At 44.3% G+C, this 144,179-nt stretch overlaps 1 protein-coding gene across 1 annotated transcript; it reads right to left on the bottom strand.

Annotated features, from left to right (window-relative positions):
* Nucleotides 1-28,735: 28,735 nt before the first annotated feature.
* Nucleotides 28,736-134,088, bottom strand: tmtc2b (transmembrane O-mannosyltransferase targeting cadherins 2b). Its single transcript, XM_080001764.1, has 12 exons — nt 133,917-134,088; nt 88,115-88,691; nt 59,118-59,961; nt 57,009-57,123; nt 56,282-56,367; nt 54,483-54,667; nt 53,868-53,946; nt 50,468-50,589; nt 45,825-45,906; nt 44,226-44,340; nt 39,889-39,952; nt 28,736-31,206 (listed from the first exon to the last, which is right to left on the bottom strand). Exons 1-12 carry the CDS (start codon nt 133,997-133,999, stop codon nt 31,027-31,029), a joined length of 2,532 nt encoding a protein of 843 aa, XP_079857890.1. The 5' UTR covers nt 134,000-134,088; the 3' UTR covers nt 28,736-31,026.
* Between the last annotated feature and the right edge of the window lie 10,091 nt (nt 134,089-144,179).

Genomic DNA, 144,179 nt, shown 5'->3' with positions numbered 1-144,179 from the left:
TGGAGAACACGTACAAAAACCCTCGGGGATGAGCGACGCTCTGAGAGAGGATCATGCACCATTTATGAGGCACGTGACAACATCAAGCCCCTTCCCGGCATCTCCAAGTCATTCTCGCCAGGGTGCCTCAGCGTCCAACCCCTCGCTGTCTCTCTCCTTTCTCTAGCGCGCACTCTCTCCCCTTCTTAAGCCATTCATTCGCCATTTTCCACCCCTCAACAGCACCACTTCCTCTTTGTCTGCCTCTGCCTTTGATCCTCGCGTTTTTCCTTTCATCATTTCATTAAGGCGTCCACGCACGTGTTAGCTGTCACGGCTGACCTATGGGAACCGACAGGACAAGCCATCTCTGAAAGACCCATCCCTGGGACCCATCACCTCAGAGCCCAAAGATGCATTTGGAAGTGATGGAGCGGAATTCATACCTTCTACCGAGAAGTCTGTACAACCCAATCCTCACGTCGCAAATGGACTCCCAGTGATCTTTACCGTGATTTAGGTAGATAAGGGAGCTTACAGTGGAGCCACATCAGAAAAAGGAGCTTTTCTTCCTTGTCCGACACCTCGATTCAGAACGTCCCCCCTCGTTGAAGATCAACGCTCTGATCCCTGATGCCCCTGCGCTGGCAGCCATGAAAGACCAGTGCCCTCCGATTTGCTTATTGCCACAGCTGGAGCCGATTTCCTCCGGGCTACATGTGTGCCAGTTTTACGGCGTCCTCAACCCCTACTGCATTCTGGGTCCCAGGGTCTGCTATTGGCATCCAGCCATTAAACACCAGCTGTATATATATTCTTTCGAAATCCACGCTTTGAGTGAGCACTGGAAATCCCCTCTATTTTAATATATGCAACAGCCCAATTCATCTTTCCAGTTGAGCCCAGATGCCTTGAGGTTGGAATAGTGGGAACAATTAATGAATTAAAGAGAAATTCATAGATATTGTAAAAAGCCCCAAAACTGCCAGCCTGGGGCTTATATAAAACTACTCCAGTTAAACACTTAGGGGTAACGTCAGCTTTATTTGAGAATCTAACGTTCCCCCCACCAGGCACAGGTTCTGTGATAGCACTGGGAGGGTGTCGGGCAATTTGAAAAGCTCATTAATCACTGAGCTGGAGTCATTGTGTGGCATGTGATGGATTGCTCTGAGACAACAGCATACAAGTGACGAGGGGCAAAGGGAGTCGTTGCCAGTTGGGCAAACGCATGGGTTTGTGCGTTCGCCCCCATGCAAATATCTGTCTGTCTGCTTTGTAAGCGTATGCTGTGTGTTTGTTTCTGTGTGAAAAGGGAGAGAGTCACATATTTTAACCCGTTCCTTCCCCGCGCGGGTGACATGGCAACGGTGCGCGGCGTGGCCAAACAGTAGGAAGTACGTCGTGCTGGCCGTGTTCAGGCAGATGGTTCTGACTCTGTTAACATCTGTGTCAATCTGCCCCCGCTGTTAGAGATATTCCCCTTGAAGGACTGAGGCATGGCACTGTCTTCGGGATCATTATCACGCCTTGTAATCATGCTGTTTCTTGGCAGAGTCGTTAGTCTCCTCGAGGGAGACTTAGAGGACTGAGAATGGATGAGGGAGCTTCGTTCCGCAGGTGCACCTCGAGTTACAGTAGCTTCGTCCAGCGAGACTGGAAGTTCTCCTTGCTGGAGAGAGTGCAACCTACATATTTGAGCGTAGACCCCCCCCCAACCCCCTACTTTTAATGGATCCACATGGATCGGGTCTACAGGGCTCCCAGGGTGTTTCCCATGTGAAAAACCTGCTGCAAAACCCTTGATCTGGAGCCACATTTATAGTAGCTGCTATAGCACTCACACAGCATATGACTTAAATGTTAACTAATGGGCCTTGAGAGAGCGACTTGGAAAGAGCGTGTATTCCACACGGGTATGTCTTTAATTTGTCAAATTAAATCCAGTATTTTTATTTATAGGAAAATACCTACATGGACTGACCTGGCAACCCCCCCCCCCCCCCCCCCACCCCGCCCCATCCACCTTCATTTCATTGCCTTCCTTCTCTCTGCCCTCGAGATCCGTCCACCTCTCAGCACTTCTTCGCAATACCACCGAGCAACTGAGGGCCTTTTGTTTCCCGGAGCCTGCTGCATGTCACTCTCAGCTTTGGCTATTAAAGTTTTTCTTCAAACAAGCCAAAACCCTTCCTGAAGAACCTTCTCATTCATACGTACGCCGGGGCCGGGGCTTCACCGCCGCTTCGCTCTGAATTTATGACATGGAGGTGCGGCGGGGAGTCGGCTCTGGGCGCGGACAGGTGGTGGGAGGGGGTCGGTAGAAAAGGGCATTTTTTGCGAGCCGTCATCTGACACGCCACCCACAAAGGCCTAAGCGGGGCGTTATCGCCTTCCATAAATCACCCAGGTCATTAAATCACACACCAGACACTCTTCTGCCCTTTCTCATCACAGCGTGCTCTCTTCATCTTCATTCAATTAGAGAGATTAATGGCGCGGGATACAATGCCCAGGTTGACAATCCGTCGGAGAGACATGACTGAAATGTCATGGCTGTTTTCGTGAGGAGGATAGCGTGTAAAAGATTGGGAAAGGGGGGATGCTCGTGAAAAGATTGCTTTGTATAGTGGTCCTGTGGTCTCGTGTATTGGATGTCGCGCGGCAGCTTTGTGTTCTGTTTGTTATTCGCTTTTGCTGCCGTTGTTTATGCTTAATACACATGCAACCCTTAGCAGTGGACCAAGGACAACGTTCAATCTCTGCTTTTACTTACAATCAAATACTTCAAAAATCATAGACTTGGCATATTTACTGAAATATGCCAAGTTTAAGAAAAGTGGCCTTTGGTCATGTTTGATTGATTTTCCACTTTCAGCTCTAGTTTGCCTTGAGGCCAGTCAGATTTGGTTGCAAGGGTCATTTGGGTTGTCTACTCCGTTCTGCTGAGAGGCTGAAAGTTTTGTCCTTCGCAGGAACCTCGGGTAGAACAAGACAGCATTCACGCTACCATTGTGGTCTGTTGTTGCGGACGTTGCTGCGACGCAGAGCCAAAACAGACCTGGAGACAAGGAGCTCACTCAGCATATTGTTGCCAGAATTTCCCTACAATAGAAAGGGTGGAAATGAATTCGGGATTGACCGATGTTTCAACAGTCAAAGAGGGAGCCACATCTGAAAAGTACCCCGGGGTAAAGTCTTTAAAGGCCCCTTGTTAGACTTTCCACAAGAGCTGCCACTGAAATGCAAATGAGGTGGTCAGAACCCGAGTAGGATTCCGAATATGAATGGGGAAGATATGACGACGTGTGAAGTGTGCGTCTGTGTGTGCGTATGTGTGTTTTGAAAGTGGGGATGGGGGTGGATGAGAATTTCGCAGGCATTTTATTCAATTCTTTACATTCTGCATGCATTCTATTGACAAAAGCAGACCGGTTTCTCTACGTAATTGCACCCAGACAGTTTTTTTTTCAGAGAGGGAGTAAAGAGTACATTTCAAATCCATCTCATACACAGCAGGAAGCAGCTATTGATGCTTAAGGGGCGGAGGCTGATGGACAAGACCACTATCTTCCCTCCACAATCACAATGGCATTTCCATCGCATCATGCACCACGAGGCCAGATTCCTCGCTGTACATTATCAAATTACCTTTGAATTCAGGCATGAAATGGGTGGAGAGGAGGTGTCTTTGAAAAATACTCCCAGTGGCAGAGGGGAAACACCTCTCACAGGGAATGTGTCTGTAAACTGGTTGATAACTTGAAGCTCATGAAGCTGAGTCTGAGAGCTAGGTTAGGTCAGGTCAGGTCCGAACCATTTTGGCCAAAGCTGCTACAGGTCAAAATTGGCCAAATGTATATCAACTTTTCAACTGCCACTATAAAGCTTTAATAACCAGAGACATCCAAAAGATCATGGTTGAACCTTTGAGTCAAGTGTTCTTCGCTGTGTATTCTTAGCTGTTCTTTGTTATTTATCAAGATGTTGGGGGGACAGTTTTAAATTTGCAATAGGATACAGTGTGATGGCAGTCAGTGGATATGCCATGTCACGATAACAACTCGTGTAACCACATCATCAGGTAACAAAAAAATGTTTTCCTACTCTGGGCTAATATCACCATGTGAAAGTGGGTAGAGCTCCCAAGGCTACATAAGAAATAGCAAAGAGATTTCATGACATTCTGAAACTTCTAGTAAGATACATACACCAGATATTTTCAAATAATGCATTTGGTTACTATTTCTTCAAATGGTCCTTCTCTGAGTTTGTTGGTTGGTTAGTTATGAGACTAAGTTCAGGCAGTGGTGTGCCTTACCCTGTTTGAATGTGTGTCACTGGTGCACATTGCCACAGTAAATCATCATCCTAAAGGAAATGACCTCACGTGTTGGGTCACGTTCTGGGTGTTAATGGATCTACACCCTCTCCCTTGTGTCTAATATAGAATGGGGAAAAAAGCCTAATTTATTCAATCACAACACAAGTTATGTCATTTTTATTAAATGACTACAATGCCCTTGTGAGTTTGGAAAATCAAACGGCACATTCTGCATCCACTGATAAAATTAAATGGCTTTTCAAGTGCAGTGTGATTTCACACTTTCAATAAATAAATAAAAAACACTTGGTACTGTTATTTATTTTAGGAAAAGTGAGGTCTGAATGCCAAGAACACTTTCTGGCATGTGGGCCATCGTGATGCAAGACTCGCAAACAACTCGGTCCTCGCAAACAAATCTTTTAAATGAATCTGATTCCGGAGTCACTCCGCCAAAAGAGTTGTTCGTTCACGACTCGGTAAGTGCAGCCAGAAAATAATTTCAATTAATATGAAAAAAAAATAAAAATAAAAAAAAAGGTGAAGGCATTTTCCAGGATTCATATTGAATGGGATTGATTAACTCTTTGCATGCCACCAAAATAATACTTTTGACAGAATCAAATGATTCCTGTGAAGATTCCATTCACGACTCAGAGCCGAATTTAACAAATCTTTCCACTGAGTCAGTCTTAAAAAACAAATCTCCAAAAAGCGACAAACTTTTCATCACTAGTGTGCCACACTACATACTATTCTGTTTATCACTCGGATATAGTTATTTCCTGTGTTTTCAACACAGAGACTCAAGTGTCAACTGATTCTCTATCTTCCACTCAAGGGAGGGGAAGGTCAGATCAAAAACACAGATCATTTGTTTTAATTAATTTCGGATGCCATTTTCAAGTCATCCAATAGCCTACTGACGAATGATGGCCGCCGCCTTCACGATATGGGCTACAAACCCTTTTTTCCAGCAGAAAGTGATTTGCATGCAATTTGCGCACACATCGTATTTACACATCTGAATGAACGCTTTGCCTTTGCTTTCCTTGGACGTTGCTTTTTTTCTGTTGCAGAACACAGAGGATCCGGGAGTGAAAGGAAGAAGGGGGCTCCTGGTTTGACTTTGTGGCCCAGAGTTGACTTCAAGCCGCTTCTGGCTCGTCCCGCTCCGTCATCAGCTGGCAGGTGACTGACAAGGGCAGACATTCAGCCGGGGCTTTGGGTTTTGTATTTGAGAAGGAAATCTCCTGGGAAGCCCATAACAGACCCAACCCCAACCCCTTCCCACGTACAGACATGATTGTCTGGTGTTACTTAGTATTCATTTCTTCCACTGACCCATTGTGAGGCTCTGGGTTGCCATTGTTGAGCTTCTATGGCGCCGTCCCTCTTTGGTTTTTAAATGCTGTACTTGTTTGACTTTGATTGTCAATGTGACTGGCTGAAAAAGGCGTTGAAGAGAGAATGAATGAAGATTAAAACGCAATAAATATCTAACCAATGCCAAATGTCAGATCGCCTATCAAAATGTAATCAATCGATTAGCTGTCGCCGGGTGTTTAAGAAGATGACAAGACGCTAGATGAATATATGTCTTTGGCTTAAAAGCGCGTTATTTTAATTAGAAGCTGTTTGTTGAGTCGACACAAAAGGGACCGTTTCTGCTGCGCTTATGTAATTACCATTTTATTACCACAGAGCCAAAGCAACATGATCACGCAAACGTTCTTCCTGCCTTCAACCGCATTTTGTCCCGGATGAAATATGGAGAAAAGAAAGGCCCCGGGACGCGCAGGTGTAACGTCACTAATTATCGTTCCTCTGAATCGAATCAACACGCAGACACCCTGGAGTGTATCAACACTTCCATGTTCATGAATAAAATTTGAGATGCAGCTCTCATGAGGTTACCACCACAAATATTGAGGCACCTTAGCCAGCGTTGTGCTGGTTTCAATATCGGCATCGCTCTGTTACTAGATTCAAGTCATGCTAAATAGTGTGGCACTGTGCAATTTAATTGGAGTAGTTTTAAGATGAATAATGGAATATCTTCATTCACTACACTGTGTATATGCATGTGCGTCCGGGCTCCACTGATCATCACTCCCGGAGAGGCGAACAGTAAACACAAGCATGAAAGCTAGAAATATTGGAGTGATGAGCTCGAATCCCCCCACTGGAGAGAAAACCCAACAGGTGGATGCAGGGGAGGTGGAGGGAGTGCAGCAACAGAGCAAAGCAGGCAGCAAAGCAGGCAGCAAAGCAGGTTGGGCAGGAGGGAATGGTTGCTTAAATAAGCCGGCCCATAAGGATGTGGAAGCATGTGGCGCGGTCAAGTTGTCTGACAGAACTAGCTCTGTCAGCTACGGATCGCTTTGTTGGTGAACGTTTTTTTTATAACTCAATGTTGTACGATTACTATTGTGCTGACAATTTTAGACTATATCCATATACTGCATACGGATGGCTGAATACACAGTATATAAACATTTGGACCACGGCAACTTGTCAACAGGTCAAGATAAGGACAATTTGTTCGTATTTTCGTCACTCACAGCCTGCAAGCCAATGTTACTGTATGCTAGCAAGCCTCAGCGCTACTGTTTTATATGTTGCTTTTGGTTGTAAAACAAATAGTGAGGCAAAGTATGTTTGACAGAAACACTAGCTTGCTAAAGAACGATTGGAAAGATATAACAACTCGAAAGCTTTGCGTTGCTTTCAGAAAGTTACAATGCCTAAATTTGCCGCTTGGATATTGACATAGATTTTTCCCAGTGGGACAGCAGTAATTACAATCATTTCCATGCAACAAAAATGTGGCATCATATAAATCTAGGTCAGTGTATTCATTTAGAATGGCACTTTGCCAGTCGCTTACAGCCAATCAGAATGGAGCATTCACCCAGGCCATAGGACTATTTTGTTCTCGTAAAAAGCCCCCCCAATAACAGGCAAAAGAGAAAGCAAGTGGCCAATATGCCAACAGTGGGCACAATTACAGCCATTTTCTCATTGAAGGGTCATTTGTCACAAGCACAATGTGCACTATCAACGCTTCCTGGTGGTTGTTAAGGTGTGCCCATGCATTTAGCCGAAAAACAAACAGGCCTTTCACTAAAGGATCTAATCACATGGCTAATAGTACTTCAAGGGTGGATGGAAGGGGCTAAATTGAGCTTGACAATAGGAAATTGCGCTTTCCTGCCAGAATGGGTCCCGGACATCGTTGGCTCTAGAGCTATGACAGGCCTCATATTGGGACACACAAAAGCATCACTATTCAGACAAAATTGAATTCACCCCTGCGGATACTTTTGTGACAGCTTTTGCTTCAAACTAATAGCTTCAAATATTTGCACTTTTGGGGCTGATCAACCTCCAGCTACCATGGAATTCTCCGGCAGTACGTTCAGCATTCCGGACAGTCCTCAAATATAGTGGGCCAGAGGCAGTGATGCATTCCCCCTTGCCATTCTTCACCAGGATTGATATCTAGTAGGAGGAGGGAAGCAAACTGTGGTGCTGCATCTCTATTAGCATAATTGCATCATTAGTTTTAGAATCCCTTTCATTTTGAAAAAGAGAAAGAAGAGGGTAAAAAAAATTGCCGCTTGCATTTAGACACAGCCTTCCAGTCCAGGAGAAAGGCTGGTTTGCAAAGAGCGGAGAGATGCCCGCTGCCTCATTAGCGCGAGCTCCTCGCAAGTCTGCCTCAATGAATAGAGGAGTGGGAGAGGGGTGGATGGTGAGTGGGTGGCGTGGTGGGTGGGGTGCAGCCTGACGCCTGTGAGTGACAAACCCATGGTGCTCGCTGGAGTGGATGCATTCAAGTGAAAAGTGATTGCACTTTTCTTCCCACACTCATAGCTCTGCTTTAGTGCCCACCCTCATCGCCTCCTCCTCACCCCCACAGGGGACACTCCAGGGCCAATTGTATCTTTCCAGGCAGAGCAGCTCCACGGCTTCTCTTTGAAGAGCTGTGTTCCTCTCCTCACCCCCCCCCCCCCCCTTGAAAATTGCCTTACGTCATTTTTCTGTTTCTACCGGTGTTCCGACAGAATGGGCAGAGAACAGTTGGAAAGATGAATGAGAACGTAATTAGGAGTGTGAGGCCCGTCCGAGAATTAGAGGTGGAACGATGAGAAAACTCTCTGGAATCTCGAGTCTTTGCTATACGTTGCCTTTGTCCACGAATGGGCGTAACCAAAGATGGATGAAAAAATGGAGATTTAATAAACGTACCGACAACGATGGAATCGGCACTGTTGACTTACAATTGTTTTTATGTCCACAAATGAGGGAGACAAATGAGTCATAGCTAAGAAACATACGAGTCATAGCCGACAAACAAATGAGTCATACTCAAGAATCAAATGAGTCATACTGTTTCTAACCAACAAACGAGCAATAGCTAACAAACAAATGAGTCATTACAAATATACAAATGAGCCATAGCCAACGATCAAATGAGTCATCACTAACAAACAATATACGGTATGTTGGGATCAGTGAGGATTGGCGATTTGGCAGTTGGGGAAATGCCAGAGCGGCTGCGTTACTATGGGCCGCCAAATCCCCGCCCGCCCAGCTGGGCACGAGAAATGTAACGTAAAAACGTATGATTGTTTTGTCGGTATCGGTGTGGGGGCCTGAGTCCTTCTGATTGAGGCTCACCCCACGAATGGTGTGTGGCCACATCGTTGGGCTGGAGCGTGGTCTTGCCAGAGTTGGGTTGCTTGGGAATGCAGCCCAAAGCGGTGTAAACTCCCTCTAAGGCTAATTACCAGCACGAGACCAATAGACGACAAGTACCGTGAGGGAAAGTTGAAAAAAACATTGAAGAAAGAGTTTGACCGGGGCATGAAACCATTAACAAGCTAACAGCTGGGGTCCAAGCTGTCCGCCCGGGGGACTCAACCTGGCGGGTTCGGCGCCGCGGCTCGGTGTCGCGAGGATCCCATCCCCGTCAACCTCGTGGATGGGAGGGGGCCCCCTCGCTCCCGGCCGACCCTCGACTGTGACGGACTGTCCTCACTGCACTCCAAGCTCAGGACGGGTCAGGGGCGATGTCGCTAAGCCACCCGATCAATATTGAAACATGGACCAAGGAGTCCAACACACGCGCGAGTCAGAGGGTCTCCCAAAACCCCATGGGGCAAAAAGTGAAGTGAAGTGAAAGTGAAGACCGGCACAGGCCAGCAGAGGTGAGATCCCTGCCCCCTCGGGCACACCACCAGCCTGCCTCCGTCCAGTCCATTGCGGAGGTTGGAGCTAGAGTGCGTGCGATAGTACCCGAAAGATGGTGCACTATGCCTGGGCAGGGCGAAGCCAGAGGAAACAAGTCGGTCTGACCTGGGCATTGGGGTGAAAGACTAATCAAACCATTTGATTAGTCACCAGTCAGCATTTGAGTGGGGTTGGGGTTGGTTGCAAATGCCTGGGCTGTTTTCTGATCCAAGTCCATCACTGGTCGGGATCCCAGAATAGTGGTGAAAAACACTGATAGATCTGAAACTGTGGAGGCTTCAGTGATGCCTACAGTGAGGTCCTCACTATGTCAAAGTGAGGACCCTTGCAACTCAAGGGTCATGGGACGATTTCTGGCTGAACAACACATACTGTTTCATGCAGATGCATCTCTTGAAGATTAATTCTCTAGCTCTCTCTCCATCAGTCTTGTTGAAATAGCGACCAGAGGTTCAGTGGAACAATAAAGTTAAAGGAGCAGCTTCAAGCGGCTCAACAAACCACCTGACGACTCCCGTCTGAAAATCTTCCTCCAACGTTGAATTCTACTCACGCAAGTACATGGGTTGTAATATTTGTCCTTTGGACAAACTTCACAACTGTTTCGGGATTTTAATTATTAGGGAGCCATTGGCTTGTTATGAGGCGATAATCCTCTGGCTGCTGTAGCGACTCTGACATTGAAATGAACCATTGGGACAAATTTTCTGTTATCTAAATGAAACATTCAGCCTGTACTGAATAATGCATTCATCCTGGGTCAGGCTGGGTCAAATGTACTACAGCTTCGTTTTTTTTTTCTTTAACAGTCGACAGCTTGGGAAATTAATAGAATATGCCCTTAAATATGGCTTTACCTCTTCGAGCCGAAGATGAATCTTATTCATGGCCGTCTCACAGAACCTTGGTGGGTTAAAAAGGCTTCTGCTCAGCATCACGCACACACAGCAGATGAGAAAGTTTTATTCCTGAGTATACGCTAAAACTATCCATAATGAACAAAGCCCACAGGGGAGAGGCTTTCCTGAAGGTTTCAGGGGAAACTAAACACACTAAAAGGTTTTGGCCATGCTTGTGTTGGATGGTGTGGTCTATGATGAATTGCACCAGAGTTTTTTGCCAGTTTGTAACCACCCAGGTGGGGATGAGGAAATGAAAGTCATATTGATATATTTTTTTATTTTTCCTGTTGAATAATTTATTTCTAATTGATTTTATGATGTTGTTTAGCTATATATATATATATATATCATTTTTAGAATTATATTTGCATTTGGTTGCAGTTGGCAAGCATGTATCCCTATCCCTACCCCATGTATACTTTTAGTCGACTTCCTAACTACACTCTTCCCGTTATTGTTGTGCGGCTTGTTGTTTTGATGTTTTGCATTAGGAATGCTTGTCAAGGCCCATTTTCTAATACTGAAAGTGATGATATGCTAGGGGTGATCTGGGAGGAACTTTACTGTGCGGTGCGTCAATTACCTCACCGCAACGATCCCATGGAGGAAGGCTGACAGCCAGATCTATAAACTTTTATATTGGAGGAAATAGTTTCCAATAGTTGCTGCGATAATACAGAAGATTCACGTTATTTCTTCTTTACAGCGGTTTATACGTTATTTAAAGCACATGGATATACCCTGTGTAGACTGGCTCTTAACCCAAATTCAACGTTTTGCCAACAACAACTTTGAAAGTGATTGAAATCCTTGAATCTGGAGAGCTACCGGTAGCCAACTTTGGCCCTGAAATGAGACCCAAGTCACTTTGGATTGTAACTGAGGCATAAACACAACACTTTTTTAAATGCACTCAACACAAAACCAATGCTTTTCAGTCATGGGAAGACATGTAAAGATCTATATCACATAATCCTTTATGACCACTGTCTCGCCTGTAATACCATGGCATGATGGACGGCTAGGCCTCAGCAATGAGAATCTTCTCCGCCTTATTGTGTTTATGAAGAAGGGACTGTCCAACCCGCAAGGGCCCATTTAGCTGATAAGACACTGCATCTATTCCTTAAATACTAGGGTTTTTGTTGCTTGGCACAATGTAGTGAGTATCATGCCGAAACCCAATCGCTAAAGCAGACCTGCTGTTTTTTGTTCTAGCTTTCCACTCCTGCTGACCTTAGGGATGTTCTTTTATTGAAACACATACAGTATTGTGAGTGGTGAAAGGAGCTATCCAGGGACGGGATGTTTTTGATGATACAACACAGATGCCAAAGTGGTCTTTTTGATGGTATCAGCCAGCGAGGTGGGAATAAGGCGAAAGCGTGTTGGCTAAACCTGAGCGGAGGTTGGGAATTAATAGCTCAGATTAATGCGATGGGCCGCATGTATGTCGACCAGATTCCAAATAGGAGAAGTAAATTATGCTCGATATTGTTTCTATCTGGGGGGCTGAGCTAGATTTATTAGAAGCTCGATCTGGCCATTAAGTCATCCTTTTACCCGTCAGGATTGTGTGTGAGAAAATTCCCCAGGTAAGATCAACAGCTGGAAGAACAACTGAGATAATAGAAAACACTTGTGTGTGGAGATGTATTCCATCGGGAACACGGTCCGAATATTGAAAAGAAATCATATATTCTTTATGTTTGTCTCACCCTTGAGCATGCAGAAAAGAGAGTTCTCGTGTTCATTGGAACAAACATTCTCCCAGCGCATTTATCCCCAAACACACCAAAGAGGATCATCTTACTTTGTCTACCTTAATGCCCTTTTAAAATTCTTTGGAAACTCGGTGACCGCCGGTCGCTCAGACCGCAACGACCCAACCAGCGATATTTACCGTACCTCCCTGCCCGGCGGCTCAGATGCCTGCTACATCTGGGCAAATGTTTAGGACGCCTCTGCAAGGCATAAACACAACCCAGGCTCAGATTTCTACCACATAAACAAGCAAAAACGCAAGCCTTTCAGACGTGATTTGAATATAACCACAATGCATAAAGCGAAAGAAAGACGCGTCCTGTGATTGAAATGATTACATGGTGAAAATCTGTAATCATCTGCGATTTTCAGGATTTAGGGGTCCGTTCAAAACCCAGAGCAGAAACGTTTAACAAACCCACGCTTAACAAAACCCAGCACCCACAGGAGGATGTGATTGGGTTATTCGCCATTTGCCGACCTTTGGTACTGGAGGAGCAGCAAGGGGAGCTTGGCGATGGTGGTGCGGTAGAAGAACCCGGGACAAAGGATGGAGAATTGATAAAATGACCCTCTTACAGGCTTGCAATAAAAGAAGATGCAATGCAATTCACTTCTTTCACAGCGGATCCCTCTCTTCCTTCTTAATTTTGATGCACAGTAATCATGCATGACATTTGGGCAAAGGCGTAAGCGTGCATGTACCATTCCAGGTAGGGCTGGATGTTGAGAATCAGCACCAATTTGTAATAGCTGGAGCAGTTCCAAAATGCCTTATTCACCAAAATTGATAAGCCAAGACAGTGACGATTCCTCGCAGTGATGTATCACCAGCTGAACGCTTCTTGAACAGCTTCATGACAGCTTTTCTATTACCCTTCCAGTTTGCTGTCCATTTGAGTGGGTGTTGGGGGACTCAACTGTGAGGTGTGCTATTAGGAAGAAAGAAAGTAAGGAAGAAAGTAAGTGATCCAAACTCTTGGTCAATTGGAAAAGATTCAGCCTGAAATTGGAAAAATGTACCCCTTCGCAAATGCTACTACAAAACTACACGGCAATTCCATGTGAGTTAACAACGCATGGAAGTCGAGGTTTAAGTTTCCCCATATATACTTTAATTGTCCTTTAAGGAGAAAAAAATGGTGAACAAAAATGGATCGATTAGAAGAGTCAAAAATGTCCTCAGAATCCTTCATCCTTCAGCATTTTCCCATAACCGCCCCACCCCCACCACCACCACCACAGCTTTATCTACCATTTCCTCTGGCCCCCCGTCCTATGCCTCCCTCTCCGCTCCCCATTTCCTCTATTTCTCCTCATCTGCTTGGTGTCTGTTCCCCTCCCGAACCCCCTGCCCCGGTCCTCAAAGCAAGGAGGTGGCGTCGCTGTTTGTGTTTGTACCGCTGAGCTGATGTATAATCTGCACTGTATAATTTAAAGTGTTTCACTTGGATCGGGATCAGAGCTCGGGTTCACGCGAGCTCTGCTCATGTTTAAGCCTCAGAGGCAAAATACGTAGCATGGCTCATGAGTATGTACATGGATGAGTATAATGTCCAATATGTGACAGGCTTGTGATTAAAAGCTAATGGTAAAAATCCCAGGACAGGCAAAACAAGATAAGATATGATCCAAGTTCTATTGAGCAGGGCACCTATTCATAACTAACAGAGTTATTTTACTGGGTACCAGTATTTGATGCTACCGACAAAATGTACTTATTGTAAGTCAGCTTGGACAAAACTGTCTAATGAATGACATAATGTACTGTAATGTAAGGTAATGTAATGAACCCTTGACTTCATACCCTCTCTATGCATAATATTTTCAGCCCATAATGAATCACATGAGTGTGGCTAGTAGGAAAGTGTTCCCGATGGGGTACAGATGTTAATTTGAAGGGTCATTTGCAGTTGCTGTTGAATTAAGTGTTTGAACTAATTGCTATTTAAAATCTCTGTGGACTCACTATTGTTTTTGTTGTACATAATTGCAGGGGAACGTGTTTGCGATTGTGAGAAGTTCATGACAATGTTCTGAGGCAATAAAAGGTCAGGTCGAGCGCACGTCTCACACAACGCATCGATGATCATTATAACCACTACAACTGTTATCTGATCACATTTCATCGAATGCATCGGACACAGCGCATTTAAAGTAGTCAACTTTGTGTGTGTTTGGATGTGTGTGTGAAAGCAGAAGAAGAATGGAAGTCTTTTTGAAGCCCCCCTCCCCTCGCCCACCGTGCTGCTGCAGCACCTCTGTTTCCTCTTCGTGTCCATTTCACAAAGAGTGGCGCTTTGAGTCGAACCGTACCTGCATTCGGAACCAGTGTCCGCATAAAGGAACTCTTTGATATGTTCGGTGCAATACTTGGCAAAATGCTTATATATTGTTTTAAGAAGGAAAAAAAAAAAGACTACTTATACATCTGCTTCTTGTAAATAATTAGGTAAAATTATTCAGTGAAGCTGCCTGTAAAGAAATGATAAAGAATGATATAAAAAGAAACAATAATAAGCATAAATAATAATAATAATTATTAATTGTTATAATTATAATAATTATTATTATTATAGTTGATAATAATAATAATATTAATAATAATAATAATAATAATAATAATAATAATGAGAGTACAATTTATGCTGTATGTTAAAATATGATCCTTTATTTTCCCCTATCAATTAAGGCTTTGTATCAACAATAAATATGAGTTATTTTTGAGTACTTAACCATTGTAATCGTAATACCGTGGCATATAAAGGAATTGTTTCCATAAAATTGTTTGAATGTTCTATTAAAAAACTTCTTAAAACCATGTGCTCAGTATCCATTCAGTATAAAAGTGGTTAATGGATGCAATTTGGAACATTTATCTTTTCTATTTCTTTAGTGAGCATCGCTCCAAAGCCTGCTTTCTCACAATGTATTTTCCGCCACAGAATAATTGAAAGAGTAAAGCATTACATATTTCGCTGCCCTTGACAGCCTAATCCTAAACCTAATTCAAAAGATTAACAGTAGAAGAGTTCCACTAGCTTTGAGCGCTGAGCAAATTGTACATTTGGCAACTGAAATGCATAAGCCTTGCATTTAAGATATAAAAAATTAGAATTTTTGGAGCACATTAACAAAAATAAACACCCAGGAGCGAATTCACAAAAGGATTGCGTGGCTTTTGCAACAGAAAAAGTGAGCGCCTAATTCACACCGCAAACTGTGAATGCACCGCAAACTGTGTGCTGGCCCTATTTGCACGTATTTAGATTATGTATTATTTATACATTCGTCGCAAAATTAGCCCCTTTCTATGCAAATGAGCCTCGTTGCAAATAGCGTCCAATTCACAACACCGGTGCTAATAGACGCTGTAACCGTCTGCAGAGACCTGGTGGCAACTGCGCGGAGACCAAAAAAAAAATCCGCTGTGTGAATGTCGTCAGAGAGCTGGTGCAACTGAAGTGCATTTATAAGGGGTGTCACGCCCAGACTTTCCAGTGATCTGTAAATAATATTTTGACATTATTATTATAATTCTTGTTGCTGTCACGGCATCCAAAGTTAGCGGAACGTCTGTGATGGTTTTCAAAACACACTCCAAAAGCAACTTGTTGAAACTCGGAATAATTTATTGTGCGAAAAAAATAGATTAGATTAGACTCAACATTTTTGTCATTGCACAAAGTCCAAGTACTGACACAACAAAATGCAGTTTAGCATCTAACCAGAAGTGGAAAAGAAGCAGTATGTGCAGCGTATGTATAATTTAGTACAGAATCATAACAATAATATATAAATAGAGTTAACAGTAGTGGGTGTGGGTATACTTAATATGTACAGTATGACATGATTAACTGTATTGACAGAATGAATATGAATGCACTAAAATGGTGCAGGGTTAGGGTGCTAACCCAGGATGAGAGCTGAGGGGGAGAAGCTGTTCCTGAACCTGCCAGTCCTGGAACGGCGGTACCTGTAGCGCCTCCCAGAGGGCAAACAGCCTGTGACTGGGGTGAGAGGTGTCTCTGGCGATGCTGTACGCCCTCCGCAGGCACCGCTTGTGCTGGAGAGCCTCAATTGCAAGGAGTGGATTGCCGGTGATGCGTTGTGCAGTTTTCACCACCCTCTGCAGTGCTTTCCGGTCTGCAGCAGTACAGCTGCTGTACAAGACTGAGAGGCCGTTGGTGAGGATGCTCTCGATGGTGCAGCGGTAGAAGATCACCAGAATCTGTGGAGACAGGTGGGCTTTCTTCAGTCGCCTCAGGAAGAAGAGATGCTGATGAGAATTCTTGACGAGGGTCGAGGTGTTGAAGCCCAAGAGAAGTCCTCGGCGATGTGGACACCCAGAAACCTGAAACTGGTGACACAGTCGACCTCCATCCCGTTGATATAGATGTGTGTGCCACCTTTTATCTTCCTGAAGTCCCCTATGAGCACCTTGATCTTTTTGATGTTACGGGAACAGGTTGTTGTCGACGTACCACGCCTCCAGGTACTGGACCTCTTCCCCGTCTCATCGTTGTTGTCTGCACACTTGATAATGGTGTTGGAGCCATGTACAGGAGTGCAGTCGTGAGTGAAGAGGGAGTAGAGCAGAGAACTCAGCACACAGCCCTGTGGAACGCCGGTGTTCAGGTTAAGGGTTGAGGAGGTGAGGTTGCCTAATCTAACTTGCTGGGGAAGGGGAGGCAGTGTCCTGCGACACAACAAGACCTGGCCTATAGGTGTCCAGCCTCCCCTGGGCCGGAGGGAGGGGAACCGCGTGGGAAAGAAAGGGGGCATCCCGCGACACACGTGAGCGTGGCGGAGCCCTGGGCGTTCCCCTCCAGGTCATCGGGAGGGGTTGGGGTCCCACCGAATCCCACGCGGATCCTGGTGGCGGATGCAGCGGACGCCTGGACATCCTCCTCTGGGGCACTGGGATGGGGACCTGGTGAAGCAGCCCCGGATGTGGGGCTGCTCCCAAGGGTCTGGGAGGTCGGGGCGGACACACCGCACCTCCCGGAGGTCCACACTGGCGAGGATGTGCTCCAGCTGGCAGCGGATTGGCTCCTGGGCGCCTTTCATCTGGCATCCTGCAACCCCCCCCCCCCCCCGCCCGAGTCCTTGGTCAAGCGCAACTTGTGGGATTCCCTACCCACATGGGTAGACAGAGGAGGAGTCTTTCTGACAGTGGGGCGCCAGCATGGCGTGAGTCTTCTTAATAAACAAAAACAAAAAGGCTTGCTGGCAAAAACAGGAACATCAAATAAATGGAATAATCAGTGTCTGGGCTTCTCCTTAGTCCCGGTCTGGTCCGCAGGCGTTTCAGCGTCGTACTGTATTTTACCAGGTCAAAAAGTCTCATTGAGATTAAAATCTCTTTTTCAAGAGTCACATCTCTTTTCCACACTGCAAGACAAAACAACACATAATAAAACTCTCCCAGCCGGGTCCGACCAATCAGCGCTAATGAGGCGGATTGGGCGAATCCGATACAGCTGCGCTGCGACTGGAAGAAGCCAGCGCCGTCAACTGCAGACCATGGCTTAACCACGCCCCCTAGTCTACCACAGTGCCGTCTCTTTTGACTATTTGAACCCCTCGGAACTTCCTGGTAATGTTTACATGCTTCCAACGATTTGTACAAACTCAGTAATATATATATATACTGTATATATATATTAAAAAAACCTGAACTGACTACAAGAAATATACAAACAACTATTCTATAAAAAAATGTACTGCTCTTTTCTAGTTATTTAGATCTTTCCCTCAGGACTTCTTTGTAATGTTTACAGCAGTTCTTGCAGTTACCCTGGTGCTTTGTGCACAGCGCCCCCTATCTTTCAGGAGAATATCGTCACGGCAACTACACGACAAAGCGCAACTATGTCTGCTCGTGCTCTCTGGTAGTGTGTCCCATCGCTGTATATACACCCCACGACCGCAGGAAAGCTCTGCTCTGCACTCTGCTCTGCAGCCACAGAAGACCCCCCACCCTACAGAGAAGCCAGGAGACCGCAGAGCAACACTCACGCCCAGCCCCGAGGAGCATAACCCAGTAACCCAGGAGACCCTGCACCCCTGAGGCGCACACATGCAACCCACCCTCACGTGGAGGCATAAAGCGGAGCCGCAGGCACAGAAGCCGGGCTGCGGACGGCAGGCACAGACCACAGGCCTGGAGCCTCTCCCACGCCAACAGACACCCCGCCCGAAGCGCCCGTCCCACAGGCGAGCCGGCATGGCCCCCACGCCCACCAACGCCCGGTGCAAAGCCGAGACCCGCCCTACTGCAACCGGCCAAACGGCCCATCCAGCCACCAGCCCTATGTGCCCATTCACGTAGCCGAGTGCGCTCAGCACAGGACACCCAGATGTCAGCCCCCCCCCCTACCCCAGCGGCGGGGCACCCACCGCAGAGAAACCATGCAGTGGGAGAAAAGGCCAACAGCCATTCCCCGCACCCCAACCCACACCCACGAAGGCAAGCAGCCTCCAAGGGGGCCGGAAGGCGCAGCCCTCCAGAAACCACACAGCAACAGCCGCTTTCCATTCTTTGTGAATTCGACCCACAGACTTAAAAAAACACAGACGCTTGGAGAATGTGGAACAATAACAGGTAGGGAAATAGATAGATACACAATTGTGCAAATTTGCATACATATACAAAGTTCATTTCACCACAAGAATTGCTCAATGAATTATCTCCCTGTCCAGATAATCCCACCCCAATGTCTATTCCAATCCCAATTTCTTAATTAATTAGCAGATTATGTTCTCAAACCCAAAAGACAGCAAATGCTTACAGTTGACAGTACTTGAGACAAAACCGTTGACAAGTTCCGCACAACAACAGAGGCAGGCATTGGAATTGGACACAGTTATTAAAACTTGGCCTCTGATGTCAGTTAAAATCCCTCAAAGACCATTTAAACGCTGTGGCTTAAGCTAATAAAAAATACAGCTGGGTTTTAAACCTTCGGCTCGATCCTCGGGTTGGAGTGAAGCAGCAGGCCGAGGCCGCTGCCGCACTTCATTCTCATACACACAAGAAACTGAAATATAATTGACATTATTGGCAAATACGTAAACATGTAGTGATTGCTTCCAGATCTTCTCGCCGCTGTTCTCGCGACAAATGGAATGTTGTACCAAATCTATTTGTGTGACAACTGATATAATGGATAAAAATCACCGAGCGCTCCCTGGCTCTGGGCGCACGACCAAATCGAGGTGACTACATTGTGTTTTCACTGCAAAGAATGTAAGAGGGCGTCTGAAATGTCTGTAATAAACAAGTCTCTTCTTCCCCTTCAGTCTTTGACTCTTTCACGGCCAGTACAAAAAAGTTCCACGGCCCTATGACAACGCATTCTGTATAACGCTGTTATAACTTGCCAAAAATGTCATATATTTGGCCTCTGTAACAACCGCAATTTGTAATGTACTGTTCATTACAGTTACCGCATTTGTAACTGTAATGAACATCTTGAACATGCCACGTAATACATTTACTGCATTTTGTAATAACTTACCAGATAATGTGTTTTTGTTTCGAGTATGCGGCAAAACATATAACCAATTGGGTTCAAGATGTTTATTAAAAAATGCAGCAAGTCATTACAAATTGTGAGTGTTATTACGTAAAAAAGGTCAAATTCACTAAATTTTGGCAAGATATTGCAGAATGCAGGTGTTATTACATAAAAAACATCAAATGTATTAAATTTGAGCAAGTTATTACAAAATATGGTGTAATGAATTACATTACATCACAGGAGTACTCCTCACTTAACGACCTGCCTGTTTAACGACGGTTCAGACTTACGACCAGCTCTCTGACCAGTCTGTATTGTACGCTGTGTACAATACCACGGCGTCTCAGCGTCAAGCATCTCATCGCTCATCACCCTTTATATACTCTATACACTGTATACACTATACATACTATATATACTATATATACTATATGCACTATATACACTATATACACGATATATAATATATACACTATTTACACTATAGACATGGTATTCACTATATACACTATATACATTACATACACTATATTCACCATATACACGGTATTTACTATATACACAAGAATAAACTGTATAAACTATAAACACTATATACACTACATATACTAAATACACTATATACACTATATACAATATATACATGGAATTTACTATGTACACTGTATACATTATATACACTGTATATACTATATATACTATATACACGATATACACAGTATTTACTATATACACTATATACACGGTATTTACTATTTACACTATATATACTATATACACTGTATACATCTCATTTTATCACAGTTCTCAGTCTCAGTGTCGTTCCCGCAGTCCCTTAGTATTCACTACACTAGCGTTGGTAATGGCCACGCCCCCTTACCGTGAAATAACACGGGTCCTCGCTTATCGACCAATTTGCTTCACGACCTGGTCCTAGGAACGGAACTCAGTGGTTACGTCAGGAGTACCGGTACTGTGTTCCCACAGGCCCTGGGGCATTTTGGTAGTGAGAGCGTTTTGCTCTCTGGTACGAGCACCCACCGTGCCTCCCTCCCAAGGAGTTTGATAAAGAACAGCAGCCATGAGCCATGATGTGATGAAGTGAAGGATGTGACGAAGCTTCTGGTCTGGACGGGCACAGCGCAGAGTGAACCCCACAGAGCTGTGATCGCTGCCACATCGGGGATTATAGGAACTGTTTATCACAGAAATGGGTTCCCTGAAAACCTTCCCTCCCTTCCCGTCCTGAATATACCTTGATTTGAGAGGAAGACACGCTGTGGCGAGCGAGGAGCGCAAACTTCACTAATTTGCTGCATGTGTTTTGAGAGTCGGATGGTTTAACTGACAAAGAGCAGCCCCCGCCGGAGAGAACAAAAGCTCTGTGGTCCCTGCCACTTGTTTAAACAGTACACAATGAATTTTGCCCAAATAAACACCTCATCAGATTTTCAAACCGGAGCCGAGCGGGGGTTCTGCACTCCTTCAGCTTTGACTTCTGGGTTTCAAATGGTTCGCACATGCTCAGATGTCTTCAAACAACCACCCGGTGGCTTTATCGAGAGTTTATTTGCCAAGTGAAGAAACACTGACATCGGCGAAAGCCAACACATCGGACAGCAACGCCTGCGTCCTCTGTCCCGAGAACGGGCGACTTTCTCCGTTTTGGTCTCACAAACCGAGTCTTTGGACCAAACGGGTCCAAAACGTCCCACGCGACTACATCGTTAAAAAAAAAAAAATTGGGGTTTCTAGGGCTCGGCGAAAGCGAGGAAATGATCAACGAAACTCCGTCCACAAGGAAGGAGCTTCTAGATGACGAGTCTCAGCAGCGCAACATGACTTTGACCAACACAACTGTCTCCTATCACCAAAACAACTGATTGTACCAATCGGATAGTTTCTTACTGCCGGCGAAAGAAGGAAGAAAATGTGGGCGGCCGTATATGGGCTTGTGTTGCGATGAGGAACACATGCGCTCAAATGTTCTACAAAACGTCCATATTCATTTGAATATCATCAAAGGGATCGATTGTGAAGAGCTTTCATCGGCCCACGTGGATTCTCTGATAAAATAAACATGGGGGTGGGGGGGGGGGGCGGGGGCGCGGCATACTGTTTGCATCAGCCGGAGCTGCTCCCGGGTTCTTCTTGGATCTAGCTTGGACCAACTGGCCGGTGTCCAGACCGCAGCTTTGGGGGAGTCTTTTCCACCCAAATTCATATCAGACCTGTCAGATCAGGGCCTCGACAAAAACTCTGGAACCCTGGTGCTTAGCGCTCTGAAGCCTATTTCCAAATTACCCCCTTTACCGGAGACCGGGGTAGAATAACACAAAGCCGCCCCGGCCACCTGGGTCAGCTACCGCGGCGGGTCAGGGCCGGGGTGGGGGCGGGGTGGGGGTGTCAACCTGGCTCGCACGCCGGTGTTACATTTCTCTTATTAAAGTTATTTTGTTTTTTTCCCCCCTAAAAGTGTCCGGAGTCGTTAGCGCGGTTCTTTAAACGCTGCGCTGACACCGGGGTATGAAAAAGCGGGCTCCGATAGGCCCCTGCACACGGTGCCCATGCTCCACATCTGCCTGATGGATGGTGGCGCTGGTTGAGCGGGACAGGTTGTCCGCCCTAATGGGTCTCTGAGGAACATAATCAGCCGTTCCCACTGCGCTTAGGATAAATAACAAGCTGAAGGGCTCTGCTCTACGTGCAGGCAGGGGGGTGGGCTGCAACAGTGGCACACCCGCAGAAAAAGCCCTCTCAGAAATATAACAAATACATTCTATATACGTGTAGTGAGGGTCGGAGGAGCCATAGCCCACTGCTTTTAAAATTCCTTGATTCATCAATATGTCCAAAATCAGACCTCACCTGTCAATTGGTGTGGATTCACATGGTGTCAAAATGGGCAATAGAAGGTGTTCCGGCTCACGGTCAAACCACATATCTGGGCTCCAGTCACTCCATCCATCACCGTAGGCCTTGAAGAGCCCCACCGCTACGTGCGCTGATGCACGGCGGAGACTGACAGCGAGTTAGCCATCGCACCAACAATGATAAAACATCACTTCAACACGCAGAAGTGCGCCATCTCGGAGCAGTCGCACGTGTCGCCTGCTTACCCCAGACATCTTGAAATATTGCTCGGGTAATTTGAATTGACATGATTTGAAATGTGGATATTTCTTTCTTTGGCTGTTTTGAATGAAACGGCTGTGGCTTTTAAGCACATCCCGACGGAACGGCGAAGTGATTCTGTAACAGATGGTTGGAAACCAGAGGAGGCCAGGGAGCCAACACTGGTGCCAGCTCCCACTGTCCAGCACTGCTGGGAGCCAGACTGTTTAATTTACAACAAGAATATATTTCTTTTTCCAGTGTGAGAGCAGTATATACTGTATATGTATATGTATATACTGTATATATACTGTATATATGTATGTATATATCGCGTTATACATATAAATAGTGTTGCGTCCCAATGTGACATGTAAACCCAATGGGTCCATTGGGTTTACATGTCACATTGCGACATTTAAATCAGAAAAAAATGTTCAAATGGATAAAATACGTACAAAAAAAACAAACACTGCCAATCTTTTGCAAAATGTAACAAAACAACCTCAAATTCAGACGGTTGAAACTGGAAACTGGGCTGCAGGCATTTCCGGAGGTTGAAGTCTTCTTTATAAAACCAGCGTCCCGAGCGCCGCTGTGAAAGAGACAAACTTAGCCTGTGTTTGGGAAATTACAGAGGCCCGAGGAGGTGCATCGTACAATTCGATCACACTGTAAACAGTAATCATTCTAAATAAAAAGCCCTTTGCGGGACGAAAATCTCCAGTTCTCCTTTGTCGGTCTTCAATTGAGCGTAACGATTTTCGAAAGTCCTCCGTGGAATCACGGGAGAAGATCAACATATTGACATGTTTAGCGGCAGACCATCTATCACGTCCTCCCTGGCGTCATGTTTAAAAGTGCGTGGGAACACATTTCGTGCGCCCATAATCTGAAGATCATTAAGGCCGTTTTTATGCATTTGATATGGTTTTTGTGTGTATCTGTGGTGTCACCGTCTCACTACAGGACATGGCGGGAAACCTTGCCCTTGTGTACGACAGTTGCCTAATGGCTCATTATCTCCTGGATCCACATAGACACACACACACACACACACACACACACACACACACACACACACACACACACACACATACCGTGCATAGAGTGTTCCCCCCTCACTGTGGATCTAAGCCTCTCCATGGTTGGAATGAAAGTCCAGCTGTCTGTTGTTTTGACAGTGTGCTGGACCCTCAACACACCGCCCCCCCCCCCCCCCCCCCCCGCGCCCCCCTCCACCGAAACAAATCGATGATGACGCCCCCGTACGCTCGGCGCCGCACCTGCTCTCCCCCTGACACATGCACAGAAACACGCTTGGCGCGCCACCGCAGCGCACACATGCGCAGGCTAAATCATGCTCACCCCTTACGTGCATGTGCGCATGTGGACACCGACGCGCATCAGGAGAACGCCGTAAAATGTCTCTTGAAGATAAGCGTTGTTGTTTTTAATGTCAAGCTGAGCGAGGGGCGAAAAAAGGGAAGAAATTCTACCGCTCCGTCGCCGCAGACTGGGGGGAAAAAAAGAAGGGAAGAAAGGGTGTCATTTCCCCAAGGGCAGAGAGAGAGAGAGAGAGAGCAGGTCCCAGCTGCCAAGGAAGGAGTGTGCTCAGAAGGCCTCCAGGGTCTGGCTGGTACTGACTCCTGAGAGGTGGCCATTTTGGGAGGACGAGGCTCTGCGTTGTGTCTCCGACTCCTCGCTACTGGCTTGCTGCTTTGCATCACACACACACACACACACACACACACACACACTGACTGACATTGACTTTCGCCGTCAGACCATATACAGTAAGGCTTTGCCGCTAAGTGTGAAGGCGGTGAATAGACGACGGGCAAATTGACTTTGACGGGAGCAAGAATGTCGTAATATGAGATTTATTTTCGTTTATTTTGCAAACTGCCATTAACAGTCAAATGCTTCTTTTCACATTTTGAATGGAATATGTTGTGTATTTTGAATATAGAAGAGTTGACATTGCGCAGTAACACAATCGAGTCTCCCACTGTTCAAGGAAAAGGTACCAGAAAGGATTCCAGCTGCCTCCTCTTGATTTGAGAAGCTAACTAAAGGAGTAAAGACACCTCTATATATATATATATATATATATATATAAATATATATATATATATATACTGTATATATACAAATATGTCAAGGATCACAATATGCATAAATAAGTCCTACTGTATATGGAGAGGCATAGCAGAACAGCACTCAGTTGAACAAGTGCATTGAAGTTATGAGTCAGTGGCAGAACTCTTGATGAGCTTCATCGTAGTGTGAGATTGGAGTAATTAGGTTCGGTCATAAAAAAAAATTGTTCTGAAGCCACGGTGCGTTTCGGGGGATTGCTCCACACTGCCAAGGCAATAACTGTTAACCGTACGCGCGGCCAAGCTAAATGAGATCGCAACTTTCCAGCTTTTACAAGCCCCTTTAAGAGGCATCGCCTCCGAAGTCATTGTGCGAAACCGTTCATCTCAGCGGTGATTTGTGTTGACGCTGAACGGCGGAGCTGGCGAGATGGGATTGCAAAGTTTACAGTGTGGATGATGGAAGATTCCCTTAATGGCCAGAGGAATTTAATTATACGGCAGGTGTTAATGCATCTCTGCACACACACACACACTCACACACACACACACACAGACACACACACATGTGCATCCCTTAATGAGATAGAGCGATAGAGCGTCGCTGGAATACGCCAACATGTATCGCAAATGACCTCGAGAGACCGGAGACGGTGGCGCTGATTAATTCCGTGTAATGTCACTGGGTTGCGTTACTTGTGCTCAGAATCCACGGTGGAGGGTGAGAAGCGGTTCCGAGTGCGGAACATATCTGCCGGTGCAGCTCTGTCTGATGCAGATTTGAATCAGCCGTCACCACTGTGTAGAGTGGGCATGATCAGCCGCTACATATAACACTCCCCTTGGTACACCCCCCTCACCCGAGCTGTCTGCTGGCCCACGGCAGCTCGTCTGATGTTTACCTTTACAAAACAAGGTAAAGTAACTACAGACAGGTAGCCGACATCATTATGCACAAAATACCTTTTCAGCTCCGGATGAAGGACAATGCCCGTCAAACGAATAAAATAATGAACCGCGATTAATCGTTCAATCGCAATTTTGACATTCGCTCAAATTGGACCCTGAATGAATCATTAAAAAAAAATTATTTTAAAAACTATTCGGATGTTTTTTTTACGCTTCAAGAATGTTCAATTTTAGAAGGGCCCCCGATTTTGCACATTTTGTCTTTGTTGAAAGGACTAGAATCTATCGAAGCACACGCACACACACACACACACGCACACACACAGAAACACACATTTAGCCCCTCGAAGTCTCTTGTTTGCATCGATTTGAAGATATGACTAAAGGCAAAACAACAAGAGCAACATGCATCTTGGACGTGTCGTCTCGGATCACGACCGTGCAGCCACAGCTTTTAAGGCTCCAGCACATAACTTTTCACCGCTCAAAAGTCAAATAACGACTAGACCTCTGTTGTGTATTTTGTTGAGTTGTGAACTGACATCATCCCAAAGGTTTCCAACAATTTCCAAATGCAGAGAAAGTAGTCGTGACATAGGTAACGGTCCGGACGGAGCGGCGGGGAAACACGGAGAAGCCCGGACGATAGGTGAGACAGCGAGGAGGGGACCGGACTGACAGGCAGCGAGACGCGTCCGATCGATCATCAGTGCCGAGGGCGCAACGACGGCGACAACTCCCGCTTTCGCGACATCTTCAAACTCCGTCTTCGGTTGTTGCTTTGATTGAGAGACCCCTAGCGGCGGAAACGACACATTGTACCTTTAAACTTGTGTCCGGAGGCAGATCCTTTGATAACTAAACTTTTCCATCTGAACCCAGTGGCCTCCGCTGCGGTAAGCTACCGTGGCGGCTATCGCATTGATATGTGCTTCCAAAAGAAAAAAGACAATTTCCTCGGAGGATCCCTAAAAACGGCCAGTAATGGGAAGCAATTGTTGGGAGAGATAGAAAGCCCCTCGTTGAATATGGCATCTCATGCATTATACCGCTCTTAATGCTCCTTCCATTGAATAATAACAGCGGCTATTGCAACCAGAGGAGCGCTCCTCAGCCTCTCGCACGGCCGTCCATTCCTAGGACACCAGCTGCTCGCTCCGAGCGCCCGGCTCCCGCTGCTCAGATCAAAGCGCCGATAGGTCGTCCTCGCATACCACAAAAGCATTTGCCTGATAAAAAAGACGGGGCAGATTCACCGTATCACAACATAATAAGAAAAAGGCCGTCAAAGGACACGCCAAACCCCTCCCTCTCTCCCGGCGTAACCTCCTCTTGATGCACGAGGTAAGACCTGCAACGTGATGAAGTGGGAACTGAAAATGCGATACAGATGTGGTTCATTTCCTCGCGGTGCCGGACGCGAGGAATCCATGACTTTATGTCTAATGCCGTGATGAAAAAGGTAAAAAAAAAAAAAAAAAAAAAAAAAAAAAAGTGCATACAATTGATAATGAAGCAGGAAATAAGTTGCCGGAGATGGGGATCGCCCCGGCAAATATTTCAGAAAAACCGGCCGAGTTGAAAAACAACCGCTGCGGTCGTCAGCGTTTGCATACGTCTCCATTCGCCCTGTAAAGGCATGCGTCCTGCAACACCCCTCGCCCTGTCAGCAGCTCTCACACTCGTACATTCTTCAAGCGCGAGGAAAAAGCCAAATCCCTATTGTTTTGATGTGCGCCACGCAATGGAACACATGAACGACGACTCGCTGTACCATCCTTAATACTTCATTCATCACAAACTCCCTCATGTCTGATGACTGATTTCCCAAAATATTACCGGCCATTTGAAGATCTGCTCGTGAGTCTGCTTCTCTCGTTTTTTTTTGCGAGATTAGAAAAGCAGTCTTCTGGCTGCATCGGGGTGGATTAACCTCAATGAATTAATTTGGGGATTTGGACCAGGAAAAACGGGGAAGGACTTAGCTGCTGAGCTGGCCTTGTGCAGCGCAGATTTACAGCGTGCGGAGCGGTTACGTCAATGTCCGACCAACAGACGTAGGAAGTTTGGACACTGAGCAAGGCTACAATTTTGGACGGCTAAGCTTGAAAAACGCTTAAGGAAACAGACCGTGGCGCGAGGAATGTTTTACAAACTGATTGCTCATTCAGGGGTTGAGTCTTAGGTAGATGAGGTTGTGAACTGTCCTTGTCAAACTCGGCACTGCTTGGACGTTAAACCCAACACGTTCGTCAAAGCCCCTTTAAGCGGGCAACCTTCATCCATTTTTTGACCGCCTACAGCATATGCTCCTTTAAGATGGAGGGACGTTCACCTGCATTAAGAAAACAAAAGATTTGAGCGTAGAATCTGAAGAGCGCGGCGCCGTGCATGTTGTGTGCAGCCCTTCTATGTGCACATGAGAGGGAACATCGCCATCAAGGCTCCAGCCTGCTCAGGGCCTTCGCTCTCCAGCAGGGCCCGAATCGAGACCAGCGCCGACCAGATGCAGGAGACAGCGTTACCCCTCCCTCCATATGGGAGTGTTTACATGGCTTCTCTCTTTCTTGTCTCCGAGATGAAAGTGGAAGACGCCCATGTCGGCTCATTCCATGACACGTAGCAAATTTGCGGGGCCAACTTCAAAACCCAGTCCCACAGCGTGCCGGACCCCGCCCCCCTCCATTATGTCTGATATCCCACATGGATCTGACTCATGCGTCCTGCTGCACAGGGATCCAAAGGGAATATTGTGGTGCTGAAAAAGCGCCGAATCCGTGTGATTTGGGTTAGGGTATGAACGGGTCATTTGGTTGTCTCGAAGTGGAGCGGAATAAAGGGAGAGAGACAGAAATGAAAGCAGAACAACCATAAATTTATTGTGGAAAAGAAGCAACATTGGGAAAAAAAAGTATATTCTGGCAATTTTCTTTTTATCAATTTTCTGTTTTTTTTTTGTTTTTTTTATAGTACAAAGAGGAAAAAAGGGTACAAATCTCGATAATTTATACAAATACAGCAACTCTCAAAAAAATAAATCTTTTAATTTAGTAAACTCTCTGTGCACAAGTGTCCGCAATAACCCACCGCTTGAGATCCCTGAGCACGCACACAGAGTGAAACACTGCTTTCGTCTTCGTTTTTTTTTCTTCTTCTTCTTCTTCTTCTTCTCCTTTTCAACTTCACTCGAGCATTATGACATTTTTCAGTGTCTGTCCGTAAAACACACCTCGGACACGGGGGAAACCGGCAGGACACCTCGAGGTGATAAGAGAAACGAAGAGTGGTGATAGTCTTACTGACACCGCGGCCGACGCAATAGTTATCATTACAACCATGGAAACCGACGAGTCAACCGCAAATTCGTGCCGGTCAGTCTTCTATCTCCGAATCCAAATACGTGTCCGGCGGCGACGGACGGGAGACGTGAAGTGACGTACCGAGCGGGAAACTGACAGGCTGTTTGAACTGTTCTTCCAAGAACAAGGCAACTATGAGAGATAGATGGATAGATAGATGATACTTAACGTAAAACACAGTCCTTCCAGACAGATGGGAACGTGGACTATACCAAAAAAAACAAAAACATTGTTTCTGCTCTGTGGGGACCCAAATATCACCATTTAACACCGAGAAAATGTGATTTAATAGTGAAACGTGTGTGTGGAGGGATCCACTTCAGGTTGATCATCATACACAGTGAAACACAGTGAAACACAGTGCCAGCTGGTTTTGCTGCAAAACAAATAGAAATAACTTAAAACAACCACAGACGACAGACACAAATAAAGGTCTTTTTCGGGGATAACAACACGCGACGGGAGAATGTTTTCGCAAACACGTCTTCCTTGCTTCCATGCCGTTTCAGCAAACACTGAATATATATACATATCGTGAGCTTTTAAGACGAGGGAGAGACGAGTTGGACGATGGGAGGGGGGGGGGGGGGGATGCTGCGCTTTGGGGTGACGAACGCGGGCGAAACGCCTGGCTCCTTTTCGCGGCAAATTTCGATTCCTCTGGATACTGTACACAATATATTAGGATTCATTTATACAAACAACGCGCACAACGAAGACCTCCGGCCTGAACCAGCGTGGTCGTGTTAAGGGGGGAGCCGGGGCCCTCGCATTTTTGGTTAGAGGACGGCTTCACTCGACCACCTCCTAGAGATCTCGTCCTCTCTGGGAGGAGAAGTTGACTTTTTCTAGCTCCTTGGCACTATGTACAAGTAATTGCCTGTGGTGGGATGGCTTCCTTTGCCGGTGCAGAATAAAAACCATCTGCACACTCCGCGCCGATGCAGTGGATTTGCACCTTGAATCGTAAGGCATTACAAAGCTAAAAAAAACGAGAGTATTCCCATTTATTTCTCATTTATTTTTCATTACACTGTAGGCTATGGGGGGGGGGGGGGTATCTTTCAACCTTTATTTCCAATAAAGAAATTCTTCCCTCATTTCACTTCTTTTTTCCCTCCTTCCAGAACTCTCCATTAAAATCTGCTACATGTGGTTTACGTTAGAAGATGCTTGTCTAGAAGAACTTGCCCAATGTGTCTCATATGTTAGGTGTGTGGAGTCTCATTCGAACGCAAAGTGTTATGACACTCACGACAAGAGATCAAAAATTTAAATAGTTAGAACATTAACAGATTTCTATGTATCGGTGTATAATTTAAAATACTCTTAAACTTCAGCCATACAGTTGTGAGCTCCAGGATATTATTTGTAACGTAACCATTAACCAACGTAACAAATTTTTTTTTTTTTTAACCCTTCCGGGACCTCATTTGCCGCTACAGTACCTAACGGCCTCGCTTCAAGTTTATGTGCTCCGATAAAAATTAAATAAGCAAAAGGAACGTACAAATGACACGTTTTCTCAGACCGTTGATTTTTTTCGGAGAGAAGTTCTAGTGAGTCCGGTAAGTCAGAGTGTGACCAAAACCCCTACAGAGTGGTGTGGCCCGGCGTGAGGTGTTTTGGGAGAAGGTCGTTCTTTTGGAGAGCCGAGCGGTCCCCGTCACGGCTCATCTGCGCCCAACATCCTCCTTAATTCGCTTCCATCCCTTTCCCCCGGACGGAGGAGAGGAAGGGGGGCAGTCCTGCCTCCAGATCTGCTGCACAGATGGCAGGTGGAGTCTGTCAGGGCCCCGTGGTCCTCAGGCCCTGCTTCTCCATGATGTTCCACAGCTTGCGCAGGTTGGACTGGGTGATGGTGTCGTCCGGCTTCAGCTGCAGCGCGCGGAGGTAGTTGGCCTCCGCCTCCTGCAGCTTCCCGTTGAGGTGGAGGATGGCGCCGAGGTTCATCAGGGCCGCGGGGTACTGGAAACAAAGAAGCAAAATAACACCATTATGCATGTTTGCTGGCGAATTATGAGTGGACTCCCTTAGCGTTACATACACGACTCTAGGGAACACTCCATTGTGATGGGTCACCAGCGTCAATAAGACGTCATTATTTCAGAATATTGACCGTTCACGGGCAACTACTAATGCACACTAGGAAGCGGGGACACCACATAGAAACTACGATGAAAGACTTGAAGAAATTAATGCAGACAATGTCCAGTTTCCGAAATTCATAACAGTAAAGGGGTTAGTCACACACAGGTTTTTTTTGCCATTTTTTTGCAATGTAACGTTGTTGTGGACTATGTTTTTGCATTGCTAACCCCTCCCCCGCGCTAGGCATACTAGTTATAAAATCATTTCAAATCAACACAACGTCTCAATGTATGCGTTCGTTTTGTAATAAGCGGGATAATGTTTGCGGAGGGGTCATCCTCAAGGGGGTTATTTTGCGTTAATGATGATTATACTTAAATTGGGTTGAAAAAATAAAATGTTAAAGATCCAGAGGCTCAAAGGCCGTGGGTGGAGGTTTGCTGAGATGGTGTGATACAGCAGTCTATTCTTTCTGTCTGACACTATCGACACTTTGGGATTTTGCATAATTTAACGAGGCAAGCGCTCTGACCAGAGAGGCCACTTCAGGAAGGAAACCACTTAATGTTAATGTACACAGCGCATTTTCAGAGCTCTGCGTCAACACATAGAAGTTAGCTCTCAAAGCCGGAGCCATATTTCATATTGGGAGATAAAATAACCTCTTTCAATGTAGCAGTCATAGCTATGACCACGTCGTCGGTGTTCATTTTGGCAGCTATTTTAGATTTAGTCTTTTAGTCTTAGAGGTTAGATGAAGGTGCTTATTAGTTTCAGTCACATTTTAGTAATTTTTATCCTTCATCGTTTTTAGTTTAGTTTTCGTCGATCGCAAACTCAAAACATCTTGGTCAACTTTCAGTCATTACTTTTAGTCAAAATGTTCTCTCTTTCAGCTGATTAAATGAGGCGAATACACTGTCAGTATGGCTGGGATTCTGGGAATCGGCTCCCAGAATGCAAATGGTTTGGAGGACCACGCCATTTGCATTCTGCGATTTGTCGTTTCCTGGGAGGACCCCGCTGCACCGCCTCGCGCTGCCAGCACAGTTGGGTGATAAAAATGAGAGCGACCTCCCGCGTGGAGAAGTGACATTCCTTGTTTATCTGTGGTTGTTTCTTTGGCGATGTTTACGAAAGTGACCTGTCACCTCTTGCCGCTGTAGTCGTTCGAGTCCATACACTTTATAAGCTTATAAGCTTTTATGAAAACTGATTCGCATTCTGACTTGACACGGATTATCGAAGGATTGTCTTGATCTGCATGTGTGCATCAGAAGGAACCGTAAGATCGCCGTTGTGCTGGCTTCAACAATGGGTAAGTCACTCCAAAAGCTCAGTTTTGAAAATATGTTGAGAGAAACATACGCACTCGAGGAGCAACTCGAGGAACATACGCACAAATTGGGGGAAAATATCATGAATTTTGAATGTCCGATATGTCCACCACTAACATTTTAGTCCCATGTTGTCTCGTCAACGAAAACAAAACATACATTTCGTCATAGTTTTTATGACCAAAGATCTATTTTTTGCTCGTCAACGTCTCGTCTTAGCCACGGAAAGAAAGTCGTTGACGAACACTTTCCGTCATAGTTTGGCGCAAGGCGGAACGAAGGCGTCATTTCGGTAAATCAATCCAAAATGTAGCGCCTCGGAGGTGATACAACTCATTTTCAGGGGTCTTCATGAGAAAAGCTGAGGAGAGAGTTTCTTTCATCCACTGAGGGCTCAACAGCGGGGCCCAACGTGACCAAGCGCTGGCCTCTGCGGGTTGGATCCCAGCGAGCGTGGGGTCGCTGTTTTGTGGTCTTGCTAACCGCCCTCCTCCGTGTGTCCCTGCATCCCGTCTGGAGCCACAGATGTCAGAACCAGCAAACCAGCACTTTGAAGTGGGTCTGGATTAATGTCTATTCCTGCTGCTCCCATCAGGCGAGTACATCCCCAGTCCAAGAGGTGAGTCATAAAGACGAAAGCGAAGAACGTGTTCGCAGTATAGTCGCCACAGTGGCCCCAAGAGATGGGATGTAGGCCGAGGGAGGGGAGGCACTTTGAGTTTGGAGAGGGGAAGAAGATGCCCAAAACTACAATCTACTATCATTAAAGATATCCTACTTTTGAGGACTACTTTTGATATTTAATTAGTTTGTTGGGCAAACTGACAATGACATATCAACTGGGTTCCCAAATGTTGTTGATTGATGCCAGCAGGCCTACTGATACCTCGAAGGCTGCTGAGATTTCAAGTCCTCAAAACAGGATGGACGAGCCTCTCCCTCCTCAGACGGGTCAATCCCCGCTCAATCCCCAACCCCTGAACTACACTGCTCATATCCCCAAATAGGTTTGATCTGAGATTTTACAAGCAAGGTGAGGGGAAGAGCAAAGCCATTACCACCACCAAACAGCCAGCGCTTCAAGACCCCTCTGCTACGAAGGCCAACAAGCTTCGAGGAGGAGGAGCATCAAGTTGGGTGAGGCGGGTGTAGTTTCTACGGCCTCCTTTCACAGGCGCTATTAGTCGGCAATTGTCCAATGTCACTGAGTACGCCTTCAACGACAGTATACAGCGCGTTCCAAATTATTATGCAAATTGGATTTAAGTGTCATAAACATTTGATTTTTTGTTTTTCAATTCATTTGTTTTTCACTCATGGATGGTATTGTGTCTCAGGGCTCTTTGGATCAGACACCTGTGATAATTAGTTTGCCAGGTGAGCCCAATTAAAGGAAAACTACTTAAGAAGGACGTTCAACATTATGAAGCAGGCCACAGGTTTCAAGCAATATGGGAAAGAAAAGGATCTCTCTGCTGCCGAAAAGCCTCAAATAGTGCAATCTCTTGGACAAGGCATGAAAACATTCGATATTTCACGAAAACTTAAGCTTGATCATCGTACTGTGAAGAGATTTGTGGCTGATTCAGAGCACAGACAGGTTTGTGCAGATAAAGGCATAATGAGGAAGGTTTCTGCCAGACAAATTCATGGGATGAAGAGAGCAGCTGCTAAAATGCCGTTACAAAGCAGCAAACAGGTATTTAAAGCTGCTGGTGCCTCTGGAGTCCTACAAACCTCAAGGTGTAGGATCCTCCAGAGGCTTGCAGTTGTGTATAAACCTGCTATTGGGCCACCCCTAACCAATGCTCACAAGCAGAAACGGTTGCAGTGGGCCCAGAAATACATGAAGACTCATTTTCAAACAGTCTTGTTTACTGATGAGTTCCGTGCAACCCTGGATGGTCCAGATGGATGGAGTAGTGGATGGTTGGTGGATGGCCACCATGTCCCAACAAGGCTGCGACGTCAGCAAGGAGGTGGCGGAGTCATGTTTTGGGCTGGAATCATGGGGAGAGAGCTGGTAGGGCCCTTTAGGGTCCCTGGAGGTGTGAAAATGACCTCGGCAAAGTACATAGAGTTTCTGACTGAGCACTTTCTTTTTATATTGAGAACCTTTGGAGCATCCTCAAGCAAAAGATCTATGAGGGTGGAGGCAGTTCCCATCAAAAAAGCAGCTCTGGGAGGCTATTCTGACATCCTGCAAAGAAATTCAAGCAGAAACTCCCCAAAAACTCACAAGTTCAATGGATGCAAGAATTGTGAAGGTGATATCAAAGAAGGCTCCTATGTTAACATGTTACTTGACCTGTTAAGATGTTTTTGATTGAAATAGCTTTTGATTTCAGTAAATATGCTAATGCTGCAAATTCAACAAATGACCATTTTCAGTTCTTTACAACCAATACAATGTTTTGAAACGCTGTTGTGCATACTCATTTGGAACAGAGCATTTTGAGTTTTTTATTAAAAAAAAAAAAAAAAAAAATGAATTGGTTATCATTGGGAGGTTTGTTCAATAACATTCAAATTATACCCTAACAGTTGATGACTTGAAAATTATACTGACTGTCATTTGCATCGACTGTTTAGGAAAATCAGAGAAAAATATAATTTCCACAATAATTTGGAATGCGGTGTGTGTGTGTGTATTAGATCTCAATACAGAGCTGGGGCGGGGTATGAGAAATTTGTCTCAATAAAATGGTCAATGGTATCCTTTTCCGACTGTTTGCGACATTTTTTCCCCCGTGATTATCACCTCATATATCATTGTCAGATGAAACGGCCTATGATAATGGCTTCCTGACATTTACGAATGGACCGCAGGCTTTATTTCCTTTCTTTGCTGCTCGTGGACTAATCATGTGACACTCCAAAGCCAAGACAACAATTTTTTTTTTTTCCACGCATGTTTATGTGCGAAACTGCAATTGACTGTGCGAAATACAGTCAAAGCATATCAGAATATATTATAGATAAAAACAGCAGTGGATATTCAAACATATTCTCGGGCCGGTTCGACCACAGCCCTCCCACCCCCCGTGAAGACGCTCGTCTACAATCTGTGGCCCCCGCAAGAAAAACTCCCTACAATAACAGACAATTTTAGCATTTTTATTTTCAGCAGCCACAAACAGAGGACAGCAAAACCCACTAATAATCTCAGATAAGGATGAAGCTTCTGCTGTAATTACACTGTGAGATTTGGCTGCTGCCCCGTTCCACCTTCAGCGAGCGCTTAGCGTCTTTTGTTTTTTTTCCAGCGCTGAGATTTAGACGAGCGGGGATCCACGCCGCAGAATTTTAATGGGAACACCGCGTCCAATAATGGTTATTTTCCCACCGGCTGAACCGAACTGATCAATAAATCAAATAGGTGTGGAGAATTCGTAATGTCCCCGGGAGGAGTCGACTCTCGTCCCCCAAGACGAAGCACAAAGAAAAGCCTCCACACGTTCAGGAGCCAAAAACCAAGGCTGGCACCACCAACTGTTGCCTAATGTGTTAAAGCGTTCACTTGCCAGACAACTATTCACGTGGGCTTTGCTCTTAACTTTCTGAATGCTTGGATTAATATTCGACGTGGACGCCTGGATTTATTACTTACAAGGCCAGAGTCATTTTGAACATTTTTTCAGGTTATAAATCAGCCCCCGTTTGACCCAGCAATTGCAGGTCAGACCACAAACTAAGGCTCAGGGACCCGTTTTGGAAGTTGAAGATTGCCTGCTACTCAGAAAAAAAATGGTTAGCAAAGGTTAACTACGGCAGAATGGGGCCGTTGATGCGAGCGGATAACTCAATGTGACGTGAAAGGGCCGCGCAATTACGCCGACCCCAAAATTGTTATGTTACCCCAGTTGCCTGAAACAGAATCCCAACTTCTCTTGAAAGCCAACTTGTCATTGTCTGAGTTTAGTTGAATGCAATTAGAAATCTCCAATGGATGCATTCTAATAGATGGCAAAACAGATGCCGTGATAGTTAAGTTAACATTTGTATGTTCTTGTCATTATGTGATGGAAACCTCTAAGCCACATAGTAAGTAATGGGAAGTAGAGTTATTCTGTGCTTTAAAGAGATTCTGGAAAAAATGAAGCGCTTTGATTTGTGCCAAGCATTGATGATTGTTGATGACCATTGCCTCGCTGGGTTTACTGCATAAATAATGTTGAACAATAAATAACTAACTTGCAGTTAGAAGTGAGTTTCTGACCCATCGACAGAAAACAAATGTCTAAATTTAGTAAGAGCAACTTGTTATGGGGCTGAAATAGCCACGTTGCTGTAGTAACAAATCAAGCTGTTTCATCAGGGAGGGGATCTATGGCCCTTCTGCTTAATTACGAGAGCCTCGGAACCGACGCAGCTTGTTCATATGAAAGGCGTGGGGGAGGACACAGGATGCAGCCAGCGAAGATCCTAGAAATTTCAGGGCCGCCTGGTTTTCCTCTTAGTGCAACAGCAGCAGAGCTTCAAAAGACCTCAGGGTCCGCCCTTGAAGACCTCTCTGCTTTCGCAAACCCGGCTGGGCCTCCTCCACTCTCTATATCCGCACCTCAAGCCTTGGTACTCCCTACCTCCCCTCCCTGCGCTAGCTCGCACGGGTTCCACTGTCATTTCCTCCCTCAAGTCTTTCCTTGTGCCACACAGCGTTCCTCATTTGAGAGGATTTATTTTTCCCTCTCTTGTCGCTCTGTGACCGTGCGCCACAAGGCCTTGCCAAACCTGCCATACAGACCCAGAGGCCTCTGCCAGATGTGGAGTAAATTAAGGAGCATAAAATAGTCTGGTTTATGGAAGGGAGTGATCCAAGTAGAGATAATGACACAAAGTAGACATTCAGGTAATGAAGATATTATCGGAAAGGAGAGCTTTGACAGCATGGATGTCACAGTGGGTAAGGAAAGACCGATTTGAAGCGTAGAGCGATTTGAGGGAACTGAGCTTCTCTATGTCGGGAATGAAGGAACTTTCAGGAGCACAGCTCTTTAGCTTCTGATTTATTTATGATCCAGGGCCTCCCATTCAAATGTACTGTACGCACAATTTTCCAATTAGAACAGCAGAGGCACTGTCTAGGTGCTTGACTGCGTTTGCCGACTGCGCTGAGAAGCTCTGAAAACCAGAGCAAAAAACCACAAGAATTAAATATGTGCCACTGAGCCAAAGTTGAATGAAAGTCTTGCCATAGGAATTGTAATAGAGGAGGTAACCGAAAACGAAACGACTATAAATTAACCTAATTATTCATTCTGTATATGTATGAAAATATTGCAGAGAAAGTTCATCAGTTTCAAATGAAATGTCATGTTCTGATGAAGGCCGACTAGGCCGATAGATTTGGTTTTGTTTTGTTTAAATATATGTTTTTGGGTTTAGCACCACTGCAAGTGTTTCTTTCTAAGAAAAGCTGCGTCCAACTTCATGCATCAGACCCAAAATTACTGAATTCCTGCAACTGTCCAATACTGCTCAGAGAGGGACATGTGCATAAAAAAAGGGCGTTCAGAGAGTTCAGAAAAAAGGTTCACATATAACGACAAATGAAGATGGATTGGACAGAGGACATGGTTTATGTCAGAAACAACAAAGGGTTTATGCCAGAGCTGGACTGATACGTGTCCTTAATCATCGTTACGGCTCAGCTGTAAGCAATAGAATTGGCACAGGAGGGAGGCTGCTGAACAACAGTGACCATGTACGGCCTTCTGACTGTCTGTGTCTGTGTTTGGACTTGGATATCAAACAAAGTTTATAGACTCCCACAAGCCAAGAGTTTGTCGTGAGGAGATGTTTATGATCCGCTGCTAAAAATGACATGGGAAAGAATGCATTTCACAACAATCAATTTCACATCAGCGAACGAGCCAGCTTTTTTGAATGTAATGCAATAGCAATTTTCTCATGAACCGTGCATGTGCAGTTGATCTGAGTTGTACAGTGTGCTTTGTATGTTTAGGACATGCTACTGTGTAGTGTCATTTTGACACTTTTCACAAATATTGACACAAGGAATAATGAGCAAATGGCCTAAATTAAGGATTATGGATCTGTATTATCTCTGCCATCCAATTATGATGATTATGATTGATATGATTGTGATGCTCAAAGCCTGTGTGGACTCCCTTGCTTTCAAGGTTTATGTATTCATTTGAACTAAGTCAATGACAACAAGGTTGTTTTCACTGAACCAATGGTATGATGGTTTTGACAAGGGTCCATTAGAAATGTGAGAATATTAACTTTTTATGTCATACTAAACATAGTATAAGCGTTGTTTATATGCAGTGATCATTGCCTCGCGAGGTTAACTGCATGGATAATTGTGAATAATAAATAACTTGCTTGGTGACTTTCTCACCCATTGACAGAAAACAAATGTATGCAGTAATTCAAGCAGCACTACGTCATTTTTTTGTCATTCATTTGGCGCACCTACAGTTTCTGAGTTTAATTGCACTTTTACACCACTGTCATAAAACTCATTGCGGTGTTTAATTTATTTTACGGTAATTAAGGGAAACCCATATCAAGCAAGTGCCGTAGTGCTGTAAAGCCTAACTCACTTTTCCCGCGGGTTCGGTCCCGAACATTGAAGTTACATAGTGCAAGAACAGGCGTTCGGGGGGATGGGTGGGAATGAAAGAGGTGCCATTCTCCTTATTACGAGTCAGTGTATCATCAAAATTATTTTGAAACTTTTCTTATAAGTTAAAGTGACATAGTGTTGCTTTAAGTGACAGACGTGCTTTAATTTATGTAAGTCGATAATATGGACGTTGTGTCCTCAACACACGAGTAACCCCAGGCGGGATATATTCTCCTCCCAGCCTCAGATCAAACTTAAACAACTGGACTCCCACACTCAGGGATCTCATACACCAACCCTATTCCTTTTCAAACATGTCAAACTGACTGCGGAGTTATCATCAATATACTCTTTAATCTAACCAGCCCCAAAACTTGTGCCCCGGCCTCCCCCTTTGATGCCGGAGATGGATGTTGCACAAACAAACCTCAGAGATTAGTGAGAACCCCGCGCGTTTTCGGAGACCTCCGCCGACAATGTGAGCCATTGTGAGGGAAACGGGACGGGAAAATAATACCCAAGGAATGACTTGACTAGAGAGCCACCCAGGCGGTGATTGCAAAGTGTCCATCACAGCCATATAACGGTGATTACGGGTGATTAGCCGGCGGGGGTAGAAGTACTCACATTGGGTCTCAGGCTCGCCGCTTGTCCGTAGTACTTTTCCGCGGCCTCGTTTAGACTGGCTTGTCTGCAAAGAGAAAAAAAAGGACAGTCATCAGTCATCTTTATGGGCTGGACTTCAGACGGGGACCTTGAGCTCCATGTGTTTACCAGTTCACAGGGGTCACTGAGAAAATAACAGATGGGAATGGCGCTGTGGGAGAAGGAGGAACGATATATCGTCCAACATGCACAATGATCAGCACGTAGGTACCGTTCCGCTCAAATGCTGGTTTGACAAATGGAGTCCTCGGAGACACATTGTTGACAAACTATACACCGTCATAATATTTGAGTATCTGAACAATTATGTCTATTTTCCAAGAAAGATAAAGCGGATTCCCACACATGTCCGACACAGGCCGTTTTTTTAAGAACTTAAACACTCCGGAGTAATCAGGTGGCCTTATATTTCTAATCACAACACTACATCCTACCATGCGGTGCTGATGACACTGATAACGTAGACTAGAGAATGATGTATAACCTATACTGGCAGGCAAAGGGGCTTGTGAACAGATGGCTTGCCCGTATGTGTCCGGAGACCAGAGATATCTGGTTCCCAAAGACCTCAAAAAACTGCCACTTCCTCCATACCTGAATATGTTGCTAATATCTTGTTCCCTTTTACCCTTTAGCTCATTTTTATGTCATAAATAAAAAGTCTGCTAAAGGCAAATTCACCTTTGTGACCCAGGGGTGCATCCACCTTACTGATGGTAACAATTGTCTCATTGCAAACAGTTTAACATTGAAAAAGCCAAGGGCAGACAGCAGTGACTGGCAGTGGGGGCCATTAGTTTTGATGATGAAAGGGAGTAGGCCACTGGAGCTGTACTTTCATGTTGGTTGTCTTGGTCGATTAAAGGCTCTTTATCCATATGGTTTGAGCTATGAGACCAAACACTCATTTTAGGGATAGCTGAACCACATGACCAAAGCACACACAATACTTAAGTCGTTTTTTTTAACATGGTATTTATAAATCTTCTGAATTAAAGTTGATTCGTTACAATTTGTGGAGCCACTAACAGGAAAATTCCACATTCGTGCCATTACCTATTTTCACCTTATGGAAAAACTTTTCTTGCCTCCACACAAACCCAGGAGATAAGCCATTTAGCTTTCTTCTGCATATCTTTTTAAAATGTAAAATAGTGCATACATACACAATAAGTCCAATTTAACAAATAAACAAATAAACAATAAGGAAAATTGACGTAAGGCTGAGTAGCTGGCCTATAAATACATGCCAAACCAATTACTCCCAAGAAATGACACTTGATACGGTTGTTTAAATTTTGAGAACAAATTAGCCATTTAAGCTCCATATGTGAGCAAAGTATTAGTTTACCCACACCAGTATGAGCTGGTGGAGAAGCATGTGTCTTCACACAAAAGCCTACAATTGGAGAGGGATGAGTGAGAATGAGGGTTGGATAATTACTTATAATACTTAGGAATTCTCTTACAAGCTATTCACGTCATTCATATATCAACTAATTACTTGTTTACCATGAGCACACCACAAAGCTTCCCAAGAGACCATTTTACATTTCAAATATGATCCAAACACGAACTCAAGCTGCTGAATCGGACCTAAGCGTACAAATATGGGCTCTTGAGTCCAACTGGAACCACAACTACGAATTTGTATGCCAGGAGGATAATATTCACGGAAGTCCATCTTCTGAATAAGTTAAAAAACAACAGTAATCTAATTTTACAACACCATTATCACATTTATAAAACATACTATCGGAGGAATGCCACAGTCCTGCCAGACTATGGTCAGCGGAGATGCTGGACCTCCTAGGGCTGCACGGACTGCGGGGAGGAGGAGGAGGACAGCGGACGAGTGAAAGCCAAGAACATAAACCGCCGGCTGGGTTTAAACCCAAGTCCCCTGGGACCGCCTGGAAAGAAGAGACCCAAGAAAGAAGCAGAAAGAGGGGAGGGGGGGGATAGACTATGTGCGTATAAGAACAACTCCCAGAAGGAGAGATGCTTCAACATATTTCAAATCAACAAACCCCGCCAGTGGTCTTCCCCCTGTGCAATTCCCCCCTGGTAATATTAGAATGAGTTACTGACCCCGGCAGTAGACATGCGGATGTACAAATCACAACACTGACAGCATTGCTTAAGCCTGACACTGTTAAGAGATACTGATGGCTTAATGAATAAATAGCGCTTTCAACAACGAGCAGATATATGCACTGCAGCTGTTCCATCCTTTGAAAGACGGATGGACGTTTTCTTTTGAGTAAAGTGCACCTTGTATTCCGACAGAAAAACAAAGCATGGCATGGTTGGGGAAATGCAGAATTGGGCAATGTCTTACAAATAGTTGTTTTATTTTCATAGCAGAGGCGGATAATATATAATAAAGTTTCGATATAATCAGTTTGGATATATGGGGGGAAAAAATGGAATCTGGAAGGGAAAAAGTAGAGGCTTATGAACCCTGCTGTCGTTAAGTAGACCGATGTTGTCAGGACACTGCAGCCCGTCGCACTGCTGTCTCAACAGACTCCAAGCCATTGAAGGGAAATACACAGTTGGACTGCTCTATTAGGCTTCGGAGCTCACCTGGCATTAACTATAAACCGTTGTCCTTTGGACCAGGCCTGGACTGAAGTCACACATCGATTGTTTCAAGAAAGCAATGGGAAAAGTAAAAGGGCCCAAGAGGGCACGAGGAGATTTTTGCTTTGCACATGCGATGAGCTCTACATTTAATCGTTCCTGAATCCAAGTGTAGATTCACTTGCCTCCCCACCAGCCTCCTTTGCATCTGCGTCCAAGACAAACACATAAAGAACTTGAGCTGCAGAGGAGTGAGACCCCATGCCAGGGAGGTGGAGAGAGGGGTCACCCTGAGCTCTGCCTGGGTCTCTCTTTAGCAGCTGGGGGTCCGGACCCCGATAGGGTCTCTTCAACAGAAAGGGTTTCGAGCGCAGAAACCCTCCCTCCCACACACAAACGCACATAAACACACCCATGGACAAGGCTAGTACGGAGCAGGCAGCTGGGTACACCATCTTACAAACGTAAAGTAAGCAGCAAACTGTTCCAGTGCAAGACTTCAATGATTCAGGACACGCATTAATGGACTTAGATTGAATCATTTCCCCTCGGCAGACAGCTGTAACTCTAATGCGGATAACCTTGCATTTGCTATGATGTGTTAAAACATGGATATCTCTTCGAGGGGCAGAAAAATATTGCCGGCACCGACTCTTTTTTTCTTCAGCTCGTGCGGCAGTGTACTGTAAATTGGCACAGGGCACTATTTACAAATTTCCATTTGTGGCTTACGTTCAGAAACACAACAGCTTGCCGGTTCCAGAAGCACTCTCCGTCGGACTCGTCAACTGAACCTTTCACTGATTTGGAAAGTGCAATGCCATACGTGAGCCAGAAACAACAGACAGCAAGGCAGAGAGAGGGGGAGGGAGGGAGAGAGAGAGAGGGAAGAGGGAAAGCTATTCAGAGGCACATAGCTGCACAGTGCGCTAAGAAGAACCAGAAGCTCTCTGGCTGGCACTGCGGTGAGAGGAGCGGATTACAAGGTACAGCCAACCAAATCACACAGGCCAATGAACACTATAAGCCCCCCGGATAAACCGTACAGACGGTACACCTCCCTCTCTCATGCACTCACTGCCCGTGCTTCGCTTAGCCCACGGAAAACTGCGGCCCACCCATGTCATCTACAGCCTAGTAGAAGGGTCTAAAAATCTTGTTTACTCCCCTCTTACCGTAAATCAAGTAATACGATTTACGTTGTTTCCAATACAAGTACGGTAGTGAAAGAGCTGGATTCATTTAACGACAAAATTCTATTTCGCCTTTATTTTCGGGAGCAATAGGAAGAGAGGGGAAATATTGGGGAAGAGAGACAGGGAGTGTCCCACAGAAAATGACCACAGGCTGGGTTCAAACCCTTGTCACTGCAAGGCGTTTCGGCCCCATGGGAACACAATATCTAGTTGAGCCAGCAGGTCGCCCACTACTGCACATTTTTCAGGAAAGCCGAAAGAGAGAATATCAGATTGATATACAGTATGCACTGTGTCTTGCTCAATAGAAGTCCTGGCTAAGGGCAGAAAAAGGATTAATACAACTACACAATGCCTGGAGAACTGTGTGGCCAGCCTTGTATGTAAGTACTAGGAGACACTCTTGGAGCTGGGGGACTTGGAGACAGTGTGGGAGCTGGGAGAAACTCTAGGAGGCCTTGGGAACACTCCCTGAGAAATGGCTCCTCTGAAACCAGATTCCAACAGTCCACTCACCTGAGCATGTGGGCTGCGCTGAAGACCACATCAAACTCCCCGCTGTCGAGGTGAGCCGCCTTTTCTGCCATCTCCGCTGCTTCCAGGAGCCTCGACTCCTCCAACAAAAACTGTCCTGGAAGAACAAGGGGAGGGAGAGCAGCGCCGCTGTCAAAACGCAGAGGAACTCACGTGGATGGACAGAAGGATACATGGCCTGGATGTGTTGCCTTTGGCCGGGCTAGATAGCCTGCGCTTGTTCAACTTCAATAACCATCCGATGAAATACTAGATATGGGCGCGGCTTACCATCACCGTTTGGCCATCGCTCAGCTCCATTTGTTCAAATTAAACGATGGTGATAGGTACAGTATGTTCCTTGAGGGTGAAAAAGTTTGCTGTGGTTTTGCTGTGAACCTTCCTCCTAATGAGACGAGATGGTGGAATTCCAACAGGGTTGCGCGCCCAATAGCGGACGAGGACTAGGCTCACAAACCGGGGGAGAGGTTTAGAGGAGTGAATACCCTCTTCATTTTTACTTTGACCCACTACTCTGCTGAGATCCCAAACATCTGAGGGAAACCACGCACGTTCTCCGTAATATTTGCGGATGAAATGGAAGTCTTCACTAAAGACCCGATGTGAGGGTGGAAACTAGAGCTTCAGACTTCAAACCCAGACTGGCTTATATGGAAGCGAGCGTGTATTACCTCCAGGCTACGAACAATACCGCAGCTGTAGAGTGCTTTTCAATGTGGGTGTACATTTTTTTTTTTGTAGGAAAGACCTTCCTCCACCACCATAAGTTCAAGTTACTTGCACACCAAAATATCGGCTCAGGTCACAACGCTTGTCGGTGTGTAAACACTGTAATAAAGTTATTGAATTATTTATTAGGTAACAACAAATGCTTTTAAGGCCGCGTTAAAAAAACATCAGGCCACTGGCCGCCAGTCATTTGCTGCTGCATGCATACAGTCCAACAAGGCCAGCTGGTCTAGCGTCTGTTTAAAATGAAGATCTACACACTCCTCCTGCATTAGTCTTTCAAACTAAAAGATATCCCACCTGGTTCTCATCATACAAAGCTGTTAATAGCGGGCTGGTTTGTACTCACGAGGAAGACGACTCCGCCTGATTGATAACCTTAAGCTTGTGCTATTTTTACAGTAATTAAACCTTGTCGAGCTGAAGATGGAGCAACCTCGGGTCATCTATGACTCACAGGGAAATGACGTAAGGCGCGAAAACTCGGGAGGCTCGGTGAAACCGTGATCGTCACGTCCTCTGTTTCGTCCCGTGTCAGGGGGAACAACGGCAGGAAATGGAGTTAATCTTCTCTAAATGGTTGTGTAAATATCTTTCTGCGTTCGCCGTTGGTCGCTCCGTACATTTCCACCACATGCCAAAAGTGCAGTTGTGTGTCTGTGTGCTCACGTGCATGAAGAGCATCTAGAAGCGGCATTATCAGAAATTTGGATCCATTTTGCTGGAATGGCGTTTGGTTCAATCGTGATGTTTTTCTCTCCGAAAGTGGAATGGAAAATGCAGCGAGTGTTGGAAAACAATACGGGATGGAGGTGTGAGAAATTAAGTTGAAAGCCACTAATCAGCACTTACCATAATGCATGTAACAGTTGCCTTTTGTCGGGTCCAGCTGAATGGCCTTGAGAAAATACCTCTCTGCCTCCGTCTTTTGCCCCTGGGGGGAGGGAAGGGGGGGGGGACATTGTCAGTATGGCTCTACAAATGGATGCCCAATGAAAATATGACCGCATTTGGCGGGAAATACGTCCCCGTGTTCTAATTGAACGCGTCCCAAGCCGCAGACCTGACGTTACATTAGATCTTAATAAACAGACACGAAACACATGGTACCGCCGGTGTTATTCTTTTGGACATGATGTGTCATCCAGTCCAAGTACACAATGTCAGGCTTGGCACACGATGACCTCCCATGCACCGACTGAGGTGCTCACTCATGGCACACTTATAGACGAGGACCGCAGATTGGCCGCGTGTGTGGCCCCGACCACGCTGCAACACGGTAGAAACCTATGGAGAGCCTGCGGAGGTGTAGAGAGGGGTTGGAAGCGAGAGAAGCAGAAATGGAGACAAAGTGTCCCGGTTTGTGTGTGCGCGCGCAGGGATCCACAGCATGTGAGTAAAGGGAGAAGCGGACCTTCTTTCTCTTCTATTTTAGGAAAGTAAGGACTTTCGCACAGGGACAAACTGAAGCCTGGGGGTCCGCAGCATTCCCAGGGGTTCCACAGGTCACGTGGCTTGGCCAATCATAGCTCACATTGAGAACAGATGTCCAATCAAACACACTGAAAAAATATCTAACATGGGACACAATGACAGGTATACTATACTACTATGTTTCCCTATAAACATTATGCCAGAAGGCAAGGCATATTTAGAATTAGAAATGGACAAGAGATAAACAGACTTCAACCAGAGTGATAGAATCTGGAAATAAAGCAAATATACAACAGGAGAGAAAATTAGGCCAATTAATGCAACCATGTAGTCAAAGTGAGCACAATTAGTCGCTGAAGAACGGGCTCCTGTCCAATCAGAACAGTGTAGAATTAATGACTGTATACCTTGGCGGGGGCTTGCATACCCAATGTCTTATGGTCCAATAACTACACAACCTTTTGTATAAATATTTAAGTGTGAGATCTCTTGATGCGGACAGAAATCAGTCCAGGGCCAAGTTTATATTCAATACATTTGAGGGTATCCAAGGGGGCTGTAATGGTTCATGTCTGAAAAGCATCATTTGTTTGTTTTCATACTTTACTTCACAGACGGAGAGAAGTGTGCACTTGATGTGCAGCTGGTTTTGTAATAACACTGGCCTTTTCCTATTAACGCAACTCCGGCCAAAAGAGCTCACACACTGAAATGCCTTGCAGTTGTCAGTGGATGGATGACTTGGATTATGACACATCTGAGAATATTCACGACGGGCCGGCTGAAGCGGTCAGGATAAGGCTGGATTAAGGTTCCTTCTGAATACACAGTCAGTTTTCACTCAAAATGTCAGCGACAGGTGTGGATGCACATTCCCAGAAATCTAAAATCAAAAGCAAATGTCAGCTTAAGCACATACCGTATCACCTCTGAGTGATATGTCATTGACTTCAAGTATATCGCCAGTGAATTAAATATTTACTGTATCTGAAGAGCCGGAATGACAAACCATAAACTATAAATGTAGAGCGTCTTTCCTACTGTATTACTGTAACACACACTGAGATTCATTTGAGGTTGTTAGTCCCACTCTACTTCCAACACTTCAGTTACATGGGATACGCTCTAGAGTCTCTATGCAGCACTGGCTGCGTGGTGACCTTTGGTGATTAGAAATGGAGTATATAGAACCTGCATTATATTAGCTGAGGAAATTACATTTAAATGACCGAATCCAACCCCAACCCAAGAACATCGCCGCCGGTGTGCCCATTTCCCGAGGCCTCAGCGTATGGACAAAACCCTGGGGTGTCAGCGGAGGTGCAGCGGGGGGTCAGCGAGGCAGCGGCAGTGGCGGCGGGAGGGGGATGATAGCGATCTCTGCAGTATAACTTTTCTTTCCTGGTTCTGCTGCAAAGCTGGCCCCCACAACCTCCACACAACCTCTGCATATGACCGCCGGCTAGTCCCCGCTACCTGCAAAACTCCACCGCCTCAATCTTATCTCCACATCGCTTTATCTCCCCCCCGCTTCCCCTCCTTCATCTCAGCTTGCCTACCGCCAACTCGATCCCAATCCCAACGAACGTCTCCCACCATGATCTGACGCCCCTTGCAGTATTTCAGCCTCTCCATCGGTCGCAGTGCGGACGGATGCAATTGGTGAGCAGCGGGTGGAGATAGAGTGGAGTTGGCTGAACAAGTCAACATCCTCCACCGGCCTTGGGCAGGCTTAAAACGCTGCGGTCGGTAGACAAACAGGCAAAGTTGTGGAGTCGTTTCTTGAAGATGAAGAGCTTCTAAGGCCGTCCAAATAACTATGGCCTTTTCTCTGATAGTATAATTTACCCTCTGATGATAGTGGGGAGCTCTATGCTACGCTTTGCAGGCATCATGGTCAGAGATAAAGAGGGGCTCACCGCTGCAGATTCAAACTCTACTTTCCTCCCAAATCAATAACGCTTTCCAAAGTAATAAAGTGAATTTCTTTTCATGGTCCAGTGAATTTTTGCCCCATCTACACTTCTTCCCCTTCCAACCCAAGACTCTTCTTGAAAGGAATCGTTCTGTTTCACCCCACGGGAGCCGGCTTGCTAATACGGCGTGGTTTCAGAGAATTATCGATATCCAGGGGCTTTTTTATTCAGAAAGCAATTAGTGTTGTCTCGTAGGCTTGGTCAGGTTCACCATTAAATCGCCAGTCCCGATGGATGGAGTCGATCGCGATTGACATCGGCGACAGACATTTGAAAACAAAATGTATCCGGCAGGAAAAATCCGAGCATTGAAAACTGTGTTAGTGCAGTTTACCGGTTTCTGAAACTGGAGCAAAGAGGGAGAGAGAGGGAGGACGCTCTCGCCCTCTCCTCTCAGAGCTCTATAAGCAAATCTTGTTATTATAGCAATATATAATATAAGCTCATAGAGAAAGACTTAGATTTAGTTTGTTTCCTTAGTTTCTTTTTGACTCCTAACTCCTTTTTACTTTAGAGATATTTATTTTAGTTGGTTTCCTACATGTATGAAACAATTTTTTTTGTTCTTTCCTGTCCCTAAAAAACCTGTGTATCCATACTATCACACGTCTCCCAGTTGCTTTCCGTTGCTATGGGACTTAATTTAGTAAAAACTAGATGTTTTTGTGTGAATAACCTGTAAATAATAAACTGCACTTCTGGAACAGGGAGACCACATTTGACCCATTACATTACATTCTATGCACGCGCACCCCCTTCCCTGATAAAATCTCCAATTGAAATTGGAATTGTGCGCGATCGCCCAAGCCTATTGTCCAGGGATTTTTATTTGTAGTGGCAGCTGAGGTTGACGTGAAGCAGACCATTGGTCTAGCATGTTCTAACAGTAAAGTTGATGTGAGTCGACAAACACAATGAAGATTTAAGACCACAGGCCTACCTCGCTCAGAGTAGGTGGTGGTATTAAAGGCCCTGGTAATAAAATACACCCAAGAGAAATACTCCACTTTAGCTCTCTGGTTCAGCCCTTTAGCAAGCTCATGACAGTAACAGTCACATTTAAAAATGTTTCCACAATGTGGGAGTGGTCCAACACGACATAGATATATTTTACGATACACGCCAACTCTTACCTGTGAACTAATAAATACAAAAGTGAATGAAAAAAGACTTTGTTGCTCGACTGTAAATGAGGCCCTTCTCTAGTCCTCTGAGGACATGTCCTGCTATTCGGGATGTGGACGGTGAAAGGAAGGAGTGTCGGCCTGAAAAGCGAACAAAAACAAAAAAAAAAAAACCCTCCTTTGACCTCTGAGACCAACCCCTCTTCCAGTCGGCTTACATGTGTTCTTTTGCCGGTCGAAACTGACCTTCTCTGTTAAGTACGAAGCAGCCACCTCCCTGGGCTCTATCGGAGATCCTCCTCTCTAGTTTAGACCTGTCGCTTGTTTGGAAAATGACTCTGCGGCATGGCCACACCCACGTGAACTTTGGGACTCAGTGAACTGCTGCCAAACTACTGCCCCCCCCCCCCTCTGCAGAAAGACAGAAAGGCCTTTCCTTTCTCATTAAAATACAGGTCGTCCATATGGCCCCGCAATGATATCATCTCATTTGACCTAGAAAACATTGTGAATGTGGATTTGACCACGTAGAGCGCTGAGGATGTTTACCACGGGCTCCTCTATCCTTCCTGTGTCCAACAGAACTGTAACTCTCGTGCCAATCCCCACACTTACTTACGAAGACAAAGTGCGGCCATGACATGGGTTTCAATCAGGAAGCGCTGCTCCCATGGGAGGATGAGGACACCCTGAGAAACTCAGTAAGATCACTCCCCGTCAATGGCTTTCTGCTCTCTCTCTCCGTCGCTCTCTGTCTCACATACGCATACACATGCAGTCCATCGATTAACCGTCGAAACCTAACTCGAACATTAGAGCTCTTCAGAGAAGTAGCTGGATAGAGCTGATTATAACAGCCGAGGTTATAACAGTGACAGAAAAGAAAGGGTCAAAACAATGATGTGAAGAGTGGAAAGCGCTCGAGGGGGTGAGCTGTCCAGTAGGGTAAAAGTGATCTCACCGTCATGGCCAGCAGTTTGCCATAGGTCAGGTGAGCAGGGATGTGGTCCGGCTTGGCTCTCAGCGACTCTCGATACCAGTGTTCGGCCTCTTCCAGCTTGTTCAGCCGCACATAGGCCTCTCCTGTGACAGGAAAGTCAGCGGTCAGGGGTCAGAGGTCAGGGTGTCACAGGCTAAGGACTCACACATCTTCCCATTGTTCCAGTGAGAAGTCCAATAATACCTGCGGTCATGGGGAAGCCCCCTCTGGCTTCCCTCTAGTTGGGGTCTGACACCCTATACCTACCCAGCCCCCAATCTGACAAATCGCTGCACAAATGTCTACTGATTGTCATGAATGCACTGAAATCTTAAAGGAAAATAATGAGTCAATGAGTCAATACTTTAAAAAAATCATATATATTTTTCATATTTTTCAAATAACAGAGCATATTTTTAGTTGCAATGCGATTGCAACGCATGTTGCAATGGCGTAAGAGTTTCAATGATGGCGTTACATTTTTAGCAGTCAAACTGGGCAGCTGCTGTAGCCCTCAATAAACATGCTAAACGTCAACTATTGGTTGAAATGTGGCCTGTGTGGCTCTAGCTCATGCAAGAAATATTGTAAAAACACTGAGCCTATCCTCTAACCATAAAAACAATCAATTCAGATGTTTTCTTTTGGTTTTCTTAGGTGTTGGAACGGGCCGGGGTCTACACCAGGCTCGGAGCACTGCTGGAAAAAATAACCCGATTCTGGAGCGGATCATGTGAGAGGTAGTCTTGTCTGGAGTTTCTCTAGAGAGCAAAAGACAAAAGCATCAACACCCTCCGTGATCTTTCAGACATCATCCAATATCAGTTTAAGGAACCTCTGTCTGCTAACACCTGGATAAACAATGACCTAGTCGCCCTCGTACTTGTATTATTGCAAGACTTTGACATCACAGGCCTGTAATTGGGCAAAACACAGTCAAAACAATATTTGAACTGTCATTATGGGAAGGAGAAGAACTGAGGGTGTGCCAGGCACTTCACATCAACGTACAACGGGGCGAACAAGTCTGTCCTCTGGTCGCAAGTTTTTGGGGATTTCCGAAAATAAAAGAATGCGCTATCTGAACTAGAGTCGAGTCATACTTTAACTCTTCGGGGATGAAGAGTAATGCTTTCCCTGATAAGTATCGAAGATAAGCCACAGGTGGGTTCTGGTTACTCAGCTGTGTAATGACACATCTGAATGTGCTAAAAATAAGAACGCACGTGGCATCCAGTCCAAAAACCACCACCACCCTGTCCTGCTTTCACAACGGTTCAGACTCGCGCCTTTCGCAAACTCCTTGCCGTTGTAAAGTTGGAGAAGGTATTCGTTCAAGATGTTATCCGTCATTGCAGCTTGTGTTTCAAATTATGATATTTTAAATCCGCGATACCCAAGTCCCAGAATCAAACTGTCTTAAAAGAGTTCCCGGTCAGCGGCTCACGTAAAGCAGAACAAACTAAAAAAGGATTAAAGAACAATATCCCTTTTATAATCTTTGGAAGGGTCACCCTCCTGGTTTCGGCTTCGCGGTTGCGATGTGAAACCGGAGGGTCATCCACCTTATCAGCTCAGTATCTGTCGGCCATCTTAATGAACAACAGATACAGCCAGATACACTATAAAAAGAAAGTACACAGGGCAATATTAGCTCTTGAGCAGACTAGTAGCCAGTTTCACAAAAAATACTCTTTTCAGACGCTTTTCAGATACAGTGTCCAATGAATACAGTATAAGTTATTGAATATTTTACTGAAATGCCCTTTTCGGGGTTTTAAAAAAGAACGCTACATTTCAGTGGACCTCTGTCCGAGATGAACTCAAATACCAACGTGCAATTAGGAGTGACACTGAATCCAAGCGGCTGAAAACCGTCTCTCCGAGTGGAACATTCCACAGCCCACCAGAAAGAGCTGGAGCGGGACATGCGGGGGCGCAGATTACTGCCCTGGGTCAGACCCCCGACGAAAGCTTCCGCCGTTCGGAGCCTGACAAACGGCAGGAGCGGGGCCTGGAGACAAATATGAGTAGGTGTGCCAAATGTGCAAACCCACTTGGCGCAGAAACTGCGACACACTGAGTCGCGGTAATCAGAGATCTGCCTCCGAGAACCAGCGGAGCCACGTTTTGACATAATCTCTGCAACTCTGTCAAAATGCATTTGGCCCATTACTAAGTGAACCAAGGTAACTGTAAAGCTGGTGGTATGGCCTACGCCTGGGTAAGGATTTCAGGTTCATATTGAGAGGGAAGCTAAGAGAGAAAAGATAGAGAAGACAGACATACAAAGAGGAAAAAGAAAAGAAAAAGAACCCTCAGCGGGGGACAGGCTTTATGAGTGACCAGAACGAGCGAGTGGAACCAGTTGGTAGGACTCATTTACAGGGTGGCCACTGAAGATTTATATCTTGAAAATCACAATTTATTTTCAAATCCAGCATCTGTTGGCTCACAGCTTTAATGATGCCAGCGTGGTTATAATTGTCCTGGAAAACACTCTACAGAGAGCTCGACCTCTCGGACAAATACCGCCAACCGCTCTTTGCAAGAGAAATATATATATATATATATATATATATGTAAATAATTGTGGCTCTTTGCTTACAACTATGAAATCGGCGAATCTCTGACCGCCAACAGCCTTGGGTGCAATCCGAAGCAGAACCTCATTAGGAATGGATGTTGTCGTAGTCTGTTTCCAATGTGGGCTTTTGAAACTCGGACGTTTCACTCACAAAGAAAGGTTTGTCTGTCTAATGAAACTCACTGAGCAAATTGCGCAACCCTATTTATTTATTTATTTATTTATTTAATTTCCAATCAAAGCTGTAATTCTGCTCAAAGCTGGCTAAACAGTAGGGCGCAGGTCATGTGCATCATCTGCGGTGCTTAGAAACACTCACTCCGAAAATGGAACGACTTCCCAACTCCCGTGTTTCACCATTTTGCCGCAACCTGCGACTCCTACTGTATAGTATGCCTAGGGTTAGATGTCACTGAAAGAAATAAACTTAACTAAAATCAAAATCAGATCTTTAGCAAAAGTTACTGTGCTCAGTCTGCTGCTTCAATGCAGTCAGCTGGATGCAAGAAATGTGCACCCAACTGTAGCAAAATTGAATGAAGTTTAAAAATAGTATTAGAAATCAATACGTGCAAATCCATTAGACAAAACATGGCAGAAAAATGTCTGCTTGATGGAGATAGAGTGTGGTAAAGCTTAAGTGCATGAAAACCCAATTCACTTTCCCTTTGTTGAAATGAGTCCATCCGTATTTGGGCAAAGATTGCATCCAACTTTTAAGAAAAAATCGCTATGCCTTCAATAGACAGCGGCCTTTTACCTTTCCAACGCGAATAAAACAAAACCAGCACTTACCCATCATGTTGTAGAGGCTCTGAGGTGCAAATTGCCTCGGCATTTTCTGCACCGCCTCTTTATACACGGAGAGGGCCTCCTACGGAGGAAAGAAAAGAGGTGGGGGGGCGCTACGTATTAGACACGATGCAAAGAGAGGTCCGGGGGTTGGTGGGGGGGGGGGCAACTCGTCGTTCCACCCCTGCGCCCCGGAACCCCCGGAACTGTGAATGCCCAGCATGGAATTGAGGGGGTTGCTCGAGAGGCCGGTAAAAAGAGAGCCCTGTTAGAAAGAGCTCAATCCTCGAGTGTCACGGCAATTAAAGAAACATAGGGAAAACCAAAGCGGTGTCACGTATTGACTCTACGGTACAAAGGGGTCTAGCGATTCACCTCTGAATTGCATCTCACGCCTAAATGGAAGGAAAGACCTCGAGGGAATGTAAAGAGGCTGGAAACAGAGTCAGAGGCACCTTCTCTTTCTCCTTCACCAGTGCACCATCAATATATCAAATCCTCCATTAGTCCCGATGCACCATTATTAGCAGCCAAGTGAAGGTTCGCCGTAAAGGTCTTGGGGAAAAGCAGTTGATTTGGGGTCCTCACAAGTAGGATAGGCCGAATATCTGTCCTTACCTCCTGGTGTCCCTGCTCGTGGAGGAGCTTGCCCAGGTTGTACAGGCAGCTGGTGACGGAGCTCTTGTGGGCGTGGGGGTCCTTCAGGTTCTCGTCGGGAATGTCCGCGCAGGTGAGAAAGGTGCGCTTGGCCTCGTCCAGCCGAGCTTGGTTCATCAGGATGATGCCCGTGTTCAAGTAGGCCGCTGTGGGGAGCAAACGACAGCGGTCCGGGAGGGTGCACTGGTGATAGTACGACTTTGGACATGTTGCTAAATATTAAATGCATGGGGGTGGGGGCAATGATTGATCACCCTTGATGCTTTTGAAACTTCTTCTGTGCCCTTTGCCAGTGTACGGGGAATCGCTAGGCTTTCTGCTTATTCTCCCTCCACGATGAGATACAACAGAAAATCAATCGATAATGCAGTCAGAGAGTAACTAGCCTCTGCGGACCTCTTCTCTCTGAACTAGCTTCCATCCAGACAGGACGGTGGAATGAATCGACTCCATATTGGATCAATTTCGCGGGCTCACTCACTGATAAATATGCGCGTTCAATGAGGGGGGGTTTGGAACTCCATGGAGTCCAAGGGGCCTCCGCCACCGCCGGGTGTACCCTGACGGGTACCCCTAAATCTACAACAACCGCTCCTCATGCTGCTCGTCCAGGGGACTTTTGGGATTTCTATTTCAGAAGTGCATGTTGACTTCACACCGCATCGCTGAGCTACAGAGTCCTGCGCTGAGCTTCAGAAGATGATTTTTCATTTTCTATGTATTTATTATTTTACCTCACGTCGCTCGCCGCCCTTGGAACCTAAAAGCAGACAGGGAGGGAAAAGCTGGCGTTTCAAGCTGCAGCGCCCCGCCGCAAACCGCTTCCCAACGCAGGCGATGTCAAGAGAGAAAATCAATTGGGTTTTTTTAGTTTTGTTTTTTTTACCGGGGAGAGGGATGGCTTCTACATCTTTAATAATCGCATGAGCATTTGCACCAGATACATGTCATTAGAGGCAGCGGGTGACAGCCTAACCCTGTCAAAAACAATGAAAAAATAAAAATAAAAAACCAACACATTCCCACTGTCGCTTTGTCGTTCTGTCTTCGCCATGCTCCGCTCACACAGTCTAATTAATTAACCTTGTTATCGGCTGCAACAGATTGGCTAATTGTGTGCCGAATGCAAATTTTCTGGTCTAAACCGCGATTTCGATTAGGTCTATTAATTAATCTGGGGAAAGAACGGAAGAGACATTTAAAGGCTCTGTGTCTATCCGTCACTGGCTGATGCCTGGAACAATAGGGAGCTCATTTATGGTGTGATCCGCGGGGACTGTGAGCGCTGCTAATCAGGGAAAGAGGCTCGTAGACGCGGCGACTAGACCTAGCGCGACAACATCCGTGGAAATGCCGGAAAACTGAGATGATTATAGGGGAAGAGACCGAATGAGAGGGAAAGACAAAGAGTGACCACCAATACAAATACAATATCTGGTTGAGGTTAATGGGGGAAAACGGTTGACTTGACGAGGGCTGTCACGATCATAAAATAGTAGTTTACGATTAACTGTCATACGAATAATCGCAATCAGAAATGTCATTGTCTTATTCATTCATTTCATGACACTATCATAGTAAGAGTCTATAACTGCGTAATAATACACATCTGCCTCGTGAAGAAGAGTGCCGTCAATTTGGCCATATAGCCGCTGACCCCCTGCGGCCCTCGCAACGCCGTGGCCTGGGCACGGCAGAGTTGCAGAGCAACAGCATGGGCAGGAGATGGTCGATAAAAGAAAAGGAAGAGCCGTACTTACAAGCCAGAGTTGGCCGGCTCCCAATGGCCAGCTTGTAGTAGTGGAGAGCCTCAGAGAGCTTGTTGTTCTCCTGTAGCAGCAGACCTCTAGCAGAGGAACCCAGAGGACAGAGGAGAGTCAACTGGAGGGAGGGGGTTGGGTTGTTTCTAGTCAAAAGCCTCCTTTTAAAATTAGACAAATATTAAGGAGGCTTGTCGATGCATGAGGAAAGTCATAGATCGGGGCGTCTATGGACTTTGCCTGCGGCTGAAAAAAAAACCCAGTGATTTATTACAACGCTGTCTGAGAGGCCGCGCTCCTGGGGATAGTGCTACAAGACAGCACTTCCTCTGTGGGAACGCCGCTGATCAATGGACCAGAGCACACCAGCAGATGGGCACACACACACACACATACACACACACACACACACACACACACACACACACACACACACACACACACACACACACACACACACACACACACACACACACACACACACACACACACACACAGCCTTTACTTAGTAACAAAGACCGCTGTGCTTGAACCAACACACGAGACACATTAAGACACATTTCAACATTTTCAGGTCATGTTTTGTTTTGTTTTTTCTCCTGAAAAATCTCACACAAGACCTGAGCCACATGAGCTCAGGCATAACAAGAACCCTTATAAAGCAGGGATGGGAAGCCATATTGAAAGCCACGCACTTAGCCTCGACGTGATTGTTTTTCCAACTCACAGGTTATACAGCATGTCAGCCATGTTCCTGCGGTAGTAGAGGGCGTTTCGGTACGCCAGCTCCGCCTCGTCCATCTTGCCCTGGTTCTTCAGGACGTTCCCAAGGTTGCCCCACGCTGGCACGGGGACACGGAGAGCGTTAATTCGAAGTGATGGAGGACGGAACAGAAAAAAAAATGACAGCAACTCTACAGGGGCTGGATATCTACAAATTGACAATAATTTGGGGATGACTCTTGGTGCACTTACACAGGAAATATTGGAGAAACTATCATTAGTAGTGTGGACATGACTTGGCCTCATATCGCGATATAGATATCATAACGATACATCATCCAGCCCTACAACTGTATTTGTAAAATTATTGTCCAGTAAATTGTTATGCTGTAATAATACTGTAATAATTTTGCTGACATTGTAATAATGAGGTAATAACATAGCAATAAATTACTCATACAGCTCCATTGTTATCATTTCCCATAATATATGTATATCATATGTATACAATCGTGTAATTATTATATTATTATTGTATACATATTTATTCATCCTGTACAGCATATTCATCCATATTTATATTTTATACCCATAGCCATACCTGTGCACAGCGTTGCTTTTCCTATATTCTGTATATTTTAGTATATTTGTCGGATTCCGATTCTGATCGTAGTTCTAAAAAAAACAAAACATGGCTGGAATGAGCAGGTATTCCGCCGCCACGCGGTCACTCGCCGTCGTAGGTTACGCTTTGTTTCGTGTGGTTGGTTTTTTTCTGTTGGACTCTCCAGAGAGGAGGTGTAGCTCTGGCAGATGCAGGAGCTGGCACACATAGGAACACATTCAGGCCAAACAGCTGACACACCAGGGAAGCTTGGAGCCAAAACCACAATTATTTCTGGCAGAGCAGGTATGAAAAATAAGCTTTCTCTGCCGCCAACGATCTTACCGTTGATACCGCCGATAGCGTAGTGATTACCACTTATATAATTAATTTGCTCTCTGTGGCAACAGATTCAAGGGCGACGGGAGATAATATGATGACACAAGATGAATTGAAAACAAAATAACAACTAGACGGAAAAATAAGAATTATAAAATAATACACACAAAAAATTATAGAGGAATTTATAATGTATAATTATAATTATAATGTGTAATATTTAATATATAATATTAAAAAAAGACTTAATAGCCCAGAGAGATATATAAATATAAAGGCAAACAGAAAATGGTATAAAAATAATAACAAAAATAAAATAAATGACCATTTCAGTAACATGTCTTTGTATAAGTCATGGATTTGCATGAATAACTTTCACGTATAAAAGCCGGAAGTCCGTCCAGTGCATGCGGCGGCGGCGGCGGTGTTTGAGAACGTCTTCCATCCAAGTCCCACGGTCGAATATGTTTGTGGAGTGAGCCGGGGACAATGTCGGGGCCCGATTTGACCTGGTCTGCCAGAACAAACAGCCGTCATGGCTCAGCACCCTCTGCAGGATCTGAAAAGCTGACATAACGCATCCTGCTGCTACCCCCCCGCCCACCAACCCCTCTACAACAGGAGGTCTGGACAGTGAATCTGTGCCAGGCGACCTTGAATATCAATGCTGCTGAATATTTTATTCACCGTCTTTGTCGCCAATTCCAAAGGGTGTCCTTTCGAGTGTGAAAGGATATGAACTCTGATCACTGGCTAAGTTTGGTGGCTTTGGTGGGTTACATTGGAAGCCAGGGGTTAAAAGTTTAACTTCGCCCCAAACTAAGAAAGCAAGGATTGGCTTCCCAATTCCCACACGAAAATATTCTTATTAAACAGAATTTTGACCGAGGGGATCTTGCTCTGGAAGCTGAGTGTTCAACTTGTGAGTGTATATTCTGAGGTGAAGTGGATCGTTAAAGAAAAGACATCTTAAAACTTACGGGAGTTTTTTCAGCGAGATTGGACACGTTATCACATTCAACACCTTGCCTTAAGAGTGCCTCCTCGCGCTGTTCTGACACTCTAATACGGTGGTATTTGAAAGCCAAGAAGTGAGTGTATGCGTGTGTGTGTGTGAGTGTAATTGCAACAAAGTGCGAATGTGTCTCCGTTGGAAAAGCTTTTCCTCACCTTTAGCGGGATTGACATAAATCCCTGATTTGTAGAGCATCTCCTCGTTCTGCCAGTCCCGGTTTCTCAGAGCGGTCTTAATCCCAAACAGCAGCACCAGGGCCGCGCCGCAGCCCACCAACGCCGTCCTGGAGCACGTGCGCGGCAGGCGCACGTACAGGGACCTCATCCCCACGGCCACCAGCAGACAGAAGCCCATGCTGGGGAGGTAAAGCACTCTCTCGGCCACCACAAAGCCCACGTAGAAGAATAGGTTGGTGGCGGGCAAGAAAGGGACAGCCAACAGGCCTATGGAGAAGACTACCACGTTCTCTGTGGTAGGCAGTCCTGGCTGAATCCTGGTTTCATAGTGCTTTTTGGTACCGTTCGTGTGGGGTTCAGCGTGGGAGTTGTTTGTTTGCTCCTGGCCGTTGCAGTGGTAGCTGTGTCCGTTGCTGTTGCCGTTCCTGCCGTTGGCCACGTGCTGGTGGGTTTTGCCGTTGGCCTCGCGGCCCTTGGCCGCCTGCCGCGTCCGCAGGCCGAACCAGGCCAGCGCCAGCAATCCCAGATAGAAGGCCGCCGTGTGGAGGTTCCTCCAATCGGTCAGGCTCCGGACCAGAGGCAGGGCGTCCATGGACCAGTCGAAGCTGAGGGTGTCGGGGCAGAGGAGAAGCCAGACGTTCACCGCCGGCAGGTGTAAGAAAGTGAGCGTTCTGGTGAGGAGGGAGGGCGAGTCCGCCGCCGGGTTGTCAGAGTTGGAGAAGTTTGGGGGTTTGTTGCCCATCCAGTAGAGGCGGCCGGCCAGCAGTATCGCTCCGCAGGCCGCCAGCACAAACACGCTCAGCAACAGGTTGAGGTTTTTCCTCTGGAAAACAAATAAAACATCATTGAAACTTTCCGTCAACGGGAAAACAAATCAAATCATCTTCCTGTGAGTCGAAACGGCACAAAAACCAAAACCAAAACAGTATCTCGAGGGAGCGGAGTCAACGCTGATGGTTTGCCAGTGATTATGCCAGTAAATGTACCATTAAACTTATTTCAAATGTCTATTTCGGATCTCAGACTAACCCGGAAAACCAGTCCAGACAAATACAAAAGGAAAACCATAACACAATTATGAAACACAACCTGGAACAGAAGCTGTGCTCATACACAATTTAGTGTTGACCACGTGTTTAAACTGGTTGTAATAAACAGCTCTGGGACATGCTTTAATAAAATAATTAAATTCTGTGTTCCGAGTACTTTTATAGTTTTGTGTTTGGCCCATCTCTGAGCTTTTCTGGAAACCTTGGAAGCTGGAGGAATTTAGGTGGATACTTTATTTTCTTGGCTCCCCTCCACAGACACACAAAATATGTAGACAACTCACCTGTAGGATGCCACTGTTAAACTATGTCTCATAACTCTTTCCCACTAAAAGATAAATTAATAAACGGTACAGTTTTTGTATTCTGGCTAAAGGTCCCACGCACAGCATGATCACATTGGTCAAAACATAAACAATGAACAGTAAGCGGTCAATCAACACGCTTCTCCATAATTGCAAGAGATGGGAAAATCAAGATTTTTTTTTTGTACCATTTTCCTGCACTGGATCTTTCTTCCAAGGCAAAAAATAAAAAATAAAAAACCCTGCGAAAAGTAGTTTACTCACTTGGCATCTGGCAAAAACAGCAACTAACAACTAAACGTATTAATCTTACTCATGAGAGCGTTCACTCTCACACTCACACATTGGGATGACAGCTTTAAAACAGTAGACAACACATTTATTGGATTGATGACTTTGCAGCCCTCTCTTGGTGTCATACCATTGGCGGTGGGGGGTCGAGTTGTACTGAATAACGAAGCAGATAAACAAGCATGGGAACGCAGGATAGGCTTAAATGCAAGCTGACTCCAGCTGCTTATACTGTTTGTTTGCATCAGCTGCCAATCTTGTGTTCCAATATTTGTAAATGTGTGATTAGTTACACACTTTTGAGTCCAACAAATGCTTCTAAACCTCTATTAGAATTGGACTTGGTGTACATTACGAGGCTTCTGTACAAAGTGACTTTGCGACTTAGCCAGAGGAGCCGGGGAGCAAACCGGCAATCTTCCTAGATTACTAGACGACCTGCTCTTATTTCATTACTCTACTTAACGGGCTGGCCCATTTAAGCAGCCGATCCCTCCACCGAACCCTGCATCCATCTGTTGGGCTCCACTCTTCTATCCAAGACGATTTTAGAGAGAAAAGAGTTGTCTGTCAGAAATACCAGTTAATGGTCTTCTTGGTTTATAATCGGTACCAGCTTTGGAAAAACCCCATCAGTTTGCTATGCCCAGAAAGACCAACTATTCTTAAGAACTTTTGGACCTTTCGACGAAATCACCACATGCCACCACCCTGGAAGCAGGGAGTCTCATACCTGCACTTTGGCGTTGCTGTTTGACTTCCTTATTGTAAAAGTTGCATAGAATAAATCACTGAGAATAATGTGCGTCACATAAGGCAACACTATTTGAACAATCTTTAATCGTCACACCACACCACATGCACGCACATGCTTTGGATGGGGGCTGGTGAAATGAGGCCTCTGCGTCTAACCCATCCTGGCTTGTCCTTCATGGGGGCACAGCCAGGAGCAGTGGGCAGCATTCGTGGATGTGCCCGGGGACACATCCTGGTGATGATGTGTGCATGTTTTTGGGGGGGGGTCCTTACTGATGTTAGGGGAAGGAAACCCCATGTGAGCACGGGGAGAACATAAAACCTCCACGCAGAAAGGCTCCTATTTGGGAGATAACCCGCCGGAGCACAGTGCCAACAGCGCTCCAGGCGGGAATCGAACCCAGGGCCTTCTTGCTGTGAGGCAGCAGTGCAATGCACCGTGCCACCCACCTATATGAGGGAGTAAGGATAAAGGATGAACATTTCACTGCAGGCATTTTTAATACCACAGAGGAAGCTCAGCGGAAATTTCGACACTGCTTAGTTCATATCAAATCACGTTAAATGGTTTGGTCTTTTTTCTTTTGCTGAAAAAGTTATAGGTATAAATACAGTAATGTTATAAATGTATCTCATTAAAATAACTGAATAAAATAACTACCGGTAATACTAAAATACGTATTGTCGATTTGTGCAGTCTATTTGAATCGTGGATTTACACTTTCTTTGGAACAACACTGCATGTGGCCTGTCGTTGTGTGTTAGGGGTGTCCCATCTATGATTAAAACTGCTTTGTACAGTCACCATTGTTATATTGATTTTCCTGTTTTTCTGTGCACTGTGATTTGCAGATTGCTGCAGGAGGGGCCGCGATGCCTTACGATGTCGATGACTTAAACCCGGACCAGCCTGAGCAACAAGACAGACCCGGGCAGTGCATTTCACATCAGCTTTCATTCCAGCACCATTCAAATGATTTACAAACAACAAACCCCAAACTCTGATTTATACTTACAACACAAAAATGATCCTATGAATGACATTATGCTGGTGCGCAAAGGCTGAAAAATGGTTCTGTTCGCAATGCATTGACTTTGCTCTAGAGCCGAAGTTAATTTACCATTTCAAAGTACTGTAGAAATAGAATCTCTTTGTGAATCCAATTTCTGGGACGATCGGTCGCAAATTATTGCTTTTGACTTCATCAATGATTTATTTTCGTTTCATTGCATTGAATTTCATTTCATGGAAATTCTGATAGAAATTTGAATAAAAAGTTTGACAACAAAGTAACCCAAGACAGTCTTCTACTTTACTTCTCTTTGGTGTCCTCTGCTGAAATCAAGAGCGGCTTGGCACCAAAGGGGGGCTTTGGCAACAACTTCTTACTGCAGCTTTTGGGCACAGACTGGAATAGCATCAATGAGGAGAGTGAAGTTATTATATTAAACGTGACCTCCGACCGGATGAAATGGAGTACAGCCCAGCCTCCGAATCATCTGTCCTGCTAAAGTGTCCTTGAACAAGACACCGAACCCAAGCTTGAGGATGTTCCTCCTGCTCTGACCCTCCTCATAAAAATGATCAAAAACTGTTTTTTTTTTTAATTTTCCACTGTAATGAACAGCTTTCTGTAAGCCTCATTTCATCTAGATTATAAAACGTGACGGCAAGACGGTAAATTTAGAAAAAGATATATAAGATCAACTGCCAGAACTATCGGGAGGTACCACATATGTTGCTATAGGTTTAAAAATAGAAGATAACTCCACTGCTGCGGAAGTTATTCAGTTGCTTGGCAAAAAAAAGGCCAGCCTTTCAAATCAATTTAGAATTTCTCTCTGATTTGACAGCGGACTGTCAGAAATGTTGTGGTCAGCTCCTCATTGAAATGAAATCAAAAGAGGAAATAGGGACTCAAATAAAGACTCCGTTATGTTGTGAATGAAGTCACATTTTTCTATATTCTCTGTGATTTAGAGTGGCAGTGTCTTCTACAGAGAGCATCTAAGTAAAGTCATTTTTAATCAATGGTTATAACTAACGCCTACCGTTTACAGCTAGGATGCTGGAAAAATTCAAATTAAATGCATTTTAAGACCTGGACAGGGAAAACAATAATACCATATCAACTGTAGGTCAAAATAATGAATGGCAAATACAACACTTATATTTCATAACACATGGTCAAAGGAAACATTGATGTAACAACCTATAAAAATGAGTATGTATATGTGTATGAGATGTTATGATAATTTCATGATAATGTGCTCAAACTCAATCAATTTATGCTGAATTTGCATTTCCTAATTCCCTCCATTTTGGAGGGAAGTGGTAACAATGCAATAACACTGAATATTCTTATTGCACTTTTACAACATTTTGTGTGAACTGAACACAGTGTCAAACACATTCTCACAGAGAACCAAGTGAGAACACAAATGAAATGTTAAAGCTGGTGTCATCAAATATGACACCAGTGCATACAGGGTAAAGGTGTATAAAGCACATCATTGGATGGATGGATTCATTTTATTGCCACCGTGATTTCCAAACGGCCGTCTCTGAGAACTTCACAGCAGCCCTCACAGGACATACTCCTTGAAACCCCACAAGTCCCAGCAAGGGCTACACAGAGTCAATTCATATCGTAAAACATTTCACTGCAGCTTTATTAAAGTGCTGCAGCCAGGTCACATCTCGATCTGAACAGACTGGCAGAAAAAAAACACAAAGTGAAAATGATGTGGAGGTCTGGGGGTTCAGGGGTGGAGAGCGTTCCCTGAAGTGAGCCTTGCAGCGCGGTGGTGTTAATATATCTGAGCCCCTACGACAGTGGAGGTACAGGCTGGATTGAAGAGGCTGCGCTGAAGTCTCTGGCTCATGCAGGGGCTGGCCAGACACCGCCCCGGCCATAGTGGAGAGCAAACCTACCGAAACCTCAATGTGCCTACAACGTGTAGGACGTCATATCCAGAGACAATCTTATCCAGAAATGACAAGAAAGAAAGCTTTCAATTGAGTTTTGTACCCAATCAGCTTTACAGTGCAAAAAACAGCACAGTGAAAAATGACTTCCTGATTACCGTTGCATAATTGTCACTCCATACTGAATGCTCCAAAACCTACCAATTTGTCTGAATTAAAGGCCCTCTGCAAAGAACATTGGCCTAAAATTACTGGACAGTGATGACAAAGACTAATATCTAATTATAGGAAATGTTTGGCTGAAGTTATTGCCCCTGCATTAGTGCAACTCGGTATTACGTTTATAAGGGTGCAAATACTTTTTCACAGATATGGGTGTTGGATAACTTATTTTCATTAAATAAATGAAATAATAATGAAAATGTGTGCTGTCTTTACTCAGGTTCCCTTTGTCCAATATTACAATTTGCCTCAAGATCTGAAACCATTCAGTGTGACCAATATGCAACAATATAAGGGGAGGAAATACTTTTTCACGGCACTCAAATAACCTACAAGCACAGTCAGAATCACTGTTAACTCCTCAATGTTCAGTGACAAGCTACCGGGCTTGGGAAGATGGAGGCACCTCTGCTTTGCAACAGAAATGCTTCATCGAAACAGACACAGACACAGACACAGACACACACACACACACACACACACACACACACACACACACACACACACACACACACACACACACACAACTACTTTTTGTGACACACTCTTTTCTGCCTCCGGAGCTGAGCAGGAGGTTTCTTTTTGGCTGCTTCTTCTCCGCCTCCACCCCATTCTCCTCCCCCTCCTCCTCCTCCTCCTCCAGACTCTCTGAAGAGCTTTATCCCCGCTGTAATGAGACCACCCTCCAGGAGGGCAATAAGGGTGTTTGTGTGTGTGTTTGTGGGCGCACATGTGCTTGCATTCACGTATGGACCGTATGGTAGTCCTTTCCACCTGGGTTGCCGCTGAAGGCGTGTTGGACCCGTGCCCATGCATACTCACTACCTGGAGCGGCGACAAACATATATGTCATCCTGATTCTTCCCAGATACCATGGCTCAAACCACGTCCATATGTCTGACGAGAGGGGGTCGGGGGTTTCATTTACGCGTGTGTTGGCCACAGTATACGTGCCAAAGTGTTGATTTTTCTTTGCTTTACAATGCGGTGCTGAGGCTTTTGAGAAGCATCCAGAGCCTTAAAAATCCTACGGTAGCACTTTGACATGCATTGTTGATCTCTGCGTTCCCTGTGTGCCAACCGCTCCCCGCTGGCTTGAAAAAGTAAAACACCCAAAAATGAATGGGTACCAGTGGAGACGGCAAGAGGAAACGTGTCGTGAGCTGCAAATAAAGACAGTGACAGTGGAAAATGCGAGAGTCGCCTCCTGTTATCTCCCAAATAAACAAACGGGGATCCTCTCCAATATGCCTGTGGTTCAAATGCCCGTCTTTAAAAAACACGAGTTCCATTACGAGTGGAGCGATGGGCTTCCCGAGTGCCGCTGCATCATTAAGCCAAGCACCAAGGCATTTCAGCTTTGTCTCTTTTGTCTCTAATCCAGTTTAGCCTGAAATAAGTGGTTTAGCGCTACCCCATAGGAGGCATGAGGCATGAGGCACCCTCCCTCCCCCTCGCTCTCTCCCTCTTTTGTTTTCGGGTGCAATCAGTTCAGAATTGAAACAATTTAGCCTTTATAAGGCAGGCTGTGAAAAAAACCCTGCAAATCCCTGGAGATGGAATGCAAAACAGGCCAATTACAAAATCTTCATTTGTGCATCTACCTGCTCTTGGTGGGGTTGAGCTGAATGGTGAGGAAAAAAAATGGAATGTATTTTTTTTTCTTAAGCAGGCAGTGTGTTGTGTTGTTGAAAAGAGCGCTGTGAACCAATAGTGAAAAGCTCTTGTGGAGAAATGTAATTAATTAAAGTGTTGCACTCCCTCCATACTCAAAGGCTTCTTTCCATAATTGCCCGGTGCACACCATACGTCCTTTAAGGAGCATTTCCCAGAGCAATCAATCACACGTCACATCTAAGTAGCCTGCCAAGCATCCCTCCCACCTCCATCTAAGTGTGTGCACCACTCCCAAAGCCCACCGCTGACCTTTTCACCCTGCTCCTCTTCATCGCTGAGATCAATTGTCCATAGGGGGACTTGCATCAAAAGCCTGCTTAACACTGATAGTCTTGTAATGGAAGCGAGAATGAGAGCAAACCACAATCTATACTCTCCTATGCAAAGAAAGCACAATGACTTCCAACAGTGAAGCACTCGGACACAGACCCCACACACCCCCCAATGCACATTTTCATAAAACCATCGGACTCCCCTTAAAACCACTACATAATATCCGAAAGGTTTGATGGAGCTTCAGCAGATCTAGGATTATAAGTATGCCTTGCTCCATGAATGCTAATCTAGTCAATGACTAACCTGGGTTATTCAAGCATGACATAGGATATCCAGAAATATTTTCATTTTCCTTATCAGCCGCCTCTCGATCTCTTGATTTGTCCTCTTCCCAGCAAATATGCAGAGATGTCCGAAACCAGATTGATAGCATGGAAGGCAAGATAAGAGCATATCCTCTTCACTTCCGAAAGAATTACTGTGGATTCCCAATGATTTCACAATAAAATTTGGCTAGCCTGTGGCATTTTACTCCTAGAAATGTATCTTTCATTTGTTGCACGGATTCCATTTGTAGTTTGTCAAGATTCACAGTTCAATATAACATTGTACGGATAAGCAATATGTTATGTCTTTACCTGATGGAAAAATTGGATGAATGCCTATAAACCCCATAAAAAAACCTGTTTATTTTCTTGTTTGTATAATATTGGCCCGTAACCATGAGTTGACGTAAAACACTGCTCATATTTCCAAAGTCTGCACGGAGCAAGCTTATGATCCCATCATCGCTACCTCAACGACTAAATACTAAAAAAACGGAGAAAATAATTGCTCTTGCTGAAAACCAAGTTGTGCAGTATGAGATTCTATCTTACAAATCGTGAAAAATTATTGATGGCTCTAATTTATTCATTAATTCTTCGGGGAGTGAGGTAGATTTAAGAAGAGCCAAACTAATCAATTCCACAGGCAATTCATTCTAAACAACCGTTCACCTCACAACAACCTTTTTCCCGTCGCAGTGTCCACAGAGACAGTCACCACGGCTCCAGGCTCAAAGTTTACCAAAGGTCAGGTGGACCAGCTTGACTGCTGGCCACATGGTAGGAGAGGGCCAGGGGGTCAGAACTAGTCAGCAGCGGCGCCGTACAGTGCTCATGATCAAAGCGTTTAACCCCAGTGAACCCATCATAAAAGCCACAGAGTCAGCCGGTCTCACTGAGAGATGGTGCAAGAGACCGGGGAGAGGATCTGTCCCCAGAAACAGCGGCACTCTGGAACAGGGCCAATGATGAGAAAGAATCTGTTGGAGATAAAACCAGGGGCGAGTTACCAGAGGCGAGGCGTACGGCTAGACGTGAAGGGTGTGAGCAGGGAGGAAGAGAAAGGGGGAGAGAGTGAAAGAGTCAAGGAGATGTGAAGAACATTCTTTTTTTTTAGGGAGAGTTATAGTCCATGAAAGGGAATCATCCTTCTATCCTGTTTAAGACAAAGATTTAAGATTCAAGAGGTTTATTTGTCACATGCATATACATACGTCCATATATATATATATGCAGTGAAATGTCTTTACAACGCACCCGGAGATTATGCACAATAGTTACAAAACCAAACATAATAGTTAAGCTAATTCCTACTTAACTAACTGAAACTCACTTATTCCAAAAACATAATGCAGTTAGTGAAAAGAATCTTCTTCTTCTTCTTCATCTTTCGGCTGCTCCCATTAGGGGTCGCCACAGCAGATCATCTGCCTCCAATACTTTCTGTACTGCGCATCTTCCTCCCTTACACCAACTGCCTGCATGTCCTCCAATATAAATAAAATTAAATTAAAATAAAACAAGACTCAAAAAGATAATACAGAGTGGGCGTAAGATAATGCCAATCAATAAATGAGTTAGAAATTAACTTCTCAGCTAAACTTCCTAAAGTATTATGAATACACCTGACCGATTTCTGACAGCTCAGAGATACAAAAACAGATGGAATTTAACTGTAGGTGATGAAAAGCAAATAGATCATGGAAAATAATTGGCCAACAGGCGGAAAGAAAAGTATGTCGACTTCTGCTCCCTTGGTTATCCCTTGGTAACTTTGATTATTGAACCAACAGAGAATCAATTACCCTCCGAACCTCATTGAACATTCCAGCCTTTCCTGTTCTCTCTCATTTCAACTCAACCTCTTGAAATGCACTTCTATTAAATGTCCCAATCATTCAACATAAATGTCTTCATTTCGTAACAAAGTTAAATTACCCTGGTTTAGGGTGCAGCAAGGGTCTCCCTCTCCCAGTGCCCTAATCAGAGCACATTCATTTTCTCATCAGCGCCAATCAGCCGTAGCACTCTGCACACCCTCGGTAGAGACGTAGAAAAGACACATCTCATTCTATTCACTCCGACAGACACCCTAGAGTAGATTAAATGTGACGTTCTGTACCCTGGGTAATGGGAGACGTGTGTTGGTAGGTAGGCAAGGAGGGAATGTGCTGTGCGAGCTCACTTCAGAATTGCCTCAAGCCTTGATCAAGGAGGGCCTGACATTAACCTGAGGCCTAAGGAATATAAACACTTATTCAATGGAAAATCCTCGAGCCCGATGAATTATGAGTTATGTTATTCGAGATAATAGGATGGGTGAAAAGCATCGGCATCCCAAGCTCTTCACTACATTTTCCGAAGGTAATAGAAGAACTAACCATGGGAAATCCAATTTGAAAGGCGAATAGATAGTTTTACCATTTAAGTCACAGTGTTCAGACAGTGCTGAAGTGTTTTTTGTCTGTTTTAAAATGCTGTCTGGGTCACACAGTCAGCAAGGTCATCTTAAGTGAATTTCATGAAAGACTCAACTGTGCCAATGGAAATAACCCTTGATCGGTGTTCATTAGAAAAAACTATCCTTGAAAAACTATTACTTGCATTCATATTCTCTATAAGATAAAGGGTCGGGCTGACAAAAGAGAAGCATGTAATGATAACGGAAAAACCGAACTACACTCAAGCCCTTAACATTTTATAAATTATATGTATCGAGTGAAACTACAGGAGGGATGAGATAAAAGAGACCACCTTCTCCTAAATTGCACTTTCTCTTCCTATATTTATTTGTACAGGGAAGGCCAGCTAGCCTGTGTGAACCTTTGTGGCAAAATTGCTGCGACAAGCTGCTGATTCATGTTTTACAGAGGGGGCATAAAGAAAGAGAAGGTCCAGGACTTTGACGCTAATAAAAAAGGAATAAAAGAAAATGTTAAAAAAACCAAACGTCATCCATTTACCATTGAAAGCAAGCTGCATGTTTCCAGTTGCCGCTTAGCGTTGCTTTCCAAAATAGATTTGTCCGGGCTATGCCTGGATTCCAAATCATTATTATGCATTTGGAAGATACAGAGTGAGCAACTGTACTGCAGGGTTTAGAGAGGTGCTAAGCTCTTACAGAACATGCAGGAAGGCGATAGGCAAGGCCAGAGAAGTCCCAGGCCAAGCAAATCTGCTGTCAGACAGATGTCAGAAACGCATCATAGAAAATTGCTTTGGCTCAATTTGTTCTTTCGGAAACCACCTCTAAAAGTCACTTTCTTTTACGACACATTAGGGTTTAGACACCTCATTTCTAAGTTACAACGTGGCAGTAATGGCTCACACCATGCATAAATTGCAAGCAATTTAAGGACAAGAGAAATACTATTTCACGCCTTTGGATATCATGTATGTATGTATGTATGTATAATAAAAAAGGACGTTATGACTTTATCAGAGTACCCTTAGATGAACGATGAATCACTCTGTCTCCTAAACATGGTTGGGTAAGTGTTATCTAGACAGTCACATGGGAAACTTCCTCTTGGTGAATAGGTCAGACTTACATTAAACCACACCCATCTCCATCCTCCATCCATAAAACAATAAACTGACAATAAACTATTGGAACTCTGATGATACCACTGCCTGGTCTCAACTTTGTTCTCCGGCTGGCTAAACACTTCAGAAACTCTATCCGGTCCAATTCTAAAGCCTAAATTAAAGTCATCCACAACAACTTAGTGTCATAATTTGGATCCTGGACTAAGATAAGGCAATCAACTATATTATTAAAAAAAAAAGCAGATGAGTTTGCCTTTCCCTGGGATGGCCAAATGTTGTATTGTGTGAACAAGACATCTAAGGAAGCATGTGACTTTAAAGCGGCTGGGACCATCTAGTTGTGTTTCCCTAGACCGCCTAGTGGTTCTTCCCTTGACAGACTAGTGTTTTTTCCCTAGACTGTCTAGAGGTGTTTCCCTAGACTGTCTCGTGGTGTTTCCCAAGACTGTCTAGTGGTGTTTCCCTAGACGTCCAGTGGTGTTTCCTTAGACCGTCTAGTGGTCTTTCCCTAGACCGTCTAGTGGTCTTTCCCAAGATCGTCTAATGGTGTTTCCCTTGACTGAAATAGAGTCCGATAGGCTTCGGCCATTTAGAGGTGTTTCCCTAGATTTATATAAAACTGCCATGGGATTGCAGTATAATTGATTGAAAGAAAGGGGTTTCTCAAATAAATAAAAAAGATTGTGTTTCGCTGGACAGACTAGTGATGTTTCTCTAGACCGTCCAGTGGTGTTTCCCTAGACCGTCTAGTGGTGTTTCCCAAGACTGTCTAGTGGTGTCTCCCAAGATCGTATGGTGGTGTTTTCCTAGAGTACATAGAGTCCAATAGGCTTCGGCCATCTAGAGATGTTTCCCTAGATTTATATAAAACTGCCATGGGATTGCAGTATAATTGATTGAAACAAAGGGGTGTCTCAAATATCGGAAGTGAGTCCAATAGTAAACAATTCTTGTAGTAAACTTGATTCCTCAAAGGGAGGGACAAAACCAAAATGGAGTAATATAATTAAGTTTAAAACCAATAGAGATGTCCTACAAATCGCATGATGTAAAACAAAGGGTCCCCCAACCAAGACCAAAGTTCAGTTTGTAAGGAAACTGTGGGGGACTTCTATACCACCCCGTTCATTGATAATGCAGTGGGATGGTCGGAGGGTTTGTTCTAACAGGTTCCAGTTCCGATCCCAAGAGAAGGTTAATTTTCTGACAAGCATATGGGTCTGATGAATCGCATGGAAAATTAAGGCCTTGGAGAGCCAATGTGGGATTATATTTATATGCAGAGGCATATAAGGGATGGGTTAAATGCAAACCTCTGTGGGATAAAATACAGCCACCAACTGTCCCCACAAAATTGACCATGGATTTGGCTGCTGTAAGCACAACTCAATCGGAAACCCGTCCCAAAGAAAAAACAATGAAAAAACATGAATCATTTGAGACCAAAGCAACATATAAATTCAAAGAACCATTTGTGACCCATCACATCCTTTAGGGTCATTTGGCAGCTGTCCACATTTTTTTTCGCATCACTTGAAAGGGGAGAATCAGATCTTCCAAATAAGGTGTCACTTGTGCAAATCAACCAAATATTTTTAAAGCTATGACATGTTAATGACAAGGGTGTGGCAAATTGTGATTCTGAGATAATCACCTACAAAGTTTTGTCCACACCAGGTTCATTCAGCCAGCTCCCAGAACGCAAATGGGGTTGGCGGACAAACAAAGCCTCATGGCTACTTAACATAATGCTGAATGGGCCAATCACGAACAGCTCAACTCATTTTGTTTCTAAAAAAGCTTTTATTTAACAGTAAGAATATACATGCTTTATAAAAGCGGAATTATTTTGGAGTTTAAAAGTACGGACAACACAATAAAATTTAGAGTCTATCAATATTATGAGTCTCAGAAAATCTGAAATCTGAAAATCTGTCACCAACCTCAATGGACTTCATCACGTCATGAACTTCTTCCGTTGTAACAACAACAACAGACGTATCATCGGTGGTTCTTGAAAATATTCAGTTTCATCGCCCCATTAAGTTTGAAATCCACTGTTTGAAATGTTCTCCAAGTCTGGAGTAATATCAGATTCAGCAGCACTGTCGTTCTCTGCGTCGCTGTCGGAGAAATGACTACCATCGTGGAAAATGAAGTCCAGTACGCGCTGCTAACACTGACTTGAATCTATCGCACTGGTCAGATTTAGGTCTGAAATATGATTCAGAGCTTCCGCAACCCGCTTCGCATAATCCATAACGATACGGTGAAGAGAGTTTTCACAGACAAGTGAGACCGAAGTACCCCCGTGCTGCGCTTTAAGTGTCTGTTTATGGAAGTGATGTAGGTGCGTTTTCTTCTTCGTCGTTTCACAAAACTTGCTCCGTGTGTGTAAAAGTAGTACGATTTAAAGGTTGAATTCTATCAAAAGGGTTTCACATTGTGAGTTCACATCACATGGAATATGGAGGAATGATCTTCACCTGGACTCTCGCTTTAAAGGAAACGATCGTTGGCGTTATTCAGTTCTGTTCCGCGTCTCGGTAAGTGAACTGCGTTTCCCGATGTACTCTAACGGGAATATTTAACTTAACTCCATCGTTTAACATTTTTCTACTATCTTTAAATCAAACTCAGTTTTGAAAATACGTGGAGAGATTAAAAAAACACAAAGGAACACAAATCTGGAAAAATTGTATTTTCCTTCAAGAAAGGTTTTTTCAACTTATTTGGCTGCTTCTGGCAATTTTAGAAATGAGCGAGATGCCGGCTTTTGCTGTGGTGTGTCATATTTTCTAGAGAACATATCAAGACTGCATGTACTACATTGTACCAGACCCTCGATGACTTCAAAACACCAATAGTCTAAACAGACTCCTTTAATTATTACTGAAGAATCTCATACCGAGTCAGACCTATCAGACAGACCAGCTGGTCACACTTGATCTAAGGTTAAAGATACCAGATAGTAGACAATTTAACATTCCCGTTTATGCACATAGGTACCCAAGTAATGATAAAGCAACCAAACATTAGCGACCATTACGAAGTAGGCAGGAGAGCCCCTGATCCACAAACAAATCCTGCCGGGCATTTGGTTCATGCCGGGTATTTGTTTTCCGTGACAAATCTTGTCAGGGAACTTGCCCCATGTTCCTCATGAGGAAATTGAGTCTTCTCTCAAAGAATTAGACCAGAAACATGAAGCTGCACCTCCTGATGGTGGACAGTACAAATGGGCAGATAATTCTTTGTGGCTGATTTCTTTGACAATTTGTTCAGGTTTCTGACTAAGATCAGGCTGCATGCGAGAGACCTGACATTTGACACTAACTGTTAACAGAACCTGGTGAATGCATGATTCTATTTATGTGTCGATTCCATGCTGCATGGGTCGAGAATGCGGGAATGCAAACAGGACACGATGAGGCACCCCTGTTTGTGTCAATGTGTTTACAAAATGTGCTTTTTGCGCTTGGATTAGAAGAGGCGACAGGCTCCTTTCTCATAGGGGAAGAGAGAGGTTCAATGGCACTGTGGCAGAACCAGGGTGCCCGCCGTAGAAACAGGAGAGAGGTAGAGTTATGGAAAAAGGTAGAATATGTTATAATGCTTCAGGTGGTGTTGGTAGAAGAGGCCATCTCAGCCAGGGGAGAGGACGAGGAGATAGAAGCAATGATATACTGTATGTGCAAGATGTGGATTTACCGGCCATTGGGTGAGAGATTGAAGAGTGGATCAGTCCAAGTGGAAATGTCAGGAAGTGACTCCTGGTCAGATTCACGGAAGCACACACCCCTCTGCACCTCCACATGAGGAGCAGACTCAGTTACCAAAATACCCGATGGTGTGGAACCCAACACAACACGCAGAGGGATGCCTACAGAGTGAAACCACAACTGAATATTATTTTCTCCATTTGGAACTTTCGGGCGCATAAGAAGACTTACCAATGTTAACTTCATTAATTGAAGGAGTTAAATATGATTTCCTTGTTGATTCTGGAGCCACCAGCTCATCCATGTCCATGAATTTATATTGTGGACCTGTATCAGCTGCCCATATAAGCTCTGATAGAATAACTGGGGTCCCAATAAACCCGGCCGTTAAAGGGCACCAGCCCTGGTGACGATACAATCAATGTTTTACAACGGTTTATCATCATTCCAGGCTGTCTGGTCAATTTAATGCATGCCCCAGTGATTTCGCCAATCAGCCATCCTTTAAAGGTGTTGCTATCAAGCAAAGCAGATGCCATCACACTAATTAAAGATTCCCACAAAACCATGGGAAAGACACAAAAATTAAACAGGATTGATAGACTGTACCCCCTGGTATTGGAAACTGGAATTGAACCTGTCATTAACCCTTATTGGAACAAGGAATGATCGTGACTACCACATCTTACAATACACCGACAAATCCTGTACCAAAACCAGGAAAGACTGCATGGCGATTTATGCAAGATTTGCGAGCTGTCAATAACTTTGTGGTGCCACTGATATCAAATGTCCGTGATGTCATCTCTATACTAACAGCTACAACAGCATCACATAGCTGTTTCACAGTGGTAGATTTGTGTTCTGCATTTTTCACGACCCCGTCCAAACGGACACGCAGCCACTATTCACTAATACTCCCACAGGGCTATATCGACTCCTCTGAAGCTTTTGCAGCTGTTGTTCGCTATACATTGGCAACATTCACACCTCCACCTGGATGCACGTTGCTCCAGTATGTTGAAGATGTATTGCTTTCGGCTGAAAGTAAGGATTTGTGTGAAGAACACCTGGCGGATTGTGGTCACAAGGCATCTCTGATGAAACTACAGTGGTATAAAGAGGAGGTGGCATACTTGGAATTTGTTTTGTCACAAGGACAGAGACAATTATCAAGAGACAGAGTGCTGCTTATTGAAGCCGACCCTCCACCGGCTACCAAGAAAGCTATGATGAGTTTCCTTGGCATGATTAACTACTGTCGACAATGTATCCCTGATTGTTCCAACCATGATTAAATCCTCCACAAATCCTGCCAGCTGGATGTCCCACTTGACGTTGTATGCACACCACAGATGGCCACGTTATTCTCAGTGCTTAAAGTCGCCCTGTGGAATGCTCCTGCATTGGGCCTACCATACTATCACTTGCCATTCCATCTCTATGTGTCAGATGACGGGTCAACGGTGGTCAGATTCCTAGCGCAGGCTCATGGAAGTGGGTATAGACCTAAAGAGTATTTATCCAAAACCCTACCCAAAACTACCCACTGCGGTACAGGGAATACCCCCATGTTTAAGGGCCGTGGCAGCGTGAGCAATGATGGTTGAGGATGCTGCAAAAAGTGTTGTCACATAAACTATGTTTACACACGACACACCAGGTCACAACCGTTCCTTTTTTTTTTAAACAACAAGACGAGGATCCTTCGGTTTCACTTGTCTGTCAAAACTTTCATCACCGTGTTGTTATGTATTATGAGAAGCGGGTGGCGAAAGATCTAAATCATATCGCAGACCTTAATCTGTCCAGTGCGATAGATCCAAGTTATTGTAAGCAGCGTGTACTGGACTTAATTTCCCGCAATGATAGTCATTTCTCGGAGAGCGAAGCTGAATCTGATACCGCCGTTATTCCGGATTTGGAGAACATATTAAACAGCGGATTTCAACCTGAAGAAGTTGATGATGTGATTAAGTCCGTTGAGGTTGGTGATGGCAGATTATGAACAAGTAGCAATGGACAAGATTCTCAAGTTTACCTGCAAATGCAGCCAGGGGCAAAAATAATGAAAAGAGGCAGCCTCAAACAGGCTCTCAGAGGGTAGCTGGGGTAGGGTTGGGGTTAGCCCACATAATAACTCCAAGAACTTTGAAGATATTTGACATACGCACATTTATTAAATGACACACCAAGGCTGATATACAGAGACTCATATTATTGATAGACTCTACATTTTGTTGTGTTATCCGCACTTTTAAACTCCTAAATAATTCCACTTTTATTATCTCACAATTTGATTATCTCAGACACACAGTTTGCCACACCCTTGTCATTAACAAGTCATAGCTTTAAAAATATTTTCTTGATTTGCACAAGTGACACCCTGTTTTGAAGCTCTAGTTCTCCACTTTCAAATGATGCGGAAAAAAAGTCAAAAGCCACCAAATGTACCTAAAGTCTGAGGTGGGTCACATATTCTCTGTCTAATGCTTCCACCTGGGCGGCAAAATTGGTGGCACTGATTTGAGCATGTACGCTATTTAAAGGCTGACTGTCTTCATTGACTCATGATGTGCATTCAGAGTGGTGCATGATTTTTGTAAATTATGGCAAGAAAGAGGTTTTGTATCAGCTGACCGCAAACCTATCTCTCACTCCACGTTGGTGGCTTACGTCTTCTCTGGAATCAGTCTCCCAACGAACTGGCTAAAGTAAATGTCAAGTGAAAGGACACAGTATGTTAGGAGATGAATGGCAAAAAGGAATTGAATTAGCAGATGAGGTAGCTAAGAGAGCTGCTAGGGACTATGTGCTGTCCCCACACTACTCACCAAGACCAATATTCTCATATTTGGCAGCACAATACACACCTGAAAATGTAGATATTAAATACCTACAGACAAATGCTACCCCAGACGACATTACCTACTGGCATGGTAAGGGTAAGGAAACCCCCTCAGCTGATGGGCTTCTATCGGACAAGGGAGGCCGGCTGGCCTTGCTCACTTCAGTGCTCCCGTTTCTTGTCTGCCATTGTCACTGTGTTTCACATGTCCGGCAAAGAGCCATAATACAGGCATTGAAATGAAGATTTAGTATTAAAATACATCCAAAACTGTGAAACTACTTCTCTCATCATGCCTTACATGTGCACGTGCTAATGTGGGTCGCACACCTGTTAAACATCAGGCACTGCCCCCAACAGAGGCACCATTTCAGTCATTACAAATTTACTTCACACACATGCCTAAAATAGACCCTCTACAATACAAGCTAGTAATTGAAGATCAATTTTCCAAATGGGTTAAAGCATTCCCGTGCTCAAAGTAAAATGCACAACATGGTAAAAATACTTGCAAAGGAAATTATTCCATGCTTTGGAATACCAACATCTATAAATAGTGATAATGGCACTCCATTCACATCAAAGATAACAGTTGGTTTGTAAGAAACTTGAAATCAAATGGAAATTCCACATTCACTATCATCCACAATCTTCAGGCATTGTAGAAAGGATGAATGGAATAAATAAGGACAAGGTAACAAAAGCAACCGTGGGGGGCAAACGAACATGGGTAGATGTACTCCCAGCTGTGTCAGCTGAACTCCACATGACTCCGAGTGCCACAATAAAACGATCAGCTTTTGAAATCTTAATGGGACGACCATTTCCAACTCCATGGGTGCGTGGGAAGGGAGGTCCATGTCTCCTGGGAGACATGGACACTGTCATAAACGATTATACCGATGCGTTGATAAGAACTTTGAATGGCAACTATGGTGATGTGTCACTTCCTCTCCCTCTTCGCAACAGTAACCCAACACACCCATACCAGCCCGGTGGCAAGGTCCTCGTAAATTCCCTTAACCCAAGGAAGGTTGGAGAAGGTTGTATGGTCTACCAACAACCGTCATCACAGTAACCCAGATGACGGTGCTGACGAACTCACAACCACCATGGATCCACTAGTGAGGGCCACGCCAAGGAAGGACACCACCTCATCATCATCCAGCGACTTACTGTATCACCGACTGGAGGCGAAGAATACCATGGGTCCAAAAGACATAATGCTGCTAGCACTAGCCCTCGCATTGATCGTTGCAGGCATTGGCATCCTCGGGGCCAGCCTCTGGATGCTATGCTGCTATGACGCCCACAACAACCGGTCCCCTGATCTCCCGATTTTCCTCCACGGTGATGGGAATATATCTCTACTTAACCAAACTAAACTACCCCTGCACAGTGGTGACAATTTTTAAGCCTGTAATTCGGATGAATACCCTGATATGTATCCCCTCCCACCAACCTTTTCATCACACTCTAATTATACCCTGGTTGTTGTATCAGTATGTGTTCCACCACACCAAAATGATTGGTTAACCCTGTTGTTGTTGTCGTAGGAGTATGCATCTATGCTCTGACATAAACTCACAGTTACCAGATGGCCTTCCCACTGGTAAGCCCCTGTCCACTTTCCCCTGAATCACAACATGCTGAGATAATAAAGGAACCTGCACATACACTTTACTGACACATTGACTCTTGTAAGGTCATCTTTTGGTGTGGAAACTATTTGCTACGGTCCCGCTCTAAATATCACATTTTAAAATGGCAAACATTTTTTTGGTCTACTTAATCACCCCCTCACATGAATATTACTGTATTGTTGTATTATTGAACAATGATGTTTTGCTTTGTACACACCCAGTAATTCGGCCTTTCCCTGCCTGTTTGGTAGGATCTCTTTTTTGGGTGTTTTTGTTTGGTGATTTACGAGCATTTTGATTTGTGTTTGACTTTGGGCTCATTGTTTATGACTTTTGATTTTGTTAAATTATTCACTTTATGATTTTTCTTTTATTTTGTTTTCCTTGCCTTTCAATTTGTGTTGAGGGCATCCTGTTATGACTTTATCGGTGTACCCTTAGATGACCGATGAATCACCCTGGCTACTAAATATGCTTGGGTAAGTGTTATCTAGACAGTTACATGGGAAATCTCCTCTTGCTCAATAGGTCAGACTAACATACTGTCCTAAATACTTCTCTCTTTTTCCATAGACTGCTCAGCCAAATAAAGAGACATTTGTACCATACATTTAACCATGCCCATTTGTTCTCCATCCTGATTATACCAAAAATACTGTGTGCTGAGAATAAACTACTGGAACCCTGATGATTCCACTGCCGGTCTCAATTTTGTTAGGCCGGCCAAACGCTTCAGAAATTCCATCCGGTCCGATTCTCAAACCCAAATCAAAGTCATCCACAAGAAACACTGAACACAGAAACAGAGAACATGAGATATACAGAAAAAGGAGGGAAATTATGAATATAATGAGAAGCCTTTAGTGCTTACTGAGTATTGTGGACACACGTCTGACTACTAACTTCCAGATCTAGGATTCTCCATGCCGCTAGGATGGAAACTCATGATTATGGCCTACCGACCAGTAAAGATATGCCAGAATTACCTGTAAACTTTGAACTCCCAACTCTGATTGTGAAAATTGGCGCTGAAAGGGGCAGGACAGGTAATAGGTGGAGAGAACTTCTTGGGTATATAAGGAAGTCCAAGGGATCAGCTTGTTAGTTGGACTCCGGAGTCCCTCTCACTGATTATTGCTGTACTTGATGCACAGAGACACAATAAACGTTTTTGGCTCAGACTTTGTTCAGTTCCAGTGTTTTTACTTCTGGGTTTTTGAGGCCAGAATAGATAGAAATGTCATCCAGAGATCCAGACTTCTTACTAGCCCAGATCTGGATCTGGGCTAGTAAGATCTTTTTTGGTCATGACAGTAACTTAAAAACTGACCATTTGAGCCAAGGAAATAAAAGACAGGACTACAGAATTAGTCTGCGCATTTCCTGGCATTATTAATGTCAATAACCTCCAGGAAGGCAAGGCATCCACCAATAAATGCAAAGCCTTTTCTAGTGGTTACTGTTGTTCTGTTGTTACAAAAGACAAAACAAGGGCTACTGCTTGGACACAAAACTCTTTTGTTGTTCAGCAGTAAGCTGCTAGCCATCTCGCAATGAGAATTTGACTCCTGCAAATGTTATGCTAGAGAGGGAGAAAAAAGCAAAAGAAAAAAACATAAAACAAGCTGCAAAAATCTGTGTTTATGATACAAGAATGGCCGATGAATACATCATGTGTCTTGTACATTTGCTCTGGGCTTAGCAAACATCTTGTTGCCTACAAAGCACGCCTTTGATCGAACAAAAAACGGGGTTAAATCAACGTGAGCCCTAGAACAGCTGAAATTGTGCTTTACAGATCCTATTGTGGCGCGGGATTCTTACCACAATTTGAATCCATGTTTACAGCCGGCAGATTGTCCAATGTGGCTTTGTTATAAGGCTGCTATAATCACTCCAATGTGTTATTCGAAAGATTAAAAATGAGTGTGGGCCAAAGGCTATTCAGCCCAAAATTGTTGACTTGAATGTTTGAAGACAAGTAGTGTAACAAAGCAACCTTGTGAGAAAGGGAATAGGAAAAAATTTAAATATGAAATGAAGAGCGGGCGGCTGTCTTTATTTCATGTCTGCATTTGCAGACACAGTAATTTACACGCACTTAATCACAAACGTTGCAGCAATACAATATACACAATAAATTACCAGATCTGCCAGACTGCCCATTAATCAGTATGTTTTACATGGCCCCTGTGTTACTTATTGAATTGTATGTCATCCGAGTGGCCGACAAGAGAGCCTAAATGCAAGTTACACATCAGTGATAAAGGGATAAGCAAATAGTCTGGTGAACAAATTGGCAAATAATGTAGGAATGTGTTGGACTAGATAGCAGGAAAGAAGAGATTACAGCAGTGTCAAAGGTACTAACAGGGTAGTTCTGCACATTTATGGCTGTGTATGTTGGTGTCAGTTTTATTCCCAGACTGTTAGAATGCCCAGAATGAAATGCAGTGTACCCAGCGATCGTGGGCCAATGCTTTTACCGCTCCATGTCTGCAGTCCCAAAATAGAGCATACAGTGGTTTGTGGTTCATGTAGCGTGACAAGATGTCCGACCGATACATATCAGGTGGAACATCACCCTGCCTAGACACGTACATATCCGTACCCTGTCTCTACTTCCTGTGGATCTATCTTACCTCTCTTTCATCCTCCATTCTTCCTTTTCTTTTGCTCAGTTGCCCAAACTTGTGTTCTCCATCTGTCCTTTGTGTTGACCCTGTCCGCTTTGGGCTGTTCTTAGCAGCTTCAGGGAGGTTTCCCCCTGGAGGTTACAGGAGGATGCAGCAGACTGGAGGTTACTCATAGCCACATAGTTGTGATTATTCTATGCCCTAAGCGTAATTGCCTTTTTCAGCAGCCCTCAGCTTCTTCGATTTTGAGAGATGTAATGGCCTTGATGCAATTTGGCTCCGCTCTTTTTTTGAGAAGAGAGAAGTTGAGAATATGATGACCAGAAATAAATGAAGTTTAGGGAAATAGGTAGATAATGTTATTTGAACCACGCCTTATTCATACAAATTATGAACAATAACGTTCTTTCTGTTCTGAAAGCTTAAGAAATCAGTAATGTAGGTCTAGCTACAATAGCTGATAGATCAGCCGGCTGCTTTAGGTGGCTTTTACAGTATTTCTTTCAATTTTATTCCATGGAGGCTGTTTAGAAAGCCCAAGTTTTGAATGTATATTGGTAGTCCTTGCCATACTGTATGATTTAAGAACTTCACAGTGGTTGTACCCGTCAGATTCTTTAAGGTCAGTGACTGGCAGCTCAATGGAAAATCAAAACATGACACATTCTATTAATACGTTTACAAATGTCCCTCGAAATGTGTCACTGTAAAATATTTTCCAATAGGTGATTTAAACGGCAACCTTGTTTACCATGAACATGTTTATCATTTAAAGCTTTCTATGTATACAATAAGCATGTATGTTTGTATACAAAGGTTGTACAATATAGCAAAGCAGATAACCTAGATGTAGAGCAAGGAATCTCCCTACTATGTGGCGTCTTGTTTGTCAGAAGTGTTAATGAATTATGCTTGGGGCTCAGACAGACCATTTTCCTATCCTGACCAAAAACCAGTGGTGTGTATTCCCTGGTGAGTGACAGGTGTGTGAGGGCAGGGTGGGAACCAGCTATGTCCACCGGGCCCACTCCATCACGCAGTGACAGAAGTCATTAAAGGATAGAGGCACCTTCTGTGGAGCCGCAGGTTTGCATGTTGGAGGCATGTAGCGCATTTCTCTGGACCTCATCTTATATATTATGCAGAAAATGGGGAGAAGGCCACATTTTTTATGCAGGGTCTACAACTCATTGCAACACAGCCTTTCATTCCAAAATAATACACTAAAGACACTCAGGCACTTCTATTGGTTTGGTTTGCCCATTCCTCAGAGGCTGCCACAAGGATTGTAACTGAGGTGGAGGAGGGCTCCCATTTGGAGTCCACATTTTCCACCATCCTTAATCTATTCCACACAGGGACTGGCCTTGCTGGTCCCACCGACAGCAACACCTGAGTATCCAGGTGTTGCGCATCACCAGCTAGACACATCCTACAATACTGCCCTGTATGCTCTGACCTTGTACCAGCAACAGAAGTGCGAACAGGATATGGAAGTGTGAACCGATTATTAAGCATGTTAGATTGACATACAGTACACTATGGGCCAGCTGGTTCTTGTCCCGGATTTGGAAGTCATTTTATTTAATGGCAGACAGTTGGATGTTGAATGGGAAAGAAGGTTTTTGCAGACGACATTCGCATTGAGAAAGAGGACAATTCTATCAGCAGGAGGTGATGATGGATGTAGAGTTGAGGACTTGTTGTGCTCTTTCCATCTGTTGGCGTGACACCCAACGGCCATAACTCCTCTTTTTACAGCAAAGCATCATACAGTAAATCCCTATTGAGTTTCCATTGATTTCTCTCCTGTCGTCTTGGTCGTGACAGGGGTGTCAGTTCCTCAGAGACATTGGCTCAGATCTTGCTTCAGTGTTTAAGAGGACACAAGAACATGAGTGCACCCAATCTACTTCCTTTGTCTGAATTTTTGTGGATAAGGTTGGCAAAGTCTGGCAACACTTAAAAACAAAGAAACTTCTGCCAAACAAAATAGAAAACCGCACCATCAAAAGACAGACGTGTTTAGACCTTAGTCAGGAGAAAAGTCAACGGGCCAAAAAAGCTTCCCATTGCTAGAACTTATGTGTATTCGAAGCTCAGTGTTACAGTTATCCAAGCATTTACTTTTATAGCCAACAAGCAGAGCAGTTTTAATTTTCAGTTTGGCAACAATGGAAAAAAGATTGCAAATGCCAAGTCCTCAGGAAAGACAATTTAACACATGATGTTATAAAATAGACACCATGAGATCATGGACCATGTCCAAGACGACTTTTCAGCCAATGAGGTACACTAACTGCACCCTGATTATAGAATACCTTAATGAAAATGAGCCTATTAACTCATGCCGTTGGAAAATAAAACCAAGGTTTTGTTTTTCCACATAAAGAGTGGAATACCATAAACAGAAATTACGGCCAACAATGTTATATTTGGATGCGATAAATGACAGGCATTCGTTTGGGAGCAGCCTAATATATTATAATAACTTCTTCTCACAATATATAATTAGGCACAAAGGCAATTTGAGGAAAAAGCACTTTAAAGGCATCAGTAAAAGCATTAATGGTAAAAAAAAAAAGTGAGAACATCAGAAAATTTAGATTCCTAGAAGCAAGTTAGTAATTCACAGGGAAGGAACATATTGGAAAATAAATGTTTCTGCTTATAAGCCAACTCACAGCTTAAGGCAAACACCAACACCTATAAAAAGTAGACATCTAGATGGTAGCAAACAACACCTTTGTATAAAAGTACACTTTCCATGCAGCATACTTTGACTAGTCGAGGGAACTGTGTTTTACCTTTAAAGAGGACTAGTAGCAACTGAAGCCATCCAAGGGTTGGAGCAGGTCTCTTAATAAAATTAATCTGGAATAGAGTCCGCTAAGAGTTTTTACTTCAGCCTCAATACTAACCCAACATACTACACAGCATTTCTTTTCTCTAAGTCTCTACTAGTCTCTACTACTTCTAGAAATAGCGACCTTACCTTCATTTTAAAAATGCTGTTTTCAGGCCCCCAGCGGTTTACATAAAGCTCATCAGACTATATGCAGAAAATATTATGCACTATTACTATTGCAGTAGCATGTGTTCTCCTTCGATATGGCAAAAGAAGCAGAGTATATGGAAGAATATAAATTTGGCACATCAATTGACTCTGAAGGTAATATCTTTTGACGTTTACTACAATGTATTTTGTTGGATTTTTTGTTGGATTGAATGCACACTACATTGTCAGTAAATCTCTTCATAATGACAGTATGAAAAGACAAAACTGTAATATGTTTGATTTCTTACAAGACTTTCCCATTGCCAGACTTATTATGCTAATAGCACCTATAAAACACAGACATTAAATCTGCATAATATCTGTAATATCAGCACTTGGAGCGGTAATTAAAGATCTTCAGTTGGAGCCATTTTGAAATGAGCTATGAGCTACTCAGTGAATGTGGAATTACTGTACAGTTTGCAGCGCTAACTCTCCAACATCCTTCAAACCACGCCGAGAAGCTTTAACGACACAATGGGAGATATTCACTGACTAGAAAACTTTGATGCAATGTAATGAGAGCCTCATTCAGATAAACAGGCCGATCTCCCCATTCCAACGCTAAATTCAACTGGGTCCTTTCAAGTGGAGAACATAATGATGAAACACAAAGTCTCACTTTGGCCCTCTTTAGTGCCTCTGAAGAATGGGCATCAAATTCTCAAACAGCAACATGCTGTTACTGTGACCTCTCGCGCCACACTAGAAGCAACACGTCAGCGTCACAAAAACGCTTCAGATACTCTGCCATGTCAATATCGTAGGTCACACCAAGCAGAAGTGTAAACTGGAGTGTAGATTCCCATAGAGGTCCACTGAAAATGTATTTTGTGAAAATATTTAATTACCAAGCCTGGTATGCATCAACCACATATATAAAAAAGGCTGATGTGCTGTCTCATCGTGGATTACTTTTTCAGCACAACAAATTAAACCTCACTGTTGTAAATAAAACATTAAAATTAAATTCAACATTCAACATTCAAGAGGGTTTATTGTCATTTCAGCCCTATACACAGTACACAGTGCAATGAGATAACGTTTCCCAAAGAACCTCGGTGCAACATAGAACACAGTTGGATAACATGCTACATATAGTCTGGCGGAGTGCCTCCTAATTCCAGTAGGAAGACAAATATCACGCCCAGGAATAGGTTGGTCCGGATTGCCCGTATTTTAGTTGGGCCGGGCAGCTCAGGTAGTCTCATGGGTCCTAGTGCCCATCAAGCTCCCTGTGTATCTCCGTATATAAAAAATTTACGCCAACTTCATTAACCCATCCGACTACGTTAGTTAACAGACTCGAAATGTGATTGAAATGAAAAGCAAAGAGTTCAAAACTAAAGCAAAGATTCACTTTAACCAATTAAAGGTTGATACTTTCTACAATTTGAAGTTTCAGTGATAGAAAATCCGGAGAGTGCTGCTCTCGGTGGCGCGTCAGAGACGGAATGAAGACGGACCCAGTGTGAACCGAAGAATCGACAAAATGATGCAATGCTTTCGCGACAGTGACGTGTAGCTTCTGGTGTGGCCACACAGGGGTCACGCTACCTCACTGAGGGGATACACTTTTCTTCAGAATGTGGCATCAAATAACACGTGATTTTTCAATATTCTCAAGTATTGATGGAATTTGGTAAATACCGTTGATATACTGTATGACAATTTTGATTCCCACCCCTTCATTACAGTAATAGAAGCAAGGGGACCTGCCAAGCTGAGAAGATGATGACAATGATCAACAATGATTTTTTTAAGTCATCAGTGGCAAGGGCAAATCACATGTTAAGACAATGGAAGCTTATCCCTCAGAGGCAGGGTTGACATTCCAAATAAGGCGTTTCGTGGGAAGAAACACTCATTTGGTCTCCCCTCAAAATACACATGTTTGTCAAATGACAGTCAAGGAGTGAGGACGGCAAACAGCGACTGATATTTTGAAAACCCTCTCGATAAAGAACGACTTTCAAGGCTGGTGCAAAATATTTAATCCCTGGCCCACGCCCATTTTTGTCTCTTGCAATGGAAAGTAAACCTTCCCGCAATAGACAGAGAAGTTGGAGGAAGGAGGAAAGTTACAAAAAAAACAAAAAAAAAATGCACCGTGAAACTTTTACTGCACATAAACTTTACTTTGTACTTAGCCGAAATTGGTTTTGGGATAAACGTAAGTGGAATTTAGTTGGTGTAAGAGTGTAAATACCTATGAATGAGCGTGAATACCTCCACTCCATTCGTTTGAAATTGGATGCTAGGAAACTAAGTTGGATGTGCCAGACTCTAGGCATTGCCCTAAGCATTACTTAACCGCCATGGCAGGCCATGAAAGAAATCTATAGGCTCTGGTCCCTGCCACAAATCTAACAATCTGCCAATCCAAAATATTCAGGAGACAATTGGATCAGCAGGGAACGCCTGGCGTGTTGTCAACCGAAAAAAAGTCTCAAATCTGTCAGTAAAGAGGTACAATCGACTTCCTCACCACCAACCCGCCCTGGCCCTGCTTGCTCCCAGACCAGCCAAGCCTGACAGGCCAGACTTTTTAAGGAGGCCTGTCTGCCGTGTCAATCGATGAGCCGTACTCCAGGGGACGCAGATGACGCTTAAATCACAGAGAGAGGACGCAGTAGAATATAGCAAGGGCCCTCTCTTTCATTTCCCAAGCTGAGATAAACAGTGAAATGAAAATCTTTCTCTCACCTTCCCCACAATCATGCCCTTTGCAACATGCTGCCTTCCGTCTCCAAGCCTCAGACAACCCCTATCAGAAAGCGCCGTCCATTGGTTGGTCCCATTGGCTGGTCCAATTGGCTGGTCCCATTGGCTTCTCAGCGGCCCTTCGTCACTTTGACGAAACACGTCTTGCTAAATTTGTCTCCGACATCCGCAGAGTTATGGGTGACACATTGACTAGACAGCAAACAGTGAACAGTTCTGACAAGGAGCTGTTGAGTGGGTGAGGGGTTACTTAAAGGTCTGGTGCTCCCATAACAGCGGAAAAATAAGACAAAGGCTACTCCATTCAGCTATCTTCAGTTTGCTCTGTTCTTAAATAAATTAAAAAAGGGGTTTTATTGGCTGTTATTTTCTTCCCACCAACAACATCATCAACACATGAACCACAGTGCTGGAGACACAGCAACACAGGATTGTTTACGTTGTTTACATCACTAATGCTAAGCACATGTAAAAAATATACATCTGCATTAGGTTTTGTATTGGAACAAAACATCTCAAAATTTAAAGCGATTTAATAGGCAAGCAATTAGATACTCCCTATCAAAATGGTGTGGATAATTGTCTTTGAAGTAGATAATTGGTTCTTCGAAATGCTTTTTAATCCAGATAGGAGGCCAAACATAATTTCATTTGATTTCCTTCTGCAATTAGTATTTCTCTTACTTGCATTTCATAGAAAATATTACCGAAATCAAATATAATAACAGCCCGTTCAGGATTGCACAGCTGTTGTACATTGGCAAAAACATTTTGTGTTTTCATTATTTCATTATATCCTCATGAAAACGCAGACAAAAACACACAGAAAGACATAACATATACATATATTAATTTCTTCTTTGCTCTCTGCCGGGGTTTCTTGGCAGTTGTGGAAAGGCCACAGGAAATCAGACACATGTGTGACAACGGCACAAAAAACAGTGCGAAAAAAAGAAGCTGTTTACCTTGTAGAGGAGTGTGACGACCTGCCGCAACTTCAGCCTGTGGAAAACGCAGACGTCATAGAGCGCCGACACGGCCAGGACTGTCACTCCCTGCTCCTTCCACAGCATGCTGCACGCCGCGCAGCCCAGGCTCCCCAGGAACCAGGCGGCGAGACGACAGGGCCCTGTGTGGCCTCGCAGCCTGCAGTGGCGGATGTAACACAGCAGGGACAGCAAGAAGAACAGAGCGGCCCCCATGTCAGCCCGGCCCACCACGCCGGCCACCGCCTCTGTGTGGATAGGGTGGGAGGCAAAGAGCAGGCCTGCCAGCAGGCTCCACGGTCCCCCTCCCAGCAGCAGACGGGCCAGGATGGTATAGAGGCCTGTCACGGCGCCGTGGAAGGCCACATTGACCAGGTGGTATCCCCATGGCTCCAACCCACCCAGGGCGTAGTTAAGGCGGAAGGAGAGTGTGCAGAGGGGTCGGTAAGACTTGTGGCTGCCGCTGTGCGTGAGCAGGGTGCCCCAGAAATCATCGAAGAATATGTTGGTCCATGGAGTCTCTGGCAACAGGTCCTGGTTGGTCTTGATTGCACGGCTGAAATAAGATGAAAAAGCCTTAAGAGGGAGCTTTGAAACCAACATTTATGCACAAATTAAATTTGAGTCTGTTAGGAATACCAGCTACAATGCTGATGTTTTAGGCAGTTCACTTGACGTCAGACCGACCCCTTTAGTGTCCCGCCATATTCAGTACAGGGGTTTGGTCTGAGAACAGAGTTTATGGTACATTTTGACTGACGATTCTCTGAGGAGGACTCACAGCTTTTCTTTCCTGGTGTGTGCTAAGCAAAACATCTTGGTTGCTAAGAACTGAATCTTGAACTTGCTTACAGCTTCCTCCTGAGAGTGCGGTCACATGGCATTCACACACAGAAAATCAGAGGGTGAGCTTAGAGATCCCGGCCGTTTTACCACCACAGCCACAGTTCTTACAGCTGTAGACTTAAGGATTAAGCAAAAGCACCACACCCTTGACCGCAAAGAAATACAGGCACACAGCAGGAGGAAATGCAACGTTGCCTTGTTGGCAAAAAGCACTTCACAGCACGGACAGAAAGGCACATTATGCACTTAGAGTCAACATGGCGGCTCTGTTGTCTGGTGAGTTAGAGAGAAGAGAGAGTTGCATGAGGGCATATGAAGTCAAAGCCCAGGGGTGGACAATGAGTCCTATAGGGCATGGAGTTTGGGACACACACTATACAGACCTCCTTGATCTAGACCTCCTCATTCTGCTGGGGATGAGCATTACTCACCAGAATGGCCCTACATCAGCCACAATCAGCCACATTAGCCTCATGTCGTAGGTCATGAGGCTGGTCAGCGAGTATTCAGAGGAGGTGGAGAAAGGCATGTTTCCACTATCTGGAGCCATTGATATCATTCTGCCTTACTGTGAGACGCCTGACAAGAGTGACAGAACTCACCCAAGCTTTGTTCTGGTAGAGAGTGTTAGGTCAGGGGTGAGGTTGATAAAAAGACTCTCCTTGATAGGAGGAGGTACTTGGCAACAGAGGGATGGACGCGTAATTAAAATAGCTGGAAGGATGTAACATGACAAATATGATAACAAGCACCAGGATGCAATCAGCTCTCATGGCAGTCAAAATTAGCACACACAATTAGTTCCAGGACAGAGTGGTCAATAGGAGAAACACTAATTGTATAGTGTGAAGGAAAAAAATAATGATCACAATAATATTAACTAAACTAATCCAAAAGAGGGATACTCACGGTGAGAAATGTTTCCCTTTATTGAACTGTATACATTTATTGCATTAATACACTACATTTTCCATTTTATCCAAGCCTCTGAAAGGCTTTTATCACAGTTTATACCAGCAGTGACCTACTGAGCTCTGCTTTGCCCAAGCCTGTTCTAAATACCAGAGAGCATTAGGGGAGCTTGGCCCAGTGGTGTGGAGATTGAAGAGCCCAACAAATGACCAAATATACTGGTCTGACAGAGGTGAGCAGAAATAGCTCTTCTTATGTTGGATCTAGATTGAAAAATGAATACTACCTGGCCTCTGGATATTGGAAGGAGTGAAAACAGAACCAGCTTGGATATAATAGAAATGCCTTGGCTCTCAGTAAGCAGATGATTGGGTTTCTTTAGCATCTCTGGTCAGACCGTCGAAGGCTACTGCCTTACGCCGTCTGGGTTTAAGGCGGTAGCTGAGCACTTCATGACTCGAATGTACCCGTTTGTTTACTCTGGCCCATTTGTCGAGTGAAATCTTCATTCCACCGCACGGCACTCACGTAAGGGGCTTTACGGTTCAGTTACATCTCGAAACCATTGTGGAGACAAGTGTGCTCTTTTTTCCATCTCAGATTGCGGTGGAGCCAGTCAGGGTAGATACAGTATATATTGCCTTGAAACCACACCAGATATCTCTGGCAACAAAACACAAGCGCCGTGCCACAAAACACCCATGTCACCCAGTCACTCAAAACCCCATACCATTCATAGCCTTCTATAGTCACTGCGTATAGGGTTTACCTCTTTAAGCCAGTGTCACAAAGGCTGGCTCGCCCCGTGGTCGACAATCTCTGAGTAAGGAAAAAGTGGCGAACGTAGAGGGAGAGAAATAATAAAGTCTTAACCCCAGCCAAAACTAGTCAGTAATCGATTTAAATCCCACAGCGAAATCAACACATTTGCATGACAATCTGACTAATCATGACCAAATCCTCCTATTTCTTGACAGGTACTCCCCTTCTGGCCAGGCAGATTCAGCTCATCAGGCTGTGCTCCACTACCACTAGGGCTGTAGTAGTGTAGCGCCTCTAAAATCCTTTTTCAGCTGAGTACCCCCTTCACTGGCATTAGGAGAAAAAAATTGGAAAATTAACATATAATATGTACTGTATGTGCATCGTATGTGTTTTTTTTTTGTTTTTTTTTTAACATTATACAGTATATAACCAATAATTTTTAACACATTTGTTTTCTCAATTTTCGGAGAACCCCCTGCAGTACCTCTAGGGGCGCGAGTACCCCCATTTCAGAAATACTGGGCTAAAAGAGCCAGTCTGAGGGGCATATTGGGTTTCTGCGGCTTGCCAGGCCCCCATCTTTCTGCTGAACTGGCGACAGGGTGGACCTCTCTGTGCACTGCAAACCTTTTCCAGCCGGGAGCAAATTCCTCCCAGACCGCACGGCCGTATGCCGGCTCCCAGAGAGACGACGGGATCATGAGGCCGGCAGCAAAAGAAGAAAAGCCCCAAAAGAACTCTTCTACTGTCTCATCACATTCATTGTTTCATACCCTCCCTGGATTTTATCCCTGACTCGAACGGTTATTCCGCATACGGCTAAACGCAGAACAATGGTATCATCAACCTCAATATTTTTAGACAGTAATTCACAAAAACAGAGGTGTACTATTTTCCCGCATAGAAAACAAAGGCAGCACATAGTCTGGTGTCCATATCAAAGGCATGACTAACTGTGCTTACACGTTCCAAATCCTCACACCAAGGATCATTTTTGTGCCAGTGCTACATGAGAAAAGGAAAAGCAACACCCTGAATATACAGTAGTACAGCTACTGCAGTGCAACGCTTAGTACTTGGGTTTAAAAGTAAATGTGGACGAATTAAGTTACGGTTGGTATTGTTTTTTGAGCTAAATCTTTTTTCCATAAAATAATTTGTTTTTCTAGTAACTCTATAGGAGCTTTAACAGTCAACTCAGGCAACTCAGACATAAATGAAGAGAACTTGCTGCTTTTAGAATAGAACTGACGTCAAGCACTACCTAATCAACTGATTGTGCTTCTTTTACTCAAGAACACAATTCTGTCATCAGGTTAAAAAACAAAAAAAAAAAAATCAAATATCTGCAACTCGTGGAAAAGGAAAGTAATTATCACGTGATGGCTCCTCGCCCTACATGTCACATCACGGCTCATTTTATAATGTGACTGCCTCAGCAGGGCTGAAAGAAATAGCCCGTTTCACTGACTGCTGCCTTCCACATTAAATGAAATGTGAAACAGACGATTGGTTGGTTTATTCTCTCTCTTCTTAGGAACCGTGGAGGACAAGGGCCCAGATAGGACACAGGAGACGAGACGGGCTATTACAAAGGAGAGTGAAAACCAGTGACATATAATCAGGATTTTCCCTATAAAGCTCATGAATTTGAGATGAGGGTAAAAAAAAATAAAAAACAATTTCACCTGTGTTGCCAGAAATTGGATCTAAAATATAAAGCGCCCAAGGCCTGGAGGAACTGGACACACATATCGACAAATCATTCTCTCTGGAGATTACACATACTGGGCGGCGTTCCTCGAATGGATTACACATAAGCAAAGCCCAATCAATAGTTCAAGAATGACATGCGCCTTGTGCGGCCCAATATGTTGGAAAAAGCTTAAGTAAACAGGCCTAGGTAAGACCATGCCTCCCGAGCAGACTCCAGATTTTATTAGAACAAGATCTATTTTTGCAAAAAACATTGCATCCCAGTTTGGATTTTTGGGGGATGCAACTGTTGGCCTGCCAAGTATGTGCCATCTCAGCTGTAATACACGAAGCGAAGCCCAGATATATATTTTTAGATTGTTTACAGAGGATTTAGGGGTGTGCACTTAGTGTTTCTGGCATGTTGCTTCGTCTAAGATTCCTTTCCATAGGCAAGCTACTGTAGTCTGCCGGCAACAGCGTATGTCTAGGGTGCTATTGTTGAAAAATGTATAAAAGAAAGAATACATCTCCTGCAGGTTGAGTGGGAATTTCTGACCATCCCATTCTTGGCCCAATATAACAGATTTTGAATTCGCAAAAAAATAAATAATAATAATTTTAAAAAAGTACAACTTTGCATAGATTCCCATTCTAAATTAAATTTGAAACTTTTGTAATCTGCTCAAAATAGCAAAAACATATTAATATTCATGGACCCAAGTGGTATTTTAGAGAACAAAAATATGAACAGGGAGTTTCACCTTACCTGGTTAAACTGTACTAGTAGTAATTGCAATACTCAGTTAAAAGGCCATTATGGGAATTTACAGTATATCATCAATTTTAAGGATATTTTATTTCATTTAGATTAACACTTTTTTCCAGCCCTCTTTAACAACCAGGACTTTGTAATATGGAATGATTTCTCATATGATTTCTGGATTTATGACCTTAAACAATATTTGGGAGTTTGCAAGTAATTTGCCAGCTAATAACTAACAATAAAATATGTCATTTTAGCCAAGCAGCTGCATATCAGATTCTGTTTGATGAAGGGGAAAAAGGAACAAATCTAATAGAATTGCTTGTGCCATTATATTAAGAAGGACATTTGTATTCCACTCTACTGAAACAGATTGTCAAGGTCTGGCAAAGTTTTACTTATAATTGGAACAGCTATTTTCGGAAAAAATAACCTCTGGACCTCTTTCAGTTGCACATAACCTCAGATATTAATTTTGTGGAACAGCATTGACTGAACTAATAATAAATTAACATTCTTCAATGGAAGGCTGTATTAGAAAACCAATAAATAAAAATGAAAACGATTTCAAAGCCATACAAAAGCTATCGGACACGCCTCGAGGTGTCGATTGGGGAATTGATGGACATGGATTTTTAGACTGCATTAACATTAATGAAAGGTCCAGCCAGTAGCCCAGGAGACACTTTGGACGTTAGGTTCAACCCCCCCAAAAACAAGCAAAATAATTATCTGAACTCATCAGTTCTGCGAAATCTGCCCAAAGCCTTTCCAAAATTAATTTTGACCGACAGATGGCTCATTACAGCAGTGGTTATTAAAGACTGTGATTTCTGAGTCAAGAACAGTTGGAAGGAAGAGAAGGGGATAAAATGAAATCAGCCAGTCGGTCAGTCGGCCAACAGGCTTGCCATGATAAATAGTGAGAGCCGGTGTGGTGTAGCTTATTGTTGCTGATATACCACTAAGGCCACCGTAAAATCCCCATTGTGCACAATGAATGGCTCTTCTTTTACGTTTGACATGTATGATTAGTAAGCCTATAATAAAATCCCTTAGTGAGATTAAACGGCCTCACAAGCATGATTTTTGTTGGAAGTTGGAATCTGCATACCCTCTGCTGATATATTTAAAAAATAAATAAAATAATGGGACCTTAGACAGCAATTTGCTGTAACATCCATATCCTGCCATTTAACCAAGGACACCGGGACAGAATGTAACGGCTATTTCTGGACTGGGCTATTACTAGTAATAAGATATACTATTATCCCACAAACCAATCCCAGTCTGTTTTTTTCCCCCATTTATAGATTTGTCTTCCTCAGACACCAGCGAATAAAGTGGAGGATGATAGGCCATTATTCCTTGAAATGGACATGTGAGGCCTCCCTCCATCACAGTAATTAATGAAAAGCGAGCCAGTTAGGATGAATGATGATGGCCCAGTGATGGACGACTGGGATAACCACACGGGACGTGGGGGATTGGACTTTTCATCCCGTTACTCCGACTGGATACTATTTTGTCTTTTTTTTTTTTTAGGTTATAATCCAAACGTCGTTCATGGGATGGAAAAAATACATTTAAGGAAAGCTGGCGTAGGATTTCGTAATTGTATCAAAGCACCCCAACCCCCCCCCCCCCCCCCCACACACACACACACACACAGTAAAAAAGATTATTTTATTGCAAAATCTATCAGCGCTTTTTCTATCTGTGAGGGGAAATAGGTATAGCTCTGAGGAGGTTCGTTCCATTCCATGGCACAGCAGTTAAGCAAACACAGAGACGCTGGGTCTGGAGCGAGGGGGCAGCGCAGTGTGCTTAAGCTCAGCGCGCAGCCCTGTCTGCTGCCTATAGCCTCGCAGAAAATTCCTTTGTGTTGTCGGGGAATGGACTTGGCGGGGTGTGATCTGAATGCTGATTATCAACTTAATAGGCGGCCCGCCAGACTGCTGCACTTCTACTCAGAGAACAGAGACAGTATAGTACGGTGCAGGTATTCTGGGAGCCAACCACTGAAATCCGGCTCATTCCGTGGTGAAATCTGACAAGAGCAATGGGTCTGCTCTGTTGCATCATGAAGTAAGGAACGGGCCATTTATCCTGATGGGCAAAGCTATTTCTCTCCCGTCTATAGTGGCGAAGAAAGGTCCCTGCCTCTATGTACCTCTTATTTCACTTGGAGGACAAATAAACGATAGTTGGCAAGATTCAGCCTCTGTTGCAAGTCAGAGATATTTCTCTTTCCCTGGATGCTCTTAGATGTGTGATGGTCGAAATGCACTCCAGGTGTGAGGGCAAATTACAGGCCTCAGTCCGTGCAGCGCAACACTGGTGATATAAACTGCGATTATTGCATCCAATAAATCTGTCAACATGTTCTGGACGGTGCCGGGATAGCGACGAGTTGATGGGTCACCCCTGTTTTATGGATGGATGCCTGCCCGCCCATCTTTACCCCCCCCCCCCCCCCCCCCTCGTCTAATTCTCTCACTTACTCGATCTTCTCTGTCACTTGGTCTTGGACAGCCCCTCATTCACAGTCTCTCGTTGTCTCCCTGCTCTAACTTTCATTTGGTGTCTCCCTATGGAAAACCAGAGAGTGGGCAGCAGCATTCCTCTGTTCTGGCTCAGATGGTTTCCATGAGGGATTAGCTCCCTTCCTGAGGGTGTAAGTCAAATTGGAGCCTCTAGACTTCCGACTATTGACCTCCTAGAACCTGCTAGAAAAAGACCGGGGGCCGACAACATCCAAAAAGACCAAAGTAATCTAATAGAGGCAAAACATTGGTGTAGAAACCAATGGCTTTAGGAATAGGAAAGCAGATCTAATTCAATTAGTATAACACGGTGCATGAACATATAACGTTTAGTTAATCTATTATGATATATTTAGTCAATTAACCCATTCAATTTAGCTTTGAATCCGAAACTAAGTAGAAAATGTTACGTTTATTAGCCAGCAGGGATCCAATAAATGATCCAATACACTGTTAGTCTATACACCATCTCGCTCCCCCTTGGCTGACCCATGTCTAATGTTGCCGGAGACAGCAGAGCTCCGTCTAGGGGGCCTGCTTCACAGCTTCCCCCCTCGCAACAGGAGGCCTTTTGTCACGCCCTGACCTTCTCAGCCGCGCAGCAATACATTTGTTTGATTTGTTCCTCCTCTGGTGTTTAGAGGGCTCTGCTCTTCCACGGTCGGCGAGGGATCAGCGCTGTGCGATTCTCTCTGGCGTCTGCTCTACGGCGTGGGCCTGAGCCTCGCGTGCAAGTGCCGTCTTGGCTGACCCACCACAGGGCTGTTTAATCATTTCAGCTTTGACGGAGAGTTTTTTGAACCATGTGGAGGGAGGGGTGGGTGGATGGGGTGGGCTGTGCAATGTGGGGATGAGACCAGATGGATGAGACCAGCAGGGTGGGATGGAAAAATCCAGCGAAGGTCAGACCTCAGACACCCAGGCAGGGAACACATGTGGGTAGATGGTAAGCCCGGCATCCTGGCATCCACATGCTAGAAACCCCCCACCCCAGCATGGAGGGATTTTACGGGGTAGGGGAGCCCCGAAGGATGAGCCAGGATCATGGCACGCCACCAGAGATGCCTCGATTCACTGATGTTTACTGCAAGGGGGTTTAAGTGCAGAGGGGAGCCTTTAAGAATGCCAGCCAGCAAAGCAGCGAGGGGACAACATCTTAAGTGCATTGACCCCTTCAGGCTTGGTCTTGTATAGATGGCATTAAAAACAGCTGTACTTGTTCTTTTTTTTTGCCTTACAGTAGAGGCTCCTACAGTATGTATAAATAGAGAGCGAGACGCCTGGCCCAGCGTGGGAGGCCGCTACGACACAGAGCTCATCATGGCACTGATCTTCCAGGATGGGACTGTGATTATCTAGGAACCCCGTGCAAGACCCAAGGCCCCACAAGGAGGAATCAATCAGCTGAAGACCATGAGGACAAAACCCATCCACCCGTTCATCCATCATCTTTACCCGCTTTTCCTTATCAGGTTTATGAGGTGAAGACAAAATCGGTGGGGAGCTCAGAAGGAGATGAAGAAAAGGTCCCTTATTTTAGAATTGCTGATTTTGTAGTTAGCTCCTCTAATTGAAAAATAGGAGTTAATCTAATTTATACAAAAATCATGCGCGCGCGCGCACACACACACACACGCACACACACACACACACACACACACACACACACACACACACACACACACACACACACACACACACACACACACACACACACACACACACACACACACACCACACACACACAGAATGATTAAGTGAATAAAAGGGCAATTAGATGCAGCGCAGTGTGATACTGTATCATTAGATACTATCACAACAAGTTAGTGTTCACATATGCTTCCCACCATTGGGGATCTGGTTCGAGGGGCTTAATTGATGGCACATGTTACCAACACATGTGCAGATGCAGAGCTCCGATTGGCAACCCAGCAACACTCCGAGTGTGCGGAGGCCCTCAGTGCTGCAGCGGCGGTACAGGTCTTTGGATAGGTTCACTGGTGCGGTTTAAGCTCACCGTGATAGACTTGTCTAACCCCCCCAATGATAGTATCTGATACAGCTGCCTGCTCGCCTTTGTTTGGACTTAGGTAGTCAGGGTCAATATAAGATATCCTAGTGAGAAAATCTGGTCAATGTGCAGTAGTAATCTGGCATTTATTTTAACTTAAAAAGACTGCAAAACTCGCTTCCAGGGGTTTCATGTTAATATGTCATAAAAGGAATTGGGAGATGAACTTTGGCTCGCGGTTACCACATGGTAAACAGTGCTGTTAGATATAATAAAAATCATGCCCAAAATTCCTTTCGGAGACAATAGCAGATGACAATGAAAACCCCGAGGGTGGAGACTTTGACCAGGTCCATTGCCATGGACCCGAGGCCTCTTGTCAATATGGGGGAACGTACTGTATTTTGGAACTGCCACTGATGCCACTGATGTTGCGTGAGACTGCTAAGCCTGGTTATCCCATAAACATGTCAAAGAGGAGCCTAAATAACCTCTTACGTGTTTTTAAATGCTTTGTCTTCCACATGGTGTCAATTAGCATTTTTGTGAAGGAGCTCATTTAGGTAGTTGAGACTTTATAGCCGCCGTATTCTCCAAACCGCAAGGCCTTCATAGTGAGTGGGTGTGCTTTTACTGCCTTCTGATTTCCTCACTTAGATGCAAGAGCACTTGCGTCCTTCAAATACATCAACTAAACGATTAAAAAGCGCGCCAGTCAGCGGCGTCGTTACCGAGATGCGTTCGGAGTTGTCTTTCTTGATCTTTGCCTCGACATTCACACTTGAAAAAAACGCAGTAGAAACCTTTCGGCCTGCGTTGTTAGAAATACTTTTTTTTATTTTAATTGGAGAAGGAGGTTGAGGAGACAGATTCATGGAGTATGAACTTCCCAATACTTGGAAAAGGAAGATCCACCGCTTTTCCAAGTCATTGTCTCCAATAAATTGCATTGCCGCAACTCCAAAAGACAGGCTGCAGCTAATCTACTTCTTCGAATCAATAACATTCTTGGGCAATATTCCTCGGCTTTCCATGGTCAAGCTTAATTGAATTGGAGGCATACTGTGACTATCAGCAGTATTGGATTTTTCCAGCCATGTCCTCACATACAATGAAAGTTCCAGGTCCAAAAAGATATCGTCTGATCGGCTTGCCCCTGTTGAAAAGACTCTTTCAGCACATAACTCATGTTGGCTTATGTTTTGAAAGAACCAGAGTCAGATGTGATCAGGTATCCACCGATAATGCACAGACATGTTCATTAGGACAATATCATGAGCTACTACGTGCTGTGGTATGAAGGTAATCGAATCAGTGGGATAAAGAGGGCATCAATCGATGTGTTTGTCTGGGAATTCCCCTGTGGGAGCAGAAATCACATGCCTCAAAGCTATAAAAACCGTCCAGCAGGGCACAACAGATGGGAACTTTGATAAGGGTCTGTTTACTTGATCTTAATTGACCAGCACTATATTGGCCACATGATTCCACAGAGAGAAGAAGAGAGATTTGAAGTCCTTCTATTCACAAAATATTTTGTGAATAGATTAAGTTAGAGGGAGAAAAGTACTTTTTATACAGCTCTTGGTTAGAATGGCGGTTAAGACTCCCTTATATTTCCCTTGGTATTAAGGGGCAGCAAATTGGGCAGCAAATTGATTTAGTTTGAGCGTTTTAACCAAAATGTGCCATGGCAATGCAAATTCAATCTTAACAGTTGGATTACGGTTAGTTGTTTTCTTGCCATTTGATGAAAGCTACAGCAGTTGAGTATCGGCCAGTAAAATTCACTATAGATCTCATGGTTTCTGGGTGACAAAGGCATTTTGAATTGAGGTTGAAACATACCCTTTATACATTTTACTCATAAACACGTATTTTAAGGAACGCCCAAGGAGCAACTCCAAGTCTAAAGTTATTTTGATTTGAAATGTTACTTTGTTAATTACATATCATACACAGTGTATGATATGTAATTAACTACGGTCCAATCCAAATATACTGTAAGTTGTAAGTATTATGATCTAAAATGCTTGCTGCTCCAGGCCAAATACATTAACGACATTTAGCGAACATTACACAATACACCATCCCAGCAGCCTCCATAAAAGATAAAAGGTTGGAAGTGAAAATAATGTACATGCACCCCTGTAAAAAGAATAGAGTCGAGTAGTAACATTGTTAAATTTGGCCACTTTACGATAGCTAATTTACCGTCTGGTGAATTTCCATACCGGGATTGCAGAAACCTCTTGGGGTATTTGGGTTCATTGAATTATTCATTCATTCACTTCTTTTTACTATCCACTTTTTCCTTGTCTGGGGAATGGGTGTGCTGGGGTCGTTCCCCTGATTTTGCCAAGGCCCGGTTTGAATTGCATATTGCTTTCATTTGCAATGTCGATAATGTCTGCCCAGATGTTTGTTTCCTTCTTAAAAGCTGCAGGGCCATGTCAACAAACTATAAACAGCAGACTCGTATGCTTCACATCTAAAGCTGACTGAAGGTACTACTTGGCACTAGGGCTGAACGATTTGGGAAAATAATCAAATTGCCATTTTTTAGACCAATATTGCAAGTTTGATTTGGTATGCAATTTTTTTCAAGTTCTTTATCTTCTGTATTATTCACTAAACACAAGCAATAAATCATCGTATGACACACAAACAACACAAAAATGGATGTGTTATGATGAAGTGAGATGAACTGATGCATGAATTGATATGAATAACAAGACAAACTTGCGCTGCTCCGTGTCCTCGGGGACAGCTTTATACTCATTCAATTAAGAAAAGGTAAAAAATACAAACAGACGCAGTGTTCTGGAAGAGGCTCCATCTGGACTCTACAGGTATTCCGGGCTCTGCCAGCAGCGCATGCCCCGCACAGCGCACCGTGGCCCGGGCCAGAGCACCGGGTCTCACCGGGGGACAGCGCGGAGGTTTGGTTAAAATAATCGCTATAGTGATGGTAGGAGAGTCACGGAGAAAGTGTCCCCATTACGCACGGTTTTGCTCTGTAGGGAGACGTAAAATAAAATAAAAACACTGTTCTGGCGTGCCAATCACGGGCACCCCAACGCTGGCGCCCAAATCACTGGCACACGCATCTTCGGTACAAAAACACCTTTTTTTTCTTTTTTTCCTATTAATTTGCAGCCTTTGTGATTTGAAAATTGCGTTCTATTAAATTTGGTTTGAACTGATTAATCGTTCAGCCCTACTTGGCACTTGGTCTGACTAATAATGATAACGTATCTCATCAAACCTTTCGCCTGTGAGACTAACTGCCACTTGGTACTGGTAGAATCACTTCGGATCCCCCAAATGTCGACCGTCCATTCCATCTGACATAATCCCTGGCACCACCCTTATCTGCTGACGAACAAAAAAATTACTTCTCAAGTGTGCGTGTGTGATCAAAACTCATTACTGTATATAAATCTACTTTTTAATTGCAAAATGCAATTGCAAACATATTTTGTCTATGTTTTTGTCAGCAAAATGAACACCGAGGAGGTGATAATGGTTTTGCGTTTGCATGGGACTTGGCATTGGCAACTTGGCATTCTCCCAATTCCCCGCCAGGGATGAATAAAGTGTTACGTTTATTATTTTAAGGCTCAAAAATGATTTAGCAGTTAAACATGGACAATTTGGGTTGGAACTCAAAAAGGAATGTTCAGCATTTTTGTCCTATAAATAATGCTTTGCTTTCAACGAATCCGTATGTCAGAAAATGATAAATAAAAAACACTTTATTATTTAAGGAGCTCTGCATACAGTAGGTAACCCCAAGAGGCAGTTACCTCCCCTTGTCAAAAACCCCCTTGTGTTTCCTAATGTGTATCTCCTGAACAGCAGCAAGACAAGAAGCGGCCTGCAGTGGTGTTTGGCTGGATAACCACTGCGCACAAGAAAATATATTTTTTTGTTTTCAACGGCTTTATTTCACCCCGAACAATCCCTCAGAACCTTGCGGAAGGGGGTAAAGGACTTATGAGGTTGAAATTGCTTGTTTCCATCATTCTGCTGTCACAGAACAATCCTCGCTGTTCATGGATGGAGTTGCCGTCAGGATCACATCTATGCTTCATGACTCATGTTAAACACAGGACGAGGGCACCGTCGCCAAAGGGCTCGGCAGAAGTTTTAGAAATTAGCACGGCTACAGAGCTCATCAAAGAAAGAAGTCTCGCCAGCATATGTGCGACACATCAGAAAGCTCCCTTCATACAGCGTAGCCCATAATAAGCCTTTCATCATAACAGTCAGCTATGTGGGGGACAGGGGCACGTCATATGTTGTAGAAGCGTTTGCTGCAAAATACAGACTTCAGACCACTATTGTTTCCCTGGCTGTTTAATTTGGCTCAGCGAGATAAATAGGACTGCAAATATGACCGACCCCTTTGTTTTTTAAACCTTATCGAAAGTTTTTTTTTCCCTTGCTCCGCTCATTATTTTAACCACATCATCAACCAAACTCAATCAGAAAAAAAACCTTTTGCGACTACAAATCAAATATCCCACTCCCTCCTTTCTTTACTTAAGCACATTCGCGTTGAAAGAAAGGCTCGCATTCATTACATTTCTGGTGTACTTGTTGGTGGCATATTGTTGGTGCGGTGCACAAAGCAGAAGGAGTGGATGTGGAGGAACCAGCCCACAGTGACAGGGACAAAGAGACAGGCAGAGCTAGGGCCAGCAAGCTGGCCGCATGAATAGTCAAGACAAAGGGCTGAGAGGAACCTCTCCATGGGCCGCGGAGGGAGAAGAGCCACGGCCAGGCCTGTGCCCACGCATAGAGGCCCCAACCTTCAATGAGTCACTGGAGCGCGACCATGTGTGGTCCATTATCACACCCTGCGAGCGGGGCAACCCGCCCTCCCCCTTCAATTGGAAGATGGATGCCCCCCCCCCCTCCCCCTTTCTGATTGCCCAATGCCTGGTAAGAAAAGCCCAGGGGAACAAAGGCTCTACCCCGAGAAGAATGAATGCTCCTACGAACCTTTTCAAAGGGGTTTGTAGGAGCATGCCTGCGTGGGCTTCCTCTTCTTCACTGGAGCATAATGGAGCTGACAGGTGCTGAGGAAGGACAAGGGGTGCAAGGCCCAGAAAAATGCTATACATGAGGTGGAGGCGCAATACAGAGCAACAAATGCAGGAGTACGGTAGCACGACGAATGGCAAGGTTCATACGAAGCGAATGGCTTCCCCCCCCTAGAGAGCCCGGCAAGAATGTATTTCCTACATTTTGACTTGGCTTGTTTATTGACCAAGCAAATAATGGAACACTCCCAAGTAAACACAGCCATGTTGAATTGCGAAACAGCCAGCGGCAATGGATGCTGTCAGAGGAGCTGTCTATCGTTTAGGTTTATTCATTCCCAATGAAGCTTGAAACGCAAACCGCCCGCAGATTCATTTACTGTGCGATATTGACACTGCTGTATTTTCACCGCTATGCACCGAAGCAGAAGAGCTTCTGCTACGTCGAATCAAAACGTGCGCGTGTTTCTCATCCTCCCCATTCATCCACTTGTCTTCATCCAATCCGGATCCGAGTGCTGCGGCTTTCTGCGGCAGGAAACAGATGGGAGCCTTAGCCTTCATCAGATCAAACACCATGGGAGCTTTTCAGTCCCTTAAAGGCCGGGACGACGGCTCATCCGAGCGCGCGCGCGCACACACACACACACACACACACACACACACACACACACACACACACACACACACACACACGCGTTCTGTCTGCGTCAAATCCCCTCTCCTCGCTGTTTCCAGGTCAGCCGGCAATAGAGTAAGAGACCATTTTCTTTCCCCAAGGAAACCTTTCCTTAAGGAATTGGGGTCAATGGCTCCACTCGTGCACCGTTGCGTCTTCCGAGTTCACGGGATCCGAGATCAGAGATCAGCAGGGGGAGCAAGAGGCCGGAAGGATGGGAGAGCATCGGCGTCAGTCCTCGTCATCCTACTCCGGAGTGACCGGCCCGCCAGGCAGGCCAGGTGTCTTACGCAACAGACTTTGCAGCCGCGTTAATCGTAGCTGGGCGCGAGGGGGAGTCGTGTTGGCGAGAAGCAGCGGGTCCGCTCCGCCGTCACTTAGACGCACCGCTCCCTCTGGCTTTTATCTCCGATCTGGCCGATGCAGATCGTCGTAACGCCTGGAAGGGAACATTATCACACACGCATGCAAGCTTCAAACAAACACTCCGCAGCTTGTTATAAATCTGCAATGGATTGTCTGGGAGAGGCCGGGGTGTTCTGGGGCTCTTCCAAGTCCACGCCTCTTTTGAAAAGTCAGTGCAGAAAAAAAAACGAAGGAAAACGAGATGGTGTGCAAACGTGATTTACTTCCAGATCAAGGAGGATAGGCCTGGATGTGTCTTTTAATTGTTGAATTGGATGGCAAATGTTAGGCTACTGTTAAAAACCCATATCTGCATTTACGTGATGAATGAATGATCCAATTTCGGCTCCATTTCGTTATTTTAAACTCTAATGTCTTCTATTACTTATTTTTATTTTGTACTTATAAATTTCAATAACTTATGCGTGCATATTTTTAGTCTCTGTACTGAATCCCTGTAATCATGCAACAGCTTGTCTGAGGTCAGCCAACAAAAGTCTGGAGGGTAAAAACAGCCCCGCGGTGAATATTTAATTTCTCAGAATAGAGGAATTACAGGAGCAAAACTTACTCCCTGGTTAAAAACAGGGAGACGGAGACTCACTCGCAGCGTCACCGTGGAGCATCACTACGGCTGTGACCACCCAGGTTCAGTATCTTGGAGCGCCACGAGGAATGATCCTTCATTCAGCTCCATTTTGTCCGTTTTCCCACTCGTAGGGACCGCTGTCAAGCGACGTGACAGTCTTTTTTATCATCAGGCTAATAGGAGCTGCACGGAGGAGAGAAACAATAACTCTACAATGCGCCAAACAAAGTGTAGGCTGATTTCCAAATGGCTTTGGAGCGTCTTGAGGAGGAACGACAACCTGATCTCCCCGCCAAGTAATGTGATTTAACTGTCCCGCTTTCCAGCAATTCCTGCAGAGGTAACCTTTGGTGGATGACACCCCGTGGCTTATTTCTCCCAGGGACATTTGAATTAGCCTGCAATGTGCCTTATCACGCCATCGGAACGAACAAGAGTCGTACGTCCTGAGAAGAGCGTTCGGTCCAGCCTCCTTCAGTCTCCTCCACTCGCTGTCGCCACACTCCCATCTCACCGCAGATGAAGATAGGACACCCAGATATAAGCCGCGAGATGAGATCAAAGTTGTTTAAGCTGAGCGAGCCAGAAATACCACGGAGAGGTGAAGGTTGCTCCCTGAGCATTTGTCCGAGTAATGAACTGTCATAACTGTTAAGTGCTACTGCATACACTGGCCTGGAATCACCTGATTGGAGCATATACACCACACACGCAAAAATAAACATGATCATGAACTTTTTTTTTTTTAATAATGATAATAACCGGCTGAAAATCATCCGGAGGGCTGTTTTTGGCATATTTTCCCGATGCTCTGGGGAGTCATTTGTTATTGCAGGTGGCCTATTTCCACCACAGTTGTCCCTTAACTGCCTTAAAAATAAATATATATTAAAAAAATGTTTTTAAATAAAAAGCTCTGAAAACAGAGCTATGAAAACCCCCCAACATAAAAGGTATAAAATATGGAAAATAACTTGTCAAGCTTTGTGTGAATAACGAAGAGCCCGTTCACAGACATGCGCTGGATGATCTCACTAATAATCCCCTCTGTTGCTGAGAAGAGGGGGATTCTGGGTAATGCCCGGTGGGGGATTTAGCCGCGTCTACCTCGTCCAGTGTGTTGAGGAAGTCCACGGTGCGATGGGGGGCGGGGCTCCATGCTCTGTTCTGTCTCTCTTCAGCCGCCCTTCCCCCACTCCCACTCCCACTCCTCCCGCGCTACCCTCTATCTCTCCGTCAGACCGACCAGGAGCAAACCGTGCTGCCACAGTGACCTACAAACCAGGGCCCACGGGAATGATTCACAGGCTCTCAAATCAGACGCCATTAAAAGTCAGCTGGGAGGACACTCCAGAGGGGGAGACATTGCAGCAACGCCCACGCACGCACGCACGCACGCACTTCCATCTTAATACTATCGTTTAATGAGTTACCACAAAAAAACAAAAACAAAAGAAGAGCGCTTGGATCGCTTTGCCCGCAGCACGCGGGGCTAGATTTGAAGACGCGGCGGCGCGGTGGGCGCGGCACGGTCACGGCGTGGGAACGGAATACCTCAAAAGCTAAATTAGCGAAGACAAGAACCAATCGGCTTGACACATCCTCGTTGACGGTGCTAAAGAGGAGCTGTTTCGTTCTCGACACGCCCCCGGAATCATGCAGTTTCTCTGCATTATTTACGTTATTCGCGTCGTGGTATGTGTGTATTTGCAGTGTCTCTACGCCGATTGAACGCGGCATCGTGAAACACCGGATTTATCAAGCCATCTATTAACCCAACCCCTCTGCGACACGTGTGTCTCACTCTGACGACTTCTGCGTGAGGATGCCAAAAGAGAACGGGGGAAATATTGCGTTTCACGTGAGTCGGCTTCGCTGGCGACACTGACGCTCCCCCCCCCCCCCCCCCCGCGCGGTACGAGTGACCGCAAAGGGATTGTGGAATTGTTATCATGCGTGGCCACAGGTCCCCCTCCCCCTTCCCCTCTCAGGTATTCCATGGAGGAAAGCTTCTCGGGTATTCTATACGTTGGTTTTAATGCTCGGAGGTCCCCGCTTCCCTTGTAACATCATCTTTTATTGTGTATACAGTTTACATTGCATGTCGGTTGTTTACGTTGCGGCCGTGTATGGAGACTGGAAACACCACTTCAGTCTTCATTACCTACAGAGCTGGGAATATGACCCTTCGTGAGATGGATGTTGTGAAACGCTTGATGGACCTTTTTTCTTTCGATTTAGAAATCAGATCACTTCATCAATAGACTGCCGGCAGGGATGCTTTGGAATTTCGATCTTCTGTTCTGAACGATAGCCGAGCCTCGTTCACCGATCGTTAACCGTTATCGAAGAAGATTCAAATGTACTATTGAGAATGGAGGAATGTCTGTGACTAGGGGTGTGCCCTATCGATATCGATCGGTATCGATCCGGTATCATTTTTTATGTTAAAAGAAATTCATGGCTGACAAAGTCTGGCTCGTTACTCACGGCTACACACCATGTTTTCTTTGGTTTCGTTCAATGACAATAAATTCATCTCCAATAAAAAACACACTGTTATCATTGGTTTTGTTTGGAGAAAGGGGGGAATGGGGATGCACAGCTGTCGGGTCAGTGCCGGTCGCCAGAGCAGAGATGGCGGTGCCGCGCCAACCTTTTTTATTATTACAATTTTTTCAAAAGGTTAGAAATACGGGACATCTGTTATTTACGGGAAAATAAACAACCGGGAGGACAGCAGGAAAGAAGAGTCAAATACGAGAGAATCCCAGGGGTTGACAGCATGGCAAGTCCAAGTAAAATCTTTGTCAAGTAAAAAATTGTTCATTAAAATATTTATATTTTTATTTTAAATAGTTTAGATTTAAATTCCGTATGCATGTTTTTATATTATTATTATAACAATTGCTTATGTTTGGCCATCTTAATATTATATTAATGTCGGCATTTCCCTCATGCGCGACCAAAACTCTTGCATTGTATGCAGAACGCAGCATTTTCAAGTATTATAATAATAATAATAATAATAAAATAAAATAAAATAAAATAAAATAAAATAAAATAAAATAAAATAAAATAAAATAAAAAATATTATTAATAATAATAATAATAATAATAATAATAATAATAATAATAATAATAATAATAATAATTATATTATTATTATTATTATTATTGTGGTGAAAACCAGGACATTTTAGGTTTTTACAGATATTTGTTTGGACACACAGCTGGGACAATCCCGGCCAGGCCGGGATCTGGTCATCGTAGTTAAAAGTCTCATGTGCTGTAGTACATCGTAGTACATTTCTTAAATAACATGTAGCCTATACCCAGGACATAACTGACCCATAAAAAGAACAAATCTTTTAAGTGAACTGAATCAAAACATTTGTCTCCCTGAAAGGATTCGGAACCCCCACCACTAGGCTGCATAAGCTGTCCTTTTACGTGCCTGAAATAAAAGACGTGTGGTTGCACATGTCGCACCCATGAGTTGTTTTCAAGAAATAGATTGTAGAGCCTTTTCTTTTACCATGCAACAAATTGTATTTTTTACTTTTTTTTTTTACAAATGTTTTTTTTAACTGTTTAACTGATAGTGTTAACCTATCAAAATTAACCGGTCAAAAATCTTATTGTCGATTTAGCTGTTAAACTGATAATTATTAACATCTCTAACTGTAAGTATCTGGGTTCTTCAGTTCATCAATGTCATTCTAATAATGCGAGATTTGAATCACCTTCGGTCATCTCATTCAACGGGCAACACTGTGGGAGAACCAGTCATGTTGCTGCATGCCGGTGCTGCTACCTCCACCTCATCTCCACCAGTATCAGGTTCCACCCAGCTTCTGCAGGACGATATCCAGCAGCTGCGGGTTCTCCATCAACACCAGCAGCTCCATAGGGGCAAGACCTACTCTAAAGATCAATATTCCACACAAACCATTTGTTGCAGCGTTTCACGGAGTCCTAATGTCAGAGTGGTGGTTCATGTCTGTTAAGTGGTAAATTCCAATTCCATCTCTTGCTGGAACTCGAGGTTTGATGTTCGCTGCGGTCTAGTTGAGACTCTGGCAAGATTTGTGTTGGCCTTGCTGTGTAAAACGTTTCCTTCTTCAAAGCTAATAAACAGGACGCCTTCTTGTGATTCCTCTCTACACGCTCACATGGACCACCTGGAAGAAAGCGATGCTCATTAGGCCTGCGACCTGGAGGTCTCTGCGGGGTTCTTCTGTGAAACAGTGAGACTCACCCTGGTGGAATCTGCCCGTAAAATGCCTCCTCACTCCAACAGACTTATAAAGCCCTGGACACACACGTACACCCATGAAACACACGTACACACATGAAACACGGACAGACAGACAGAGACAGACAGACAGAGAGACAGACAGACAGACAGACAGACAGACACACACACACACACACACACACACACACACACACACACACACACACTGACTCCTGACATGTGAGCTGCTCTCTAATGAACACAGAGGATTTTGGCGTCGACAGTTGTGGAGGGACTTGAAACCCATTATCGAGAGGGCGGGATTTGATTTCATGTTTGGGTGGCTTCGGTGCGACAAGCTGCTGGCGCAAATAGATTATCTCTCCGGGGAGTAAGAAATAACTTCCTTCAGCACACAATAGAGCCCGCCTTGTAAACACGAGAGCCTGTTTATTGATTGATTCCAACACCGCCGTATCGCATTGACCTGAGTTCACCTCTGGAACATCTCGGGGACGGAGCGCTGATCGAGTGATTTTCATACACAGGTACTCCTCACTTAACGACCTGCCTGTTTAACGCCCGTTGGGACTTACGACCAGCTCTCTGACCAGTCTGTATTGTACGCTGTGTACAATACCACGGCGTCTTAGCGTCAAGCATCTCATCGGGCATCACCCTTTATATACTGTATACACTATATACTGTATACTATATGTACTATATATACTATATACACTAAATATACTATATACACTATAGTATATACACTAAAAAAAATGATGTAAAAAATGTGCTCTACGCATCAGTTACATTTAAGAGGCTATGGCAGGGGTGTGGTGGCAGTGTGGGTGCTAGTATTGACTATGGGTAACATTTTTATACAATTAGGATATTTCTGGATTAACAATATGTATACACAATAGTACTGACATGTAGATAACAAGTGATGGGTCAAGTCTAAATTGAAACAATATTATAATATTACAATATAATATTACAACAATAAAATGTGCCATAGTTATATTATATAGTCATATTATCAATATTATTACTCATTAATTCATTCATTATTCATTCTCATAAGAATTCTGTGACAGATTTCAGGTTTCCTTTGGCACATGCTCTTGCATGTGAAACAAGCATGCGATTGATATTAAATACATTAACTGATGAAATCACTGGCATGGTAACTCCTCAAATCCTATTGCTTCCAGGGCCACAAAAACTGAGATAGCATGACTGCTGCAATCCCCTTGTCCCCCATGATGCTTTTAATTAGCCTGGGCGAGGGCTCTTAACTTCATCCCAGATTATACCAGGGCTAAATGGGCTTTCATGCATTGCCTTCCAAAAATAAGAATAAGGGCCTCCATCATAATAATTCTGAGCATAGAATGCCTGTTACATATGAAACATATGTGAGTAACATATGGTTACATAATCAACACCCTGATAAATATGGAGGTTGAGCCTTTCTCCGTGGGTAATTAGAATCTTATTCCATGCGAGAAGAGTTGAAAACACACTCAAGAGGAGCCGTGGGGGGAGGCAAAACAGCATTAAGTATTAAGGATGCTTGAACGGGGGGGGGGGGAGTCAAACTCTCATACAGCCTGTTGCGCCTGCAGCTCTTCAAATAGGCATTAAAGAATATAATGTACCGTACCTTTAAACAGACACACACACACACACACACACACACACACACACACACACACACACACACACACACACACACACACACACACACACACACACACACACACACACACACTCTCACACACACACACACACACACACACACTACAACATTGTGCAATACATGTGTAATAAACCGTGCAATATTGTCACACTACAATAAGTTAGACTAATAACACTGAAATAGCACTATAATAAGTTAGACGAACCTATCGGTTATTAGCCATGTCCATATAATATACATATTATTCATCATATACATTAATATTCCAACTATAATCATATTTATATACAGTCCCTACTGGCATCCTTGCTGCCCCTGTCATAGCCTTTTGGACTTTTTTTTATATGTATCCAGTGCATAGAGCACATTTAGTATATTTTGTATGCTGTATATTGTGTTTTTTAGGCTATTAAGCACTTTTTCCATGCTACTCGCCCGTCTGCACTACAATGCACCAACTACTACCAAGCCACATTCCTTGTATATAAAAATGTGACCCACCACATGCTGACCCAGCGCGTTTCAGGGCAGCTCACTTTAGGCTAGACATGAAAAACATCGGAAATTTCTTTTTGCGTCCAAAATAAGATTAGAGCAGATTTATATTCCTCAAGTTGTTTTCTCTCAACGTATTTTCAAAACTGAGTTTGATTTCTAAATATTATATAAACATTAAAAAGCTGAGGCTACATGATCCACCAGGGTTTTACAGGGAAAAAAAGTCGCTCACCAACTTGCTGAACTCGCAAAACAGCGCCAACGGCGATCTTACGGTTCCCTTTGGTGCAAACATGCAGATCGAGATCATCCTTCGATAGTCCAAGTAATGTGAAGTCTGCAAAAGTCTGGAAATGCTTCTAAAACTTCAAAGCCTGATTTCTCAGAACTTCTGTTTCCAAAACCTCAATCAATTTAATTAGTCATACTGTAGCTTCGAAAAATGTTTGCTTGATTCACACGTGCAATACCTTGTTTTGAAGCTCTGATTCTACACTTCCATGTTTTGTGAAAAAAAATAAAAATAAATGTCAATGTGGTGTGGAGACGGGATGCTTTGAGCAGCCACACCTGCTCTAGGTGATTGGGTCAGGGTGGCTGCATACCTGTTGCTCGTTGGTTGGGCTAAGGTTAAAACCCCCATCCACACACAGGATATAGGAGGATAGGATAGGAGCCCTGTCATGACATGTTCGATCTGCTCCTGGCTAATTCCACCGAACCTCCTCTCTACAATATGTTGTCCATTTGTTGTCTGTGTCTCTGTGCCGGAGGGCCCTGAAACTCCACTCGGGTGGTGTGTGGTAGGCGGAATTACCACCGTCATATTTCAAAATGTGATCCTGAAGTAAAATTAAAGTAAAATTTAAATGTGTCCATGGAAATGCCTCCATGTGGACAGCTGTAGCCGGCATAAGCTCTCTCATATTATAGACGCTTACGATGTCATGATGTAATACCAAAATGCAAACTATGCAATCGCTAAGAATATGATAGCGAGACATAAACATCCGAATGAGAGCGAAAGAGAGAAGGTGGGGGGGGTAAAGAGAGAGAGAGAGATAAAAAGAGAGAGCATCTTCGTCATCTCCAGCACGGCACCTCAACAATTTGGGCTGGCTCCTAATTCACTAATGTAGTAAATTATGAAGCAAAGTGTGTGCTTAATGAAGGAGGGGAGAGAGACAGAGATAGAGAGGGAGATCGGGAGAGAAAGAGAGAGAGCGATAAAAGGGGATGGAATGTGACAGAACAGAACGAAGATGAAGATGTTCACAGAGTGTTTACAGTAATTGTACCAACATGCTGGCCTGTCAGATCTGTGATCAGGGTTCAGAGGAGGTCGTTCCCGGTCGGAGGGAAGGTGGGTCGACCCCGTCGACCGACCGTAATAATTCGGTGAATCGTGAATCCCCAGGAGGAGGATTTAAAAAAAACCATTCCATTAAACGACTTACACAGCTGGTTTGTGTAATGCAGACTTATGGTCACGTTTTAAGAATCCCTCCTACATATTTGTCCCTGTAACCCTTTCTGACCCTTGTCCACTTTCCCAGAACGACTCATATGCACAACTTGTGCAATATATTGTATTAGTATTAATAACATTGTAGACACTGTAATAACTTAGTAATTTCATAGTAATAATTTACACCTTCTCTTGTCTCTTGAGCGCCAGCTATTGCATTTTATCTTAACTTATCCTGTGTCTATAATCGCATGGAGTATATACTGTTTATTTTAGTATATCCATTATTGGGTTTTTTTATATTTTGCTAATTTCTTTGGATATTTATACATTCTTGCACATTTTGCTATTCGGCCATTTTTGGTTTTTAATCCGGCTATCTTTGCATATTTGGCTCTTTTTACGCAAATTTTCTCTACAGCTATGCACATACTGTACCCTTACCAAGACAAATGCATTGCATATGAAAACGTACAGATTCTGATTCAGATTCAGATTCAACACACGGAGATATCCAGTTGTGGCCTACCAAAAGAGCGACGTCTTTCACAAATCATGACGACTACATTTGTACCGATACTGATGTTGTAATGGCTTTCAGCGTGGCGATCTGCTGTAATGTCAATGAGATCCATGTTCTGCCTCGGAGAGAGCACATCCATTTAAGCTTTATTTTTTCAACGCCAAGAGGAGAATAAATTAATGGCACCTTCCCCCCCCCCTTTCAATTCAGGGAGAGCTGGGATAATCAATTTGACATTATTGTCCTTTTGGCACTGTTTTACGCCGGTCTGATAAATGATTCTGTCTACGCGGCTCCTAATGTTACCTGAGGTGCACATCTGTTAGTGACAAGGGCAAAACAGAAAGCTTTGTTAAGGTGTGAAAAATCTGCAGAGGGATAACGCCTCCCCGAAGCCAAGTCATGTTTCATTCAGCTACTTTCAACACCATCCAAGTTTGCCGTCGCGTACTGAGGCGGGAGTTCTTCTAGTTAATTTATGAAGACAAGAGGGGTATTTTCCTAAACAGAACATTGTTTCAAAATGGAAAACAGACTAAATAAAACGAATATGTGGACATAATATATCATTATTAACCCACTGAGTGGCCTTATATTTTAACTTCAATCACAAAGGAAAAAAAATAAATAAAAGACACACACACACACACACACACACACACACACACACACACACACACACACACACACACACACACACACACACACACACACACACACACACACACTGTATTAGGACTGCCAAACAATGAAAATAATTTATCGCATTTAATCGTATGCTAGTTGTGTAGTTAATCACATACATACATACTGTATAAACATACATACCTATATACATACTGGATAAACATACATACATGCATACATACATACATGCATACTGTATAAACATACATACATACATAATGTGTAAACATACATAGATATACACACAGTATATATACTGTATAAGAATATATATATATAAAAGTGGGGGGGACCTTTCCCAGTTTTCCCAGTTCCCATAAACACAGCATCACTCCCTGCTTTGGAGCACATTCAACCAGAGAACCGTATCCACCTCCTCTAACGTAATACCAGAGAACGAGTCCACTACTTAATCGAGCGGGGATGGCCCCCCAAAAAAATGTCTTTCGGAGCTGAACAATTGACGTGAAAAATTCAATAATCCATCATCCAATCAATTTTTAAGACCTGTCAAAATCGTATTTAAGACATTTCAAGGCCTAAAATTCAGAGAAGAGACGGGTGTTGAACAGCCGTGGAATAATCAAACCACTTTCTTTTTTTTATTTTATGTAGGGGGGTCCTCTCCTCTCCACCGTGTTATTTGGAGCTTAGCCGATATAAAAAATTCAAGTCACGCAAACTGGGTTAAAACGGCACACACAGTGCACACATTCAGCGCAGATCAGTAGCCAGGGGCTCCGGCCAGACGCTTGGTTCTGTGGCACAGGGAGGGGGATAAACTGAGTACACGGTTTAGCACTTTTAAGTGACGACTGGCAGCTGTGGTGGCGTACAGGAGCCAACAGGAAAAGGCTGCTCCGGCTGGAGTCCCACAGAAGCCAATGGAAGGAAGGAAGGAAGGAAGGAAGAGAGAGAGAGAGAGAGAGAGAGAGAGAGAGAGAAAGAAAGAAAGAGGGATGGGGGTGGAAGAGCAATTCCCAAGCTGCTGTCATCCCCTCATGACACCCACTGAGCTGAGCTGCAGGGCGGAGGGGAGAGAGGAGCGTAACCACGCTGTCATGGCGCGAAGATGGATAGCTGCCTCCACACCCGACTCCCACACACACACACACACACACACACACCCGACTCCCACACACACACACACACACACACACAACCCTTTCAAACAATCCTTCTCCGGGAAAGTTTTGTGAGGTGCAAGTCAGGCACCTTCCAAAATAAAACGGCCCTCAACAGCCCCTACCGAGGTGTGCGCAGAACGCAAAGTTTTACGAGGTGCAAAGTGGAGTATTGCTCGTTTCCAAACTCCTCAGCTCCCCTTCCCGAACGCAGAACATTCTTTCTGAAAACCCAAGGAAAATACCGGGGTGTGGATTTCTAAGACTTGTAAAGTGTCCATGCAGTTGACCAACCTCCCTGCCCTCCGGCGGCCGAGGAAAGCCGAGCGGGAAGGGGTGGAAAGCGCTGCCAAACACAGCACCGCCGCCCGTCGAGCGGACGTGGAAATGGACTTATGACGCTCCGCAGGTTAAAGCAATTGCGCCATCATGCAATAATCATAGCCGAGTCCAAAAATACAAAAAATGTAAAAAATACATCTCCGCACTAGTGTCATTAGCTTGTATTATTTATGTTGTACCGACAAATTATTTAGGCCCTGCCTTTGGCACGGCATGTGGACAGTGACGATATTTCAGCAGCTGTGTTGGGGTCGTGCACACTGCGCTCTGCAGACAGATCTGAGCGTATAGCTGCATCAAATGAGGATGGGTGTGCATCACAAGAGCTCATTTTACAGCTTTAAGCGTGTCCGGCATGCTCTGTCCAGCGTGCACTGTGTCTCTTTTAGGGCTGTAAGCGAGCAGCATCAAGGAGAATATGTGTAGAAACTGAGAGTTGTTCCAGGAGACATTTCCACACGGGAGCGCGACGGTAGATGCTTTAGAAAACGATAGAGCTTCAAAAGATACAGGGGGAAGTGAAACTAAAGTAAACTGGTGCGTTTGGGTCGCACTCGGAAAATGCAGTGTGTTTATTAGCGTGTTAACTTTGACAGCCTTCCTTTGGTATCACTCAAATCAATGGTTATTTGAATAATATACTGTGTATATATTTATATATATATATATATATATGTGCAGATCTTCCATGCATCATCACATTAGCGTCCATCTTCTCTTTGGCCACTGGCCCCTGCACCCTTCCCCCCTTCACCCCAGACGTGACATTTTACCCATTAGATTCGTACTTGTTCTGCGACTCACTGGCTCGGTAGGGGGCTGTAGAAAATCAATTATCAGCCTCTCGCTGTGTGAAGCGCATGTCTCCTCTCTGGTTCAGCCACATTATTTGCTCCTTTACTTGTTCGGCGACTGAATCTCACAGTCTGACGTAAAGAGACTTGTAAAGAGAGCTTAGTTCCCCTACGATAAAACGTGACGCTTTAAAAACTCATTAATATTCAGAGTAAAAGACAGAAATAATGGTTTTACCTGTGATGGGGAAGCCAGCCAAGCAAGATCAAGTCCACAGCCATGTAAGAGAAAGAAAAGAGAAAGAAGTAATCATTAATACAGGTTACATCAGAAAAGAAAAACAAAAAAAACTGTGGTGAATTATTATGGAGTGGTCAAGCTTGTGCATTTTTGTGAAATTAAATAAGGATTCATGGGAAAAAAATTATGTTGGTCAATTTGCCCCAATTCATTTTTATAAATGCATTTATTGCAATTGTTATTATTATTAAATGCCCCCGAAGGCAAACTGACAAACTGATCTCATGGAACCGTCGAACCCACGAACACGATGAAAAGGATTTGTATTCGGGCAGTTCGGACCCGCCGTTGTCTGAGTTTGATCCATATGAATCCATTTTTGTGGAATAATTTCGGAACTGTGTTTTTTTATCATCTCCGCAACAGTGAAATCTCTGTGCACATGCGAAAGGTGGCAGCGCGCATAGACGCAGCAGCTTCGCTGGCTCGATATTAGACCTGGCTTTTGTAAATACTCCACATATTTAATCCGCCCACTGGATTATTCGATTGGACTTTAACGAAAGGAATATAAGACACAAACTCTGACAGACTGTACATTCACAGAAGCACAGAGATAATCGCCGCTAAACAAAAGGTAGGTGTTGTGATTGGAACGCAGACAATATAAAAATCTTTTTACTTTGTTCATTTATTACAAATCCGACACCGACCAGGGTCCTACAGAAAGGGAGAATGACCAACAACCTAAGATTTGTTATTATTTTAACAAAATGTGGTATTCCATTACAGACAATTTATTTGGTTATTTGTCGTCTTGAACATCATTACATCACAGATGTCACCCCATCACAACAAATAACCTGGACCCTGCGTATTGCTGCCCACTGCTAGATTTCTTATTAAATTTGATTTGGAAGCCAAATATAAATACTTCTTCCTGATTGGTGGTTTGTTATTATTACTGGTTTTGTGTAGATGTGTCACTAGAAGTGCGGTTTCTTCCACAGTTTTCGAATGTAGTGAAGTCATTTTGTCAAACCATTACTGAAATGCATATGACTGAGAACATGTTTCCAGTGTATACTGTCGTCTGCCATAACAGCGATAATTACATCGACAACCGGGGAGACCATTCAGGGGTTTATTGGTATGAAAAGGCGGAGGATTACTTCCGTTGAGAAAAATGCAGTTCACAGCATGCCTGTCCCTGGACGTAGTTGTGAAAAATGTCTTAACTGTCGTTGATAGATCTGCCTTAAAAAAAAAACAAAAAAAAAAACACTTGGCGCGATGCATTGTACCGTATTAAAGTTGAGGAAACGCTAAGATAATGCACAAGTGGGGTTCTGCGGCTGGTTTTGAAGTAAAATACTTTGTTGTAAGATCACATCACGCATAAAAGTTCCTGCGAATAGAATTCTCAAGTAGCCTGTATCTTTGGGTATTTAAAAAAAAACAAAGGCCTGTTGGCCAGAGAAAGACCTCTGTAGATGGAGGAAAGGGGGGTGTTGCTGGCTACTGCACTGAGCTGGCAGTGTCACAGCCTCCCAGGGCAGCCAAAGGTTGCACCTGACATAGCTACTCTTGCATCAAACCAAATTGGTTGGATTTATTGGGTGAAAGCTCGAGCGTGGTATTAACACCAGCGGCGGCTCACATTTTGCAGTAGGGTTCTGGTATTCTCCCACCTGTAACAGACGGGGTTTTTCTGATGCGCTGAATGAGACTGACCGCATTTGTGTGTCCGGTCTATTTTCATGACGGGGCCTCTCAGTGAGCATGCCTGCATTCACAAAGAGCCATTGTTGTGACACAGGCGCATTCCTGGCCTTTAGAAAATGTTGCTATTGGTCTTCAACAATGATGCAGCAAATGATGGCCGCATCGAGCGGCCTTAAGGAATCTCGTCGCCGTATCTGCGGACATGACCGGGCAGAAATGCCGGTGCTGCTGTCCGTGTCGGATGCTGCCAAATAGCCTTGAGCGCCTCGTTACAGTAGGTCAGCCTCACTTGGGATTATTTGGAATTGCAAGTGGCCATTGTTTGCACGGATCAAGCCTGCCGTCGTGCAAGGATGGAAACACTGAGGTGGTCCTGACGTAAGATACAAGCTGTCTCCCTGCCCAACGGAAGGCTTTGCTAGTCTTTTTGAATTAAACCCCCCTTTTGCCACCATATGCAATCTTTTCATCCTCGGCAGCAGGTCTGGCATCAGTCAAAATCTCACCGTGATTAGATTGCCCTGATGGTCCTCCTTCATAGTAATACTAAAACTAACAAAACTCCACACTCTTATTTTAGAACTCCCTCGCAAACAAAGTACAGGGATTAAACCCACAAGAGAGGTTTAAGAGCCTCTCAAAGTGGGACTAAAAAGGTTTTAAGGCCTAATCTGGCTGCCACTGTGGGGGCTGCAGTCCCCCACAGTGGCAGCTGCTTCACCCCTGGGAGTCCGACGGCGGTTACACGCAAAGTGTCCAAAGTCAGACAAATCTGCAAATAATTAAAGATTTGCAGGGATTTGTCTGTTTTATTGTTTTACAACATGCAGGGTCTTCCATGTTCTCCATAGAGCAGACTCCCAGTCAACGGACTGCCTGTGGGCCAAATGTGGCCAGTGCATCAAAGAAAGCAGGCCCTTTGAATACATTTGAACTGGAAAAGAAAATACCACAAAATTGGACCATTTGTTCAAAACTACATGTGACCCTAATGTCCTCCAATAAACAGATGCAATTTTCCCTGATGTTCATGGCTGTCTCAATCAATCACAATTTAGTGACTAATGTTCTTCCAAGCTAAAGTCAATTATAATAGACCAGCATATTATGCATCCATTATTTTGCAAGAAAACGTACAACAGGGTCGGAAAAACGTACGCATTAGGGATGATTAGAATTTTTTTTCTGACCGACAGTCGACCCTTGTTACCGTTATCAGACAAGACTAAAACATTAAAGCACTGTCCCTCGAAAAAAAACTTTTATGAATTTTTTTTTTTTTTTATTGGACTTTACAAATTGCAATTATAAATAAGGAGAATCATAAATATATTTTCAAACGCGAAAACGGCTCTCCGTGCGCCCCGATCGTGGAGAGCCGTTGGAGCATTCCGTATTTGGAGCCGTTCCTCCAAATAAAACAGGGAAGAAAAACAGAGCGATTTTAGATTTTAGATTTCATATCGCTCCTGTAACTTTTGGCTGCAAAAAAGTCTAATACAAAAATACATATTTTTTTCGATTTTATTATTATTTACTACATTTTTGAATATGAACTCATTTATGCATCTTCCTGCTAACGTTTCAAAGTGTAGTTTCGCTGTTTCAAAAAAGATAAATTGCTTGTTGGAACAGGTTGAAAATCTGGCCCACAAACAGAAGTGAGCCCTGCCATACACATTAAGTGCATGAGAAGTACCTCTTTTCATACCACGTTTTCTGTCAGTATTCAACAGACAACTTTGAGTATTATATGCAGGGATCAGACTACGGAACTTGCAGTCGCACATAATAATGAACTCATTCAACATCCAACATCCAACATCCAGCCAGGCAGTGCGGAGAAAGCAGCCAATGGACCTGCATCTCCTCAGGTTTCTCCAGGCCGCAGCCTTCTCGCTCGAGCCCGTTCGGTCCAAGGTTTAATATTCCCTTTGCCCACAGCCATGATTAAAGGTCTTTAAATGGGGTTGAGCCACTTATGTTAATCAATGACAAGGGAGGAAATTCAACACTGCAAATGAGCAATATGGAGCATTCCCTCCAATGGTTTCGGCGGATGTGGCTTTCAAAAGTGACCGCTCTTTTGACCGTCTCTCTCCTCCGTGAATCAAAGAGCAGAGCTGGTCTGCTGAAGAAAACCAGAGGAACTTTTAATAACTACCATGAGATTCATTCATAATGATGATTATGTGATTATGGCAGAGTGGCGGATGTGATGCTTTCCAACAGTACACGAGCCCAGGCGGTGCATTGTAAAGCGATTAGTATTTGGCATTGTGCTGCATGACGGCAAAATTTGAACAATATTTGAGAAAAAGGTTATATTAGAGTTCACAACGCTACTTGAGACTAGGGTTGCCACGGTTACCGGTGTTACCAGTGTTAGTTTACACTACTTTCCGACCGTCTCCACTGTCGTTCTGCATTTTTTGCACCCAGAGCTTTGCGCAGTAGAGTCCACAGATAATTAGCGTCATCGACTCGAAAATGTTGTCAAGAGTTTATTAACCGGTGGCAAAAAATTCCTCACCGTGGCATCCCTACTTGAGACACTGTGCCCATTTATCTATTAAAATAAATTGACACACCTGGGCTTACCTTGTTAATGTAAAGGTTTGTAATTTAGATTAAAAAGTTAGTGAAAGACACTTTAATGAAAGGGTCAATATAAAGACAGTAAGAGGCCTCCTTGTATTTCAAAATATACTTTATAACGAAGAAACAACCCTCTCCCCGTAATCTCCCTTGGGTCATTTTGGCCATTAAGAAAAAAAAAATCATAATTGTATTATCTAATAGTAAACCGCCCTCTCCTGATGTAACAAAACCAATTGACTCCAAGTGAATGTTTCTTTATTGAGGACAATCCCTCACCATTTCAAAGGCCTAAATTGATTCGATAGTGTAACTGCAATCTGGGCAGCAAACGTCATAAATAAACAGGCCGGGCATGGCGACAGAGGACTTGGGGTCCGATAAACAGCAGACGTCTGGTAACTTCGACTTCAGTAACTTCAAAATGTAGGGACTGTAGGGACTAGAAAGAGAAGAAACACAGTTGACTCCCCCGTCGGCCACCTTTGATTGAACCGCACCCTGTGATCAGTGTGTTCTCACTACGGCAGCCAGGCAGCCCAATTTGAATAAACCCAACGCCGCTGAGACTAAATGGCCACCCGACTGCGGCCCGAGATTTGAAAATTCCACAACCGCCACACAGAGATGTGAAAGAGCCTTTTATGTTTAGTATCCTGTCGCAGACAACCAGCCATGTCCTTTTAACAGCTCTCCCCAAAACTCAAACTCCTTAGATGCAAAAGCTCTTGCTTGTTAGTCCAGAACACCGTAAAAAACCCTGATTTTCAGCTACGGGTCTCTTACTCCTGGAGATGTTTTCTTCGCGGATGTTGAAGCATTACCCCAAATTAAAAACTCATTGAGCAGGCAAACATGCCAGCGTGTGTCTTGCCAACTCATCTGTTCCTGGTGACAACTAGAATCAATCATCCAACCCTTTTTTACAGCCCTCAGCCTTCACCAATGCGGTGTGACACATTCTAATTTCCCTGCGTATCTCTGATATCACTATGTTTGCTACATCTCAGCAGGTTATAGATTTTGGTTTATATTTCCGCGATCACTCCATCCTTCCATCCAAATAAAGAGGTTACAGCATTTTGAGACATCACCCAGGCCCAAGGTAAATATGGAATGCACAAAAAACGAACACAAATGCGACACCGAGGGTATAATATTCATTATTTGTAGACCCCGAACCTCCAGAGGAGGCAGGACTCTGCCTCAACTAAAGCAGAACAAACGTGAAAATTCACCCACTAATACAGAGCGACTCTCTGTGCACCCTCAATTATTCCAATGTCAATAATCTCACAATGAAGTCCCAACTGTAGACAATAAGTTTAAGCGATTGCACAACTCTTGATGGGAATGACAACAAACTCTCTGCAGGGGAATGGCGTCGTGTCAGTCAAGGCCTATCCGATCCATACCACGGTGTGCCTGCCCGAGGGAGCCAATGGTGTACCGTGGCACATGTACCTGAGGCCTGGCTGCTTTACGTCGGCTGTCATGTGGGATGACGCTAGCAGCCATCCATCAAATCCAGTGACACATTGCATTAACAGGCAGCGAGAGAAGCACTAAGTGAACAGTGATTAGCCGCAAGGGAAAGTAGGGCGGGGCGATACTGGGAAAATATCACATCAGGGTATTCTTATTTTTCAAACAGTATGCCACAGATTTTTAGTTTTCTAAATGCAAACCTATACTTTTGTACGATTTTGCTCCAAATGGTCTATTTCCATTCCGTTCCGTTGTCAGTCTTTGAAGACATTGGTGATGACGTTATTATACTTGAAAAAGAAAATGAGGGAATTCAATTATTAAAAAACGCCAGATCAGTATGTGTTCAAATACGCGATGCAGAATACAGCTCAGTCCTAACGTGGGGGGAAAAACAAAAAAACGACCAGAGTACTGCAATTATCTGAAAACTTAAAAGCAATAAAATGTATCTTGTTTATTTAATGAAGGAAGTTTACCCAAGGGTTCTAACCGATGAATTCGAAGAATTACCCATTCGTGTCTTCATCAGGGAACCTCAGCCTTTTACGGCACTGACTCACGTGAAGAAAAAGAACGCTTGCAGCCCGGCAACGCCAAGGATATCAACTTAAATCGCTTCAAATTAGCGCGGCCCTTGATGTTTCCACCATGTGGCAGCGAGCGCTGTACTGTACCTACAAGCTGTACAGGTGGGACACTTGAGGAAGGGCCACCTGGGACATCTGGAGTGGAAGTGAGCTTTCTAACATCTCTTCAGGCCCGTGGTAGCGAGACCTCAGGCCTGCCGAGTTCACGGTCAGGACGAAGACGTGGGCATGTGAGGCTGAAGGGAAAATAGAAGTTAAAGCACGCAGAGCTACCGCCAGTGCCAGAACAGGCAAGCATGTTTTGTGCGAGTACTATTTGTCCAGCCCACTTACAATTGTGGCACAAGGGTCAGACATTTAGGTGGAAATTGTAATATCTTGGTTGGGCGACACTTGTTGGGCGGTATAAGGTTTGCCGTGTCAATAGTTAGTCTTCTAAATGCATCTGTCCCTCTCCTCTGCTCCTGTCCATCTCTCTCTCTCTTTCCGTCTCTTCCACGCTAAGCGCTCCCCCTTTCTGACGGCTTCTCCCTCGGCTTGGGATATTTATTATTTTTCTTGAGAGTGCATTTAGGAAGTCTCATCATTCTGTTAGAGTGGCTGACAGCGGTTCTCTTGAGCTACTTAAAACCTCGGGGGCCCAGGAAGGAAAAACAGTTGTGCACACTTCTCGTAACCCAAACTTCCTCATCTAAGCAAAAATAAACCTCCGGCCGTTTTGTACGTGTGTGTATTCCTCTACAGCCGAGGGGGAAGCCCTCGATCGCCCGGTTAGCGAGTGGGAAGAGCTGCACATGTGAAGGTCAGAGATGGCGGTGGGGAAGCGCATTGGTACCAAAAGGTACTTGTGCTCAGCGAAAATAAACCATAAATCCTATGACCCTATGACTATCAATCTCTCATTGGTATGATATTATCCATTGCAGAAGGGAAGGAAAGAGAGAGAGAGAGAGAGAGAGAGAGAGAGAGAGAGAGAGAGAGAGAAGAAATTGTGAGAGAGTTGGCAGCATCTGTGAAATCCAATACAGGCCAAGCTGTTTTCCATCTGTAGAGATGTCAACCTCATCTGCCTCAGCAAGCCATGACAGGCATAATTAGAACCAGTCAATTTACACTGAATTTGATTGGATTTATTGCAGCGCTAATACTTCATTCACATTTCCAACCACGGCGAAGACTAATGTGTGAGCGGATAAGCTGCAACACAAAAACTCTGATGACTCATATTGTCTTATATTCATCTTGTATAACAGCCTGAGACTAGAAGGCATGGGCAGAAAGAGGAGAAAAAAAAAAGCAGTCGTACGCAGCCAGCTACAGTACTACTCCATCCCAGTGACTTAACCTACAAACATCTCTGATTTCATTTCCTCATGTCCTGTGCAGCCACTCAGTGAAAAGCCCCCTAGGGTGGAGATAACAGCACTGTAGAGGCTTCAACTTTTGCCCCAAGCCAAATGTAGCCATTTGGCTGGGGGCTTGGTAAGGGTCACTTCAAACTGTGTTTGACTGTTTGAGTCTATGTGTGTTTGATTTAAGTAGCTTCGCAAGCAGGACGGACAGTAGCAATTTACAGACAGCTTTCGACAATAGGTTCTGCCTACTTCTTGGGCTGATGAGATAAATTGGGAGGTGCGGGGTCAGCGGTTGCCCAACTGGGACACGGTTCACAAATACTTGGCACATCACTCCACACTGCCAGCTTGCTCTCACAAAATAAGTATATAAATATATCTATAAATATAAAATACGTTTATAAGTGTATTCCATAATGAGACATTGATGTCATTGCTGCCTGCAAGCAGATAAAAATAAATCGAAAGGCAATGATGTTAACGCTGCATGCCGATGTACAGCAGACAGGGAGGTTGTCATGAGATTACAATAGGCCTAAACCGCAGGAGCGTAAAGACAGTATTATAGTACCATTTCACAACAGTGTTCTTCAAATTTCCAGTTAATCATCTGTTCTAACTAGCAGCAGATGGTGCACTGGATGCATGTTCTGCTCTCATCCAGTTGCACATCTTTCCGACACACCCATGCCTCCTAAGCCAGCACGTTGAACTGGCATATTCATAACACAATGCAGCTTCTGTTCGCACATTTCAGAAGAGCCTGAGCGCTCTTCCTAGTCTCATCACTTGGAAACGCCACCCGGAGCACATCGGCCACGAACGGGTTGACCCGATTAGTTGTGACAGATTTGTCTCCAGTGCTGACGATTTTTTTTTTTCCTTTTTATCCTGTTCAAACGTAGAACATTGAGGTCCTGCTTCTTTGTCCTTCATAAACAAGAGGCCAAAACAGCCAGAACCTAATTCCCTACTATGTGGAGACAAATAGCCTCGTTCATTGGGTCCAAAGAGAATAGAAGGACCACACAGACCCTTCTTACAATGGACAAAGGCTGTGCCCTGAACCGGCCAACTTGTGTCATAACCTTATTAGAGAAAGCCAGTGCTCCATGTCAGTGGACAAGGCCAGCGAGCTGGAGAGGCCCTGTAAAGAAGTGTAGCATTCTCTTCTTCCAGACTGAAAAGGCCAAACTATGGCATCCTTGTTGGATATTGGGGACAGGGGAGTTTTTGTTTCTAAAGGCTTGGGGTTCTCTGCTTACACCACTCAGCCCATCTCACCCTCAGCTCTGTTAATCCCATTAATATGAAGAGGGGCCGAGAGCCCGAGATTGGCCACAGCTTAAGATCCATCATCCAACATTAGCCCCAGAAATCCAAACCACCTGTCTAGACCCATTAACGACTTAACCCAGCAGAATCAAATAATTTGAGACACTGTGTCTAACGGTATGTACATAGATACCACACACACACAATCTTTAGTGAGAGGCAAACCTTAAACACTTTCTTAAAGAACACACAGAGAAAACAGTACCAGATTCATCCGAGTATTTATGTCTCACTCAAACAGCACCTTTGATCCATGCGTGGTCTCAGAGCGTTATTTGGCAGTTGCAATGTTTATCTCACATTATTAAATAGTTTTGTTGATGGTTTGACATGAGATCCAGAGCATGTGAAGGATCTGCTAAATCGCTCAGGTTCCAAACCTTTCCTTTTTTCCATCTCGGGTAGATATTGTTTTGTGCTTAAATTTATCTGCGCAGAGTACTCAGGGTTTTCATGACAGGTATTTCGGGGGATAATGTGTTTTGATGAAACTGCTTGAAGGAATCCAAAACAGTACTCCGGTAATAATTTAATCCAGGACATTAAATTGAATCCCTGAAGCGTCGGCCCACCACCAAACAGCTAAACTCACATCTACACATGGCCCATTCTCATAGTAGGTGATTACTGAGCATCTGAGGCTGATTAATGTAGCTTTGAACTCGTATGCTCCGGCCCAGCTAGAACACAACAGTGTCTTTCATGAAACAGTGGACATTACGGTCAATGGCGACAAATTAAAACCACTAGTTTCCACACCCATGGCTGATCAGGCATGACACAGATCTGAGGCAATTCATGATTGGGTTGGCACCTTCGATCCCTCATCGCTGGACGACCTCCACATCAAGCTGTTTCAGATAGCCCAAATGAAAGAGTATGCTTGAATGTATGTATCATGTATCTTAAGAACCTCTAGTCTAGACACCATCTGGATCATGGTGGTTAGGGGTATCTGGTGGCACCCCACGAACATGTTCACCATGTACACTGTCATTAATGATTAGTGTGGGAGAGGGACATAAATCAATGCTTCACCAAGTTGCGCGTGAGCAACTTGAGCAAGCTGAGCCAGAACTCCAGCTTGCTGTTGCTCAGTGAATGGGTTTTTCAGAATTAAGCGTTCCTTTTTGTTGTTACCTTTAGGTCATTTAAAGATATATTGATATATTTTAAGTCACCTCTAAAATATATTTGCATCTAGACAACTCTTAGTCTTCAGAGATGAGCCACTCCACAGATACAGTCTGTTTTATGCTTCCACAACTGAAATGTGTCCTTGTTTGTCGTGTAGAGAGGTAGATAACATTTAAATTAAGAGGTGACCCGTTATATATTTGCATTTTAGCAATTATCTGAGGCAATTACTGCACAGCTCCAAACCTGCAAAGAACCTGAATTACAGGAGAGCTGTGAGGTAACTGATAAAGCTGTCCTCTACGAGGGTCAAACATGTAACTATACAGAGCTAATTAAAAAGCTCTGACTGTCACTGCGAAATCTGGTGACCCAAAAGGGAAGAAAGAAAAAATTAATAAGCAAGTAATAAAAGTGAGACTTTAAAAGACAAAAAGTAGTAAAGTAGCTGTCCTTTGTTTTTTCCAGTGTTAACTGAATCCCAATTACACATTTCCTGAATGACGGTTTTTGAGAATTTGGGTCCACAGGGAATGCAGAGGGAGCGCCATGTTTTACAATAAAGGATGTCCATTTCATCCAAAACACATTCTTGAATCTAATTCCGATTCTGGGCTTGATGTCAACAATGAAAAAACGGAAGCCTCATATCTTTAAGTGATATCCAATGACCTGAATCTGAACTCCCTCTATCCAGGACTGTGGTGCTTCAGGAAATTCATTTTTCTTTTTTTGGTGGTGAAGGGAAGCAAGTGACAAACATATCAAACTGCTCATTAATAGTATTTTTCAGAAATGTGACCAACAGGGGAGACGGCAAAGGGCACTTTCTGAACGGCACGGGGGAGCAAGGGGGAGGAACCATGGCAAAAAGTGACAGTATGTTGCTATGTTAGTGTACAAGGACTCCAATAAATTACATTAAACTAAGTTATTTGTGTCTGTTATTATATATAACAATTTTAATCATGCATGTAGCTATAAAGATGCAGCTTACTATTATAGTAATATTTTATTATTTATTTTTATTTTATTTTATTATTATAACTTAAACAAATGTTTAATTCCCTCCGAAACGTATTGATGTTCATAGTTTGTTAACTTTACAAAAGCCGGCTATAAAGCATCATATTCATCTGAGCAGGTTTGACAATAGAATATTTTGCATTATGGATATTGTTATGCAACTTTGAGAAAGAGCGCATCGATAGCGATCTGTTTCCTGTTAGTGATCAATGATCTGTAAACTCAGTGGCTGATCACCTGGTTTCCACTCGTAATAGATGCGCTTATTTTATTGCTAAGTATTAATATTTAATAATATTATTATAGAAGTAACAACCTGGAGCTGCAACTTTATCACCGTGCCACGCGTCACCACCACCTCAAAATCCCTCATCTGCTTCCTCGCTACAAGCACTTAACAGCCTCCATGCAATTGATAAATAGAAAAAAAATGTTTTATATCAATCCACGTTTTTCATTTAAGCCATAATTTAAGCAATATTCCAGAAAAAACTGGATCTACCAGGTCCGACTCCCAAACTCCGGCAGCCGCAGCAGAAAAGTCAGCTCCTGGCCTACGTAACATGCGGCTGTAATTCCATCGCGGAAGACAGCAAAAAGTTCAAATACTTAACTTTAACTTTGCACGGCAAATGCCATGTACCGTTTCTGTTGCCGGTGTTCTCTGCAGGTCTTCCGTCATGCTGTCATCCACATGACTTCCGGTTTGCCGTCTCCAGTCTACCGTGTTCCATGTGAATACAAAATAAGTCTCAAGTCACTTGGTCCAAGTCTCAAGCAAGTCCCAAGTCATTAAGAGAAAACTCAAGGTATTAGTCTTATAATGATATTATTGGCCAATCTATCTTACCCGTTTAAAAAGGTTGACAATGAATTGAATTTGTATTAAAATTATTGTAATTCAGTGTAATAAATGTATCAAACAAAAAAAAATTACTTCATAAAAGTTAATATTTATTTTTATAAATATTTATTTATTCATTTCTTCTCAATCCAAAAAGATATTGCTGTTTGAATACTGTTCAAATTTTAATTTATCTTTAATTTGAACTTTTCATGGAGAATTTTTGAAGAATGTGTCTAAAGGGTTGACACGGGGTGGCACCCCACCTTCCCCCGGAAATATGATTGGCCCCCCCGGAGCCAGAGGTTCCCAACCACCGCGATCACTGTGGACCAGCTCCGCGGGCAGCGGCCCAGTTCAAATACGTAAAAACAGTCAGAACCAGTCAGGCCCCCTGACTGGTTCTTGGTCCCCCCTGTGCCACCTCATTTAAAAAAAAATCCTGGAATTGCTCCTGCCAATCATGACAATGTCATTCCCAGAGTGCGCTCACATACCAGGTAACATCACACTGATAGTTGACAAGGTTGAACATTTTTCATATTTCATATTTAATATATACTTAAACTGAAATAAAATGAACACAAACAAGTCATTCAAGTCATCATGTCTCAAGTCAAGTCAAGTCACAAGTCTTTAACTTCCAAGTCCAAGTCGAGTCTCAAGTCAATGTTCCTCCAAGTCACAATGACTCGAGTCCACATCTCTGGTATTTTTAGCAACAAATGAGATTCCACCAGACTGGCTTATCTTGCAATTGTGGTGATGTGAAAATAACATGCCATTTCAACCCACATATCTGAGGAAAACGAGAGCTTGGTAGAGAGTAGATGAGGTCTATCTGTGGTTTGAACTGGGCTGATGCCTCCAGGCTCCATAATTTGGAAGTGCGGGACATTAAAAGGAAAAAATAGAAGAAAGAAAAGAAGAATACAAAAAAATAATTGATTACTAAAATACTAGTTCTAAAATGGGTAATAAATAGTAAAAGCACCATATGATTACTTCAACAGAAAAGTTTGTCAGTCCAAATGTCTAATCTAATAAAACTTACCACCATAAATGAACACTTCGACCTTTCTACAGTGCCTCCCCTTTTCATCGATATATTGATGAAGTTGATTATTAATTAATAATCAATGTTCAAATATATATTTGAGGACTAAAATATAACACTAATATAATTTGAATAGCATAATAAAATAATATAATAACTAATGCATTTTGTATATGATTTACATGTATTACTATATGGATAAAACTACATTACCGAAAATGATTCAAAGCAAGGAAAACTCAAAGGACAGGGGACTTTTATTTTTGCAAGTCTAACAAAGTTTACAGGTTTTTTTTTTCTTGTTTGTAACACTGCCACTTCAGTAGACTTTTCACTTTCCCTTTAAACTGAAGACTGTTCTCTGAATTTATGGACTGCTGCCTTTCATTCTCTACATACACAACTCCGTATGTAGAAATAAATATGCAATCTTGGAGGACTTTTGCGGATGAGACAGAGAACACAACACAGCCTCAAACTGTAGACTAGTCAAATTAAGGATATGAATATTAATTTGCACACAAATGATACATCAAATATATTTTTTTAAATAATGGAGCTGTATAACACCTGTAATTAGTAGCATTTAACATGACAACCACATAGGGTGTCCGTCCAATAACTTCAGTGTGCTAGGTCTATGTCATCTCCAGTTCTGGAGCTGATGTCTCCATCCTGGCAACTCCAAACAAAAACACAACATCCACCCCCCCTCCCCATTTATTTCCACCTCAAACCCGACTCTCCCGAAAAGTGCAGAAGGGAGAAAAACCCTCAAACGCTTCCCAAACAAGACCATCTGGAGACAGCTGTCGCCCGATGAGAGCCGCGGGCCTGTGCAGGCTTCGGGGAGCGGTAGGAGGGGAGGAGAGGGAGAGGGGGAGACAGAGAGAGAGCGAGAGAGAGAGAAGGAGAGAGGGAAAGAGAGAGGGAGAGAGAGAGAGAGAGAGAGAGAGAGAGAGAGAGAGAGAGAGGAGAGAAAGAAGCTACGCCTGCCGTGCCATGCCGGGAGTCTCGCTCCTGGGGCAGGGCAGTAATTACAGGGCACTGGCAAAGCGACTGGGGAGAAGACGAAGAGATACTCAGACTGCCTGGTTGCCGCCCATGGCCTCTCAACATGACCACAATGCCAACCAGGCCGTTGGACAGTACCAGCCTTTGGAATATACCTCTGCAGATCACCCCGAGGACATGCTGTTCTCCACCTAACGCCCATAAACTGGTCCACTGATACACCACACACAGTCCAGAAAGGGTAAGCAGGTTGTCCCATTTGACAGAGAACCATATGTATTTGTGAACAAACTACTCGTTGCTTTTTCCGAAAAGGCCATAATGAAATCAGGACCATCCAAAATGAGCATCCCAAAAAGGGGTCATGTCTCGGTCATTCCTTCGGCTCTTCTCAGACTAACAAATCTTTCAAACTCATCACGGACACATCGCATTACCTTACCGCCCCAATGCCCAAGAGTTATAAATCGTAGGCAACGCGGTGGAAGGTCTTTGTCCTTCATCGCAACCTTTTACATGTCCGATCACTGCCAAAATGTCAGCGTTACATGAGAGTTTGGGAAACAACCTGAGGGCAGCATACCAAATCCACCGGCGTCCATGACAGGAGACAATATTCAATAACAGTAGCTTGCATGGGTGTAGTAGTCTGGGTTTAGTATACACTGAAAACACTTGATACTAAGTGGTAAAGAGAAAACATTCTGCAGCGACAATCATCCCTTTCTTGAAAATCTTAGTGTGAAAGTATGTGCATACAATGTGAGGGAGAACGACTTGAAGAACCCTCCTTTCAAAACAGTCTTTGAGAAACCGCCGACATAAATTCAGCTACCGGCAATCAAACTCATAATCGGCTTACATTTTAAAACAGGTTTAACCACTGCACTTCACAAGCTCGTAAAGCACGGAGGGAGTCGCAGCCCATCTCGCCGATATTTCTCCTCCGACATTTATCCGGGTTCTCCCGTTCCTTTCCACAGGTCCGTCCGCGGATTAAGGCAGAGATTTGATCCGCGTGACATATGGGTCCCATTTTCCAGCGCAGGTGTCAAGGCTGTGTATGTGCCGATGATGAGTGTGTCCAGAGGAACGGGAAGATAGCTCCGAGGGTGATTTAGCACCCTGAGGCACACCGCGCTCCAAGGCTGCCATATTAATTCTAGGGAGGGGCTGGGCCTGACTGCAAGGTCGAAAGGCTCTTTTGCACGGGATCCTGTTTTTGTATCTTGAAAGTTAGAATGGTCAAGAAAAACATATCCCAAGCCTCTTTGAGGGTGGACATTCGGCCAACCCCAACTACAACCTTAAAACGGCCTTGGTTACTATGTGGAGAATGTGCAAATGTTTACACAAATCAATGAGTAACCAGTGAAATCGCCGCATTGATATGAAACGTGTAATTTAAAAAAGCACTCCACCCATGGCTATTCCCTTTTAGTAAAACGAGGATAAATGGAAAAAGATTGTCAAATGATTATGTATTCCACTGCTTTAAAAAGATTAGAAGCCAATCGATTGCAAAACCTCAGGTGTCATTTTTTTTGCCAGCACCGCCTACACGCCTTGGATTTCCAACTTTTAATCATTGTTTGAGCTGAGTCAAAGCCCTGGTTTCCAGCCAGAAGCCAAATCTAAGCAATTTATCAGTTCTCACAGGGAAAAATTAACTGCGCTGTGACAAATCCTCCATATTTAATTCACCTGGAGCTATATATCATAAACCTTAAATGGAAATATATACTTTTCTGAATGCATGCTACAGAAAACGTGTACTTTTCAGACTTGCGCTCTACAGTGTATGGAAGTTTTAATTTAGTAACTTTTCAAACCTGTGACAAAGTACATCTGGCCATATTAGTTCTGAATTTGCTGGAGTACAATTCACTATTATCAGTGAATTATGAGATACCGCAAGACAGGAATATCGTTATTTTTCATGCGAATAGCTTTGTTGCCATCTAAGCCACCTCAGCTCTCTCCAAATGCAAACACTCACTCTCTCTCTCTCTCTCTCTAACTCTCTCTCTCTCGCTCTCTCGCTCTCTCTCTCTCGCTCTCTCTCGCTCTCTCTCTCTCTCTCTCTGTCTCTCTCTCCGAAATGAAGTCTGGAGGAGACAGCCCTGACGCCTGCTAATTGCAAGTCTGAACCAAACCGTCGACGCCTGGGACGGATGAAGTTGGACGACGTGTGACGAAATGGAGAAACCTCAAACCGCCTTGACACAGTCGCCGCGCTGCGAACGGCCGTCGGCAGGGAACTTTTTGTCATTTCGATCGAATCCATTTTTCCTCATGGCCCCTTATGCACCTGGCCCTCGCTTCCACGCGGCAACGCCACGCCATGTGTTCACATCCTTTTCGTGCGATTGGAAAGTTAAGCTTTCTGCCCTGCATTAAAAACGTATCTATTTTTCCTTCTTCTCCGTTGACGGTCGGGCTTTCCGCCAGAGGCGCAGCGGTCGTCCGGCTCACGGCGGTGTTTAGCGGCGGTGGCCTTAACCTCCCGACGGTGCGACCGCTAACTGACAATCTTTATGGCCCGCGGAACACCATCCCTTCTCTAACACGGGACCCCGTCCCCGCACACGGCAACGCCACAAAGTGGAAGGTCGTAGCGGCCTCCTACACTGAACACGGTGTCAGACTGTCAGCACAGTGCCTCGGGGAAGATGTTACGTAGGAGGTGTTGCATAGAGTACAGTACAGTATTCCCCACGGCGAGGACAATAAACAATCGCTCACCATGGATCTTATTGCTATATATACGGAATCATAACCGCGGGTGGTGTTTTAATGGTCATGTAACAGATGGTGCCTCAGATGTTTATTGCAAGTCCAAGATGGATTATTAACAATTAAGTAAGGACTCCTAAAATTATAACGGGGGAAAAATGGGTTCAATGCAACAGGGAGTTCCTTCAGTGCCACTGCTGTAGGTGGATTCCAACCCATTTTAGTGAGATAAGGAAAACTGACATGTAAAAATGACGGCACCAATAACTTAAGGATGGTGATCAGTGGAGTAAAGGTAGGGGTTCATCCGTCAAATTTGAAGCCTATTTCTGAGTAACATCTTCAACAGCAAAAAATCACTTTTGAGTTCCCGCTTCACCACACTGATTTATTTTGGAGACTAATTAACTCCTCAGTGACCACAACTTTAAGTGCAGACATCCCCAGCAGTCCCCTCCTTCCACAGACTTGAGCGTCGGTGATCTCCTGTGATTTGAAGTTTATTTAAAAAAAAAATAATTTTAATTTAATTTTTTCAACACGAGATTTCTCTTTTCGAGACCGGGACAAATAAAATTAAAAAAAATGCATCATTGTATATTTGGATTCTAGATTTAGATTTTCTTCTTTTTTTTTACCAGTGTTACTGGTTAAAAAAAATAATGAATAGGACAAATCTAGAGCCTCTGGGATGATGTTAAAGCACCGAATGTCCTTAACATAAACCTGATTCTAGTGGGTAATACTGATTTAACGTCTGAAAGAAGGACCCGGTGTGGAGCCGGGGGAGCGTGGGAGCTGATCTGCCCGCGAGCCGGCGGTGCAAGCGGGCACAGCGCAGGTCATCCTGCCGCCATAACGAAGAATAACACTACACTTCGTATTATTATTATTATTGTTATTCATATTTAATAACGACAATTGTATTCAATGGGGGCCGTGGGGTGTGTAGTACAGGAACCAGGTCACGCCATTCATTCATCCGGTACCTGTCATCGTAGCAGAAATCCGCTCCCAGCGTGTTGAGATAGAGGACCAGAGCCGCGGCGACGCACACCGACTCTGCGATCATCTCTCTCTCACCACAACAACAACAACGACAACAAACAAAAACAAAAACAAAAACAAAAACAAGGAAACTTCAAAAAAAAAACAAAAAAAAAAAAAACGAGCGAATCCGCAGAGACGGGGGGGATCAGCCCCGCTCTGTCATTCGGTGTCGGTCCCCGTCTTTGTCAGGGTGTCTCTGCCAAAACGGTCCCGGTGCTCCATCCCGACGAGGTGCGGAGAGTAGATAGTCCACGCCGCCACCTTCTAACCCATTGTTTTTTTTGTTGTTGTTGTTGTGGGAGAGAGAGAGAGAGAGAGAGGGAGGGGTGGGTGGGGGGGGTGGGGTGTGTAGGGGGACGGGCGACGTCTTTTCCTCCGCGTGGAAACGGGCAGAACGGGCGCTTACCGGAGCTCCGCGAGCGACAGCGCGCGCCTCCCCGTCTGACGCCCGCCGAGCGCGCGCCGGCTCGACACCGCCGCGATTGAGCCGCGTGCGGTCGGGGCGCGGGCGCGCATGCGCGCCCGCGCCCCCTCCTCCCGAAAGGGGATAAATAGAGGCGCCTCGGCCCCGGCGGCCCAGCCCGGGCCGGGGGAGCCCCCCGCGTCCGGCAGAGCGACCGTCCCCGGCAGAGCGACCCTGGCACGGTGGGGCAGACATGGCGATGCCTTTGTCCCGCGCTCCCTAAGCTTCTCTTAATCCAACTGGAGCCGCGAACGGCCCGCGTCACCGCGCTCTCGCTGCCGTTCTCGCCTGCGACCGAAAACAAGGGATGAGCGTCGTCAGAACCGTGTTATGAGACGGAGCAAAGAAAGAAACGTGTGGGCGCATGGAGTCCAGGTTGTTTATTTGGCACGTAGGGTGAAGGGAAATGATAACGGGAAAATTCCAAGTGCTGTTCAAAACAAAGAAAAACATATAATACGTCGGATAATACATAGTCGAAAAGCAAAAACGAACTAAGCAAAATATACTGTATACTAGGTATGCATATGCATGGATGACTTTGAGTTTCAAGTATCTAATATAGCTCATTTTTATGTCTGTCAAACCTTTTTGACACACATCAAGTGGTGTCAGGAGTGCGTGAAAGTGTGTGAGTTTCAGAAATGGCCTGCCGTTGTATAAAGGGGACCTATTACGAAAAACTGACCTGTTCAGTGCTTGTGCACGTACATTTTGGGTCCCTGATGGGCGTACTAACGCACCAACTGTGAAATTAGACAACCCGGTCAGTATTTTGTGAGATGCCTATTTCAGAAAACCTGTGGTGAAACAAGCCATTCAGATTTGCAGCCCCTCTCTAGGTCACTTAGAGCCTCAGTCGAATTAGAACAGCTCCAGAAATAACCGGCGCCGCCGTGAACTGCTCCGTTGGCTTCACAGACCAGCACAAATCTTTTTATTGCTTTTGCATTTAAATGAGGCCTTGTAGATCTAATATAAGTGAAGATTCAGCAACTGGATTGATTGTTTCTCCTCAAATTTCTTCATATGTTGGTAGAATGATCAGGTGAAGTCAGTGAAAGTGGATGTACTTCATACAACAGGCACATTGAACTGGGGCAAACAGTTCCAGAGTTGGGCGTGGGGAGCATCTGCTCTTTTTCATTTAAAGCGACACACTGAAACCGAAAGTAAGGAACAGGAGGGGTTTTGAGGCATGTTAGAATGGCTAGAATGCATAATCTGAGTGGTGTTTTCCACAAAAAAACACGAAAGACATGTTTTGGGGACCTCAGAGACCTATATTAACCCGTTGGAGGAGTATAATAGGCCTCCTTTAACACTGCGCTCAGGGCCAGGCTGTAAAGCTGAAGTCTCTGAACAGGACCAGAAGTCACCAGTAGAGGGCTCACAAGGGATGGATTCAGTGGCACCGCGTGCTCCCTATAATCGCTTTAACCGCAGAACACAGTTCCACACACATATTCATTGATGGCTTTTCTTTCAAGATAATTTACTTGAACGATGTCGCATGATAGCAGGGGAGGTGTCAAGACAGTATCGAGGATCCAGGCCCAGGGAATATTGATTCAAGACTGCCTTCGCCAGGGAAGGCTTCGGGGTGGACGTTTCCTTGACAGCAGCAGAAAACATAGAGTAATGTGATCTATTTCAACAATCAATCCGCGCGATCTGAGACATTGACAAATAGTTTTTCGTGTGTTTGGTTTCCAGGCTGTTATTAATCTACTCTTAATTGAATAATCATACCTGTGAATATGTTATTTCTGCTTTTGGCGTGAGACAGACATTGATCACAATAGTGTATGTTTGAGACTTCTGGGTTGGATTTACCGTCTCAGATCCTGTGCGGGGATTTAGAACGTTCTCCTTTGTGGCCGTTGTGGTTTTTGTATGGCATTATTCCCCCAAGGGAAGTAGCAGTCCCCCACAGGGTCAGGGTCACAACATTATCTCAAAATGTTGAGCACTGTGTGTGTGTGTGTGTGTCACAGCTCTTGAAGACCGGGGTACAAATCCCATCTCATGTGTCCGTCTGCATGTTCTCCGCCCAGGCCTTTGAACGGGGCGTTAGGATCATTGGAGACGCTATAACTCACCCTTAGATTTCAGTAAACATGTGTTACCCTGCGCTGGAATGCCATGGATGGGCTGATCGTATGAATTTATCATAATCACTGTTTGTCTAGAAACTTGGTACTTGGTAAAATTGGTGTAGCAAAAACCGTTTTCTTCAACATTCATCAGGAGACAGTTGCCAGTGGAACGTACAGTATATGCTGCCAGGCATCTGTCCAATTTCTTGCCAGAAAAGGCAGGACTGGCATCTGGTGTGGCCTGGCAGAATTTTAGGACAGTTGGTGTAGACCCCCTCATTCTGCTTTACCTTTCGCTGAACCTATTGGAGCTTCTTTCCATGCACTCCCTAACTATATCCTCTCTGTGTACAAGTACTACCATATCCATTGTATGTACCTGATCGAGGATTCTTTAAATGAGTATGTGTCTCATACCAACTTTGTTCCAAAGGCTTTGTTTCTGAGAAATTCATGGATACAGGCTTTGCTGCCGGTTTTTCATGTATTACATCACACTGACACAACTTGGTGTAAGATGTTACATGGGGTGTGGAGTTGATCCCAGGTTCAGGGAGGTAGGAGTTCCTGCCCCAGAACCTTTTTTTTTTTGTTTATTTCTGCATTTACATTTTAAAATATCCCCACGGCCCATCCTGGGTTATTGGCAATGGACAAAGTCATTTTCTGTCTTTTCGCTTTCCTTTGTCTGTCTCTTGTATTTCTTCTTAAAAGTGGTTCTGTCCAATAGAGTTTGCGCCGCTGATAGTTTGCGGGCTGCTATTGGAACGTATTGTCAAGTGCGAGGCGTCCCTTGTGGTGTATTTTTCGGTCAATAAATGAAATGGATTGCTCTGTTTTGTTCGTCGCAAGTAAATTTGCTGTTGCTCATGCTGCGGGGGGGATTCTCTGAGATTTGAGATGGTTGGTGAGCTTCCTGCCTTTGATCATTTCCAGAATGTCTAGCTCAGTCATCATCCGAAGTGAAAAACCTCACCTTTTCCTAATGTTTTGTTCTTCATTAGCTGGTCGTTTTGCCTTTTATTCTATTGTTTAATTGTCTCCTATACGGCCTTTGATAAAGTCGACATGACAGAGCCGATGGGGTGGAGAGGAATATGGGAAAGGAAACCCGAAGGATTTCCAGACATGATGAGGAGAGGCTCCTTTCAGCAATGAGGATGACGGATGAGGTGGAGGCCACGCAAAATGAAGTGTATGGAAAAGAGTTTAAACTTTAAAAAAAACAGCCTTTGCGAATATATTTCCCTCCCTGCAAAGAAATAATATGACTATTTTAATGAATGTTTATTTTCATTCCTTTACTGCGATTTGTCTTTTCGCTACTTTTTCATTTATTTATTTTTACTACTGGAGCTATATTACAAGATCATCCTTGTCAATTGGATTGCCAATGCACTTTAGATAATCCCACTCTGGTTTTAAATAACCCTTCAACAAAGGTTATAGAGGGGTGAGAGGTCTGGAGCATGCTTCACTTGCACTAGTTTGAGTGCATGTGTACAGACAACCTGCAGGCCTGTATCATAATTCCTCAAGCTCACAGGTTTATCCCAAAAATAGAAATGCACTGTAACCAATCATTTGACACAGTGATGCAAAGAAATAAACAAAGTGCAAAAGATGAAGATACGCTCAATTATTTATTGAAATTTGAATAGTGTAAGTGATAATTCTGTCCATGTTTGAATAGTACATATTGGAGCCTTTGCGTAAGAGTAGCAGAACATTTAGTATAATCTCTGAGTTTCACACCTGCGAAACATCCACCAAAGTGAAAACATGTGTGTGTGTGTGTGTGTGTGTGTGTGTCTGTGTGTCTGTGTGTGTGTGTGTGTGTGTGTGTGTGTGTGTGTGTGCGTGTGCGCGTGTGCACGCTTGCGCGTGCGGTTGGGGCCGTGGGCACCCACGGTGTAAGTGACAGAGGAAGACCTCCCTGAAACCCTTCATATCCTCCATGTAAGAGGAATTACCGGGAAGCCATTCAGGGGGGCTGTTATATAAAATTACAGGTTGGGGCTCACGTCTGAGGGCCAAATCACTTCTGTACGGAAAGAAACGTCGACGAAACGCGATGGGTGCGGTGAAACCTGAAGGGTGATGCGTAAACCAGGCCCTCGCTGGAATATGGCTTTGATATAACGCGTGGACACCGATGAGATTGCAAATGGCCAAACTCAAAGACACAGGATATTTACCTTGTACCTGAAAAGCCAGCGCAAGAGACATACCAGCCGCATAAAGTGGTGACCGAGTGCTCCAACTGTAAATCAATACTTGCACCAAAGCCGTTTTTACAGACGTTCAATCAATTATTGCCAGACCCCCCCCCCCCCACCTCCCAACAATATTCTCTCGGCCGCAACCGTTCTTTATTTTCTCTCTCGATCCTCCCGCAGTGGCAGTGTTTAACGTTATTTGGCTGTCACAAGTCGAAAACCCAGAGCGTGCAGAACTCATTCGGTTTCCAACCGATGCTCCAAAAAAATAAAAAATAAGCGAGGAGCCAGCAGCCACCGGGGGAAACATTAGATAATTTGCTTTAAACTCAGACTGCGGAGGCGTTTGCTGCTTGCTCAGCAACAAACACTCCTCATGTTCGATTTGGCGGCGCTGCAGGGAGAAAGGACAATCTTTAATGGGGAGATTGAGTGGATCTGGAAGCCGGAGTGAGTGTTTGTCAAGCCAGTCTCTCATGGCATTTCCATTAATATTACTTGTAGCACATTCCCCCATTAATGCAGCGGGCTGTGCATGTGGCTGGCTCATTAATTGCAGTTGTACTGGAGAAGCTGTGGTCGTTATTTTTCATGAATAATAAAAACACATCATGGAGTTGACTGGAGGAAATATTACTGCATAAAGGAAAGGAAGGATTTGTCAGTAAATAGTCTCCCAAACACCGTTAAAATGTGACGCTTATACTTCAACATTGTGAAGTGTGGATTATTTCTTACCTTGATATGATGATGATTATCGAGGGAATGGATGAGGGAATCCACATCAAATCCCCGTCCCTCAAAAAGGAAACGACCGGGAGAGCGGGAAACGTTTCTACTCTACCTCTACTCTATTTGGCGCAGGGCAGTGGTTGTCAACGTGTGGTCGGGGGACACCCAGGGGACCTTCCAGAGGTTCCAAGGTTCCAAGGGGTCCCCAGCAAAATGATTAATAGTTAAACTTTGATATTTACTTTACAGTACAAGACATTAGCACCATTGTTTAATACACAATAACGACTGTTTTGGTCATAGTTCCACTGTTATCTCACAAATTATAGTACAGACGGGTATGGAGGTTTAAACCTAATCCCATTTAACGGGCATATTCCATTAACACCTTCCAGGCGATCAGGCGTGTGTTACAACTATTGACAGAAAAAAGAAAATTAACTTAGCAAAGAACCAAAGAATTCCTCCTCGCTGGTATCTTTGCCGCAAGCTTGACAAAATCTAGAAAAAACCCCAAGTTCATAGGTGTCATTTTCTATTTCCTTATTTTCTCTAGACTTCTTACCGCCCCTCCCCCCCCCCCCCCCCCCCAAGTATCCATTCATCTATATGTATTCATTCCATTCAGACTTTTGGGTTCAGATGTCAGAGTCACGCGTTGAGCTGTGATGCCGCCTGCGGAGGTAGCCACATTGCTTCCTCTTTCACAAGTTCAAAGGGGATGAGGAGGTTGTTCTGAGGCATGAAAGACAGCTGTGTTCCTCTTCCTTTCTTCTTCCAAATCATATGCATGTATTGCTCTTGCTATTCCGACGGTACAATTGACCATTGGCTAAATGGCGGCAGGGCCCGCCTTCCTTAATTGCCGGAGGATCTCACCAAGTACAGCTGCCTCCCAGAAGTTGATGGACCACGCCTTTTAACCTAGTCTCATGAGTTATAAAACGCTCTACTTTTCATATCGGTGTCAGAGGACACAGCGACAGTTTGCTAAGCACGGGTGGGTGGATCGCCATGTCGATCACTCCTCTGCAAGCGGTGAATCGCTTGTGAATCTAACGCCGCTGATCTAACAAGGGCCTTTAAGGAAGCGTGCCGTTTTAGCCTCTCTTCGGTTTTGGTGAAGACGCATGCGTCCTTGCTAATAAAGATTCAAGATTCAAGAGGTTTATTTGTCACATACACATACATAGGTTCATACGTATATAAAACGTCTCTCCTTGTTAAGTCCCCTGTTTAATGCGTCCCGGGACAGAGGTTCGCACATCACGTCATATCAGCTCGAGAGCATTTTCAGATTCAATATCTTTACCTCATGCGCGCGTCAGGATTTACGATATCCTGAGTTTGCATCAGAGTTTACATCGGGGTTTACAATATCCAGTAATAAGAGAAGCGCTGCCTATGTGCGCGGCACACAGAGCACGTAGGAGAGGATGAATGATGGAAACAGACTGCAAGAATAAAGAGGCGACTATTCATCTTCAAAAAAAAGGAAGTTTCCAGTGAATTTTATCACTTTGCCAATAACACACATGAATAACCCTTCATTATCCCACCCCCTCTGTCAATTAGCAGTCACAAATCTGTCACGTTTCATTTCACTAAATTGGAAAAGTTTTAGAATCATCCAAATCCTAACACAGCTTAAGACCTCTAGAAATATGAAACAATACATTGTTAAGTTGAATTTAGCTCTGGCCCGGCACAGCACAAGACCTCCCATCTGTTTATGCTATAGACATAGGCATTCTGTGAGGAATGCTGTGGCTTTCCCAGAATGCCCTTTTTTCCTCTCAACCAAACCCAAGAAAAAGGGGGTAACTGCAACCGATCAGGGGGGTTACCGTGGCGGTGGCACGCTTCCCGCCAACGTCCGGACGCCAGTGCCCCAAGTGTCCTGCCAGACGCACGTCCGTGTCCTTTTCAGCACAGTCACAAGAAACGGGAGCCCTCCCGCTCATCTGCATAACCAAATTATCCAGAGTGAGCTCTCTCCACGGATGAATCAACGTCTTCACTCCAGAAACGATCACCGGATCCTCTGTTATTTCTAACTCACATCTCGATATTCCACGCTGGCAACTGACAGGTTCCACATTATAGGGCACACAGATGCTGTGTGGTTTCTTCCCATGGCGTCTGTCGGAAGCCACAACAATGCCTCTTTTGGGAATAAAAAAAAAAGCATTTAGCTGCGTCACTCAGCCCCACTAGGGCAAACCACTCTCAGCCTGTAAGGTATAAAAGCCATGAACCACATTTGGCATTTTTCAGGACTGGGAACGACCCACAGTGATTGGCTGTGAGTCGGGTGCCCCGACTTAAAACATGCTTAAATGATACATCCTGGGTCTTTATAACAATAAGAATGAAACATAAAAGCCAGATATTAATTGTCTTAAATGCAGCTACATTCAGAAGTATTTTTGACGCATAACCATTTATCCACCTGAAATCATTAGCTAGGAAGTGCAGCTTATAGTCCGTCAGGAGTTGCCAGGCACGATGGGAACACTGATCAGAACACTCTCGTGTACTCATCGGTAGCTGGTATCTCCAAGTTGAAAATTGTATAGCGGCGTCCGAAATGAAGCACCATTTGAATGATGACTTTATTCTATTGCAAATGCATCTGGTGCGGTAATCTGTCCGACTGCAAACACAATGGATCGGTCGTCGGCAAACCCATGACAACCTTAAATGCTGTATTTGATGCAGAGTGGTTCTCGCTGGCTTGTTTAGCGGCCATGCATAATGGACTCGTGCAGAGGCTTTGGAGCACAAGACGGATCTTTAGTCCACGCTAACGCATTTGAGTGTATTGATGTGCACACCAGTTCATACCGCATTACGGTTTGAAACACTTGGATTTTGGAAGCATGACTCTCTCTGATGACAATCGCAGCTGATCAGGACTAATGTGTTCAGCAGGAGCCTCCGGTCTAACAGGAGAACCCTGGCCAGCGATCCCTTAAATGTCAGCTCGGATCTCCGCACTCCCCACCGTCGCTCATGTTCACACCTACAAGGCCGCAAGCTGAACGGCCGTCCAGGAATTGTGATTTTCATAAACTCAAAGTTAGCTAACGAAAGCATGGGTCCGTACAGTCAGACATTTCCTATGACAGACGTTTGCAGCAATCACCGTTTTAAGCAGGTGAACCCGGTTGTTTTATTTAGTTTCAAGATGGATATTAAAGCCAAAATGATACCATCAAAGTCGGTTGCTTAATGCTGTGAGCCCAAAAGGACCAGCTTTGACCTCTTGCCTTTGCACAGAAATGCAAATTTCAACGTGTCACGCTCCCGGAGTGGTGGAGCCGTGATAACAGTGCAAGTGAGATCTCCTTGGCCGTAAACATACCACTTGAATTATTGCGGCGTGAGGACATAGCGGGGAGCGACTAGTCGCTGAATACTAATGTCCTGAGGTTCAGCCTTGCATACCAATTTTCTCCCGTCGATCTCGCTCTCCTTTCCTTACTGTTTCTCAGCCCTCTCTCTGTTTCACTCTGTATTTCTTACTCTTGCTGTCTGTCTAAATCAAGCAACACAATATCGCCATGAGACGCAAGGATGACACATTTCCCTTTCTCCTCCCATTACTTCCATAATACCATGGATCCTTTTTTCCTCTTTCCTCTCCTCTATTGTCAGTTACCAGAGATTGAGTCAGTATCCCTGTTCGTCAGCGAAGTAGAGGAAAGCACGCAAGCTAACCCCTTCCCCCGCAGTATCCTCTGTTAAAAGCTACCGCAGAGTAAGTGAACAATTTAGAACAACTCGATTAGAATGCAAGAACATTATGGTGCTGTATGGAGAAAACTGGCAGTTATGAAATTCCCCATGGCAGAGCGCCGTTCATGTGATTCAAGCGTCCCGTGATCCTGCCCTTTCCTTTCCGAGTACAACATGAGGAAAGCAGGATTTCTAAAGCAGGGCAAACAAACCCACTGCAATGTGGCACCAGCATGGCTGTTTACCAGAGCTCACACGAGACCTGATCAAATACGACAGGCTGTAAGGAGATCTGCAGCGCAGTGTTTATTGCTCAGAGATCACAGAAGACGAAACAGAACTCGTCGCTTTGTCCTCGTCTTTGGCTGGAAGCTCAACATTTTGGGGATACATCTTACTATGCTGTACAGTCCTAGAGCATTAAGACGTCCTGAAGTGATCAGAAGAGCGTAATAGCGGCTCCTGCAGCGAAGCCGGCTTGGATTGGACCGTATCTCTGCGGCGTTGCTAACAAGACATGTTGGCGGATGAGAAGAAATTAAACATGGAAGCCATGTCTTCTGTGTTTCTATGCTAAACAATAGAATGGACCGACTGTGTTCTATGCACTCTGCAGATGCAAAATTGAATATGCTGTAGATCTATTCCGTCTGCTTCTGGGATGGCTTCCTCTCAAAACTAATCCGATGAAATCGGACAAATCTGAAATCCTCGTACATTATCTAAACCAAGCTGAGCTGAGGACAAGAGCCCTTCCGCTTGTCACGCTATGCAGAAAGAAAGAGCTGATAAACAATGACAGGGTGCTGAAAATACAGCCGCGCAGCCACGCAAATTATGTGACTGAGGGACACCAAACCTAGTTGTTGGAGAACATATTTCAATATTGTGTCAGGTTCAAAAAGTAAAGTAATTACGGGTTGGTTAAGTTGCATGAGAGAGTACAGA

The sequence above is a fragment of the Zeus faber genome (genome assembly GCF_960531495.2).
Source record: "Zeus faber genome assembly, chromosome: 6".
Taxonomy (NCBI): domain Eukaryota; kingdom Metazoa; phylum Chordata; class Actinopteri; order Zeiformes; family Zeidae; genus Zeus; species Zeus faber.
Note: the sequence above shows the minus strand (reverse complement) of the source record. Positions and strands in the feature narration are given on the sequence as shown.

What these genes read in the sequence shown, in the direction of transcription:
- tmtc2b (XM_080001764.1), bottom strand. Translation starts at nt 133,999, where the DNA reads ATGATCGCAGAGTCGGTGTGCGTCGCCGCGGCTCTGGTCCTCTATCTC. An exon ending in GAGCCTCTACAACATGATGG is followed by an intron (nt 50,590 to 53,867) that starts GTAAGTGCTGGT and finishes TTCCTGTCACAG; the next exon opens with GAGAGGCCTATGTGCGGCTG. An exon ending in CGGCGAGCCTGAGACCCAAT is followed by an intron (nt 31,207 to 39,888) that starts GTGAGTACTTCT and finishes CTTTGTTTCCAG; the next exon opens with TACCCCGCGGCCCTGATGAA.